This window comes from Calonectris borealis, chromosome 1 (genome assembly GCF_964195595.1).
Source record: "Calonectris borealis chromosome 1, bCalBor7.hap1.2, whole genome shotgun sequence".
NCBI lineage: Eukaryota > Metazoa > Chordata > Aves > Procellariiformes > Procellariidae > Calonectris > Calonectris borealis.
Window position 1 is genome coordinate 67368782 of NC_134312.1, and position 121896 is coordinate 67490677.

At 39.7% G+C, this 121896-nt stretch overlaps 2 protein-coding genes across 5 annotated transcripts; both read left to right on the forward strand.

The window, feature by feature from the left end:
- Positions 1-19085: 19085 nt before the first annotated feature.
- On the forward strand, positions 19086-53775 carry CAPRIN2 (caprin family member 2). Its single transcript, XM_075163045.1, has 21 exons — positions 19086-19347; positions 21344-21406; positions 25126-25212; positions 27797-28035; positions 29363-29445; positions 31429-31593; positions 32104-32147; positions 33535-34380; positions 35263-35304; positions 35616-35735; positions 39674-39805; positions 39986-40073; positions 40800-40855; positions 41498-41599; positions 43295-43405; positions 44045-44197; positions 47191-47374; positions 49028-49213; positions 50446-50546; positions 51326-51392; positions 52865-53775. Exons 1-21 carry the CDS (start codon positions 19099-19101, stop codon positions 53431-53433), a joined length of 3687 nt encoding a protein of 1228 aa, XP_075019146.1. The 5' UTR covers positions 19086-19098; the 3' UTR covers positions 53434-53775.
- A 9248-nt stretch (positions 53776-63023) lies between these two features.
- IPO8 (importin 8) lies at positions 63024-116783 on the forward strand. Of its 4 annotated transcripts, XM_075158573.1 has the most exons (26): positions 63130-63361; positions 71961-72042; positions 74172-74328; positions 76544-76702; positions 77672-77828; positions 78887-78976; positions 79817-79911; positions 80481-80565; positions 85752-85886; positions 86738-86837; positions 88487-88563; positions 89810-89926; positions 92224-92313; positions 92991-93156; positions 93761-93921; positions 94357-94482; positions 96280-96346; positions 97049-97174; positions 97671-97768; positions 98802-98897; positions 100347-100567; positions 107591-107796; positions 109265-109513; positions 110193-110309; positions 111013-111126; positions 116714-116783. In XM_075158573.1, the coding sequence occupies exons 1-25, from the start codon at positions 63278-63280 to the stop codon at positions 111108-111110; spliced, it is 3159 nt and encodes a 1052-aa protein (XP_075014674.1). In that variant the 5' UTR covers positions 63130-63277; the 3' UTR covers positions 111111-111126; positions 116714-116783. The 4 variants fall into 4 exon arrangements, with proteins under 4 accessions (XP_075014664.1, XP_075014674.1, XP_075014682.1 ...); XM_075158563.1 differs by lacking the exon at positions 116714-116783 and having other exon boundaries at positions 63024-63361; positions 111013-112608; XM_075158581.1 differs by lacking the exon at positions 116714-116783 and having other exon boundaries at positions 109265-109474; positions 111013-111221.
- Positions 116784-121896: the final 5113 nt, after the last annotated feature.

The following is a 121896-nucleotide window of genomic DNA, read 5'->3' on the forward strand; positions in this document are numbered from 1 at the left end:
GGAGGTTGGAAAGATGGTTATGGGATGTTGTCTAAATAAAAAAGGTTCCCTTTAAAAAATTACCAGGAACACTGATCACACGTCCCAGTCCCTTCTTTACCATCTCTTCTTTTGTGATCTGGTCCCCTGATCCCGAGGAACAGACCTTGGTTTCCTTTGGGCTGGGCTGGTGCCCGCCTGTGCACACCCCGAGACTGGCAGCTTCAGGAGGGGCAGGGAAGGGCAGCTATCACCCTGGGCCTGGGCAGTCCTGCCCAGGGACAGCACACAGGACCTCTGCCTATGGTCACAAGGGTCTCTGTATGGGTACTTGAATACCGTGTGCAGTTTTGAACCCTCCAATAGGAGAAAAACATGACTAAACTAGAGCGAATTCAGCAGAGGGATAACAAGATGGTCAAGGGGCTTGAGCACTTCCCTTGCGAGGAACGACTGAGGAAACTAGACTTGTTTAGCCTAGAGAAGACAAGGGTTAGGGGAGACCTAACAGCAGCCTTCCCAAGGTTAGCAAGAAGATGGAGCCAGGCTTTTCCCAGTGGCGCGTGATGAGAGGATAAAAAACAAGAGGCATAAACTGAAGCAAGCTGGGAATAAGACGAAACTGTTTCACCATAAGGACAGGTAAGCATTCTCCACCTCTGGAGTTTTTCAAGACAAGACTGGACAAAGCTTTGAATAACCTGGTCTGACCTCATAACTGACCCTGGACTACAAATCACCTGAGATCTCTTCCAACCTGAATTATCCTGTGATCTAAAACCAGTCAGAGGAATCCCATCCCAAATGTGCTTCTGCTGGATTGAAAGGTAGTGTGGGTAATTGTTAAGGTGTGGAGGTTTATATTGCCAGTATTTAAAATTACAGGTTTATTTCAGCCTGATGGACAAAATCAGCCAGTTTTAGTCCTAAGAGTTTACTAGCATATGATGAAAAGCAAGAGAGAGAAAAAAGACTCTGGTTAAGTAACTCTATGGAGGTACCTGAACTTTCAGCTGTTCTAGGCTAGTTTACGGAATTTAGGGTGTATGTTACCTGTGCATTGATCTTGAGAAACCTTACATTGCCAAGTGATACAAAGCACCCTCACTACTCCCAGGGGTAGATTCTTTATTGCTAGAAAATAAATATTACACAAAAACTCAAACTGGTAATTCACCCTGAAGCAGAGCACAGTTTAACACACTCTCCTCCAGTGCCTCCAGAGCACCACAGGGGCTGCACTCCTCCCAAATGGTACACATGCTAGCAAATGTGCTCCCCCAGCAGGCAGCTAGCAAACCATCAAGCCCTGGAATATGATACAGATTCAAAATACAGAAGTAATGAGCTTGGTTGTCAGCCAGTGTAAATTAGTGTCATTGTCTCATCCAAGCCAGGTGGCAGTGAAGATTTGGTCCACGAAAAGTAGTTGGAGACTATAAGAGGTGCAGAGGAATTACTGCTAGTAGGATCATTTAGCAGGGAAAGAAGCTCAGTGGGTGATGCTCATGTCTGCCTTTTCTCACACTGCCGGAGCGCTGTGTCGTGATATGAGAGCTGTAGCTATGCTCAGTAATACTGGTCCCCGGTGCTTTTGTTCTCAGTATGTGGCGGCCATGGAAGGTGTGAGAGCAGCGCTCCACTTGGCCGTCCTCCACAGCAAAATAGGCCACGGTCCCAGCACCGCTGCAAGCTGGTACTTGCAGCAGGCAATTTTCGTAGAAGCTGGGCTAGAGATGCTAGACATGCTTCCCTGCTGCCAGGTCTGTTCCCAAGTATTTAAACTGTGAAACAGCATGATACCCTAGTGATCGGCAATGCTGCAAATCGCGAGTGTTTCACCTTCTGACGTCTAGGAAGTAATTGCTCCCTGGTGACTCTGCCTGATCTGGTATTGTTTGACCCTTGGTATTTGTCTCTAAGAGATGATCTTTGGGCTCCCCTTCTGCCTGAAAGGGAGCTGACCAGCGACCATGACCTCTTCCCCACCTTCTGTAACAGTGAGAGAAACAGATCTTATACCCACCTACAGTCTTTTTTCAACTCTGCTTTAGGGAGGGTACACATCGGGTCATAAATCAGTAGGTGGGCTTTGCTGCTAGATCAAGAGGCTCTGGCATTTTTCATTGCCCCTAAGCCGCTGGTATATCTTCTGTGATTTTTATCTTCAGGAAGTGAAAGTGTAGAGCATGCAGGAGGCATGCATGGCATGTATCGCTTGCAGAGTCCATTAAGTATCAAGGGCCAAATCCTGCTTAAGGATGCAGGCCATTTCAATTGAGTCAAAAGACCCTGTTCTTTCATCTGAGAACAGATGCAAATTAAATGGCTGTGAGTTTCACAGCTGATTGTCAGACATGACATAACTAGGATCAACAACTTTTGTTCCACTCCAGTGAGATTTCACAGGCGTGTGCTGCTACTACTTGTTAACATTGCCTTAATTAGGCCATGGCATTCCACAGCAGTTTGGTACTGAAACAGAGTTTTGATCTAGTATGAGGAGGTCTTCCATGTGCTTGAGAAACCTTACTAAGTAATTGGAAAAATGCAGTGGATCAAATCCAGGTGAAGCATCACAGATCAGTCATTAATGTCTCCTCACAAGGACTGCTTTCATGGCAAGGTCACCTTGTGAGGGATCGGAGAGCAAACCACGGCCAGAATCCTTTACAGAAAGGCTACCACCTTGTAACGGTGGCACAGGGCAAGTTCACGAGGAGCTAATTAGATCTATATAAATAATTAACGGTGAAAGCAGCCTCCTTTTTGTGTCTGATTTATCAAAATCCCTGCGGTCCGATCCCTTCACACCCCTAGGGGTCAGGGGACTCTGTGCCACAGAACCATGCTGGGGAACTCGGCTGCAGTGCAGTGCTGGACAGGATGGCCGCTACGCAGGTGGCAAGTTATCAGTGTGACAGGGTATACCGCGGGAGTGTGCTATATGTGTGCACGCTTCACTGTGCCTGGGGCACCGTACGTGCCCTGAGTGCTCCACAGCCAGTCCACGGGCTCCTGCTGAAGCAGCCATAGGGACAGAAATGCCAGGGAAGGAAACAAGACGGGCAATTGTTCCTAAAGCTGGTGTAGCATAGAGACTACTGGAGTTAACATGCTGGTTAATGTCCTGAAGGGGCAGCAGATTTTTTATCCTCCTTTACACTGCATTGAAGTAAATCAGGAATATAGGAACTCCTTTGCTCCTTTTTCTGTAATTTTTAATCTTCAAAAGTTCCAGAGCTGCTAGAAATTTTAAAATAGTCATGAGCAGAGGTCAAGGTACCCTAGAAAGAAAAACTGAGTAAAATGTAATCATGTTTTATACTAGCTCCCCTAAGTAACATCACCTTCTTAGTCTGATCCCCACCCCTTTTCTCTCTCTCAACTTTGTCTCTTTTAATGTTTCTGTCATTTCTGTCTAGCCTGTTGGACACGCTTTTGAAGTCTGAGTGATAACTAATGCTAATGTTTTTGTTGCTGATTCTGCACCTTTGGGAGTAGACAGGAGTCCTGATACGAGTTGAATGTTTAAGACAAAGATCAAATTGAAAATGGGAACAGACAGTATCCAAGCGGATTTCAATACAGGAAGACTGAGCAAACGTGGCTCTTGAGGAAGAAACAGAAAAAAGTAAGTTTTCTAAGTGAAGGAAAAGATTATTTTTCTAAGTGTAAATGGTGGCACTAGTATAATGCAGGTTCCTATTGCAGGTGAGAAAAAACGTGCCTTTTAGGAAAGGTCTGAGAGGATATGGAGATACGTGGGAGTGTGGAATAAAAGGAGAGCTGAGAAATATCGGGACCTGAACAGATTTTCAGTGGTGTTAGCATACAGTAACCATCTGTTGTCTCTTTTGCTTCTGGAAGGCCTCTGTCAGCAGACAGGAAGCAGGAGCTTGGCCTCATCTGTATTACCAGCTTTCCATGTGAGACAGGCTGTTTGCTAGGCAGGCACTTTCTCCTCTTTTGAAGGCGGGTGAGTGAAGAGCCCATCCCCTCTGCCTCATCTCTCATCGTTTATACAAGCTAACCCTCGGCTATTGTTTGTGCCTATGTGAATAGCGCTCTGTACAACACGATGTACGGCTCCGAGGCTTAGATGGGAAGCTTGTGAGCTGCAGACGGCTGCGCGGTGACATGCAGCCGAGCAGAGATCCGCTGGAGTAACAGTGCGGAGATAGTTGGCTTCCCACATATCCTCCCTTGAGCAAAATCTCCATCCGCAGTGACCTGTGTAGCTTCCTCAGACTACTTTTTACCTGCAGGGAAAACAGAAAAGAAACTAAAACTAAATAGGAATGATTTAATATCCATGCAGGAAAGTGTAATTCAGACTTTTATAGGCTTTGAGGGGCAAGGGAGAAGTTATGGATGTGAAATTTCTGCCATGGGGTTTGGAAGATGATTCTGGCAGTCTGATAAGTAGTTAGATTAGATTTGATTTTCTAATACAAAAGTATCAGGAAAGTCAAGTCTCTCTCTTTCACAGTAGTTCTTTATTGTTTCCTACATAGCTTGAATTAGGTTAAAAGCAGCAATGTCTGCAAGCTGTGAACCATGAGGTAGATTTCTCTTAGTTTTCTAACTTGGAGATTATGTACCTATGAGTTGGCCAAAATAAAAGGGCAGTGTTTATATGAGGGATTTATGCTTCCTGGCTGCCTGTGGCTGCAAGGAAACCCACTCCATGACCCAGGACATCCCTCCCAGCTCTATATTCTGTAATGAAATGGAGATGGGATTTTAAACTGTGTAAATTTTTGCCTGCCTCCTTGTTTAGAGTGGTTTGGCCAGTTACTGCCAAGTTATTGGCCAAACCTAGTGAGAAGATAGTTCAAAAATTATGCTGTCACCTCTACTCTTGTCTAAACTGGAACAAAGTGAAAATTGCTTCTTTCTGTTTCACATTTTTCTCTCCTTTTATACTCTTTGAAGATGAGTAGCTATTTGAAAAGTTAAGAAAGACCAAGAATCTGATTTCTGCTTACACTCAGGTCACAATACCCTGTACTGACAACACAAATGGCCTTTAAAGCGGCTGTAAATGTACATGTAAAATTTGCAGATAATAAATCAGTATTTATGTGCGCAGGGCCCACTATTGCAATGCAGCAATAGTGTAAGTTATACGCATATGTGCACAGGATGGGGAGTTTATCCAGGGCCCTTGCTAACTTTAAAGCTGCCCCCCTGACTTCAAGCTGTATTTCTCTTCTCTTTCCTCATTAGTTCCTTTGCCCTTGATTCCATCTATGTCCGAGAGCATGAGCTATTCAAGGGCAGGGATAATATATCTAAAAATACAATAGAGTTATAACAATATCACATTTCCCATTGAAAGGGCATTCTTGCTTTACAAGAATGAGTTATTTCAGTTTGTCTTAACCACTTCCATAACATACATTCAAACAAAGCCCACCGAAACACAGAAAGCAGGTATTCGGTGGGTTGTACACTCTAAATACCTATTTTTACTTTTACAACTTTGTTAGGGCTTAGATGCATGTGTATTGGCGAATAGATGAATTGTTTGAGATGTTACAGTCTACGAAGTCATTACAAGCTTGCTACAAGCTATTTGTCATGGTTTATCTGCTGGAGGCGAGACTACTGAGGGAGAGAGCTGTGGCAGGGGAAACCCAGCGACGGCAGCGCACGCAGAAGGTCCCATCCCAGTTCTGGCTTGGTAATCACAGGACTGACGCTGTACTGCCACTTCTACTCCGTCTTTTCCAGTGTTTTGCTTGTTACAACACGTAACTTTAAAGCTACCAAATTTAGGACTTGAATCTGGAAACACGTCATAATCCCCGTGTATCCATTTGGGGGGGGAATGGATCAGGCCACATACCCTGTAGAATTAGAGCTGTCTAGCACAGAGCTTTAAAATATTTATGGAAATGTCTTAAAATCAACATAAGTAAAATGGCTTGTCAGTAAGGGCTGTTGGCAGTACAGGATTATCCAGTAAAGGACTATCCAGTACTTGGGATCCTCTGGAACCCTTGGAACTTCTACCTAATTTCAAAATTTGTTTTTTATTTCAGGTTTTCTAAAAACAACAAAACAAACATACAAATTAATTGTGGATATTAGCTGACCACTACTGCATACTTTCAGCCATAGCCCTTTTAAATACCTTGGTTGTTGTGAGCAACCCAACACAAGGGAAAATGAGATTTCTGTTTTTAAGCCTGTCTTTCTGTCATCTGTTGTAAGCTGTAAATTCATTTGAATTTTCAAATTAGTTGAAAACTTATACCCAGCAGAATAAATAAAACATTTGTCTTTAAAAAAACCCACACATTCATCATCACTTCTACCTGCTTTAGTATCTAGATAGCAATAAAAATAAAAAATGATTCAGTCTTCAGTACATTCATTTAATAATTATAGTCATTCTCTGTGCTAAAAGTATTCAAAGGAAATTAAATGTGCAAGTAACAGGCCTCATGACTATGCAACGAAGTGGGAAATTTTCAAATCATGGTTTTAAAGCATGTGTGTTAGTTCACTCTTCTCTATTATCTGTTTAGAAATCACTGTCACAACTCACTTATTAACGTATGAGGTAGAAAATAAATGTATAATAATTTCAATCAACTTCATAATTTTTTAAGACATTGCTTTTAAACTCTCCATTATTATATGCAAAATGGCAAAGTCAGTTCCGCTTAATTTATTTCATATGTTATTCCAACAGCATCACAAATAGTTTGTTGTTACATATCTCTCCAAATAATGAGTTCAAGACATCCTTGCCTTCACAACACTTCATCTGCATGCTACACACTTCATATTGTGTAATTGTCTGATGAAGAAGGGAAGCAGGTAGCCCGAGGCTATTAAAAAGAAGAAGCGTCAATGAAAAAATGTTGGACACAGGTGTTACCCCCTAAGGACAACGGAATATTTGGAGGACGAATAGAAAAGGAAACAAGATGAAACTAATCAACAGATGATGAAAAAAACCAGTTTAACTTCCCTCCCTCATCAGGATGCTACCCGTCACCACAAGCGTTCTCTCCCAGGGTAGGAAACTTTCTGACAACCATGAGATTCCCATAAAGGGTGCTGGATAAAATTAACTGAGCTCTGTGCGTGGAACGCTGCATTTACAGGATTAGCTGGAACAATGATTAACATGAGCCTAACAAACCACTTATTAGCTAACCAGTTTACTTTTTAAAAGTCTAAAGAAACTAAAAATTCACAAAAAAGGTGTTTAAAATTAAATTGGAGCCAATTGGATTTCTTGTGCACTTAAGTACATGCTTTGCTGAACTGGCAACATAATAATCACATAAAATGCATCTACTCATAAATCCCCCCGTTTCTTCTCAATCTACCAAATGTGAATAGCCCCCGCCTCCCCCCACAATATCTTCTGATATTGCAATGTAAAAGAACAGCAACTTTTTCTTTCTCTGTGTATTTGGAGGAGCAGGCTGTTTGGAAGGCTGAGAAGGCATCTGGTCAGTCTGCTAAAATTCAATCTAGTACTGTACGTAATTTTTTATCCTTGACACTGAATTTCAAGGGAAATTCCCACATAAAGTTCTGTTCAACTGCACCTACAGGCTTGAATGGTATTCCTAACTGCAACAGTAACATCAGCTAAACATGAAAAAAAAAGTCAGAAATGTTTTGTAGTCTGTTAAACTGCTATATTTTTTCTACTTGAAGTCTGTATATAGAATTTCAGAGTAAATAATCCTATCTTGATTAGCTGCAAGGCTGGGGGGGGAGGAAGCTTCATAAAAATATTGTCTTTAAGTTGCATTGGAAATTTAGGCAACTAATTTAGGTTCCACCCTGAGGGTCATTCATAATTGTTGGAATTTGGCATGTTGTGTTTTCTCTGCTACATCCCACCATGTAAAGCAAAGAGCAGAAGAGGAGCTGAGCAGTACTGTATCGCCCTGTGTGGAGTCTTTATGCACTTGGGGATGTGCCAGGTCTTTGAATCCCCTGTGTCATTTGAAAAAAACCCCACGGCTATTAAGTAAGAGAGACTGAGACTCAGCCTGTGAGCCACTGAAGTAAGACAAATAAATAAAAAAAAAGAACAGTTATAAATTATATTGGCATTTCATATGGCCATCATATCTGAGTATCTTCTTTATAAAATCAAGGTGAGTAATGCAGTTTCTAATGTATTTTTAAGATCCTCTGAGTTTTTACTGTACATTTCTCTATTCTGTTTCTCTCCAGAGAGCAGAAATATCCACCTAACTGCAGTCAGCCACCATTCTAAGGACTCTTCTGTAATGGTATAACACACTTGAACTACACAGCAAAAGAAACTTTTGACAGGAGCAAACTAAAATGCAAAGCTAAAGCTAGTAAGCCTTTGGCAGTGTGAAACTAATAGCAGCATCATGGGTAGGCATTACGGCAAGGTAAGGGGGAATGTGGAGGGTTTTAATTTAAAATCTCTCTCATAAAATATATCCAAATATTAAGGGTTTTTTTTGTGAGCACATAAGTCAGATTTAGGCCTGCTCTCAATACACGAGAAGCCCAGTGGGAGTGAGGGGCAAAATACTGACCTCCGAGAAGCCCATGGCAGTATTTCCAATGGCTTCAATGAAGGCTGGATGCTCTCTTGCAGGATTACTTATGTACTTAAAGATAAAGCTGTGAACAAATATTTACAGACCCAGGGGCTTTTGGTTTTATTTTCAGAGTGGCTGAGCATTTCTGGTTACCAGGGATGTCAGGGGCGAGCTGGAGGTGGCTCAGCATTTCTGGAAGTAGAGGCTTTTCGCTTTGGAGTTGTCTGCTGGGGGCTACCAGGAGTCCTACCTGCCCGGGGGACTTGAAGGGTGTTAAGCCGGACTGGCTCCTGGTCTGCGTGTGAGATCCGGTCCACTCACCAGTCACACAGCCTGGGCTGGGGTGCGCCCAGCCTCTGCCCTGGTGCGTGCAACTGCCCGTCACGGGAAGGAAACGCAAGTGCAAAACAGGCTAGCGTTCATCAGCTCAGGTCCCTACGTGTAACACTGAATAATTCAAGTGGTTCCAAAGGACTCTGAGGCCTGGGAAGTGTGGCCATGATCCAGGCATCCAACGTGGCCCAGGATTTTGTGCTCTTGTTGACGTGCTGGTGGCAAGGACAATGTGGCCATAACCTAGACATGTAAGACAGGGCAGCATTCAAAAGGGAAATTTTTTGTTCAATTTGTGTTAACAATCCTCTGTATCATGCTGTTGACTTTCGAGTCAATCTAGGTCATTTTAGTCTGTGAAATGAATGCATATTTATTTATCACTGAAACATGAAGATAACCACATCTATTCATGCTGCTTTTCAGCCTTACTGGAAGAGAAGATTTCAAGGTTGTGCTTTGTTGTGGTTTTTATACTTTTCCTTCCAAGCTGTAGGATGGTCACTAAATCTCTGTCTCTCTCCCAGGCTCACCCCTGGCTCTTTGTTTTTCTATCAGCAGTGGTAGCGGCACAGGACTATAGTACTGGTCTGCTTTTCTGAGGATCTGAAAACACTCTGCTGCAATAGCTTGACTGGAGGCTGAAGGCTCTGATTATTTCACAGGTTTTTGTCTTCAGTTGTGCTAGTGTACAGCTGGTTGAGAAATAGGCAAATTTAAACTATTCTCCTATATTCTGGCAAGCTTCAGAGCTGGTTCTGGTATTTTTTTACCAGAAAACATTCCTCATATTCCATTGGCTCTAGGAGGTACAACAGTGGTATGCTTTTGACATTCATTGCTTTTTTGTAACTACATTTCTGCATGTTCAGAGTACTGCAGAAATAGTAGATTTTTCTTTTTTTTAACCAGGATTTCTGAATTGAGCAGTATTCATAACTTTTAAAACATAATAATGCATATGTATCTGAATTATATGAATAATACAGAGACTAAACAATTATTCATAAACACTTCAAGTCAAGTTCTTTTGTGTCACTTTTCCATTAGCATACAAAAAACTCTGCTGGAAAGCTGTCAAGATTTTTATCTCAAGGAAGCACTTACTGCTCCTCTTTAAGAAGATGAACAGTGCCATTAAGATCACAATTCTAGTGAGCAGGAAAAACAGCAAATGCAAAAAAAAACCCCCATGCTTTTCAGTATGAATTTTTAATAAAAATGAAATTTGCAGAGTACATTGTCTTAATGAAGTCGGTGGGATTAGTCAAATGCTCAAAGTTAAGCCTGGGCTTATGCACATGTTTAATCAGGGTCCTGAAACAAAAAAATAATTTGCAGGCTCAACTGCAGTTTATACTCCCTGTGGCTCCGGGCTGCCATGTTCCGACACTTGTGTGAATGGCTGCACTCTTATCAACTTGGCCAACATATAAAAATGCAAAGTACTTAATCAAATTGTTCCAAGTGAAAGCTTGCTTCTTGTGGCAAAACCTAGTAAGTTAAGAGAAAAACAGATTAGTTTCTATGCAGACATTTTAAGAGAGAGCATTTAAACTACTGTTGGTAACAAATATTGAGAGTAAATGAAAACAGGAGTTAGGTGAGGCAGGTGATTAAAACCATGTCCAATATTTAATTCATTTTAATAGCATAAAAAAAAATCAAGACCCAAGTTGTCATGATGCAGAGAAATGCACCTTAGCTGTCTAAGAGTTTCATGAAATTGTTGGGGTGGTGTCAGCCCTGTTAGAAATTGTCAACAGTCTTCCTATTTCTGATAAAAATCAACTGCTATTTTTTTAAAGATATTGATAGAGTTATAAGCAATTTATTTGCTGACAGGTCTACAAAAATCATGGTTGCAATAGAAATATAAGATCTTTTTAGAATACAAATTAATAACCAGGCTGGATTTTATTAAAAGGTAGGAAAATGAAGGACTACGATCAAAATTGTTTTTCATACTTTGAATTCTACAAGGAATCATTGTAGGTCTACAAGAAACAGAGGCCCTATTCTATAAATATTTACACTGGTGTTTATTTGCATTCATGTGATCAGTACTGTTTTACTTTGTGGGAAAATGGGCAACAAAAAATTAAGCACACACATGTACATTTTTAGAAAACATCTCTGCATTTTATTAAAGCTATCAGAGTGGTGTTTTGGGTCTCTGTTTTATTATTTTTTTCTGCCATTTCTTACTTACCATGCATTTTAAACTTCTGTTAACATCTTTCCCAAATAAATACTGTATTATTTCATGTAAATTGTAAGTTTTTACAGGAACATAGAATCACGAAATAAGCTAACTGATAATAAAAATCTTTACAGTCTTCAAGCTCTCTTCACTAATCATTTTGGCTGTTTTCTCCCTCCTGACTGAATCTCATAATAGCACTTTGTGAAGTTGCCAAATTCTGCCCCTCTTTTTATTCAATTACATACAAGTGCATAACATTTTGCATATAAAATTGCTCAGAACTTGCAGAAGAAAAAAAATGAAGCCACAGAAATGGAGTCTTGAGTTCAGTTCACAGACAGGTTTCAGGAATGTCAATTTGTCTGCCATTCATCCTGTCTTTCTAATGAGGAAAAGTCAGAAAGCGGTGCCTATTTTTTTTCTTTCCTCACAACATTTTGGGTAATGATGCAAAGAAAGGTACCAGATTGCAGAGATAGTCTGCAATGGTCTGAAATCAGACTTTAAAATTAAGTTTGAGTCCCAGAATGCAGCTGTGACATAGTAAGATTGAAAGGGAAAGACAAGTGAAAGTATTTTCTACAGGTCCACCTGAAAAGCCTGAGACCAAAGGTGTTTAGATGGCAATAAGAAGGAAATAAATCTCTCATTAGTATTTCCCTGGGAATAATAAAAATCCATTAGCTTCTCTGGAGGAGTTAGGGTTATTGGTCATAGGACAAAAGGCATGAAAGCTTCTAAGCTGTCCAAATCATTACTATCTAAACCATACCTAAGATGACCAACTGGATAAGGAAAACAACCAAGTCAGGTCTTATATTTTTAAGACCGATTTGACTTAAACATTTTTCAGCCATGCACCCATGGTCATAAGGGTACAGCCAGCCGGAGATTCATGCTTGCGAGATGCCAGCACATCCTCTGCTACACGGAGACTGGAGCCATTAGCGATTAAGGATCCTGCAGCTGAGTCGCTGGACAAGCAAGCAAATCAAATTCTGTGAGAACAAAATGTGTTTGTGTAAGAACTCAGAAATCTGAAAAAAGAAGGACCCCAGATGTTTGAGAAAGGTTTTAAAAAACAATGGAGAAGCTTCTTTAATGGAGATGAAAACCACAGCAAAAAAGTGCTCTAACAGAGAAATACAACATAACAGAATAATATTTTAATGGAGGCCTGCAGCATCGAAGGGCTCTTCAGGGCTGCAATGGAAGGACAGGGTCACTGAGCAATTTATAGTACTTCTGGGGAAGCAAAGAAGCACTGGACTATCTGGGCCCTGCCAGAGGAGCAGATGAAGGCAGCACACCTAGCTCACACTATCACGTAGTTAATCCCTGTGCAGAACAGTGAGCATGTGCAGTTCTACGGTTCCTATTCATAATAAACTCTTCGCACCACAGAGCTCTCCTTTACATTTAGGAAAAAGAAACCATTTTTCCACAGACTACCAAAAATAATAAAGGTCTGTTTTGGAAACAGGGTTGGTTTTGAATGGGGAAATACACTGGGCAGCTTTTTATCAGCATTCCTGTGAATGGCAGAAGTGGGATTATCCCCCTTTTCTACAGGCAGAAGTTAAGACACCGAGAAATTGCCACAGATGCTACTAACTTTGAGTGCATAATTTGAGACACTTAATGCCTCATTCTCCAGAATACTTCGTATGCAAAGGACTGTATTATGCTCAAAGCATCCCCCGTTTATGTTACTTGCAGCTGTGAATGCTCTATATCTACAACCAGATCCTAAGCCATCTAGAAAACGAAGATCGTATCCATGTAAAGTTCTTCAGAAGTTTGTAGCAGAGATAGGGATAAATTTAGCTTAAACGTCAGTGTTCACTTGCATTATCCATAAAAACATCTTTTCCTGCAGTTATTTTGCTCATTCACTGTAAGTCTTCTAAATCCTGCAAAAGCTAGGTATGAGTCCTGAACTCGTCAAATGTTTTAATGCATAATCCAGTTTTGTTCTAAGGCCACATCCATGCCAGGCACAGAACAAAAGACGGGAAAGGGAGGGGTCTCATGGAGAAAATAATACTCTAAGTGTGTTAATTTATCAATTTGTCAAAATGCTGACAGACATAAAATGAACTGAATTAATATTGGTTTTAAAGGAAAATTTGCTTCTACTATTTTCTGACTTTTTAGTGCCTAATTTTACAAGCTTACTAATATTTTAGCATTAAATTTCCAAGGCTTCCCCAGCAGTCTATCGCTCAGACTAGTCTTCTGTTCCATATATTACCTTCCTCCTTTTTATCTCCTCTGCACCTGACTTAAGCATCTTCTTGCCCATTTGCCCAGTAGCAGAAACACAGAAAACGTAAGAGTATGATTCCCGTCATGAAAATGAGGGCAGTCCTCACAGCAGAGCGCAGCAGCCATTCAAAGCCTTACAGTTTGCATGTCCTCTGCACATAAACTCTGGAGAGAGTTTAGCTGCCAAAAAACCTAACAAGCACAGGTGTGAGTTGCAACTTCCAAGACTTATGAGTAGGCAAACTTTTTTCATAGGGTCAATGAAAGAAATGTTTCTGACACAAACAACAAATCCACTTTCACGTGCCAGTCCCTATTGCAAAGTATTTACGGGCAAATGTCCCCTTTAATCTCACCCTTGGAAATTAGCGGACTTCTTTTGAAATTTTCACTCATGCACACACAAAAGAGAGACCCCATATGAATGCCCGCTCTGCAGTGCTTCCTCTTTTGCAGCTGAGGTTTGATGAGGTTCTAAGGGAGGACAGAGAAACTAACAGAAGCAGGTGTTGCTACTTGCGCTGCTTGGACCACAATATCTTTCTCCTCAGCTGGCCCCACTTATTACTAAGGTTGCCCAGCACTTCCCAATTTATTTTTTTAATTTGCTTTTGCTTTAACAGCTTTTTCAGTTCCAGATGAAATCTTCCATTCTACGTGTCTGCCTCAAACAGACCCACTGGGTTAGCCATTTTCAAGAATGTGACTGAAAAACCAAGCAGTTCGCGGGGTCCCGTCTGCACTTTCACTGAAATTCCAGAAACCCGCAGCCTGGGAACAGGAATTTCAACTTTGCTGTCAAGGAGTGGCTTTTGTGCAATATGCTTATATGCAGGCAGTTGGCACATATGCTACAGAGAGCTCTTTCAGCTGAACTTGTAAATTCTCCAAAGATGCTTCTGCCAGGGAGCATAACTCCGTTCCCTCGCAGCTCTTGTAGGTGTTAACACGGGCTTTAATTAAACATACTCTGGCCTGGAGCTACATAGATGAAATTTGACTAAGCTTGTAATGGCTGCTCCCAGGCACAGCAACTATTTCTGCCTACTTTCATGGCTCCCTTTCCTCTTTCCTTTGAATATTATGGAAGAATAAAATGTCTGATGAAAATGCAGAAAGTGGGGGGAAAAAAAAGCAAAATGAGAGGAATGGAAAGGAGTCAATAGAATCAGGAATTCTGGCAAGATGAGGACTGAGTGAGGACATTAAAACTGGCTGGGAATTGGAAAGGGTGCCTGGCACTGGTTGCACAAGAAAAGCAGGAATGTGAACCAGTCTGGTAGGCAGGATTGAACATAGAGGTCAAAACGAAGGAGAAAAAGTTTCTACACACTGAAACTAGGATCCTGTGAAGAAAACACAGAAGACAAGGAGCTGGAGTCCAAAGGGACAACTGTATCTTTAAGAAGCATTTACAAAAGTTAGTTAGAAATCATTGTGGTGTGCAGCAGCTTGTGTAGAGCAATGCTGGACACTGAGTGAAGCACCCTTTCACCAGACTCCTTGGCTTTGACTGCTGAACAGCAGACAGGTAGCCACAGGGTGTATATGAAAAAACTCCCTGCAGCATAGCATAGCCTTGCAGCAATATATTTCCTATGATCCTCCAGGTTCTTCCAATAAATTGGGAACAATACTGACTCATTTATTCTTCTTTGTGAAATCTACTTTATTCATCCATTGCTGGTTCCAGAATTCTTCAGCCTTCCTTTCTGAGAGATGTTCCATAACTGAAGCAGGCTTCTCTAGTCCTCCACTGTATAATCTTTGCAGCACATTTACTGTATGTCTTTCTCTCCTAAAGTTAACAAGCAGCTGATCTTATTCTACACATCCATTACTTTCTTGTGTTTCACAATACAATAATAAAAGGGATGGCAGGGAATGAAAGTGGGAACCTAGTCTCCGTCTTCACCACAGCCAGCGGGGAGTTGGCCCACTGTAGCTGGAGAGAGGCAGGCTGACACTGGATGCCACTGGGATTAGGAAGAGTTCTGGTAGGCTGGATGAAGAGTCAGGTCTGGAAAACTGGAAGTGGTTGGGCAAAGGGTTGGAATTGTGGGCAAAGGAGATACTGCTTCTCAGAGGAGCCTGTGACTCGGACAGCATGCAGACCTGGACAGAAAGACCAAGCCTGGAGTTCAGGATTTGAAATAGGAATGCAAGAAAAATGAGAGTGGGATAAACTGCTGGGACTGGGAAAAATAAGGGCAGATAAGCAGAATCAGTCAAACATTAAAAAATTAACAGCGTGTTTTACTTCAGCCATTACAGTGGAATCCCCTCCTGATTCTCGAGTAAAGCGCACAGACCCCTGGGTTAGGAACACTGAGAGTCTAGGACTCTCTGGCTGAGATCGACGTGTGGCTAGACTGTGATAAGCTATGACCACCTACTTAAAGATGATCTCACAATGAATCTGCAAAACGGCAGTAAACTAATTAATTTAGGCTGCTCTTAATCCTGGCATTTCCTAACTTTGGTGTGCTTGACCTTGCCACATTAATAACGCTCTTTAAAATACTCTAGAGACTACATACATATACTATAAATGAATATAGCATCAGACTCAAATAGTTAGTCTATATTTGTTTTAAAATGAAGCTCAAATATCCTTTGATTTTAAATATGAATTTAGCTTGTATGAATCTTCCTTTTAATTTTTTCCTCTTTTACACAATTTCCTAATTGTAGAAGTGCACTATAAAGTAGATTGCCAGCCGTGATTATGATTTATAGAATAGTCCCAGGTGTCTGCACATTAATTATGACTTATTATTAATATATGCATTAATTGATCACTCATTTTATAATTACTTCGCAAGGATCTAGCCCATCAGTGCTAGCTTTGAACAAAACCACACAAAGAACAGAAATCTACTATAACGACTTTCAGCGTACGTTGCTGATCCTGGACACAAGCTGTGCCTTATTCATTAGCATTTCTTCTCAGACATGAAAACTAGCCTCACAAAGTGACCTTATTCTAGGAGCTAGGGTTTTAAGAAAAATAAAGTATTTTGAGACTTGTGATTAAACCAGGAGAAGTGGCAAGATTGTGGATGCTACAGGTGGTTCCATAGGGCTGAATCTGATTCTGCGATACTCTGTGAATTCTCCATATTGTTTGAATCACTATCGGCTTGGTTTCACTTTTAAATGCAATCTTTCTTTCATATGAGCCCTTCCTCTCCAGTTCGCTCATCCACCCTGTGTGCCACATGAGCACCTTTTGCGTTCTGTAAAACCTCTCTTCACAATCCTTCCTTACTGACTCACTTTTGTCTCTTTCAAAATGTCTCTGTTTTCATAACTTTCCCAACTTTCAGAATCTCTCCAAATTTGTTATATTATTGCTTTTTGAGGTAATGGCCACAAAAAGAGAAACACAGCAAACATAATTCCAGCTTAGTCCTCTGGTCCTTGGAAGGTCTGTTTTCTCTAGTCTTCCAACCTTTGATACCTTGTGCGGCACTGATGGCATTGTTAGAGGTTAACAAAAGTTTGTTTGTGATTATTTTATTGCCTATGTTCAATGGAATTAAGTGTTTTTACCAGCCATCAAGTGTTTATATGATTGGGTTGTATTTATAAAGGACATACGCATCTTTTGTTACGTAAGATGACCCACAGTCCTGTAAGTCTCCTCAAGGGGCTCTGTACTGGCCCGAGGAACCCTTCTGCTGGTTTAAACAGGCACAGACCAACATTTCTTACAGTCCTGTGGCCACCCAACCCACGCTAGTGGAAGGGTGTGACTGAGCCCCGCGTTGTGAATAGGTGGAGGTCAGGATCCCCTTGCACTGGGGTGACGAGACCCTTTTCCCAGGGCTGCCTGGACAGAGAAGCCAGCCTGTCCCGGGCCAACTGTTTTAAGAGGCCATTGTGATACACGCCACTAGACAGTGGATCACAGCTTCACCGGGGACCTGTGCAAACCTCCCCCTTACAGACAGAGCAAGGCACGGGCTGGTGTCATGCCATACGTCCCTTCCCTGTGAAGCTGGCAGCAGGCCGTACTCCCCCAGGACGGCCTGTTCTCCACCTCCCCTCAGGGCCGTCGCTCGGGTCCCTTGTCCACGCGAAGCTCCGGAGGAGCCCCAGGTCTTGCCCGGGAGTTTGACACCTCAGCCCCTAAACCCAGAGACCCGCCGAGGCAAGGGCGGCCCCGGGGTGGGGCACCCTGACCTTCACAGGGACACGCCCCGCCTCGCCCCGCCCCTTCGCACACGCTGACGGGTAACGGCTCTCCGCCCCGAGTAACGGTCCCCACCCCTCCCCGCGTCACGTGAGGCGCGGCGGCGCAGAGCGGGAAGGCAGACGGGCAGGTGAGGCGGCGCCGGCGATTGGGAAGCGGGCGGTGACCTCCGCGGCGGGCCCCGCCCCCGCCCCGCCCCGCCCTTCCGCGGCCGCTATATTAGGCGGGGGGCGGGCGGCGGGGCGGGCCTGAGCGTGTGCGGGCACCGAGGTGAGCGGGGAGGCGGGAGCGAGGCGGTGCGGGGCCGGCTGCGGCCCCCGCAGCGGGAGCGGCAGCGCGAGCAGGCGCAGGAAGCGGTGGAGGTGAATCCCCTGGACGGCGACGCCGGCAGGAGGGAGCCTGCCGCTGCTGTCTTCTCCCTTCTCCCTCCTCCTCCGCCGTGCTCAGGGAGCGGCGGCGAGGCTTGCGGCGCCGGCGGCGGCCGTGCCCTCCCCGGGACGTGTTTCCTCGCCGTCCCTGCCAAGGGCGTGATGAGGGGCTGACCCCGGGCTCCTTCCTCTCGGCGGGCCTTGGAGGCGGCGGGGTGGGGTGCGGAGGCACCTCCCTGCCCGCTGGCGGGAGCCGCGGCAGGGGCTGAGCGGGCGTCCCGGGGGAATGCAGGTTTTCTCCTCCTCGGCCCCTCGCCGTGGGCGGCTGGTACCCGCTGGGGTCATGTGCTGCAGGCCTCCCTGGCGGGCAGGGAGGCAGAAATGTGGTGTCATTGCTTTCCAGGAGCAGGTGTAAGTAGTTGAAGATGAGGATGGCGGAGCATCTCTTACAGAATTTCTCTGTTCAAGGTTAAAGTCCAGCCCCTCCCATCAAAGCTGGTGTCTTGCCATGGCACAAGCACATCTTTTGGATGCTGTAGGCAGAGACCGATCCCTCACAAAGAATGATGCTGTTGTGACTGAGTGTGCTGCTTGCTTTATTAAACAATTTTAAGCAATTTTTTTTTTGTCTTTTTCAGTTGAAATCTTTTTAGTTTAAATGCTCGGTTTGATTGCTGCAAAGGTCATGATGGGGTAAAACTGATTTAATGGGGGTGAGAAGAAGAGGGGCTATACCTTCAGGCATGCCACTTCTAAATCTTCATTCAGGCTGCAGCCTGGATGTGAGGCTGGCGGCTTGATTTGCAATTGCTTGCTTGCAGTTTTTTCCCTTGTGGGTGATGTGTGCAGGAAACCCGCCTAGTTTTATATGGACACTATATTGGGTTTCTGGAATCATCTCCTGTGCTGTCTGATTCTGCCTATGTAAAGGATTTCTGGTGTCTGGGTGGGTGGGGAGACTTGAACAATACAAAGTTTGCCTTGCTTTGAAATTCCTACTACAGATATTTTGAAAGGGGGAGGGAGAAGAGTGAAAGATTTTGATGAATTCTTACTAAGGCTTAATTTTGTGGCTATGTTTTCTGAATGTGTGACGAGAAAAGATGTAACTTAAAACAAAAGGTTGGGGGGGCGGGTGAAAGAGAGCTAAATAAAAGGATTTTCTTTGCAGCTCCATCCATTTCAATGGTGCAGCTTTCCCAAGCCCCTTTCCGTCACCCATCATCACCTTCAGGCCGGTCAGAGGAGGGGGAGGATAAGAGCATGAGGGCGGCCAAGCAGCAGGTGAACCCATCTGGGGAGAGCCAACCTCCCTCCAGCCCCCTGCAGTCTGCGCTGAACTCGGCAGCCTCTCCTTCCCAGGCATATGAGACTTACATTGATAATGGGCTTATCTGCCTCAAACACAAAATCAGGAACATTGAGAAAAAGAAGGTAACTTGTTTTTCTTTGGTATGGCACATATTTAAATTGCTAATTGTGAAACTCCGTGCCTATTTTATAATAGCTGGAATAAGTGTGTGTGTATATAGAGAGAAGTCATGGAATTTTTTTTTTAAATAACCTGTGAAAGGACCTAAACGTGGATTTGCTAGTATTTTTTTCTTATCACTTATAACCCCTGTATAGTAAAGAATGGTGTTCTTTACTCTTACTGTTCTGAAATGGGCTACTTGCATTTGACATTGTGTGAGCACAACATTATTGTTTCAGGGAATTGGGAATGCAGCTAACTATAAACCTGTTCTCAGCTGCTGGCTTTACAGTGCATGTCCAATAGTTAGCAAAAGTAACTGAATGTTCATCAAACTGGGGATGCTTCTTTAATAGACTGAATCAGTTCAGAGCTAACTTGGAACTGACTTGGAGATGTTTATAGTCTTGCAGAAATCTTCGTATTTCTTCTATTGATTACATGCATCTAATATTAGGATGTAGAGATGTATGTAAAATTGGAAATTACGAACAGTGTTTCCTCTGACTCATGGAAATGTCAAATTGTATTAAATATGTATTGCACTTCACTTTGCATAAATCTTTGACTTCTATATTTTAAGTATAGACAAATGTTATTTACTAGAAAGCTTTTTAAACAGAAAGTGTCTAAAGCCTGCTCTCTTGCTTTGAACTTTGCTTTTTTTTTGGGGGGGGAGGCAGTACAGTGTTAACAAGAATAAGAACTGAGGTAATAATACACCTAAAATATTGTGACTGTAGCTGGTCAGGCTTTTGCATTCTGAGACTTTTCAGTTGATTGGCAGGTGACTGAAGGCTATGTGCCTGATTTTTAATTGGGAAAATGCTATTTGCTTTAAGATAAAAGAAATAATGGTGCTGTTGCTTTTGGTACTGGGTCAGGATTTACAAGTAAAGCAAATGTATGAATATATTGTGCTTCTCTAAATGTCTGAAAAGCTTTGTTATGTCTTGGGGTGAGAAGAGGGAATAGATCAGACCTCTGGCCATGGGGCTAGGGGACTTGATCCACCTGCAGGAGATGCAGTATTACTGCTGTCTCATGTCATGCATCATGCTGTAATTTTGAATAATGTCAGATAAGCACCTTTTCGTTGTGTGACTAACCAACTTTGTGTTGTATTCTAATTCTGTCTAAGGAAGCTTATTGTTGTGAATTTCTGAAGTATCTTTGATTCTTTCACATGAATGACAATATGGCCTCACTAGCAAGTGAAGTGTGACTTACTAGAATGAGTAGAAAGTATTCCTAGTCCTACGCTCCTATAGGTACTGCATCAGTAAACCCTATGTGGGTAGCTACACAAATGAAACAGCATTCAGCTTCATGGCAGTGAACTCCCCTTTCTTTTCCCTGTGTGTATAAAGAAGCTTGTAATACCTAATAGTTTTGTGTAATTTATATCAGCTTTTAAAGACTGTTTCAGTATATTAGAAATAAATAGTATTTCTTTCCTAAAGACATTAGTCCACTTTCTTAGGAAATGGTGCCAGAAAATCTTGATGATGTAACTGAAGCCAGATTTTGAAAGACATGCTCTGGAAAATTAAGTAGGATTATTCAAGGATAAGATAGCTTTTCCAAGTCAATGCTGGAATTTAGTTAAAGCCTAATTTAAAATGAGAACACTAGATGTGTTTGGAGCCCCTTAAAGATCTAGAGTCAATGCATTAGTATTTGTTAAATGAAACAAAGGTAGCAAGTAAGAAGTGAAAGATCAAAGATAAGGAAGGGAAGTAGGCGGTCCTGGAGACTTGAGATTGCCAAATCAAAGGCATAGCAAAACTTTCTATGTTCCTTTCTCCTGAAAATGAGAAGTAGTAGTAAAATTCCTATTCTGTTGCAGTATGCTGGTAACTCAAAATACGGAAAGAATATGCAAGTTCACTCATACCCCATACTCCACATTAGACAGAAATCAATATTAAAAAATTACTTTGGATTTTCCTACAGCTCAAACTAGAAGACTACAAAGATCGCCTGAAGAAGGGAGAAGCCCTCAATCAAGACCAGTTGGTAAGTTTGCTTTATGCAGGAGCGGGTGGCCTCAAAAATTTTCAAACATGTCAGAAGGGATAGGTTGCTGAAGGAGGTGGTGGTGTAGTTTTACAGAAGTAATGCCTGCAGGCTTGCATTAGTATTTTTTCACAAAACCAAATAGACAAATTATTGGTAATTAAGCTGAATGGTGAGCCCACAAGCTTTAAATCTCCTACTTTAACCTTCATGTCGTGTACTGAAGTAATAGAAGGTCCTTGTTTATCTTTGCTCTGTAGACTTCCAGCTTCAGTGCTCCTGCACCTTTATTTCTTGATGAGGTGTCTGTATGCAGCTTATCTACAAGGCATTGCAGTGTTTGAACACAAACCTCGAGACTTCTGGAGTAGCTAATTAATTCTCATGACTTCTTCATTAACAGGTGTTGCTTGAAATTGCCTGTTGACTGCCAACAGTGCTGTTGGTTACAAGTAGCTGTTAAAGCGTAACAGACAAACAGCCCCTGTTGGTACCAGGGAAGACACTGGTTTAACTTGCGTGGGATCTGAAGGCTTCCCTAATAGAAGAATCTAGCTATGAGTTACTGACTTGGGAATACTCTCCTGTCCTTCCAGTGCTGCTACTATATGGCTCGGAGTTGCCAGCACTCTCAAATGCTGTTAGAACAATGAGTCTATTTTTTACCTAAAGTTGCTAGAGTTTGGAATGCCTGGATGCAAGATCACTACTTGGCAAATGTGATCCACTTTGTGGAGCTAGCTTAAACTTGCCTGATGTTAAAACAATGGTTCTGGCTTTTTTCTGTCTTGGACTAGAATGGATTCTAGAACTGAAACCAGGTTTCTCTAACATGAAAGCTATTGCTTCTTAAGCATGTCTCAGTAGCAGTGTCACAAAGGGTTTATTGCTCTAGTCATCTAGGAGTCACATTTTTAAAATGTATTTCTCACACATGTTAAAGAACAATTGTGTGATAAAGGGCACTGACACTTCAGTGGTAGTGCTGATCCTGCTAATGAACCAGTTGGAAAAATACTTCATTGACTGTTAGCTTTATCACAGTGCAGCAGTATGAGAACACAAATACAGTTTCCTTACTCTGAATCATTTGTAAATGAGAACTGGACATAAATGGGATAAGAGGGGAAATGATAACTTGCTAGTTAGAAGTAGAGTAGACCTATTGGAGTGAATGATCATTTAGCACTTAACTACAAAAACTGATGTAGTCTTTTGCCATTCAAGTGCAGAAGTAAATGAATTAAATCTGATGGTTTGAAGTAGGATGATGACCTTTTAGTTCTTCTAAACTCAATTTGGGATCAGGTGGGTAAGAGCCTTTTGCATTTAGATCATAGGTGTTAGGTACAATCTGTTTTCTTCTGTCACTAACAGTGAGAGTATTGAACAGTATTCTGTGTAAGTTTGATTAGTCTTGAACGTGTTTTAAAGTTGCTTCTAAATTTGATTATTTATCTTTGGTATATACCTTGGACTGTAGAAAGCTGTTAGGTGAAAGTGAAATTAAAACATGGGGAACTAAAGAGGTGGAGGATTCTGTAGATGTTTTTCTTGCAAGTGCATCCAGCAGCACTAACTTTGGAAAACGTATGGGCAATTAACTTGGTTACTGGCTTTCAGTATTCCCAGTTGAGCTTAACTTTTCAAGTATTAGTATTTTTATCCTAGTTTCTGGCATATCTGAGGCTTCTAAAATGGGGAATTGGATTCAGTTCTTGCTAGTGAACTGACCAGTGGTAGTCAAACTGTTCAGACGACTATTGTAGAAGCACGTATCAACTCAGTATTTAACCAACAGTCTAGTCAAGACCCCTGTTTCAGTGGTTAAGATACAGAAATACTGCATTTGTACCTTTCAGATGTGAATTCCCAATGTATATACAAATACTGGGACCTGGTGACTGAAGCTAGAGCGGAGCTTAATAGTTTGAACACTTGCCTAAAGAAACCTAACTGCCTATAATACAGTGGAGGTCTAATGTAACTTGATGTCATCTATATTTTTCATTGTTTCTCACACAGAGGAAGAAGTGCACATCTGGTGATGAACTTGTTTTGCAAGCAATGTGGATTGAACTGTAATTACTTATGGTGTATGCATGCCAGGGCTACTATGTTGCTAGCCTTACTTTAGGAAACATTTGTTTCAAAAATGAGGACCTTCCAGCAAGTTAAATGCTCTCACTGGCAATGTTGTGCTGTTTTGCAAGCTGACCAGACTTTCCTCAGTACTGTTACTCCAGCATGCTGTTAATGAGTGTTAATAACAGATGTGACAAAAGAAAGCTATTGCTTTCCTGCAGGCTGAGTTATACATTGTCATCAAAGCGGTGTTAACTGTTCTAGATGTTTTCAGGTAGGGAGTTTTACTCTGGGATTTGCATGGTTAAAAGCATGATTACTGCAATCTGTCTAGTAAATTGTTGGTGTTAAATTGGGAGTCTTCCTCAAATGTGGTCATTAGGGTCTTAGAAGTCATTCTCCCAAGTGCTAAGTGAACTTGCTAATTAGTTCTTAAAAGTTGCTTGATAAATTGTGTGAGGACAACTTAAACTACCAGATGAGTGCTTTACAGTAACTGATGCACTTCGTTGTGATGGCATTTAGGCCTACTAATATCTAGTATACTACAAATAAGTGAATACAAGTAACTGAACAACAGAACTGATTGAACAAATGAATATGTAACTTTGTTCCTAAGCAACTGGAAACCATACAGAATTTCACGTCCCAAATCTTATTGGGACAGTAGATTAAACTTTTGTTACTGCACTGATGAAACACTACTTTAAAAGAGTTTTATATTAGACTGATGGACCCATTCTAGAAAAACTTCTGACATGTCATGAGCATAAACCAAACTGAGTGTAAAGCACATGTGAACAACTGAAATTAAACTTAACTTGTTACTTCCCAGGCATGCCTTATAGGTATGAGGATATGGGCAGCATGTCTGAACTACAGCATTTTGCTATCTTCAGAGCTGTCAAGGAGACTTATAAAAATGAACCGATTCCTTAGTGGAGAAGAACTCATAAAAAATAGGCTATATCAAAATGCAGTTAATAATATACTTTAGTCTTTTTGAAGACTGGTTAGTAAAATATTGGTTAAAGCCATTAGTGAAGACAGGAACATTGCTTTACTTGTGGAAACTAAATTTGAAAGACTTTTTTCTGGAAGTATGACTTGCCTTCTATATTGTTTTCTTTCTGAGGTTTGTATGAATTATCTGTAAAGGCATTCAGCTAAGCATCAGGGTAAAAGGTCTGTGTTGAACTTGTCTGTCTCCTGTATTCCTTCCAGGCTTTCATATCAGTATCTGATTTCAAGTAGCTGTTTACCTCTGATTGCTAAGACCTATGGGAACAAAAGGGAAAACGAAATAACTGGTATCCAGGCTTTCCTGTTTCAACATTAACATACCAAGTATTACACAAGATGTTGCCTGGAGAGTCTAATACAGACAAACTTGTAGGATATCTGTGTGGTGGTGTGAGCTGGCTTTGTACTGCATCTCAGACAGTCATGGGTGAATGATATTTATGACTAAATTTAAAGTACCAGTTACAGACATAGTATCTTTAAAAAAGTTACGATTTCAGAGAAGTACACACTAAATGACTACTTCTCAATGAGAAGTTAAGTACAATGGGATTTAGGTGCAACTAGAAGTTTTAAGCATGAAAAATACGTTTTTATCTATTCCTTTGTAGGAGGCAGTAGAGAAATACGATGAAGTAGTACACAACTTAGAATTTGCCAAGGAGCTTCAGAAGACTTTTTCAGGACTTAGCCAAGATGTAAGTATAAAACGCTCTTTCCTATATTGTCAGGAGGTAACTGCGAAGTTTGTGCTACTCTTCTAATGGTTACATTCATATGGCAATATGCAGAATACTAGGAAGTTTCTATCTTGGAGCTTGGGGGAACACTATGCTTAAACTGTCTGGAGTAGTGAGTAGAGCAGAGTAAATGTTGACAATTTTGTGTACCGTTGACCTCCACAATATAATTATTCACTGTGTACCCCTGTAAGAACTTTTGCTTAAGTAGGTTGAGTCATTGGAACTCAGCTGTGTTGGCGATGACTACAGTTTACTTGGGTTTGAAACCGTTAACCATCTTGCTGGTAGCTTGTGCCTGAGGTGGACTCATCCCCTGCATAGGTGCAGACTGGCGGGGGAGCAGCTCTACTGGAAAGGACATGCAGGTCCTTGTGGGCAGCAGGCAAAGTAAATTAAGTGTACCTTTAGAGCAGTGAAGGCTAGACTTAGACTGAGGACCAGTAGATTAAGGAGAACTGATTATTTGGTACTTGTTAACCAGTTGTGTCTATTTCTGGTCACTTGGTACACAAAGGCTATGGATAAACTTCAGTGAGTCCAGTGGTGGGCCTCTGAATGGCTGGGGGCTGGAGCATGAGACCTGTGTGGAGAGCCTCAATGAACTGGGCTTGTTGGGCCTAGTGAAGTGAAGGCTTGGCAGGAGATGCAGTATTAGCCTTCAAATACCAAAGAAATTATTGAAAGGATGGAGCCATGCTTTTTGCTGAGAGATGTGGTAGGAGAAGGAATGATCATAAATTGAAATAGTAAGTTCCAACTAGATAGGAGGAAAATGGTCACTCTGAGGATAATTGAGCATAGAGCGACCTGCCTAGAGAAGTAGTAAAATCTGTCCTTGGATCTTTTCAAGACCTGAGTGCACAAAAATCTAAGTAATCTGGTCTTGATTCAGTGTAGCCTTTGTTCTGGAGGCTGGGCTAGATGACATCCCAAGATCCCTTCCAAACTGAACATTTTGATGTTTCCAGTGAGGGAAAGTCCTGGGGTTAAATCACTGATTTCAGTGAGAAGTACAGCTCTCAGTAAAATTTTACTGAAGATTGTGGAGTTTGCCACTTATTCTGCTGTAGTTGTTTCTAATTATGGCAAGTCACAGATTTGGTGCTTTATTTAGGTCTTTATTCAGGGTGTAAAGCACTACATACATTATTTTTATGTAAGCAAGTGTTTTACCTTTGCAGAAACGGGTCTCTTGGCTCAAGCAAGTACTATCCTTATGAAAAGATCTGATCTAAGGTAGTGCTGGGAATGCTAAACATGATTAGTCACTGCTCTGGCATTATTTCTCTGCCTCTTGCAGAATGCTGAAGGACTGGTAAAATGGCTTGTCTCGGTGTTGACTGAGACACAAACAATTTTGCTAGAGAGGCTTTTCTTGTATATGTAGCAATTCCAGCTAGTGAATTAGCTAGCACTAGCACTACGTGAGCAGAGATTTAAGAGCCTTTTCAGTAGCGTGGCTGCTTTGGGTTCCCTCAGTCATCGTATGTTGAACATAGAAACTCCTCTGCTGAATGTCAAAACTTGGATTGCTTCCTATTGCTTTCCTCTGCATAGCTACCCATAAAATATCAGAAATGAAGGATTGTGACCCAGTGTATCTTTCTGTAGGTGTTTTTAGTAATCCAGCGTTAACTTCTAACAGTTCATGTTTGTTCTTGAACTTACATATACATAGCCTTACAAAAGGCTAACCCACTTTGTTTTTAACTTGGCTCTACTTCTACCCATATGGATTCTACAGCCAATACCCATTACTGGAACACTAGGGGCCATTCTGGCAAAAACATCCTTATATTCTTTACAGTGCATTCTAGAAAACTAAATCTTCATAGATCTTGCAAAGAAACTTAAGATACCCCATACTGAGGCATTTAAAATTCTGAGTTACTTGGATAGCTTTTGCTGCATAATTCTGTTAGTACATGATGAGAAATTTCTCCTTAAATGCATGAGGGCAGTGTATGTTCTGTGACTTGTGTTGTTGCTTATTTAATGAGTGCTTCAGTCTTCTGCCATCAGAAGTAAGAGTAACTGTAGGATTCTGCTGCATCATTTAAATTGGAATATTCAAAAGTGAAGAAGCAGTTGTCTCACTAGGAGAAATTTGAGACAACTTCTGCACTGCTAACTTAATGTGATAAATGTTAAAGGTCAGCTAGGCTTGGATTTCTGCATCGGTATCAATTCTATTAATTCCTTATAACAGCTTTCACAACTGAATATAATAAAGCAACTAGTAGGCGTAATCAGGATCTAAATATCATAAAGGCATATCACAAGTGAAGCTACTAGTATCCAGTTTGACTAAAAGCTAGATGTGTAGAGAATTAGTAGATAAATGGGGAGCTCTTTGAGAGGAGGAGCTTGAAAGATCTTGCGTATCTGAAGAGAGAATTAGGACCTTCTGTTATCTAACCAAAATTAATAGTTATTTTGATCAATGTGCGATGATCAATACTAGAACTCGATGTGTTTTATCCTAGAATCCTGTTACTAAACTACTGTGTTTAACTGTTGAATTTGTATATTGAAATAGCTACTGAAAGCACAGAGGAAGGCTCAGCGAAGAGAGAGTCTATTGAAGCTTGAAGCAGAGAAGAAAAAACTCCGTACAATACTTCAAGTCCAGTATGTGCTGCAGAACTTCACTCAAGAGCATGTTCAGAAAGATTTCAAAGGTGGTGTGAATGGTGCAATATACTTGCCTTCTAAAGAACTAGACTACCTCATAAGATTTGCAAAACTGACATGTCCAGAAAGAAATGAGAACTTGAGGTAAGTTCAAGATTTTTGTCTAATTAGTATGCTTCATTCATTACAGTAAATGTCCTCTGTTTGACACTGCCATGTCTTGAAATATTATGGTTTTGGACACTAATTAAAATTCTATTCAGTACACTTGCTTTAGTCTGAGACTAGGAACGTAGCAGACTTGCCTCACTCTGAGCATTAAAGGAAAGCTGCAGTAATTACAGCCTCAGTTGTGCAAGTTACACACAAGCCTTGCCATCTTATGTCTCCCTGTGGGGTTGAAGGGAGATAGTCCAATACCACCATAAGCAGGGAGGCTGGTGGTGTGCTGCTTCCCTGAGGTCTCACTGTTTATGACATGAAAAAAGTGCGGTAAACACAGGAGAACTGTTCTATATGCCATTCACATGATGATCCAGATGTGCTTCTTTATTCCAAAGGAATGTAAGGTGGTAGTCCTGAGGCTCTCTTGCTATTAGCTTCAAAGCAGTTTTAAAAATTTGACTGAAGGTTTTTATACCTCTGCACTAAATCTTAATCTTACCTTACATCTTAAGGAAACAGGTTGTTTTAAGATAGTGTAGTGAGAATTGTATTTAAATATGGAAAAAGTAGTTATTAGGTGGTAAGTTGAAACACTTCATGGATAAGAGTAATTCCATAGTCAAATGTGACTTAAGTTCCTAAAACTTCTAATCACTTGTCATATGCTAAGCTTCCCTAATCTTTGCTCTTAAGTTAACTTCTAAAGAACAGCTGCTTATAAAAAGCCACACAATAGGAGTCTCTCATCCCAGTGAAATAACTATTTCTAGCTTATAATTCTCATTGTATTACACTTCCACAAGAAGCATAATCCTTTCCTGTGGGATACTAAATTTCATCATGGTGGACTTTAAAATCCATTGTCTGGAGGGGGTGGGGTAGATCATGGACCTATGTCAAAGTTTCTCAATAACTAGCAGAGTGGCAGGAGCTATTGATGGTTGCCCCTGCACATGTGCATGCAATAAACAAGGTGATCAGCTGATTAAACAGCAATTGTTTCTCTGTTTGGGAATCCTGGCTTGGAATGAAGTTCAGCCATATGGTCTTGTGGGATAGTGCTAGGCTCTCTAATCTGTCTTAATTACCAACAAAAGAACTTACATTTGCTAGATTAAATCATGTACAAGCAGATACAGATTAATCACTTTCAGTAGTGGAAAATGGGCTTAGGATTCACTCTAGGTATACAGCCTTAATTTGGAAGGCTAAACATTAGTCAGTGTCTTAAAATGAGGGGTATTGGGATACTGCAAGACTTGATCTTGGCTATGATTCTACCTGGTAAAACTGTCATTTGTTTTAGTGTGGAAGACCAGATGGAACAATCATCTCTCTACTTCTGGGACCTTCTAGAAGGAAGTGAGAAATCTGTGGTTGGAACAACATGTGAGTGTCTCAGCTAGAGAAATAACTTAGAGATCTGAAATTTATGTGCTATTTAAATATATTAAAACAAATTAATATACATAGAAGGCTACTGAATTAAGCATTTCAAAGTGCTGTGTGTTAATGCAGTTATCCAAGGATGAACTGCTGTTTATTCTAAGTTCTGTTTTTAAGTACAGATCAAAACAATACAGTAAACTTTTCTCTGGAAAAAGAAAGCATGTTCTTCTACCAATGTGCTAGCACCTTTTTGAGGAGTAATAATGGTAGAAATTCAAAAGGTGATGCATGAATACCTTACAGAACCAGCAGTGGGAAGCTTTATGTGCGAATTGGTTAGGATTGGAACACTGTTCCCAGCCATGAAATGCTTAGCTGAGTATACTGATGTGTATTACAAAGCTTCGGTGGCCCCAGGCTGAAGGTCCCACAGCAGTGAAGATTCTCTCTTCTTGTAGGAATTGCAGGCTCACACCCATTGTCTTGACTACAGTGCAGGATACCACACTGAGGAAGGATAGTCATTAATGGAACTTGCTGTGATCTCTAATCATGCACAATGCAGTCTTCCTTTGACCTGTTGCAAATGTCCTCATTTTTCAAGCATACTAAAATCTGTGGGACTCTACATATTTTCTTCTATCTGTGGCTTTTAGTTTCAGAAACCCTAGTTGTAAGCTAACATACACATTCTGTGTTCGTATTTAGAACTTGCTTGTGAGGAAACTGTCCTCGTGAGTTGTAGTGTCTTTCCTATTGCAAACAGACCTTGCTTGTCCCATTTACTCCAGTCTTGTAATGGCTGTGTGGCAATAATCTTTCATTTGTCATTGACAACAATATTGTTGAAACTGTTAGATGAGAGCACTCATGTACCCTGTCTAATTTCCACATACAGATAGTTGAACTGACAACTAAATGTCTTTTCATATAGTTCTGGACAAAGTGCAAACTGTCCTTGTAAAGCTACAAGCTGGTAACTTTAGCCTTGTATCTGTTGATATGAGCTGATAGTTGCCTGGTTATCTTAGACTTCAAATTTTTGTAGCTTTTTGGCTATCATCTTAAACTTCTGTGACTATTTTGTCAGTATCTCTCTCTCTTTAGTGTCAGTCTTCCATCCTTTTATGTGCAAGCTAAACTTCAGATAAAGCTGTTATGACTTCTTATTAGCATTCATTGCCTTGGAAGGCAATTTTTTATATCCATATTAAATTCTAGCTACTATTCTTGTTTATATGGTTGTTACTGGTAGGAGTGATCTTTCACTGAATGTTCTTCCTGTTCTCAAGGCTGCCCTGTCTCTAGCTCTTCTGAAACAATTTCTAGTATCACTGCTACTTCTGAGGTCTTGCTCTCTAAGCTGCTGTCTTTTTTGCTTAAAGAAGGGAACTGGACAATGCTTGTCAGAAAGAGTACACAGTTAAGTTTTTTTCTTCAACCATGTCAACTTTGACTTTTTTCCAAAACTTGAGAGGATTAAGTTCAGTCTGCACCAATCTCCTTGCTTTCTTCCTCCTGCTTGTTTTTGCAGTTTTTAACTTTTCCTTCTGAGACTTGCCATCCTACACTGGGAAGAGGGTCTTATAGGGCAGTTCCATAGTGACTTTGTTTAGCTTTACCTATGCTACAGTCTGCATGATGTGCTTTTAGTATCAATGCTGCCTAGTTTATAATGGTAAACAAATCCCTTTCTAAGCATGTAGGAGACCAGGTGGCTCAGTGTTTACCCTATGTGCATTTAAACACAAGCTGTGGTCTTGCCTCTGGATTGCAAAGATGTTTTCAGCTGTAATATGTAAAGCAGTTTAACAAATACTTCCCTTTACTAAAACATTTTATTGCTATAACTCAGTAAGATGTGTGAACTTGGAGAAGTTGCAATTTATATAAAGGGAGGAAGTAAGCAGTCTTGATCTGTAATCTGAATACTCCTTAATTTCAAATGTTCATATCTTAATTTCATGGATTTTTACTCTTCAGATAAACACATGAAGGACTTGTTATCCAAACTTCTAGACTCTGGCTACTTTGAAAGTATCCCGACTCCTCGCACCACTGTGCCAGTAAAAGAATTGGAAGAAGAAGTAAATAGAAAATCTGAGAGAACAAGACAGATGTCAAAGGGAGAGTCTGTCAAAGAACCAGGTGGAATATTACAGGGTTCAATTTTTGTAGTGTGATGTTGGTGTAAGCTTGAACTGAGCATTGACTTTGCATAGCTTGATGCTAAATCTCATCCTGTGCTGTAGCTTACTTGCAATGTAGTAACTAAAATGGAACCTGCAAGGCTTGTAGCCTTATTCTGGCTAATATTGTAGAAAAAAATCTAATTCATGGTAATAGATGTTTTTGCCTCCTGAGCAAGCCTCCACGTTGAAGATGTGAGAATTGTCTGGTGTAGGGAATGTTACATATTACAATAACCAAATTATGGATACTACAAAATGTTTCTTGCTTAACTCAACTTCTGCAAATGTAAAACGGAATCAGAAAGTAAAAGCTTGTCTAAAAATCGCATATTGATTGACAAGCTGAATTTTCAGAATATCTGGTTTAGAATTGGCACTACTATTTAAATAGAATTAAAGGCTTGCTACTGTTTGGTCTGCTTTTCTGCATTTGATCAGTCGAAATAAATTAACATCCTTTCTCTAGAGTCCATTATGGAGCTTATGAAGTCTGAAATACAGCCACAGGAGGTAAGATACTCCACTGCTAATTGCTTTCCTTTAGTATTGTGATTTTTCAGAAACATAACTGCATTTCTGCAGCCCTTTTTTAAACTTAAAAAGGGAGTCTGAACAGCAACTTAGGTGTTGCTTTATGTAGGAATCATTAAAGACTTTGTTGCATTTCTATTTCTAACCCCAAATTCATGGCTTCTCTGCGGTATTTTGGGATAAATGGGGCAGGATTACATGAAGCAGTATAGTACTTTAATGCTCTGGCACTTTCCTGAATAAATCAAAGCGTCAGCCTTTAGAGTGGAAACACTGATCTTTTGTGTACTACGGGATAGAGAAAATGCACGTTTACTAAAGCTGTCTCTGAAAGCTAAGCTTATTGCAGCAGACTTGATATTGGTGGGGTTGACAACGATGTAGGTCTTGCTCTGATTTGTCAGAAAAGTAGGGATCCCAAGACAGACTTGTGTGCACAGGGGTGTGTGGACCTGTTTCAACAGCCCTTCAGACTCCTGAGTTAAGTACTCAAGCTTCAACTGGCAACAGCATAAAAAACATTAGACTTGGTTCAAAAGATGGGGAACAGTGTCCTTTTGTAAGTGGAAATACTGGTTCTTAAAATGCTGAATCCCTATTTCCCAGGCATCCCACTAGAGGGTGTACTCTAGAACAAGTTTTGTAACCTGCTGGTAACACTGTTACCTGACTAAAGCTTTTCTGGTGACTTGTCAAAAAAAATCTCAGCCAGGAGCTTTATACATTCTTCGCTTCATATATTTACTTCCTGTTTATGACAAAGTAGTAACTCAGGAAAAGTTTGGGACATCTTCATTGAACTCTCAGACTTATTGACAGTAAACACAGCCTGGAGTTGAAGTCCAGTGGTACTAAATCTGAGAATCTGGTGACTTTTTAGTATTTAAACTCCATTTAGAATGATGGTCATACTTGGTTATTGGAGTTCTAAAGGGTCAAAGATTTTGGGGGAGATGGTGCTGTTACAGTTAGCAGAATGTCTACTAATATAGTACCACAGTATTTTAAATGCTTAGGAGGAGAGCTACCTTTATAAAATCACAACTGAACTTGATATTGTCACTGCCTAGGAACATTACTTGGCATTGAGGATAAGGGTAATAGAGTCACTCAGCTCAAGTATGTTTCACTTGTGCTGTTCAGGACTGTTTTCATGCTTCTCTGTGGCATGCCAAGCAAACCTAGTTGGTGGTGTTGTAGGATAAAGCCATGGCTGTCCACATAGTTTCTATGGCTAGTGTTTAAACTGTCTAGGCTCTGCTTTTAGTCAGAAGTTTTCAGTAGCTGGGTGACCTAACTTAACTGACCTGAACTGTAGTAGCAAAATGTTTTCTTGGGAGCCATTAAGTTTCTTTGGTCTATATAGTTTCTCAACAGGCGTTATTTGCCTGAAGCAGAATACTCTGTCAAGAAGAAGCCAGAAGAGCCCAAATCTTGGGAAGCTGAGTGTGCTAGAAGGCAAGAACCTCCAAAGTCCTGGGAAATGCTTGTTGATATTGAAGAGCAGGAACAGAAGCAGAAACAAGAGACCTTAAAGCCTTGGGAAGCTCGTGTTAGGCAGCAAGAACCAAAAAGACCAGATTCTCCAAAGCCTTGGGAAGCTCGTGTTAAAGAGCCGGAACAGAAGCGTGAGACTACAAAGCCCTGGGAGACCCGTGTTGAGGAGGAAGAACAGAAGAAGCAAGAAGCTCCAAAGGCTTGGGTAGCACGTGTCCGAGAGGAGCAGGAGTCCCCCAAACCTTGGGTAGCAAAGGTTAGGGAAGAGCAGGACCAGAAGAAACAGGAATCGCCTAAGCCGTGGGTAGCAAAAGTTAGGGAAGAGCAGGAACAAAAAAAGCAGGAGTCCCCAAAACCTTGGGTAACCAAAGTTAAGGAAGAACCAGAACAAAAGCAGGAATCTCCAAAAGCTTGGGTAACCCAAACTAGGGAGCAGCCAGAACAAAAGAAGCCAGAGCCTGTGAAAGCATGGGAAATGCCTGTTAGGGAAGAGCCAGAGCAAAAGAAGCAGGAGCCTGTGAAGGCTTGGGCTGCACATGTTAGGGAGGAGCCAGAACAAAAGAAGCAGGAGACTGGAGAGGCTTGGGAAAAAGCTGACAGGCAGCAGCAAGTGTCATCACAGCAGTTACAGAACCCTCCGAAGTCCTGGGGAGCTGCAAGTGTTGGGCCAAAGGAGCAGATGGGGCCAAAGAAGTTTGATATGGAACCCAAAGAAGTGAGTTGGCATATGTAGTATTACCTGTCATAAACTTTTCACACTAGTGTATTGGACTAAAGCTGCCTATTAGCAGAGGCTTTATAAGGTGCATTTTGTAGGCCTGTATTTAGACTCCTATTTCATTCTTGGGGGAAATGGTTCTGGCAATTAAACTTTATATATGAATAGCAAGATGCTTTGCTTTTTACATCAACACAGTATTGCTGTGTTTAAGCCTTGAAAAACTGCTTTATGCATAAGACAGAAGAATTAACTTAGTTCATCCCCAGCTATTGGCTCTGTCCACTATTATCAGTACAAAGCAGGTATGACTCATCCGGGGATCAAATACTTTGTCTGTGGCTGCATGCAAATAGCACTTCAGTAATTTTTTAGGCTTTTAAAATAGCTGCTGATTCAAAAGAGATCTAACATCTAGATCAAGCAATACCAACTGTACAGGGGCTTAAATATGTATTTCCAGATGAATGCATAAGCCATACTGCTGTCCTGGAGAGTCTAACAATAGCATAGTTTGTTTTAGAAATGTAAAATAAAGTTAATGCAGGGCTTACAGCTGAGCAGGCTGCTAGCCTCCAGTTACATTACCTTCTTTTCCACCTGTGTGTGCTTGGATAGTAACAATTCTGATACTGTGAAAATAGGTAAGATGGTAGGCAAAGCAGAGTTCAGTTGTGTCACTAAGAGCAGTGTTTAATTTGGAGTTAGACTTCAAGAAGGAAATATGGGGAATTAAGCAATTTTTGTACACATGTTGTTAGCCCTACTATTTTGTTTCTGCAAGAAAGCAGAAATCAATTCATTCCATTTTACTCAGCAAATGATTAAGCTTAAATCTTGTCAGTAAACTTGACGTAACTGAAAAATTTTTGTGCCTAGAGGCGGGAGCGCAAACAGAAGGTTGAACATGAAATTAAAAGAGTAGGTAACATGCAGCACTGGGTAACAAAATGGGATTAAGGTGTTTCAACTTGATTCATCTTTACACTCAAGCTGAGTAGAATCTTGTGTCCACTGGTGGTGGTGGTACAGGTACAAAACCTGGTTGCCTCGCACTAAGTAGCTCTGAGCACAAGTAGGTGTTGTGCATAGTATTACTGTAACTATCATATCATATCATATTGGAATAGTCTGACGCACTTCAGGGTGCCTTGGAGTTTCTGGTGTCAGATTAACTTAAAGCTTAAGTGCAAGATGCTTCCTAATGAGATGGGGCTCTTATTTTTGTATAGGATGGGAAGATCGATGGCTTAAGTGGTGGACAGAACTTTGATGCAGTAAGGAAAAAGGAGGGTCTCCAGTCAGTTGGAGAAACTTGCAAACTGCCTAGGAATCTTCAGAGTAATGTCCAGGTGTGCAAGTCAGCAAAATTAAACTAAATTGAATGTTGGAATGTAAGGTTGCTTAAGCTGGATTCCTGAATTCAGTAAACAAAGCATCTTTTTAAAGTATTCAATCTTTGATTTACATAGTAGGCCATAGCGAAATGCCAGCTGGCTATATTTTTGCTTAGTAGTTATTGACAAACCCTAATATCAAAAGTATATTGAATGAGTAAAAAATAGTGTACTATCAACCTAGCTAGTTTCCATAACTACTTTTTGAAAAATAAATATGTCTTAATTTGACTTGTGAGGTGCATATAAAGAAGAATTAAAATCATACTTTAAACTTTTTGGATAATGAAACTTGTCTTGTCTTTGCTTATATGAAGAAAAAAAGGGGCAATGCAGTGCTGTAGCTGGATCCATTTCACTCCGAGGGAGAACCTACAAATGACCTTGTGCAGGGATCTAGGCATGGTAGATAAAAGGCCTATGTCACTGCTGTTCCTTTCTGGAGCTGAAATTAACCTTTCTTTACTCCCTGTAATAACTGTTAGAGTGCTGAGACATCTTCTAATAAACTGCTCTGTTTTGAGATCTCAAAATATGCTTATTTAACTTAATGTACTATAAGGTGCAATACCTAAGAAGTTGGGCCTAAGGCAGCAGAGTGAGCTGATGTGCAAGCCTGTTAAATTGTTATTCTATTTAAATGTTTGTGCAACCTGTAGACCAGCAAACTTGGTTAGAGAGCTGAATTTGTGGCCTGCTTTGTGAAAGCAATACAGTTTGGCTTTTGCTGTCATCCAGTGCCATTTAGTTCATACCTACTGTGAATGCTGCTCTGAGTAGAAAGTGAATGTTAATTGTGTATCTACATGGCACAGCTGGTGATCACTGTTGTGATTACAGCTTAGGTATCACTATTCGAGCTCATTTAGTACTCCACAGCTAGCAAACCTAAAGAGGAATTGAGGTCCTGTGTCCTCAGGATGGAGTTTTACTAGTATATGAGATAGTTGAAATATATGCTAGAATAGTGTTATGTGTAAGTAGACCTTCAGACTCTAAAAAAAAAAAAAATCAAGCTTTAACAGGAGTACCTAGTATATTGGTATTTTGACTAGTAAAATTCCAAAGTGGTCAGTATGCCTTTACGTTGGTTTATTTGCAATGGTTTAACAGGTCCTAAAACAAAAATTCTAGATTTTTCAACTCCATTTTTACTCAGTTCTCTGGATATATGTTGAAACAGTTTTTGCTGAATGTGTAAGTAGTGCTGAAGTTAGGTTTCAGAAACATTGTTTTGACAAATTAGACCTTAAGCTTATTGGTGCTGTGTAAAACTAACCTGAATGTTGCTTGAACCACTAGTGTTAAGTGATCTCAGCCTGTGTAAGTTTGTGAGTTGGCCTAGCAGGTTACTAAACTCAGAATCTGCTTTTCTAACTTCCAGAAACAGCATCTAACTGTAGGCTAGAAAGAAAACTTGGTTTAAAGCCATCTTAGGGATGTCAAGTACCTTCTCTTTTTAAAGCATCTCTTTTATAAAGGCATAAAACCTGAAATACTTTTAACTTTCTGATGCTTTTTCAGGTATGCTCTGTATTACCCTTCAATATTCTAGTTTTGAATACCTAAGTACCAGCAAAACAGCTATAGCTATAGCTAAGTCACTATAGCTACTTTTGGCTGGTGTATTTTAATATATGCAGGAACTAGAAAATGATTTCTACAGAATGGAGAGTTGCAATGTTTCAATCCTGGCTCAGAGCCCTAATATCATATATGTAACCCTGCCCTGTATGCTTGCTCTTCTAGTTGAAATAAAGAATGCTACCAGCATAATGCACAGAGTATGATTTGGGGAAGGAGATGAAAACTCTTAAATTGTAAAAGCATACAGAAGACTCTATCGTCTTTGCAACCACAAGTGAAACACTGCAGTCTCTTCTGCTTCCATGCTCTTGAGGCTGTTTTTACTTGTTTGTTTAATGTATAAGTCTAACTTACATAGCTAGTGGACAATCTTAATAGCTTCAGATACTACCAGACTTGACCTGGTTAGGTGATTTAAAGGTGAGAAGCTTCTGATATCCATTTGCAGACATGCAGAACTGGTTTGGTAGTGTACTTGTGTCTTAGTACACTGTAGTGAGGAGGAAGAGGGTAATAAAAGCATTAATCAGCTTGGCCCATAATGAATTTACCATGACAGCAAGTGTTTTAAGATTAAGTCTGCTTGTAAGTGAGGGCTAATAAAGTGATGGACAGGAAGATTCAGATTCCTAGTAACTTGATCTATAGCTTGCTGAGATTTAACTATTCAACTGTATCTTTTCTCCTGCTCTTAGATCCTTAATAGCTTTAATTCCTGTTCATTTTTGGGCACTATACAGCAATATAAACTTGCATAGTCAGTAGTTAAAGATAGCGCTTCTGCGTTGGAAATTCTAATTAACATAGAGTAGTACAAAGGTGCAGTCTTTTAGCTCCAGAATAAAGTAAAACCTCTCACAGCTCAACAAGTAGCTGTCATGTGGGCCACATAGATGTTAGAAATTGAGTCCTCCAGAGTTAATGATGTGCTGCTATATGTACATGGGTTATGCTTGCAGGGTTTAGTGATCTTCACAAAGCTTCTTCCCTGTGCATGCTATTGGAATTTCCTGCAAATGCTAGTGATTAGTCTCAGATAACTGTTGAAGAGGAAATGCAAGAGTGTATTTGGGCTTGTTCTAAAACTGGACAAACAGCATTTCATCAATTTTTTTAATTTAGTGTGAAAATTACATGTTGTGACACATATACCCTTCTGCCATATAGCCTTCTAATGACTTCGTATAAACACTCAACTATACTGCTATACAGTGTATTGAAGTAGTAACCTCCTATTAGGAAGACAAATATTTGTACTGTAGGAAAGTAAAGGCTTTCACACATTCCTGGGTGTCTCAGCATTTGGGCCAGTTGAAATAATGCAACTACTTAATGTCTTCAGATTTGCCTCCTTCTAGCTGCATAGACAAACATAAGAACAGCAAAGCTTTAGACAGTCACTAAAAATTACTGTTTTAAAATACTTATAACAAGCCTACCTCTTCCCCAAGCTGCTTTCAAAAGACGTTAGACTTATCTAGACAGTCTGATATTATTGTCACTCTGTAAATAACAGGGCTTCTGCTATTTAAGGAGTTTACTGTCATGATTTTTCTGATACCTTAGACTAGCCTGTTCTCTGATAAAATATTTCCCTCTTTAAAGTGAAGTGAGAACCGGTTGTGATGAACTGTTGAGGGACCATCTGAAACAATCAAGGAGTAATAAGGCCCCGCAGAAGTCCCTATTTAGCTACAAAGTTAGGCTCCGATGTGGGAGCACAGGTGTATTTTTCATGCAAAACTTTGAAAAGTTTCAGGTAATACTTTCTGCAGGAGCTGGTGTATTGAGTGTGTCTGGCTTGTGAATGGAAGCACTTTGGTCCAATCCTAAGTAACCTGCTTGTAATGTATCTCTTAGGTGCAGTTTCTTTAGAATATCTGGAAATGGCATCCTAATAAAAGATCTGTACTTTCTGACATGGGCTCTACTGGGAGGAAGTATATTTTAAATCTTGAGTGATGCAGCTTTGATTTTTAAGCTTGTACTGGCTTTCAACTTAAATATGTGGGTTTCCTTAGATGGAGGTGCCTGATTTTGCACTAAATGCAGGCAACTTATTGTCTGCTGTACATTTGACTGTAAGAAACTGAATGAAGTGAATTAATTCTGTGGCTAAACTAATTGTGGCAATAGTAAGCTAATTTTTTTTAACAAAGTGAAAGCTTGATTCAGGAAATATCAATAACAGCACAGAATTCCTTGGCCCATGGTGTCTGACACCTATAGGTTGCTCTGGGAGTATACTGGATAAGGCAGCTTGTCTTGCTTCCAGTATTAGATTTAATATCTTTTTTCTTTATTAGGTGCCTAAACCTGTACATCAGCCAGCTGCAGAATTTTGCTCTACTTCAACTCTTCCAAAAGATCCAGTATTGAGAAGGGAAAAACTTCAGGATCTGATGACTCAGATACAAGGGACTTACAACTTCATGCAAGTATGTTTTTCTCTACTGTTGTAGCACAAAGCTCCAATTCCTACTGAGTTAGGGAAAACAGTGCTGACAGTGTGTGTTTGCACTGAATGAATTAATCTAGCTCTAATTAGCTAACAGCAGCTTGTCAGATGAGTGTTTCATTTGTATGTAGAGTTTAATTTTTTTCCTCTCAATCAAAAGGAGTCCATTCTGGATTTTGATAAGGCTTCACCAAGTGCCATTGGTTCATCCCAACCACCTTCAGTTACTCCAGCAAGTAGTCCTGTAGGTAAGTAGTACTGTAAGTGTAAATTGTATGTAAGCTTTTGCAAACACTAACAGGGTTTGCTTGGGCTGTAGATGAGTAGGCATGGTAAAGACAGCTTGTCCAATTATAAAGAATACCAATGTCTGATTAAAAAAGGCAGTACCGAGCCACTTACCTGCTTATTTGTTGCTGGAGGTGGCTTAAGTTGGTGCATCTGCCTGGAAGCAGAATGCTGGTATTATCACTGACTGGCATATGCATCTGAACCCAGCTGCAGAATTGACATGCTGTATCTGTGCAACAAACTTGTCTAGATGTGGTGTATATAGACACAAGCTGTGAATGAGCTCAGGATAAAGAGCAGTTATCTAGCTACAATTAGAAAACTGGAACTTTCTACAATGCACCATGTTAAGAAACTGTTTGGGTGGCTCTTGGGCTGTAAAACACAATTATCCAGTTCATTAAATATTTAGTTGCTTCTTTTAATCTGGAAAGGGGGTATATCTATTGTGGTAGAAATATTTTTATCGTTGACATTACCTGTCCTCTTTTACAAAAAATCCTGAAGTTTTCAATTGGGTGTAGTTTACTGATGCTAAGTCTAAATATTTGCAGTGCATATGCTAAAAATAGTGTGCATCTTCACACACCAAATGTTTTGAAAATGTACAACTGCACACTGAAACTGTATGTAGTGTTTGACTTTAAAAGTAAATGTTGCTTAAGGCATTCTTTTTTTTACAGCTTCAAAAGAACAGAAACTGCCAAGTCAGAGTGATTTTCTTCAACAGCCCCTTCAAGTAAGTTGAAGTTGGGATTGCCCTGAGGAGGCAGAGCTGTAGCCAAAGAATGATAGAGAGGTTATTCACTAGAATAGAGTTAGTACTTCAATTGTTTTCTTGTTGTCAGTGGTTTTGTAACAAATTTCATGTAACTTAGTAGCTTGCAAGTCTAAGATCACTCAAATGCTGACAAAGTTGGCTGCTCTTCTGCTTGAAAAGCAGCAACAAATGTTTCAAATTTCTTGAAGTAAAACAGTGTGTTGAAGACATGCTGGAATAGTTTGAATATTTAACCCATGGATTCAAGTCCTGGCTAATAGTTGTGCATAGAGAACATGCTGCTTCTTTCCTAGATAGTGCATGTCTTCATCTTTGAGATCCTCACTTAATGCCAAAGATAGTGTTTCAAGCTTTGGCAGCCATGTTTAAGTGAACCTTAAATTCACTTACTGTGCTTGCATGTCTTGCTACTTTGGCTTTTAAATAGGTTTCTCTGCCACTAACAAGAATTCCTAAGAAACTTAGACTAACTGGTTAAAGCACTTCAGCTCCTGCCTCATTCTGAGGTTTACTTGAAAATGCCCAGAGTATGAGTTTTAGTGAAATCAAACATTTAAGATAGTCCTTCAAAACCTTATCTCAGTTGTTTTTTCTTGCAAGGCTGCTGCTTCATCTGTGACACTGCATGGTTCAAATACTTCCCTAGCATCTGCTGATCAGACTCTTTCTGGCTCTGAAACTGAAGACTTGGTGACACCACAGGTAATATACCCTGGGGCTCACTGGCATTCAAAGATCTGTGCGATAGCCAGCCCTAACAGAAAGCTGTGGTGGGGCCTCTCCTGGATAACTATTCTTGAACAACATACAGGGACAGAATGCAAGTAACAGTAATAGTATAGCCTACATTCTGGAATACTTAAAAGTCTTAAAAGTTGGAAAAGTCTTCCTAATACTGCATGAATGCAAAGTGAATATTCTGCCCCTTGAAATGGGAAGGGTGCGGGATGAAAAATGCAGGCTAGAAAGTGTAGTGCATATTCTTGTGGGAACATATGAGCAGCATAAATATTTGGTTTGGTTACAGTGTAGAATACTCCCTCTGACAACATAGAGGATGCATAAACTGGGAAGGGTATTGTCATGAAATAGCAGACTTCTGTGTAAGCTGAAGACTGAGATGTGTTCTCTCAAGCACTAACAAAAGAAATACTGGGAATCTGACCTCCTGATGTTCAGCCAAGACCTCGAATGTTGCTTTCTTAGCTGTATTTATGTGCAGTTAAATCTTCAACTAGCCTTCAAATATTGTTTAGAGCTGAAAATAGTGTTTCAATTTATGCAGATCACTGTCTTAAAGATCTCTTGCTAAGTGTTGCTGTGTTCAGAAACACAGCTGGGTCTTACCTGTTGGACTCTCTAATACAGTGTATGTAGATTATAATGGGGAAATGTTCATGCTTTTTAAATGTGTTTTGCTGATGTACATGCTATCAGTATACTGTGCATGTAGCATTTACTCTGTTCCTTAATGTACTGTATAGTTACTGAATGTAACAGTCTTGACAGGGATATTATAGTCTTGCTGCCTCTTGAATCAGCAGTTTTGGCCTGGTTCTTGACACCTTCTCTCACTTCTACTGTGTCATAAGACTTCTTGTGCTGACAAGGATTAAATAATTTTGCTGTTTAATATGCATCCAGAAGACTTGTGCTGTGCTATAATGTAGAACATTTGATTGAGCAGAATGTTCTGAGGTTTTTGCAGCTTACTGTTTGGAATTAGGGTTGCCTGTGCCCAGCATACCTCTAGTCTCTTAGGCTTGAAGTGTGGTGTGTCTCTTTTCTAGTCCTGCTTCTCATGGAAAGCGGTAGATAAGCTTTGTTTGGTCCCTGCCCAATCAGGTAATACACTCCATGGTGACAGTGCACTCTCCTGGTATGCAAGTGCAGTTCTGTCTGTTGCACCTGTGATGGTATACCTGGTGAGAATGGGACTGATAGTCTTTAGCCCCAGGCTGTGTATCAAAGTATAAGCAACTCTTAAACTTAGCATTACAAGTGTGAGCTAAGTATAGAACCTGCAGGTTTTGCGAAGGCAAACTAAAGTTTGAAGCCTTGTTTGATAGAGCTTACCAGAAGTTTAACATCAGACATGTCTTTCCATTTAATTAATGAGACAGGTGTGTGTCACAGACTTCATTGTAAATAACTGCTTGAAGCAATCTACAGTTCTTAAAATTATCTGACTTTGCAGGGCTAGTTGTACAACCTCTTGTGTAAGAAGGGTAATCCAAGTCTGAATGTCTAAAGCCAATTACTTGAAGATGACTATTTAGTACGTTTACTTTGGACTTAATGTTTGTCATGGTCTTTCAAAATCCACTTGTTTCAACTTATGCACTGGTATTTCATAGCTCTTCTTGTAATAACAGGTGCATGTATGACTCCTTCTAGGCATCAGCATCGCTTTCTCAAGAGACTGAGAAATATACTTCCCAGCCACTATATCAGACAAGTTCACGTATTTCTGAGCCACTGATACCTAAAAAGATAGAAATTACCCAGGTGAGCCATCACAAATACAGGTAAGGTAAATATATTGGTTGCTGAAATGTGTCTAAGAGCCTTACATTCCTTTCGACTTCCGATTCCTATAAATATTGGTATTCTAAATCAACACTTCATTTTGCTGTTTGTACAGATGAGACTTAATGCTGGTTAATACTTTGTCTGGACAACTCAGCATTGTTTCTAATCTGAAACATAATTGATTAAGTTGGGAGGGGAAAAAATCAAACCCCCTAAACTTCCTGAGTTCCTTTGGAAAAAAGTCACTTCTAATATCAGCCAGAGAATCATCTTCCAATAGATGGAACAGAAGGCATTCTATGTTTCATTAATGGTGGGGGAAAAAATACCTGATGTCTCTTTATTGTGAAATTACTTCAATGAGTGGTATGTATAGTAGCTCATAGGCACATTTCACTTAATCAGCAGAGATTGCAATAGAAGTACTGTTTGCTGAGGATGCACAGCAAGATTTGAAATTGTAAGCAAAAGCTATTTTGTAGCTCTACTACGTCCAAATGTCATCCTGTAGAAACTGCTGACTTCTGTCAGTCTAGGCTTTAGAACAAATTAACTGCTTCTGTTACTGCCTGATAACTATCAAGTGACCTTTCATTACATTTGTTCTTCCGTCAGGCAACCATTCCCCTCCCAAGTGAGCCACAGTCACCGTTGCCTACTTCAAGCACCTCCATGTCACCAGTACCACCAGCGCAAAGCTTTCAGTCACCTCCAGCAAGTAGCAGTTCTGTCACAATAACAGCAGCTCCCTTTCAGGCTATGCAGACTGTAAGTATGCAACTTGAGGCCACAGAAGAATAATTGACAATAATGCTAATAATTTAGTCCTGATACTGGGGAACTGGCTCCTCTTGATGTAGTATAGAACTTGATAGATCATTTTGATGTTTTAATGTTAAAAACCTAGATTAGAATTCTGCTTATCCAATGCCTTCAGAACTTAAAATAGATCATCTAAGAACAGAGATCCTGGTTTTGCTCTGTATAGTCCCAAAATCTAATACTAGGATATCTTAGTAGCCTCGAGGAACTAACAGGGAGAAGTCAGACCTGAAATCAACAGATTTATAGCTGTGCCCTAAGGTAAAGATGATTGTACTTAAACTGTTCTTATGCATAGATTTCAAATAATAAAGACTGCAGAGGAGAGAGGGAATCCTGAAGTATATAGTTGTTCGGACTAAAAGCTTTCTGAAGCCTGAACCTGTCTTGCTGCTTTTTAAACTGTTTGCTTTGATGGGGTTAAACTCAGTCCACTGGAATCATGGAAAATGTGTCCTTGGTAAAGACCAGTGTAGCTCATTATCCTATCTCGTTAACAAGTAGTCAATATAGATGTCTAGGGAATAGTCCACACAGACAATGAGCGGTGTTTCTTGCAAATAGATACTATTTTTTTCAGGCCATACATCGTTACTAATGTTCTCTAACATTGCTACTGTCTGGTAATCTGCAGTGCAAGCTTAGAGGAACTCAGAGGAAGGGTCTACATTTAGTTGTTCCCTGTACTTGGTCTTATTTACTCCTCTGATGCCTTCTTCAGAAGGTGCTAGAAACATTAATTTAATGTTCTTGCTCAAAAGCAAGCTTAGAAAGAGGTCATTGAGATTCTCCAAAGGCATTGTTCCTTTCAACAAATGTATCAGTGCAGTTCCACAACTTGCTGGACGGTATGCATCTTGCAGTATTGAGACATATGTAGGAGGATTTGGTGGAAGAAGGTAGCTAATAGCCTTTCAAAGCACAGGAATTAACGATTAAAACATTTGTGTGGTCTGTAGTAAATCACTACCATGACTTTTTCTCTTTAGTTTTCTGTATTTGTAGAAGAGGTTCAAGTAGAACTTTCCTCAGAGGTACAGAATTTTGATATAATTATAAATAAGGCAAGTGGTGGTAGGGAGGTGGTTCATCTATTTAAGTTATGTTAAGTGGCTAGGTGGTGATTTTTCAAGAAAGTGGAGAAATAGTAGCATGCTATGATCAAGGAATCCAGAGTCTTTCGGGGGACCCAGTCTATAAGATAAGCATCTGTTGTGATATGAATATGGAGTCTTGGTCTCAGTCATTCTGATTGTATCTGAACCTAGTCTCTGTGTTCAGAGTGCTTTTGATCATAATGGTACCACTGAAAGTTCACTTGAATTAATGCTGTGGTGTTTTCAGAGATGTTAAATGTTCAAGATTTCTCTTGGGATTTTTGGGTCTGGCAAACATCTGTCATTAAATTGCTGGGATGTTAATTCCTCTCGTAGTGGTAGCAGTCTAAATTTGCAGTGCAGGGTTTTCTTCTTCCCTGCATTGCTTAGATTCTCATTGCTACCAGGAAAAGACAGCCATTGGATTTCAGTAGATAGCCAGGAGTCAGACAGTTCCTTGCCAAATAGTGATAGTACAGTGACAGTAATGGAAGCATCTGATTACATGTCCTCAGATGTCTGAACATCCTTTTGCTGCTATTGTACTTATGGAAGCTTAAAGGCAGATCCTACCTGTAGCCCTAGACCTTTATTAGAATTCCACCTGTAACCCTCACTGTAGGAAAAAGTAGGCTTGCTACAAATACTCCAGGATGTGGGTGTTGACAGCCTGACTGCACAGCATCCTCAAATTTCTTTTAGGAAGAGGATTGCTTTGAATCACTTTCATCACTTCATCTGGTAAAGTAAAAAAAAAAACCACCACCACCCAGAATTTTATGTTATTTTATTATGGTTCAAAATTTATACTCAACACTTCAGTATCATGAAGGGTTTTTGTGCTGGCTCCCACTTAGAGGCAGTACTTGGTTTCTTGACCCTGGAAAAAGTGTTCATTTCCCATTTTAATTATAGAGGCTTCTGCAAATGACAAAAATTGTCAAGCTGTGAAGCTCTTCCTTGCATCTAGCTATAGTTTTGCCCTGGTCTGCCTTCAGACAGTTTATAGTCTTGGAAAATAGTCGGATACACCTCTAGACTAGTATCAGTACTGCTGACAGCTCTTCATGTGAAATTTAGATCCTTTTACTTAAAACAGACTTCTTTCCTATTTGATCTTGATACTAGTTGTCCCTTTTGACAGCATCAATTCTAGTAATTTTGGGTTATTGGCTGTAAAGCAGTACAGTCACTGGAGTGACTGAACTCTGGTTGATTAGTTTTAACTAACAGTAATATCTGCGCACCACCCTACTGCCCAAGCTGTAACATTATAATTTGAATTACAAGACTGTTACTTAGGTTATATGTTTACTCTGAGGGAACTTAAAACGGGCAGGAAAATTGAGGCTTAATTTACCGAAGGGGTGAAGGCTGTCTAATACAGTATTTGAGTGGATAATAGTGTTGCATCAGGTTCTAAGACATCTATAAACACCTAAATTCTTCCCAAATGTGAATATCTCATCTCAGCATAGGCTATCCCTACAATATAGCTTCAGGTCAAAAGCTGTAGGACAGGTAGTCAGTGAATTTAACAGTGTATTTTCCATAGAAGGAAAATAGCTTATTGTATGGTAGCTGTTCTGTTGATCAGATATGGTAGCTATGGTCAATCAAGCTATGTTTCTTGGATAGCAGCTACATAAACAGGAGTAAGTTCTATAAGTTTACTGAGAGAAAAGAATGGGTTGAAGTACAATGTTCTTGATTATTTCTAAGAAACAGTGTTCTAGAAACTGATCTGGGCATATGGATTTAAACCATGGCATAGCAGGGTGGTGGCATTAGGCAGAGACTTTAGCTGGTAGTCTTAAGCACTTGTCTTAAAATATGTTGTAGGTATTTAAAGTGAATGCACCACTGCCTCCGCGTAAAGACCAGGAAATTAAAGAGGATTCTTCATATTCGGCAGGATATAACCAGAGTTTCTCTACAGCAAGTACACAGACTCCCCCTCAATGCCAGTTGCAATCTTCTCATGTTGCAGAACAAACCTCTCTTTCACAAGAACCTCTCTCTTCAGGTGAGAACTGTACTTGATTCTGTATTTCAAGTAGTCTTTAAAGATCTTCAGGATATAGTAGTATTTTAATTTATAACTTGTGCTGCAAGTTCTTCTAACTCAGTGAAATTCTTAAATGCTGTTATGTAGCACCTGTTAACATTAGGGTTACATCAATTCTAATCTAGTTGATGGTATGGTATGTAAACTTAATTTCAAAACTGCTAGCAGGATGAAAGGCTGCTTCAAACTAGTTTCTATACTAGTTGCATGGACAGTGTCAGTTACATGCCTGAATTTCCCAGTAGGTGGGAAATTCAAGTATGCAGTGATACTTGTCAGTCAAACAATTGTTTGCTTGGCATTGAAGCAATGATGAATACTCTTATTTGGAACCATTAATTTGGTCTCTGATAATAGACACTAGTGCTGTCTAGCGCTGGGAGTTGCTGAATGCTACATAAGAAAGTTGGCATAAGCTTTCAGCCTGACCTGAGGAATAGTAAACTTCTGATAAGTGTAGTCTTGAGCTGCCTTATTCAACACAAAACTGACCTGCCTGACATTCAGATACTGTACCAGGTGAATTTATATAGCTGACACTAAACTTGAAATGAAACTAGCCCCTAAATATGCCTGAAACAGGTTCCAGGATGAAAGGAAGCTGACGACTAGGGATCTGGATTTATAAGACTATCTAATCAAGTGACTTAAGGTCATTTAAAACTCCTGTTTTTTCTGCCAGAGGAATCTTCATAGGAATTATACTAGAAATAGACTGATACTGTGTGAAGTCAGTGAGACATATGAAGATTAAGAGCTCCAAAGAACAATATAAGTATAGCAGTCAGGAAAGCATGTTTAGCTTGAATGTTCCTTCTCATCACTGAGACTACAGGTGATCAGCCTTCTATACGGTTTTTAATGGAACATCATGATTTTTTTGATTAATCTTGTGCAGTGGCTCTGCACAGACTTCAGAAAGGGGTTTAGACTATCACTCTGGATCAGTTTTAAGCTTTTTGGATTGATGTAAAGCATGGTCCTTTGGAAACACATTCATGGTTGCAAGGTCTGTATTTAAAGCTAACCATTCAACTGCCCTGTGAGTGAAAAGCATTCTTGAATACCTGTTGCTTGGGATTGAACTGCCTAATAACATGCGATAGGAATGTCTATTGAAGAGACTGAACCCAAATATCTAGCTTTCCACAGTTGTTTTATTGCTATCTAGATAAGATTGAGTTTGTCTCATCACTTTGAAGGATGTCGACACTGAGGTGACCTAGTTTATCAGATTGAGGTTGTCTTAGTAGAACAGTGTTGGTTCTAGGTGAAAATTCTTAATCAGGTGTTACTTGATTTTTATTCTAGCTTGCTTATTTTCTTGATGCTGCTAGCAAGTGTGTTCTGACCTAGGCAACAATCTTGTTGAATGCATTAGAAGCTTATACTGACAGCCTGGGCTGTCTACAGTATATGTTAATAAGCATTACACTCTACAGAACAAAGGGGAGGATACCCACTTATTTGGAGTAATGAAGGGGCACAAGAACAGGATATTCAGAGCAGCTTAATCAGTCTCTGAACTTCCTAATGCTGCCTTTGCTTCTAGGTGTGGTAACTTACTACAGTTATAAAAGCTTTGAATTCATCTGTGCCTTCTATTTTAAGCAGTGAATTATCAACCTGATGGAGCTGTTCCTGTTAGCAATGGTAGCCTTGCCTTTTATCCAGCACAGACTAATGTTATTCCCAGACCTCCTCAGCCTTACCTTAACAGTCGTGGGTCTGTCAGAGGGTCTGCTAGAGGTGGAAGGTCACTGGCTAATTCATATCGTTCCCCTGGTGGGTACAAAGGTATGTATATACTTACTACCATCTTAAAAAAAAAAATCTCATGTAGTAACACTAGAACATGATTTAACACAACATGGTATTACATTTAGATTCTATATGTGAAACTTAAAACAAGACTTTTTTAAGAGCAATGTGCAGAGAATGGGGTCTTCCTTTGTAGAATTTAAGCCAGTTCATTCTGACATGTAGTCACTGTACTTCGGGTGTCAGGTGAACTGGCAGAGCAATTTCATAACCTCTTGAATTATGAAAGTAGAAACTTTCACTAATAGGTTATTAAATTACTTAATTGTATAGACTTCTCTGCTTGCTATTTAATTTACCCTTCTGAACTTTTTACCCCCTTTATTCTTTCTCTTGGCATCTGTCTTGCTAAAATTCTGGACAGGTATTTTTCTCTTCAGATGTCACCTGAGGTATTTGCCCAAAACAAGATACTCTTTGCTTAGTGCTGCTGGCTTTAATATTACCAGCAGAAACTGGGATGGGGGAAGAGGTTCCCAGTAGTGGAGAGCCCTTCTGGATTAATAACAAACTGAAGGGTTTTAAGAGAAGGACTGTTTGGTCTCTGCAAATCAGTTGCTATTCTGCTACTAGCTGAAGTACTATGGAAAGTTTCATCTGACTTTCAGCAGATACCAACTTAAGGTTGTTGATAGCTGTGGCCTATTCCACTTTGAAGTGGAAGGGCACTTAGTCTGTGCCTTAAATGTTTGTTGTTTCAGTTACTGGGCTGAGACTGCTCAATACCTTGTAGGAACATGTACCAGAAAATGAGTTACGTAGTTCTAACTTCCCAGAAGTTGAGGGTTTGGTAGTTAGTCTAATAGCTAAAGATGCTAATATTATAGTACTTAAATGTATATAACAGTCATAGCTAAGCATCTGTAATAGCAAAAGGAAGCATTTCTTAATTCTGCTAAATCCTGTCTCTGGATCCAGGAAGTTTTTCAGCTGTTCTGTGAAGTCCCATTAATATCAAACAGGCAATTGTTAAGGTCTGATGTTAATACTTCTAAACATGTAATTTTGATACATACATTGGGTAGTTCAGAGTAGCTAATGAAATGCATTCTGTATAGGAGTGGTGAGACACTGAAATAAGGAATAGATGCATAATTCATAATGTAATACACATGGTAATTGCCAAAAGGGAGCTCTAGTTGTATTCTGGACTTGTACTTGTAAACCAAACCATGAATAATATTGAATAATCAACCTTATTTGAACAGGTTTTGATGCTTACAGAGGCTCACCTTCAATAACTAATGGCAGCTATGGCCAGCTGCAGTTCCCTGGTAGAGATTATGCTGGAATGCCATATTCTCAGAGGGTAAGCATTGACTTTGTTTCCAGTAGCCTTCTTGAGCACTGTATAGGAGATAAGTCTTCTAATACTATAGCTTTTCATTATCCTAGTAGGTGCACTATTCTTTACAAACTGGAGTTTAGTTTTGTTTCCTAGATTAAACCCTTTTTTGGAACGGTGGACAGCAGTTGAAATAGGAAGTCCGTTCAGACAGCTAACATTTCTGTATGACAGGTTGATTTTTAGTTTGAAGGGAATTGTCAGAATGCAAACAGATGGCAAATAAGATGTGGCATAATGAGTCCATTTTACTATGGATTTTAAAGTTAGTCCTCAATGCCTCTGTAGTATAAAATAATGAACTCTTAAATGGATTGCTGTGAATGTGGTTAGGCAAAAAAAAACCACAACCCAAAAAACAATGTGTAAGAAAGCAAAGGTTCCTGGTGGGAGGAGGGTCTTCAGCTTTGAAATGAAACATATTCTTCTGTACAGACTCACAGACTTGTAACAGACCTGAGATTTAAGGTAATGCTCAATGAACTGAACTGAATGTATAGTTCAGAAGCTAACTTGCTAGAATCGGCATAGAAATAGCTCTTTAATTCCATACAAACTATTGTAAAAGTAAATTTTCCATAAATAAGGTTGTTCAGCTACATCTTAACTCTGAACCCTATCACTGTCTATTCTAGAGCTTGAATTAACAAGCAAAATGCAAATGAAAAAATACTGTATTTGGTAGTCCCACTTGTTTTCAGATTGGCTCATAGCAATCTTACTAATATGTCTGTTCTTTTTAGGATGTTAATTATCAGCAGTGCTATAAACGAGGTGGGATAACTACTGGTCCTCGAGCAAATTCAAGAGGTGAGGCTAACATCAGGTTCCCAGTGGTACATGTATGTGCTTAGGCATAGCAGATGCTGAAGTGGAGTGTTGCTGTGAATAGTGAGAAAAAGTGTACTATCACTGATCAAACAGATCAAGCTTGGTATAAATTACCAAGACAGATGAAAGCTTAAGTATTGTTCTTAGACAGTCAGCATTGCATGGCAGCAGATTTAATGTCACCTCTCAATTTGGTGTCTTCACATGCCAATGTTTTGGACACAATGGTACCTTACTGAACTTTCTTCACAAATAAACTGACCAGGGTGGTTCCCATGTTGCATTTGGCTTCATCCCTTAATTGTATGGTCTCCCCTGATTCTGGGTGAGCTATCACATCCCAGAAACTTTAAGATAACTTTTTCTATGAAAAATAGTTTGTTTAGGAATACAGGTTTACTCTGTACTTCCATGCTGGAGTACAAAACCTAAAGAAATACGTAAGACTAGCTGTTTCAATCCAAGCATGAATAGTATTTATTTTGAGAAGTTGTAAACAAGATTAATTCTGGAAAATGTGCTGGAAAAAGCTGGACTTACAGTGCTATAGGTGAAAAACATGAATAGTAACTATATACCACTACTTTGAAGAATAAAGGGGAATTATGGCATATAATGGGAACTGTTCTAAGATAAAGCGGGTCATCTCTCAGTCAGGGAGGACTCATAGAATATACTTCAGAAGAAAATTAAAAGAAATACGAGATTGTGGCGAGTTACAGTAGGTATCAGTAAGATATCAGTGGCAGCTTTACTTAGTTTTCTTTGATATCTTAAGGTTTTCTTTTCCAGTGGACGTAACAGTGGCTTGAAACTTGAGGGTGACTGCTTTACATTTCTTAGATCTATTAATGTCTTCATTCTAGACCCTTTTAACTTGGATATTTGAAAAGATAAACAGCTTCATTTTGGGGAGCGGGGTGCAGAAAGCTTAAAAGCAATTCTGGTTCTTCAAACTTAAAATATTCTAGCATCATAAGTTGTTATGACCTACTAAGAATGCAGCTCCAGAAGAACAGTATTGAGGTAACTTTGAAGTGCAAATTCAGGTCTTGAGGGTGACTAAACGACTACTTGGCTCCTGGTAGTCTTTCCAATTTTTTCAGAAGTTATATTTTATCTTCACTCATAAGTTAGCATATGCTTTTTTTATGGTAATATATGTATGTGGCAATACTAAAGCTAAAACTATTCCAAGCTAGTGCCCTCTCCTATTTAATAGTATGAAAAGTCATTGTTTATGGTTAAATTATGGTCCATCCTGCTGAATGCTACAAGTGAGGTGAATTTAAACCAGCGTCAAAGTTCTGTTCTCACTTTGACAACTTCCTGTAGCTGAAAGACAAATCTGTTGCAAAGCCCATACACTTGCTGCTTAAGATTATGCCTGCAGGTTTAAGGGTGTCCTTCTGTTATAATACTTATTTATCATTGCTAATGATCTTTAACAGCAGGGTGGAGTGATTCCTCCCAGGTGAGCAGTCCAGAACGAGACAATGAAACCTTTAACAGTGGGGACTCTGGACAGGGAGACTCCCGGAGCATCACCCCTGTTGATATGCCAGTGACGAGCCAAGCTGCCACCATACTACCAGTGCATGTCTACCCCCTCCCGCAGCAGATGAGAGTTGCCTTCTCTGCTGCTAGAACATCTAACTTGGCCCCTGGAACTCTAGACCAGCCAATTGTGTTTGATCTATTGCTGAACAACCTTGGAGAAACTTTTGATATCCAGCTTGGTAGGTTCAACTGTCCAGTGAATGGTACATATGTCTTCATCTTCCACATGCTGAAACTGGCTGTAAATGTTCCGCTGTATGTGAATCTCATGAAGAATGAAGAGGTCCTAGTGTCAGCATATGCAAACGATGGGGCTCCTGATCATGAAACAGCTAGTAACCACGCAGTCTTGCAGCTGTTCCAGGGAGATCAGATCTGGTTGCGTCTGCATCGGGGAGCCATCTATGGAAGTAGCTGGAAATACTCCACCTTTTCGGGATACCTCCTTTATCAGGACTAAAATCCAGTGCGATGTTTACAAAAGCTGCTCCAAACACCTTGGTGGAGGGGGGTGGGACTAGCTTTGCACTTACTACTGACTTTATAGAAGATACGTGGTTCCATTACGGGGGGAAATGATGGTCCTGTTGTGCAAGGTGAAATCATGGAGTTGGGGTACTGAATCAGCACTAATTTGGCACTTTATCAGTTGTGATGTAGCCTTGCTAGTAAAGCTGTGAATGTATATTGTTTGCACTTACCCTAAACTGTATTAATGTCCAGCTTACTACACTATTGATTGCCTCAAGTATGGGCTATTCACAATGCCTTGTTGTGCCTCAATAAAACAAGTTAATATGCATTTTAGTATTAATCTTGCCAGTGGTCTTTTAATTTTAAAATATATCAAACTGAGCTTATTCCTGATGTGGAGTGTATATGCATGCTATTACATAGAACTGGTTTTTACGTTTCAATAATTCAGGGTCATCTGTATAGTTTACATAAGATTACTTGTTTATTTAGGTCTTGCCTAATGCCATTCTTAAGAGCGTTCCCTTGATCAAAATGAATTCAAGATTAGTTACATACCTGCTTCCTTTTTAACCAAAAGGTCAAGAAATTAGAAGTGAAATGCTACATACTTCATTAGGACTACTTATTTTAAATGCATATCCTGTCAAAAGCTAGCTTTGTCACATCACCTATCCTTCAGTAGCGATGTAATTGAAATTCTTAAACCTCAAAACAGTCACTGATGGGCTGGCTTGCACTGTTTGTTACTCAGCTGCAACATATTTTAAAGTTAAAATTGACCCTTGTGAAGCACAAACATGGATGGCTTTACTCCCCCATGAGACTTGAATCGGATTGTAATGCAAGTTATCTCCTCCTTCCAGAGAACTGCTGAGGAACTTGGTATTTGTAGTTGAAGCCTGCTGCTTGCGTTTTAAATCAAACCTGCATACAAATGCTAGGAAGCATTTATGGAAGCCCTTTCTTACAGCTAAAGGGCTGTGTGACCAGTCTTCAGCAATCTCTTGTGGCTGGAGAACTGAAAAGCCATGATGTATGTCCTTGTCTAAGCTGCAGCATGTCAAATACTATAAAGCATTTCCATGTTTAAAATGGAAGTATGAACTAGTAGGAAGACTGTAGGTCACTGGCTCTTTCTACTTTTAAAAGCTTCAGTAGTTTTAGCAGTAGGAAGTTCTTTATCCGAGTGTATTAAGGTAGCTGGTGCAAAAGCCTGACCGGAATATCTAAGGATGAACTAGAACTCTGCACAGGAAAAGCAGTTCAGCTATCTGCTTATTTAAATGAAAGTAAAAACCTAAATAGAATATACTTCAGACCTGATATAAAGCTGCTGTTTCTTGGTAAGTGGTTTCACAACTTCCAACTTCAAACGGTTCTCCCTTGCTACCGTGCAGATGCCAAAACAAGTTGTCTGGCATGACTTCATAAGGTTACTGCTGTAAAGATCTTGGGTTTATTCCAAGCTTAGATTTCCTTTTCATACAGATTTTTGGAGGGTGATCATACTTCAAGTCTTGGTTTAATTCTTTTGGCAAGCTCTGAGATGAGAAATTTGGGATAAAGCTTTAGGGAACCTAGTTTTTTGCCACTAGGGAGAAAAATACCAAGCCTTAACCATTGTATACTAAGCTTGTATTTTGGATTTTTAAACATGCTAATTCTGACTTTAGCCAATAAAGAGGCTTATTTCTAGAACACTCTCAATAAGGGCTAAGTGGCAGGAGCTTAACTAGCACTTTTTTGTTCAAACTGTTAATTCTCCTTGTGTATTAATATGGGAATATAGTAGATAGGCCAAGTGCTAGGATAATTTTCAGCTTGCAATAGCTTTGCAGCTGTGGACAAACAGACTTCATTGCTTTTCTAACAGACCTGCAACTCTGGGTTTTTAGACATCTAGGGCAGTGACCCAGTCACTCCTCTCCCATGCTGTCTGCGTAGGGACTAGTAAATAAATGGGCCCTATTCTGCATATAGTAGCAGGGTATCCCTTGTGCTTCAGACTGCCTTAGTGCAGGCTTCTTCATTTAGCATGCAGCTTATCCTACTTGGCTTTATTATATGTACTTGTATGATGGATTTCTTAGCTTTAAGAACAAGTTACCAGTACTTCTAAGGATTGCTAATAAGCTTGGCCTTTGGCAACCTCGAATGTGTGATTACTGTGAATACATGAAGCACGTGTTGCTTTCTAATGCTCCAGTTCAATCGAGTCTGGACAACTACTTGGTGGACACATTTGTTTGAGACTTATCTTATTTCTTACTGGCAGATATAGCAAAGCTTTTATGTATCTCTAGTTTGCAAATATTTAAGGTATCTGAGGTAAGCATCTCAATTTCAGAGCAGGTTGTCCATCTGTATAAGATGGATTTTTAAATTCCTAACTAAAGGAGTATGCACTGTGACAGCAAGAAGTGTGAAGATATGAAGAAACATGAAATCTAATCATTACACCATTCCTTGACTGTAAATCGTATAATGGATGGCTTTAAAACACTTCATACCTTTGTAAGCTTTATCAGCCTGAATTGGAATAATCTCTACAGTACCAGATATTTTAAAATAAAATGTCTGGTTTTCCCCTGATATTTGTTATTAAAAAAATACTTAACTTGGACAATTCTCTTCCATACAGTAACTCAACATATGATCAGTTCTATCCTGTAGCGTTCTCATGTAGTACCATAGCTAGAACGATTGGCTTTCACTGTATTTCTACTTGGAGCCATGAACACAGCTCTAGCTAACCTCTGTTACAAAAAGGAATATAAGTACAACTGAACAGATACTGTCATAAAAAAGTTTTCAGACTAGATGTGACTCAAAAGGTTAGTACTGAACCTTCAAGGCTACATTTTTTTAAAAAATACTGCAAAAGACCAAACAGAACACCTGCTTTCCACACCAATAGCTGGCCAAAATCCACTGGTAGAAAATTGCTATTCTAATCTTCAAAATACCTAGAAATATGACTTCACATGATTTCCATAATGATAAACACTGGGATATTGACACCTCGGTCCTCATTCTTTATGTTTCTAGATTAATACTTGTTTTGAAAGCTTCTCAAGGTACTTCAGAGTATTTCAGTGCATTATTTACCAACTGACAGGGTTTTAGTCTACCTCAGTATGTCCAGCCTAAGGACCTAGATCCATATCCTACTTCTGGGTGAAGCATTTAACAGGTGAGTTTCACAACTTGAAAATATTTGAGGTAAGACCAGTACAAACTTCATGTAAGTACTGTCTGCCAATACTTTTTGCCTGCCTCCGTAGTCGTTAAATGAAGTTGCTTGAGTTGTTGCACCAAGTAGCATGCATTCACTACATAGAGATGATAATCAGGTCTAATTACGACATTCAAAGGGGCATCATAGTTCTGCTAACTTCCTATTGCTGTCTTTTGCTATGCAAATCGGATACCATCTAAATTCTCTCCAGTTTAGTGATCTTGTGCAGCCTGCTGAAGATAAACTATAAGGATAAGGAACTAACACTAGGTTTTGATTTGGAGTGAGTGAGTTTCCATGTTTCCTTCTCTGAGTTCAGTGAAATACTGGAACGACCCTGAAATAGGAGGGTGTACTGGTTTTGGCTGGGATAGAGTTAATTTTCGTCAGAGTAGCTGCTATGGTGCTACGTTTTGGATTTGTGACCAAAATACTGTTGATAACTCAGGGATGTTTTGGTTACTGCTCAGCAGGGCTTACACAGAGCCAAGGCCTTTTCTGCTCCTCACCCCACCCCACCAGCGAGTGGGCTGGGGGTGCACAAGAAGCTGGGAGGGGACACGGCTGGGACAGCTGACCCGAACTGACCAGAGGGATATTCCATACCATATGACGTCATGCTCAGCATATGAAGCTGGGGGAAGAAGAAGGAAGGGGGGGGGGGACATTCGGAGTGATGGTGTTTGTCTTCCCAAGTAACTGTTAGGCATGATGGAGCCCTGCTGTCCTGGAGATGGCTGAACACCTGCCTGCGGATGGGAAGCAGTGAATGAATTCCTTGTTTTGCTTTGCTTGCGTGCGTGGCTTTTGCTTTCCCTATTAAACTGTCTTTATCTCAACCCACGAGTTTTCTCACTTTTACTCTTCTGATTCTCTCCCCCATCCCATCGTGGGGGGAGTGAGCGAGCAGCTGTGTGGGACTGAGCTGGCTACCGGGGTTAAACCACGACAGAGGGTTTCTTAAAGTTTTCAAAGTACTAACGGACTTGTGACTTTCATGTTTTTTCCAGGTTATGGAAATGAGAGGAGACCACAAATGATATACCAGAATTGTCATGGCTTAACTTCCTGCAGCTAAGGAAACCTCCATCCTGCAGGCTACAGCGGTGCTGCAGAGAATGTCACTGTTCCGTTGTGCTGGTTCAGTTTACCTAGCTTTTCCTCCCCGACTGCTGTAAATTATCCACAGCTGCTCCGACAAGACCGTCAGTGGGGGAGTCAGCTTTGGAATTTTAACTCTGAACAAAGTCTTGTATCTGAAGGCCTGGCACACATTTATCTGCTGCAGATCATTCTTGCTAGCTCTTTATCCAATCTATATGTGTCTTTTGAGAAAATTAAGTTTGAGAGTCTTGTGGAGGATATGAAAAGTCTGTTGTGTATTCTAATTGGAGAGGTGCTGTACCATAACCAGATAAAAATGAATTAACTCTACTTATGCACTTGTTCACAAGCCTTTGATCAACTTCATTTTGTGTCTTGTCTCCCAACTATAAACAATTTTATTAAGAATGAAAAAGCTTATAAATTTGTATCTGCTGACTGAACATTTCCAAGTGGTATTGTACTTGAAAAAAAAATATTGTGAAGTACTAATTTGGCTGGAGAGTAGTAGTTCTGGGACTGTTTGGGTCTCAGATGAGTAAGGGCTGTGGTTGATCTGGAATGACGGCTTTAGGCTAAGTACAGATCCAATCACTTTGTTGTTAGTTTACTACAATGAAGTAAACCCTATATTGAAAACAGTGGATTACTTTTAGCTTGTAGCACATCACACAAAGGATCATTGTCATCTTTCTCATACTTTTCCATAATTAACTACAACTTCCAACCAGATGCTATCCTAAAGGAACTTGGTTGGCAGGATAACGTAGCAGTTGTTCTATGCCAGTGGAAAGTATGTTACACATAGCATTCAGCTGAAACACTACCTGCATTTCCAAACGACCAAAAGTCAAAGGACTAATTCTAAGTAATCTGCAACATGTAAGGCTTTTCTAGTTTTTTTCCATCTCCCAAAGTTCTTCAACTTAATGAAGTTATCTTGATAGCAACTCTGTCAGGAACTTGGTCTGATTTGCCTTGAGGTCAAACTTATGTTGCTTTAAAAATCCTTGGTTTCAGCAACTGAGTTTCAAAATATGCTTGTTCTAAATCCTTCATAAAACTGTTGTTATAGTGCACCTGGAGAGTTTTTGAGCTTTTAAAAAAATATATCTTTGCTTTCCCTTATCTCCCCACCTCCCTTTTATTCTCATCCTTTTTTTCTGTACTTGCATGCTAGTGCAACTTGGATTTCATTTACTTGTTTTTAGTTTCTCTGTATATCACTTGTCCCTTTCGCACTGGGTCTTCTCTCAGCAGCAGTGTTAGATAACTGACAAGAAAATCTCAGAATTCTACCTCAGATTCTTTATTTTGCAAAGTAGCAAAACAGATTTAAAAAAACCCACCACATTCTAATTCAGTTCCAGATCCATTATTTTGAAGTAGATGAAGCCCAAAACATTAACAGAATCTTTGCTCTAACAAAAAGGCATACGAGTTCCTGCTTATAAGTAGTTACTTTCATTCTGAAGTTTTTGAAGTTACATAAAAATATTTCAGTTAATGGGTAACTTATTCTAAGAATAACATAGCCACTGGTATCTATGGAGGTTCATGTTTTACAGAAAGAAATATCAGGCATACATCAAACCCAGCGCGTAGGTAGACTAAAATGCTTGCAACAATACTATCCACCACTAAATCACTGCTGACATATTGCAAGGGAAATAACCATTGTTGAACTGGACGTTACTTGATTTAGAGACTTGCAGGCATTGCCTCATTGATGGCTGTGTGCACAAAAAGTGGGTCTTAACAGCAAAATCTTTGGTGTAAAATCTTTTCCACCTTTTTTGTAGTGAATGTTGTGTGTTAAAAGTGCCGTTATAAATACAAGCGGTAAGTGCAATAAAATTATGAAAAACATTTTAGGAAGATGTTAAAACAGCCTTTAAGCATATTTTGTTCTTTATTGATGTTTTTCATCACTAGCTCCACAAGACTAAAGTCCTTCAACGAATAAATGTCACAACTTTTAAGTTCTATCACAGATGAATACACAGAAACGGAATAAAACAGGACTGCTTTTAAACTGTCCATAACATGCTAATTTGGGAAAAAGAAGTAGAGAGAGAACACTACAAAACCTTTAAAGTAATTTGGTTTTACTATGATACGTGATCCAAGATCTTTAAAATGGGCAGTTTTCACCGTACTAGTCTTATTTACTACCTTAACTGAAATGGGAAAATGAAAAAGAATTATCATAGTTAACAATATATACTTTTTACACTCACGTTGTTTTTTGTTTATATTTTATGATTACTGAACATACTCTCGCCTGCTTCTAAGAAGAAATGAAAAGGTGAATGAAAGTACCTACAATTTCTTGCTAGATGCTGTAAAGCTGCATTACTGGAGAACAGACAGACAGTTCTTGAGTGATAACGATCAGGTGTTCTGCACCACTTCAGAACGTGATGAAATATCTTTATCAAATATTGATATACTTTATCAAATATCAAATATCTTTATCAAATATCAATATCTTTATCAACGATCTGGACGAGGGGATCGAGTGCTCCCTCAGTAAGTTTGCAGACGACACCAAGTTGGGCGGGGGTGTTGATCTGCTGGAGGGTAGGAAGGCTCTGCAGAGGGACCTGGACAGGCTGGATCGATGGGCCGAGGCCAACTGTATGAGGTTCAACAAGGCCAAGTGCCGGGTCCTGCACTTTGGCCACAACAACCCCAGGCAACGCTACAGGCTTGGGGAAGAGTGGCTGGAAAGCTGCCCGGAGGAAAAGGACCTGGGTGTGCTGATTGACAGCCGGCTGAACATGAGCCAGCAGTGTGCCCAGGTGGCCAAGAAGGCCAATGGCATCCTGGCCTGTATCAGAAATAGTGTGGCCAGCAGGAGCAGGGAGGTGATCGTGCCCCTGTACTCAGCACTGGTGAGGCTGCACCTCGAATCCTGTGTTCAGTTTTGGGCCCCTCACTACAAGAAGGACATGGAGGTGCTGGAGCGTGTCCAGAGAAGGGCAACGAAGCTGGTGAAGGGCCTGGAGCACAAGTCTTATGAGGAGTGGCTGAGGGAACTGGGGTTGTTTAGTCTGGAGAAGAGGAGGCTGAGGGGAGACCTCATCGCGCTCCACAACTACCTGGAAGGAGGTTGTGGTGGGGTGGGTGTTGGTCTCTTCTCCCAAGTAACTAGCGATAGGACAAGAGGAAATGGCCTCAAGTTGCACCAAGGGAGGTTTAGATTGAACATTAGGAGAAATTTCTTTACTGAAAGAGTGGTCAGGCCTTGGAACAGGCTGCCCAGGGAAGTGGTTGAGTCACCATCCCTGGAAGTATTTAAAAGACGTGTAGATGAGGCCCTTAGGGACATGGTGTAGTGGACATGGTGTGTTGGGTTGACGGTTGGACACGATGATCTTAGAGGTCTTTTCCAACCTTAATGATTCTATGAAAACCACAAGAGAGCGCACGATCTCCAAATGTTAGGTAGGTGTAATTCATTTTTACAGCTAGATTCTTTTTTAATTATAGGCAAACTTATTAAGGGACTTTTTTTTGTATGAAATCATTATAGTATTAGCTGCTTTAACATTTTCCTTGTAAACAATTTAGGAACTTAAGTTATTTAGTGGTGGTAAAGATGTTGTGCAAGTATTACCATATAGTCCCCTTTGTTAGAGAAGGGTATCCCTACCATAAGTGGCACTCCTGTGCATTCAGCATTGTTAAGAAGAGTATTCTTCAGTATAGGTCAGGTAATATATAAGTTGAGGGAAGTACTGCTGTTTTTTTAACTGAGGAGCAGTAATGAGAAATGATGTTTTATACTGTAATTACAATGAACAAATGACATATTGTCCAATTGTATTCTTAAGGTATCTATATAATGGGATGATCTTGTAATTGCCCTTGTGTTTGACTCTTCCAAAACACAGCAAATAGTCTTTCTGTTCTTTCTACCAGTTAATAACGTCTCTGGTTTGTAAATGTTAAGTAAAACACCTCCAGAAGTAACTGAAGTATTTGGCTTACTAAGATCGTATTAGTCATGAGGTTTTCCTGGCATGCTCTTGGTCTGTGAACTCACCTTTGATAGTCATCTTACACCTGCACGGGTGTTTAAATCTTCCTTTGATTCACCTGCATGTTCTAGGATTTAAGGGGAAAAATAGGAGGACAGAGGTGGACAATGACAGTGGGGCAATGCTTGCAGTTAGAAGTGGTGTTAGTATATTCCTGACAACCTGAGCGGTAAGCACCTTCCACCCACTTTCACACAGAAATGCCATTAAGATAAGCAAACCATTTTCAGGGTCTACTAAGCTACATAATGATGAGGACAAGTATCACAAAGAAACATGCTCAGGAATTATGATGTGTGTCCCAACTGCATATTTTAGGAAGTTCCTTGCAGCAAATTCCTGTCTTCCTGCATGTTGCGACTCTTTCTTGTCCAGCTGCACATATCTTAGGTACCTGGATAACTGTGTGAATAATGTCGATACCCCACCATGGAAGTGACCTCACCGCTGTTCAGTCTTGGTGTTCTCACTTTAATTCTTGCGCAAACAACTCACGTGGTAGCAAATACAGAACCATCAAGCCTGGTACGCAAGCTGGAAAACTACTAGAAAAAGGAATAAACTATTAAGAAGGAAAACTAGGATTTTTTTTTTTTTTTTAAGTGCAGCGACAGTATGTGCTGGCAAAGACGGATGGCGCAGAGGGTCTGGAAGCATCCCGTGGGTTGGGCAACCAAATGTCTGTGGGACCGGTGTGCCTTAGCCAGCGCTGCCACTCACTGCAAGGTACCAAAAGAGGCCACCAAGCAGCGATGGACGGAGGTACCTCGACACAGCTGCAGCAGTGGCAGCTGTACGCTGGCAACACTGCTGGGCCCCTGCGTCCCCTGGCCTAGCCATCCCCAGGCTAGCCGACCCCAGGCCTGCTCCCTGCCGGGGTCCTGTGCCGCAGGGCCTGGCTTCCCCTCCATCGCCATGGCGGTTTGCTATCAGCCGAGTCTCCTGTTGGTGCCTGCATGGGGCAGGCGTCCCTGGACGCAGAGGCTGCAATACAGGAGCCGGCAGCCGCACGGGTACCGTGAGGACAGCGGCCTCCCCGCCCCCGGCCGCTCTCTCCCTCAGGGAGAGGGGCGCGGCGGGCTCCACAGCCTGCGTTCCGTACGGCGACATGGCCGCCCCCACAGAGCTACGGCCTGGAAACCACTCCCTAACCCCGCCCAACTGCGAGGCATCCCGGCTGACTTTTATCCGTACAACAAGATGGCGGCCACCTCGCCGACCTCTGCACGAAGCCAGAGGGAGGCGCTGCGGCCGTAAAGCAGTGCCCGTTTCCCGATACCCAGCTGTCGCAAACCGGTGAATGGCTCTGGAGAGGGACCGGGGGCGGGTGGGGGCAGGAGCCTGTGACTGTGGCACGGGGGGGCGGCGGCGCTAGCGGCGGCTCCTCTTCCTCCTCCTGCCCCCGGGGAAGCGCTGCCTGCCGGCGAGGGAAGGGGAAGATGGATCCCAACAGGATCATCCAAGCTCTGAAGGGCACCATAGACCCCAAGCTGCGCATCGCCGCCGAGAACGAGCTCAATCAGGTGAGGGGGGCGTACGGCCCCGGCCGGGACCCGCCGGCGGCCTGCCCCGCCCCCGCCCCGCCGCGCCTCGCCCCGGCCGCCGCGCGGCACGGGGCCGCCCGCCCCGCCGGCAGGGGCGAAGGGGGGGCGGTCGGGGTGCGCCCCCTCCTCCGCGCCGGGACCGCCCGCCCCGCTCCGCTGCGCAGCGAGGGGCTGTGGGGCGGGGGTCCCCGCGCCGCTGCCCTCCCCCTGCGCGGGCTGCAGCGGAAAGCGGGGCCGAGCCGGGGGCGGCGGCGGCATCCCCCGCCGGAGCGGGCCCTTCCGCGCCGGCTGTCAGCGGCCGCCCCGTCGCGCCGCTGGCCCGGGTGCTCGGCCGCAGGGCCGAGCGGGGGCGGCCTGGCAACGGGAGGCACGGCCGCCCCGGTCCGGCTGCCGGGACCCCCGGGGCGGGGTCTGCCGCTGCGAGACCTGCCGGTTCTCGGAGCCTGCGGGTGGCGGGCGCGGAGCGCGGCCCCGGCGACCCCTGGTCCGCGCCGTAGGTGCCCGGCGGCCGGGCGGGATCGCCGCCCTCGCTCAATTTTGTCCTTAATTTTGTGACCCTGGGAGCGGGGCGTACCGAAGCGAAGTGCGGCGGTCTCATCCTCGGCGTGGCCTGAGCAGTGACGTCCAGTGTTTGGTGCTGGAAGGCACGACATGGAGCTCCGCTCCGCTCGGATCTCTGTCGCTCCTACAGATGATAGATAGCAGTGCCTCTCGGGGATTCGTTTTGTCCCGATCAGCAGCGTGCCAAGTAAAACTTTCAGAAAGGCACATGAGATTTTTGTGGGTAGTATTTATCCCAGCATCCCACAGTTAATGTAGCGGGAGTATACACTGAATCAAAACTGTGACCGCAGTCCCAATTTGGACATCTGAAAAAAGAGAAAGTTCCCTTGCACAGCCTTAATAAAGCTTTAACCTCTATACTTCGATGGGATATTTGATCGATTTTATTGGAGGACTTGGATTTTTCGACTGCGTTGGTGTGTTAACAAAACAGTCAACGAGAATTGGCTGTCAGGAATTACTGCTACTTCAGGATTGCTACTCCGGCTTAATTTTCTATTTAGGCAACTTAAAACTCCTTCTGAATTAGCTATAGCTAATCCTTGCTTTAGCAGTTGGCAAGTTCCTTTAGTAAATCAGTGGATTAAGTGCTGGACATTGAGAAGGCTCTTGCGTATAGTTAGATAAAAATGCAAACCTTTTTTTCTTTATTTGGCATAGTTACTTTAAAAATTCATCAGTACCTATTTTTATCTCTACTATTAAGGTCTGAGAGGGAAATTATAAATATTGTCAGCAGCTTGTTGCACAGAAATCAAAACTACCATAATAAACTGCTGCATGTTTGGCAGGCTCAGAACAAAGAGGCAGCTGTCTGGATTCCTCTGTCCTGCTCCTAACGCTGTCGTTTTAACATCACGAATAAGTACTGTGAAGCTCAGGAGAACTTTTGAACGCGTTTTAAGATTGAGATCTGTAAAATGTTTTAAGTTCAAGTGATGGATAATGCAGTTCTCATGAAAGACAGGTTTTGGATTGAAGAGTGCAAGTATATTTATTGAGAACAGGTTGAGATACAGATTTTTATTTAAAATAGCTGACACGTTTTTTCTAACTATTACAAAGAATGAATCTTGAAATTAAGACATACCTATTGTTGTGTAGGTTTCCTGTTGCTAAATGAAGCATGATGTATCTGACTGACATAATGTACTGATGCAGTGCTGGGTTTGACATGACTCTTTGGATGAGTGGAACAAAAGTGCTCCTGAGGAATGTCAATTAACGTGGGCCTTTGACATCTTGAAGCCTTTCAGTGCTTTTGAAGCAAGACTTCAAAGCGACATGTCAGACTCCCATGTATCTAATGATCGTGTTGACATGTAACTGTGTTCCTGCAAGTACTGGAATCCAGATGCTGTTCTAGCTTTTATCTTGTTCTGGCAAAGGAGCCGATCCACCGACCAAACAGAATACCCTCCAACAATAAGTACTTGAAGTGGTAATACCACACTTGGCCAACAAGAACAGGGGTCACCTTTATTTTGTGCACTAGTTAAAGCGATGCTGCTCCTGATGCATGCTAATGGGTACTGAGGTGAAACTTCTCTTGTGTTAGCCCGTCAGCAGTGTACGTTTGCTTTCCAGTTTGAATCCAGGTAGTGACAGGAGCTTCCCAGAGAGTATAAATCCTACTAGTCCACCAATATAGCACCTCTCTGTAGGCACTTCATTGCTTGTACCAATACAGCGAGTCCTTTAGAACAGTATCATAATAGTCCCGATTCCATAATTTCCTTACAGGATAGAGTGTGGGGAATGGAGTTAAAATGAATGAAAGCTTGCCTACCTGTGAAAAGTCCCAGCATGTTTGTAAAGGCCTCTTTCTCTTCCACATGTTCCTGCACCTGTGTAAAGATAGAGTTAAATCAATGAAGTTGCTGTCTGCCTTCTGGATTATCATCTAACTGCATTCAGAAATGGCATCAAGATTCTTCTTTTTTTGCCCTTATCTATTGGAAGTCTGTTACTAAATTTTCTTCCTCCTGTAGCTAGAAACAGGTGTTGGTTTCCAGCCTAAATTAATTTATGGTCCATTTATATCCATTTGTGCCAATCTTCCTTCTTAACTACAATAGGTTTCTTGGTACCCGCTCTGACATGTTTGTCAAAGGCTGTATTTCCTTTACCTTATCATAAAACTGAATTTATGAAATCTAATAATAGGAGAGCACAGCTCTTCTCCACACTTGTGTCCCTTTGAATTAATCTTTCTTGTGCAATCTGGTCATTTGTGTTTGCAGCATTCCAGAAAGTCTCATGCTCAATGCCACTAATACCTCATTTGGTACATCCTAAAACTACAATTATTTTTTTATCTTCTTGCCTACATATTTCTTATCACTTAATATACCGAGGTCCTTTTATCCTATGGTTGTTCCTCACTAAGAAACCTCAAGCTTTTAGGAGAAATTCCTATTATCCTTGAGTGCATGACCATGTCCTTTGTCCTATTACTCCACTCCATTTTTGTTGGTGCAGTTCTAAAGATCATCCGGTTCTTGGTAGGATTTTTCTAATCTTTCTCCTTGGATGGTGCGTGCTACTTCTGAGTCATCAACAAACTTTACTTCTCTCAGTGACCTGAACATAAATGTAAAAGTGTGGGATTTGTCTGAAATGTGATTCTTGATAAACTAGAGCAGTAAATTCCTGCCAGGTCAGTAATCTCTATCATGTAGCTGCTATCATTTCCCTTTTAGCCTGTTGATTTTCTAAGTGTACACATCTTTCCATTCCCGTCTTTTTCTTTCATTTTTTCCCCCCTCATTTTTTTCTTCAGCTCTGTCGCATCATAGTTGCACTGCACCTTAGGATCTCATTTATCAATCACACTGTACTTATTAGAGCAGTCAATTATTATACCAAGAAAGATACTAAATTTCCGTGCACCTTTCTGTGATATCTGTTCTAGGCTGCTACTCTTGTTAGGTCTGTCTCATGAACTTCAGGAACTTTTGCTGCTTTTAATTTTGGGGTTTTTTTAATGGCTAAATACTGCTTTCATGTGCCATTTCTTGGAGTGTTGTGGAACGTACTGTCTGATTATGTGAACATACAAAGTCATCTCTTATTCCAATTCAGATAGGATTACCATACAATTTTTGTGCATTAATGTTCATTGGCTCAACCTGCTGTAATATATTTCTTTGGCCTGTAACAAAGGGGAAAGTAAGAACACAATTGCAGAAATACAGCTCTTTATTTAAATATTGAAAAGGAGTTGCAGAATTTGGCTTTGATGGGAACTGAGAAGCAGGGCTGGAAGAAGAGAAGGAAGTGTGAGAAGATTGCCCAAATGCAGAAGAGAGCAGAATAAAGTGGGGCTTCCTTCCGTATCTTTGTCGAGCTGGCTACCATAGTAGGCAGGGATCTTAAGGCCAATCTGCAAGTGACAATGAGCACGCACCTCACGTTACCTACAGAAAGGAATCTCGGGTATTTGTTTTGAAGACCAATTTGATGAGGAAGTTGACTTGCATGGTTAGAGGTGCTGTGAAAGTGGAGTTTGAGCCTGGACAAGTTCGGCAGCAGAACCCACAGAGGAAAGAAGCTCGGATAGGTTCTTATAGGTGTTTATTTTCACTGTGTGCGAAAACACTGTGCATTTTCCCCTCCCTAAACGATGTCTTTGCATGTAGGCAGGGAAAGAAGAAAGTGTCTTTTGAAGTTCTAGTTTGTTTTAACAACCTGTCTGTGACAGCAACCTGTGACTGCCAGCCTGAAAACCAAGAGAGCAAATACTATTAACAACTGCAAAAATATTCCCAAGTGTGACAAATACTGATGGAGTTTCTAAGTAACACATTTTCAGTGCAAGCAAAAAGAAGATAAAACTTAGTAAACCAGATAGTTGAGCATTCAAATCAAATGCATGAAAGCCTTAAAATAATCTTTGTAAACAATTAATTGCATACATATTCAAGGTACAATTTTTTTCTGTGTGTTTATTTTTGCAAACAAAGATGCAGTGCCTTGATTTTTCAGCAATTTTTACGTGCCACACTTGGATTCAGAGGTGCGGAGAAAGAGATGTTGTTTACCGCTGGTGGAGAAGGATGGTCTTGGCTTCGCTTGCAGAACCTGAGGGAAGGCTCCAGTTTTCCATGTCCATTGTCCTGTCCCAGATTGTCCTGTTGCTGTTCTGCAGAGGAAGAAGCACCTTCCCATGCCACTGTGGTTGCTATCACTGCAGTGGGCAGGTTACTGGCAAATGTGATTATGGAGCAGTTGCTTGCTGTGGGCTTTAAATGCGACAGCAAGAAAGACACAAGAATTATACTTACTGAAATGAGTTTAGTAGTATATAGTGCATGATAACCTGGGAGCCAAATCTGAATGTTAGGTGTGAAAAGTATTTGCTTCAGTAGGATCCATTTGAGGAAACTTTCATGTATTTTTCCTGCTCATCTCTCCTAGTATTCTGGTCCTTTACATATAACGGTGGTCATCTTGCTGTTTTTTGGTGGCCCATCTGAGGCTTTTTTTGGGTGTCATCTGTTCTATGCCTAATCAAATGCAAGAGGAAATGGGCAAAAAAATGATGCGTTCTCTGACATTTTGAAGAGTGGGGCTGCAATGCTGAGGCGGGAAAGAATGCATGTTAGGCCAAAAATGAAAGGACAGAGTGCAGAAAGCTGTACAGCTGCAGTGCATAGATCCTGAGACAGTGGACGCAGGTGGAACAAGATGCGTGGGGACATATGCATGTCCTTGGTCATTGCTGTAAATTTACTCAATTGTATCTTACCAGTGCTGTATACCTCTTCTAGTTTAGCTGCTAGCCTTGCACATTGCTGTACCCCATCCTCTTAAGCCCACTGGAAATTAAATGAGATTTTTTTTTAGCATAAATGCTCTGATCTGTGATTCATGCAAGAATAGTCAGTATGTGTTTTACACAGCTTTAAAATAATCGTTGTCCTCAGTACTCAGTGAAAGTTCATCTTTCAAAAATTTGTACTTTCTCCTTCGAAGTAAACATATGCCCCCATCGATCAGCACCTTCATAGAAAGTTTTACCAAATCACAACAATGTGAATTCAAGGCAATGTAATTATTCACAAACCGCACAAAGCAGCGTGCTGTGTTACGGGAGTTGGGCTGAAGGTCTTTTTCAGCCATCTGGTGCCTCCCTGCGGCTCCTGGGCACGGCTCTTCAAAATCGGCAGCCAGCTTTCCGTTCCTTCCATGGGACTGATGATATTCCTGCTCTCCATTTGTAAAAGTTCAGATGCAGCTGTAACGATACAAATAACTGTCTTGCTGAACTCATCCAGCTCCGAAGTCTCTTCCTTGTCGCTTTCAATTTACACAGTGCACACCTGACAATTGCTCTGCACCTGCTCACCTGATACGTACAGCTTTGCTTGCTGGTGTCCAGGGGCCTGCTGTATGGTTTCCTGAGCAAAGCAGGGAAGGATACATCCCAAGATCGCAATTAGCATGACAACTAAACCAACGAGAATGTGCTGGTATAGGAAAAATATTGCTGCATGCAGCTTTTTAAAAAGTCCTCTGTGCCAAAAATTGCAAGCGGTGTGTAGTTTTCCTGACCGGGTTTGTTGCTGCACAAGTGAGCAGGGTGGTATTTGAGCTTCGCAAATACAACAGAATTGGGTGTCTTGTTTCTAAAACGGGCACACAATCTCTGTTGATCTCTGCAGCGTTCATGTTTCTGATGATGAGTAGAAAAGGAAGATATGTAAAAATGTGAATTATGGGATGGAATGAGGAAACTAGGGCATTGTTCAAAGTCGTGATATAAAGGTAATGATAATAGTATGGAGTAGAAGGATTTAGTGGGAGCTTGGTACTGTGTCCCTGTGATCTCTTTAGGGTTGCCAGTATGTGAAGTGTAAAGAAGCCCTCATCGCAGTGTGCTGGTAGGGATGGGGCCCCCTCTGAGATACTGTGTGTACCTTCTGCGTAACATGTCTTTTATCGCTCCAGGCGCTTGCTGAGAGGATTCGCTCTGCAGGCCAAATAACCCTATTTGTATACATCCTGGCAAAACTTCAGGGATAGCGGTTGTGCGCCAGCACAAGTGGTAGCAATAAAGCTTCCTGGAGTAGTGGTGACTTTAATGTAGATTCAGTAAAAGCTGTTTGCACACAGAAAGGGAAGTAATTTATACTGTTATCACTGTGTCCACCCTAAATGTGATACTGGTGGGTTTACTGCAGGGAAAAAACAACAACAACAAAACCCCCAAAAGGTTGCATTCTTAGTCAATATGTTTTTAGTAGTAAAAGCTGTTCGTAGACCGGGTCTGAGGACAGCATATTGGCACTATTTAGAAGAAAAAAGACGATTGGAGTTCATGCACATTTTTGCTTTTCTGTGCTTCTGGGATTCCTCGTGCTTTGCTTATCTCCCTGGGAGTTGGGTGTTGAATGCTGGAGGCTGCCACAGCCTGCTGCAGCCCCGTGGGTCGGAACCCACCAACATTGTACAGATTCTGTCTGGTAGCGACTAAAGGACAAGCTTTGGACCCCAGTATGCTCGATTGAAAGGTTATCTTTGGAATCCAGTATGCTTCAACCAGTTGATGTTGAAAGCTGGTATTTCAGCGTGTCCATAGATAAATGGAGTTCCTGTGCTGTCTGTTACAGCTTTTACTTTATTTGGAGCATTGCTTATGGATAATTAAAGTTTATAGGGAAGGGAATTGCAGGAGAGTATGCTTTTCATTTGCCATTACTGCTTTTATCTGAGATCTGAGATTACTCTATAAACATCAAATGAGTCTCTGAGCACAGAGTAGGTTAGAATTACACTATCATTATAACGAGTAAAATGAGGGCCAGAAAGTTCAGTGATTTGGTAAAATTATTGAATGATAGCATTGTGGTGCAGCTGTTACACTTAGGCATCATGAAAGCAATGTAAGTTTACCTCATTATGGAAATGTTAGATCAAGGAACTGGGTGCATGAAGAGCAGAATGTACCTCTTATTTCACAGCTTTCGAATGAGGTAAAGTTTACAGGAGGATGTAGTATACTTGTACTTAAAGCACAGCTCTGGAAACAACCACAGAACTGCTAGGCATAATCTAGCTGGAAAGAAATACTATAAAAGGTGAAATAAAGCTTCTGCCATCTAGCCCCAAGAAACATCTCTCTTTGAACATAAAGCACATGGATCTAAGCGATGAAAGATCTGACCTACTAGTAACTACTGATGTTGCCAAGGCTTAGCAGTAACTGCACCATGCTGAGTCAACGATTCTTCACGTTGGAGGACCCCTGTTGAATGACAGCAGTATAATGCTATCAGATTTTCACATCTTTTAAATCTGGTGTGCTTTGCTCAGAAGTTCAGTGAGCATTGTTTTCTCTTTGAAATTCTTCAGCTGCGTGGCTGATGTAGTGTTTGGAAAGTTCCCAGGAAGGCTGTGGGTTTTGAAATGTTATCTGTCTACGCATGATTTTAATTAAAAATGGTTATTCTGCTGTGTTTCCTCAGTTTTTATTTTTCTATTAAGATGCTCTATACATCTAGTCCGTTAAAAGATAGCTGTATAATATATGACTAATGCAGATGCTCTTTACACTTGAAAATAATTTAAAATCGTTTTCTTAATCTCTTCAAAGTTCAGTATTGCTATTATACCACAATCTATTTTGCAAATAAATGGTATGTATTGATGAAACATGTCAATATCCATTTGACTTATGAGGCTAACTTAAATAATTCAAAGACAGATCTGTAGTGCTTTGCATTATGCATTCTCAGAATTATTATTTAAATTTTCGTTGTCACTAATCTCAAATAGAGAGCCTTGTCACGTTACTTATTCCACCCATGTGCCGTTACATGCTCAGCTTCTACAAGTAATTATTTGGATTGCTGCAGATCTGGGTAAATCCAAGCGCTAAAACCTTTCATACTTCATGAGGAGAGTCAAAGAACACTGCAAAATCCTTAGTTTGTATTTCTTATTCAGCTTTCAGTAATACAGTCTTCTTTAAACATAGTGATTTGCTGACTGTGTTTTATATGTATTTCAGTCCTATAAGATCATCAATTTTGCTCCAAGTCTACTTCAAATCATAGTATCAGATCAAGTTGAATTTCCAGTGCGTCAAGCAGGTGAGATAAATTCCTTGTTTCATTTTCTTTCAGTATAAAGTCAGTCTGTCAGTTCTTTCAACAGAGCATGACTTACATGTAAGTAAGTTCACGTTTGTTCTGAATATGGAAATGAAAACGATCTATCTTTGCTGTTTCTTTCCTACAAAAGGATCAGATAAAACCATGGGTATAGGTAGAGTTCTGCCTTGGCTTCCCTGTGTTTGTAGTGATCTCTACTGGATTGCTGTGATACTAATATGAAAAGAGATTATTTCTGCTCAAAACTGAGTACCCAGGGAGCCTTAAGTATTCTTTCTTCTGGTGTTGAAAAAGTAGTGATGCCAAGACAAGTGGGAATTTTAAGAAAAAGTGGATCTCATTTGAATACGTGTTTCTCTATTTGAATCCCTTTTCCTGGAAAAATGAAAGTTTCTGAAAAATGAAAAAAACCCATAGTTCCCTAGCTCAAGGGTAGCCACATATGCTTAGTCAGTATCTATGGTGTCCACTCACAAAAATAGATATGAAGGAAGGTCACATCACTGGTAAGTTATAAATTTATAGTCTGAGCATGTCTAGAAAGATTGCCCAACTGTGTGTGTGAGTTCAGGTGTGGAGATGCAGTTAACTTTAGGGTTACGTGTACGTTTGTGTAAGATCGGATTCTAAATTCTCATAATCTATTTTAATTACTCCTATACAATTTTTTTGGCAGATAAAGAAAATACTCAGCTTTTTCAAGAAATTGATGAATACTGTTTCATTCACAGCTCTGTTTTTATCCTGTGGAACAGCATTTCCCATAGAAGCACTGTTGGTTTTTTTGTACAGATCCTATTAATCCCCTGAGTGCGTTGGGGCATGCTGACATATGCTGTTTGTCATGCTGGCCTGTATTTTTTTAAAGATAATCCAACTTTGAATGGCATTGTTAAACCATTCTGTAGTAAAGTTTGATGCTTCATCTAGACTCCATAAGGTATTTTTTGTAAATTAATCTCTCATTTCAGTATCATTCAGGGAAAAAAACAAGTATGTAGAACACAATTTTTTAAATTTCTGTTTAATTTTTTTAAATTTTTTACAGAGTAGGGGTATAAAATAGAAAAGCACATTTAAAGCAGATATGTAAGTCAACAGATTTCCCTGGGAATTTTTTAAAAGCCAAGAATTTGCATAACAACAAGATCTGTGGACAAAGTAAATTAAAGTCTTGGGCTGATCTTTCTGGGCCTGTTTCTTAACTGAATATTCCGGCACGTCATAGACAAAGAACTGTTTTTCCTCTTGCGCCTATGAAATATTTTACCAACTACCTGTTTTCATACTTAGTAATTTGTCGTACAAGAAAAATGATTGTACTCAAGGATATCTTATTTATACTTTAAAACCCTAGCTAGTAATCAACCAAAATAGTACAGGGATAAGAGTTTTATTAAGAACATTCCTTTAATGTCTTACACCGTATTTCCTATGTTTCCTAAAGCATGCCTACAAGCATTTTAGTACTGAGGCATAAATGCTGCTTTATTTTCAGTTGAAGATTAACTTTGTTTTTCATTGTTTTTCATGTGAGACAGAAGGGAACAATTCTAAGGGATTATGGGAAATCCTAATAGTGAAATAAAGCTTAGGGAATTCACAATGAACATTTCTGTCTAAATAGAAGGTAGGCCACGTGCCAGTTTCATACCAGGCATTTCCCCAAGCAGTGTGTCCCATCTGCATACGCAATGATTTGTTGACACGAGCCTTCCAAAATTTCATTTACTGAGCTTGAGTAGTTGTTTTAGGGATGAGTAAAAATGCAGATGAGTAGATTTTTGTTTGCTTGTTTAGAACGATGGAATATTAATGTCCATATGGAAGACTGCTGTAATAAAGAATGTACCCCAATAGAAGCTGACGGAAATACTATCCTGTTCTGTTTAGGACCAGGCCCTTGAGCCTCATCTTGTGTGGAATCATTAAAAAAATGGTTTCCTGACTCAGCTGTGCTTAGCCCCTATATCTGTTAAGAACTCATGCAGTGGTTTTCAGGTGTCTTTTCAAATCTTTGTTCTACTTTCATGTACTACATGTTGAGCACAGAGTAATGTGGAGATGTGTTAGAATTAAATTATTATTTCCCCAATGTTTATACTTAGCTGCCATTTACCTGAAGAACATGGTGACGCAGTACTGGCCGGACCGTGAACCACCTCCTGGAGAAGCAGTATTTCCATTCAACATTCATGAAAATGATCGTCAGCAGATTCGTGATAACATTGTAGAAGGAATAATTCGTTCTCCTGACTTAGTGAGGTACCTTATATTGTGTAGAGATATTTCTATAGCTTAAGTTTTCAGACCTACCAGTCCGGTTGTAGTTAATGTGAGAATCTCAATTTCTTGGGAGATGAAACAAGTACTTCTTTTGAAAATGTAATAATAATCAATTTTGCCATATTTATTTGCACTTGTTTTTCATAAATGTATTAACCTAGCTAAGAGCTCTGTGATGTGATTTGTCCTCTTATGGTGTAGTTTAAAGTGTCTTCTAATGCTTACTGTAGTGACAGCAGGTAGTATAGAGGGCTATCTGCAATACAGAATTACCCATTCAGAGAAATACTGTCCAAGATCTTTTTTTTTTTTCCTAGTAGCGCTTTTCTCAATTACTTTTTATATGTAATCCCAGTATTTAAATGTGTGTTAGCCTTCTTGTTTTTAAGATGTTAAAAGAATGAAGAAATGCTGTTCTCTTTTTGCTGGAAGAATAGTTAAGATTCACAGACATACCGCAATCTATGATTGTTCACCAGTGTAATTAAAGCGAGGCTGATAGGATGGGATTAGGCTGTAGTGTATAGATTTTCATCTTTGAAAAACAGAAGAAAATCTTCCTCTTCTCTCCTCCACCTCTCCACCAGCTAGGTGCCCAAAGTTGTCTTTTTTTGTCAGTAGTCATATCCGGAGGAGGAGTGATTGTCTATAGATTGAAATTAGGATTAGAGAAAACACTTTAAAAAAAAGAACGAAATACCAGAATGCATTAGGCTGCTATAGTATTGCTGTCACTGGAGGACTTTATGAATAGATTAGACAAACACCTGCCAGGACTGCTTAGATCCTGCACCGAGACAGGAAAATGAACTAAAACATCATTTCCAGTTCAGCTTTTCTAACATGCTCTGACACAGATGTCTAGAATCCCCACTGAAAGAGATAGTTGCTCCTTGCCAAGATTGTGCTACAAGGTAAGGAAGCTTGTGTTGTTTCTGTGATAATGTAATAAAGGCATGGAGTTTTCGCTGCCATCATGTTGTAAATACCAAGGCTAAGTTTATACAAAAGAACAAAAAATAATGGAAGTTTGAGGAGTTTTTTTGCAAACTGGTTCAGGCAGCATTTCATAACCTGATATTCAAAATGCCCTGACGTTACAATGACAATCTGCATCTAAAAGAATTGTTGAAAACCCCAGGACAATCACCTGGAGTAAAGTAGAGGGTTTCTAAATACTGGCTAAACTTGTAGATTTGTCAGAGGTTAAAAAGGTCAAAGAAACTTTACTGCAACTAGTCTGATGCTGTAATACTGTTATTTTTCACTGTATGCTTGTGAGAATAAGTGGGGAGGAGGAACCAAATCAGCAATGAGCACAAATTCCGAAGGCTTGAGGGGGAGGGTAAGTTTGTACAAAGCTACAAGGATCAGTAGGTGGAGGGCCCCTTATTGAACTGCTTTGTAATACTGGCTCCTTCTGTAGTGGACTGCAAGAGGATACCCAAGGAAAACTAAATATAGAAGAACCAATATTTTCTGCAGACCTTTTTTTTTTTTTCTTTCCTATTCCTTAGCGGACCCAAGAGTATTTATTTACAGCTTCAAGTTCAGTGCCTCTCAGCTTATTTAGTCACACCTCACTTTAGTCAATTAACAAGCCTGTCTTGCCTCACCATTGTGAATGGCATCTAAAAGTGTGTGGAGGGAGAGGAATGGTAAGATGTTTTTACCCACTTGGCTCTGCCATATGCTTCGTAGGTTGAGAAGTGCTGTTCTAGAAGATCCCAGGAAAATCGTAACTTCATGAGGAACCTCTGACTTGGATCATAACACAAGCCAATATTGTTTAATAAAAATGTACAAATTTGTGTTTTGGTGATTGCTTTCAGCCTCATAAGCATGTAGAAGTATAAACATTCATTTTCAAAGTACAAAGCTAGCTGGTTTCACGAGCAATTAATTGTTTTCAAATATTGCCTGATGGGCGTGGAGAGGGAGGAGGAAGGGAGAAAAGTAGCTAAAATGTTCTGAAATTAGTTTCTTCCTTAAAGTTAAATCCCCTGGGGTTTTTCTTCTTGCTTTTCCTCTACCACTTCCCAGAACTCTCTCAGTGCTGTCAAAATATGTATGATACTATGTAATATGTATATTGTGGCCAATAAACCAAGATTTGGGATCTGTCCTTTAATATTAAACACTATGCCATGATCTTATTTACTTACAATGTATTTCTTTTTCCCTCCTGCCATAGAGCCCAGCTGACTATGTGCCTCCGTGCTATCATTAAACATGACTTTCCCGGCCATTGGACAGCTGTGGTAGATAAGATAGGCTACTACTTGCAGTCTCAGAACAGTGGGAGCTGGCTTGGGAGCCTCCTGTGCCTGTATCAGCTGGTCAAGACTTACGAGTAAGTTGATGTCCATCAGTAGATGAGGAATCAGTGCTTTTAGTCTCAGCGGATTACTGACAATGACATTCTTAAGAGCACTGGCAGTTCTACAAGGAATTCAGATAGAAAATGGGAATTAATAAGTGTCACATGCTTCCTTTCCTGCAAATAAATGAAAACTGTTCGTCATCTTTATATCATCAGTGAATAGAAAGCAGAGATGCCAGCAATAATCTGTATGAATTTACTAACGTTTTTTCTTGGGGCTTTGTAATTTTGATGTGATTTAATGCATTTGTGAAAAATTTCTTAAATGTTTATAACTTCTTTTGTTTGAAGATTCCCCAAACGCTGGATATATGAATGCAAACTATTTTCTATTTCTGTGTCACGAATACAGTATTATTGTTGTCATATACTCCTATTGCATGTTGTTACCTGTACCATCCTCCTGATAGTCTAAATCCACAAAGCGTAAATTAGAAGTGTAGTGTGCTCTCTCACTCATTTTGTAAAAAAAAAAATAAAAATCTGTTGTTAGAAACATATGTATAAACCACACAAAAGAAATGTAAATGGAGAAAGAGAGAACCTTTTCAAAACAAAGGCATTGTCTTTCCCTTTCAATTGCTGTTCACTCTTATTTGTTCAGCACCCAACTTGGGTTTGGCATTGGTACGAATGTCAGAGAAATTCAAGTCCCTGCTCCTCTGAGCTGACAATTCAGTAGTAAAGAACATGAGTTCTTCCTCCCAATAGCTGCATTTATATAAGGTAACATTTGTTGGTTTTTGTTTCTCTGTTTATAAGTTAGAGAATTTGCACAAATTGTTGAGATGGGGGCTAGAGGAGGGGAGATGAATGAGCGAGTGCTGGATATTAATTTATTTTTTTTTTTAGGGTAGAGAAATTAAATTGCTGGTGGGGAATAGGCATTAGAATCTCCAGCATGTAGATCCTGGACCAACATTTTTGTTTCCTTTGCAGATACAAAAAAGCAGAGGAGCGAGATCCTCTCATAGCAGCAATGCAAATATTTTTGCCTCGGATTCAGCAGCAGATGATCCAGCTTCTGCCTGATAACTCCCATTACTCTGTACTGCTTCAGAAACAAATCTTAAAAATCTTCTATGCTCTTGTTCAGGTTGGCATCTGTGTAGAGGAAAACTGAAACTTTTATTTTACTGGGCATAATGACCCCCTTCAGTACACTCATGGGTGTGATTGAATAAGAATACCAATTTGGATGGGAAAAGTCATGTACAATAAACAGCTTTTATAAAAATATTATCTTTATAGATTTTTCTATTTAAAAACTGGTCACATGATCCCCCAGATTAAATTTGTTATGAACCTAAGTACTTCTGCACATCCTATCTGTAAGCTTTCTGGAGAAATGTTCCTATGTTTATAAAGCCACACATAACCTGATGTAAACTGTGTGGGTATCTAGACTGTGCTGGTTGGCCTTTGAAAGTGTCAGTAGTGCGTATTGTAATATAATTGTCAAATAATGCACTTCAGTAGGTGGCGTTTCTCTTTATCTTCTGAAAATCTGGCAGAAATTATTTATCGAGGCACATGCGTTTTACAGACATGAGTTTGGCTTTTACAGGGATGAGTTTGGTGAGGAAGTACTTTTAGAGAATGAGAAACAAAACAAGGCCCTACATAAGAGGCAGCCTGAAAATTCTTACTGGGGGTTAAAAAACTCAAATAGTTTGTTATTAGATGGGGGGAGGATTAAAAAGATCCCAAAATCCTATTTTACTTTTCACTAGCTTGCTTGAATATTGTAACTTTGCTTTGGATTTTGTAGAGGAGTAAGATTTACTAGATAGTAGCTGGGTAGTAATTAGGAGTACATTTCACTTACTAAAACGCTATTGGTTTAAGCCCTGTAGGATAGCTGCTGCTGTGGTCCCTAAAAGTCAACTGGGCTGTTTGAAGAAGAGGAAAAAATAAAAAGAATTGGCAAGTTCTCAGACCAAGGAACTTTGCTCAAATAGTGTCTGCTTAGAAATTCCTCTGTAAATTGTACCAAGAAGGATGCAATTAGAGTAGTATTGATATCTAACCTAATTAGTTTTAATTTTACTTAAAACCTCATCTTCCTCAGAATGTAACTACTGTAGAAACATCTTCTACCTTTCTCAGAGAAAATTAGTATTTCATGACTGTGGTTTTTTTTTCTTATTTCAGTATGCGTTGCCGCTCCAGTTGGTGAATAACCAGACTATGACTCAGTGGATGGAGATCTTCCGTACTATCATTGATAGAAATGTACCTCCGGTAAGTTTTAGTTTTGAAAAGACCTCTGATACTTGTGCGTTGGCATTTGAGGAACAGTCAGTGTGAAGGTTTTCTAAGTGTTCTTTTTTTTTAGATGTCATCTATTTAAGATTCTTATCCTTGGAATAAGTGGTGTTTCTGACAGAAACGTGTAAGGTGTCAGAATTTCATTGTCTGAGGTAGTAACACTGTGTAAACTCCAATCTGGGATATTTTGGAAGTTTCCAAATATTTTAGCCAGTTTCTCTCAAACAAGAATCAAAAGCTCATCACAGACCCATCATTTGTCTCTGTTCCTCTTTTTCTTCATCTGTCCTTCATATTTCTTGAAGAACAAAATAAAAATAGTAATTAAATTCTTGTTTGTGTGTGTACAACATTAACTGGCATTTCCTAAGTTTTTTAGAAATGTATTTGACAACATTAACATTGTTTTAATAGCTTTTGTGTTAGTATATGGTTAGGGTGTATATAATTGGACGAGTTAGTATCATGCTTAATTTTTAAGCCAGAGTGCAAGCCACTGTGTAGTATTCAAGTATATGTATATTCTGTTTTTTAAATACACATAATTTTGAAAATTAAAGTCCAGGCATTGTACAAGTATTGCACATATACAGTTATATTGACAAATTAAGATATTTGAAGTTCCTGAATGTTATATTATTTATATATTTTTTATATATATATATATATATATGTGTGTGTGTTCTGTTAATAGAACCAAAGCTTTAGTTGATGCTGTGCATTTGTATTAGTTCATTCAGCAAGGAATGTTTAAAGCATCATTTCTCTCAACAATATACACAGCTAATTTAAAATAAATGTATTTATTTACAGGAGACTTTGCAAATTGATGAAGATGATAGACCAGAGCTGGTGTGGTGGAAATGCAAGAAGTGGGCATTACATATTGTAGCTCGTCTTTTTGAACGGTAACAAACTAACAAACTGATTAAAAACTAAGTTGGGATTACAAATCTGTAACGTTACTTGGGGTGCAATTAAATGAGACAGTTTTGTTGATTTAACAGCTCATGGTCACTGAAGAGGTGTTCCTGCTGCTGTCCTCTGCCTTGCACTGGCACAGCCCCTGGTCTGAGCTCTTAGTGAAATGATTTGACTCTCTAAGATGGCAAGAAACTAGCCCCACAGGAAAAGTACTTTTTTTTTTTTTTATTACATCCAGCTACAAGTGCTTATATTCTCAAATAAAGGCAGGGGAAGATCTGAAAAGAAATCTGTAAACATGGAAGTTACATGCTTGTGACAAAAAGGTGGCTGTATTTACTTGACTATAGTATTGTAGCTTATGAGAATCTAAGAAAAGAAAAGGGAAGTGGGGCATTATATGGGAAATAATGGCTTAGAAGGAACCTGTGGGAAAGGATTCCTTTGGGGATAGAAGACTACTCAGGGTCCTTTGTGTTTTAGAAAGTACTGTGTTTTCCTGACACAATAGGCTTCTCACAATGTAAATATCTGTGTCTTCTTCTTTTTAAAGGTATGGAAGTCCTGGAAATGTAACTAAAGAATACTTTGAATTCTCAGAGTTTTTTTTAAAAACCTATGCTGTGGGCATACAACAAGTAAGTACGTTCATTTGTTTCTGAATTAGATAATTTTGGCTGAACAAATGTATTGTTTTCAACAGTGTGCTCATATCAAAGTTCATTCATTAAACAAAAATGAACAGAGTCAGGTAGGTTTTCTTTTAGTGATTGAGAAGTTTAGTGATTGAGAAACTCAGTGCCATACAACTGAGGTATAATAACACAAATTTTCAGCAATTCAAAAAAAACCCTGCAGGAAAATTCTCAGAAAAGGCGAGTGCTGATAAAACGGTATTATCATCATGTATAAACATTCTATATATAGCTGAGAGAAAAACACTATTGATGCAGAGGCCTCGTGTCACAGAAGGGTGTATTTTCAGGCCAGTCATTAGTAGGTGCTTTTGCTGCAAATAACTTAGGCACAGTAATCCAATGATTACTGTTTTATTTCAGGAAGATACAGGCAGATTAGAAAGTGTCTGGAGAACAGCAATAGAAGTTATTTTATACCTGGAAAGCATATTTTATGAAAATATAGCATAAATTCACAGTTTCCAAGGAAATTATTTTTGGCATAAATTCACAGTTTGCAAGGGAATTATTTTTGTTGGGGAATGCTAATTATTTGTGATTAGTACGGTGTTGTGGAGACAGCTCAGTTCTGATAAAGTTGCATAGGAGAGAGGCAGTTCCTATCAGAGTTTTCTGTGTTTTTCTGCCAGCTCAGCTGTAGGCCCCTGAGAATGTGGGCTTCCAGGCTTTCAGCATCTCCCTGGTTTGGTGGAATGGCTATAGCAATTGGGTGCCTGAAAGCCCTGAGAGTGCTGGCTCCCAAGCTTGGATGTTTTTGGCACAGCTCCTCCGGTTTCTCATTCAGCCTGCCATATACTAGATGACTAGGAGCGGTAATTTCCAGGCTTTTGGCTCAGCTCAAGCTCTTGGGTGTCCAGGCTTTTGCGTTACATATTCCAAACAGGCTCCTAAGAAGCCAGGAGAATGCAGTACGCTCTCCTGCTCATGATTCTGGGCTCTTGATTCCCTTTGGCCTGTAAACCTTGAAAAACACCTGGGAATGCTGTTTTTCAAGTGACAAGTGTTTGGATTATAGGTGTTTCCAGAATATGTGGCGCCTCAGCACGCTACGAGATGAAATATCCCTGACATGGCATCAGCAGGCTTCATACAGTTTAAATTTCCAGTGTCTTTGATGCAGGGTGCCAGGCTGTTGATGTCACTTTGAGTCAAATTTAAACTAGATTTCAAAATACCAGGATTGTCTGCAAAACAAAATTACTTTTCTCCATCCAGTTTGACAACAGAATAGTTTATCCATGTCGTGGTTTAACCCCAGCCGGCAACTAAGCACCACACAGCCGCTCGCTCACTCCCCCCATGGTGGGATGAGGGAGAGAATCAGAAGGGTAAAAGTGAGAAAACTCGTGGGCTGAGATAAAGACAGTTTAATAGGGAAAGCAAAAGCCGCGCGCACAAGCAAAGCAAAACAAGGAATTCATTCACTGCTTTCCATCGGCAGGCAGGTGTTCAGCCATCTCCAGGAAAGCAGGGCACCATCATGCGTAACGGTTCCTTGGGAAGACAAGCACCGTCACTCCGAACATCCCCCCCTTCCTTCTTCTTCCCCCAGCCTTATATACTGAGCATGACATCATATGGTATGGAATACCCAGTTGGTCACTTGGGTCAGCTGTCGTGACTAAATGCTCCTTCCCAGCTTCTTGTGCACCTGGCAGAGCCTGGGAAGCTGAAAAGTCCTTGACTAGCGTAAACACTACTTAGCAACAACTAAAACATCAGTGTGCTATCAACATTATTCTCATACTAAATCCAAAACATAGCTCTATACCAACTACTAGGAAGAAAATTAACTCTATCCCAGCCAAAACCAGGACAATCTATCAGTGTATTAATTCTGTGTAAATATGTAAACATTAAGAACTAGAGAGAGGAATGGTTGTGGTAAGACTGTAAGCATTAAATGAAAAGAAAAGGGAAAACAGTCTAATATCTATTCTAAACTCCCTGCAATGTTTAACTCCTGAGTGGAAAAATAGACTCCCATGGGTCGTTGTCATTTGAAATACTTAAAGTTTGTCTGTTAAGAGATTAGGCTATGTAGCAGAGGGAGCAGTTTAGCTTTCAAGATAATGGACTGGGCAATCTGCACATTTCTTCCATTTCCGGCTCTTAATGCTGATTTGTCACATTTCCTTGCAGACTTTGTGAGAATTATCATAGAATCACAGAATCATAGAACGGTTTGGGATGGAAGGGATCATCTAGTTCCAACCCCCGCTGCCATGGGCAGGGACACCTTCCACTAGACCAGGTTGCTCAAAGCTGCATGCAGCCTGGCCTTGAACACTTCCAGGGATGGGGCATCCACAGCTTCTCTGGGCAACCTGTTCCAGTGCCTTGCCACCCTCATAGTGAAGAATTCCTTCCTTATATCTAATCTAAATCTACCCTCTTTCAGTTTAAAGCTATTACCCCTTGTCCTATCACTGCATGCCCTTGTAAAAAGTCTCTCTCCAGCTTTCTTGTAGGCCCCTTTCAGGTACAGGAAGGCTGCTATAAGGCCTTCCTGGAGCCACCTCTTCTCCAGGCTGAACAGCCCCAACTCTCTCAGCCTGTCTTCATAGGAGAGGTGCTCCAGCCTGCTGATCGTCTTCATGGTCCTCCTATGGACTCGCTCCAACAGGTCCACGTCCTTCTTATGTTGGGGGCCCCAGAGCTGGATGCAGTACTTCAGGTGGGGTCTCATGAGAGAAGAATAGAGGGGGAGAATCACCTCCCTTGACCTGCTGGTCACGCTTCTTTTGATGCAGCCCAGGATACGGTTGGCTTTCTGGGCTGCGAGCACACGTTGATGGCTCGTGTGGAGTTTTTCATCAACCAACACCTCCAAGTCATTCTCCTCAGGGCTGCTCTCAATCCATTCTCCGTCCAGGCTATATTTGTGCTTGGGATTGCCCTGACCCACATGTAGCACCTTGCACTTGATCTTGTTGAACTTCATGAGGTTCGCACAGGCCCACCTCTCAAGCCTGTCAAGGTTCCTCTGAATGGCATCCCTTCCCTCCAGCATGTCGACTACACCACACAGCTTGGTGTCATTGGCAAACTTGCTGAGGGTGCACTCAATCCCACTGTCCACATATCAACAAGGATGTTAAACAGCACCAGTCCCCCTACTGACCCCTGAGGAACACCGGTCGTCACTGCTTTCCACTTGGACATCAAGCTGTTGACTGCAGCTCTCTCAGTGCGACTATCCAGCTAATTCCTTATCCACCGAGTCGTCCATCCATCAAATCCGTGTCTCTCCAATTTAGAGACAAGGGTGTTGTGTGGGACAGTGTCAAATGCTTTGCACAAGTTCAGGTAGATGTTTGTCAGTTGCTCTTCCCTTATCTACCGACGCTGTAACCCCACTGTAGAAGGCTACCAAATTTGTCAGGCACAATTTGCCCTTAGTGAAGCCATGTTGGCTGTCACCGATCACCTCCTTATTTTCCATGTGCCTTAGCATAGTTTCCAGGAGGATCTGCTCCATGATCTTGCTGGGCACAGAGGTGAGACTGACTGGCCTGTAGTTCCCCGGGTCTTCCTTTTTTTTCTTTTTAAAAATGGGGGTTATGTTTCCCCTTTTCCAGTCAGTGGGAACGTCACTGGACTGCCACGACTTCTCAAATATGATGGATAGCGGCTTAGCAACTTCATCCGCCAGTTCCCTCAGGACCCACGGATGGATCTCATCAGGTCCCATGGACTTGTGCACCTTCAGGTTCCTTAGATGGTCTCGAACCTGATCTTCTCCTACAGTGGGCGGTTCTTCATTCTCCCAGTCCCTGCGTTTGCCTTCTGAGACTTGGGCGGTGAGGCTTGAGCACTTGCCGGTGAAGACTGAGGCAAAAAAGTCATTGAGTACCTCAGCCTTCTCCATATCCTGGGTCACCAGGTCTCCCGTTTCCTTCCGGAGAGGGCCCACATTTTCCCTAGTCTTCCTTTTATCCCCGACGTACCTATAGAAGCTTTTCTTGTTGCCCTTGACGTCCCTGACCAGATTTAATTCTATCAGGGCTTTAGCTTTCCTAACCTGATCACTGGCCGCTTGGACAATTTCTCTGTATTCCTCCCAGGCTACCTGTCCTTGCTTCCACCCTCTGTAGGCTTCCTCTTTGTTTGAGTTTGAGTAATATTCACAATTCTATTGTGAATACTACATTACTAAGCCTTCATCACTTATTCATCAGTTGTTAAGTGCTGACGTCGTGCTGGAGTCCATATGAGATATAGACAATTCTTGCCCAAGGAGTGTATCATATAAAAGACTTAAGATCAGACTTAGTACTCCTAATGAAGGAGTTATGTTGAAAATAAGATTTATTATAATGTTGTGAAGAATTATGAAACAGAATTGTCCTTCTGAAAATATATGACTCAATATTTCGTTATACATTGCCCTTGATTTTTATTGTTGTTCATGTACCTGCCAATTCTTTACACTTATTAACACTTAATAGTTCATCTGCCATTAGTGCAGATTAGTGGCTTTGTACTGTAGGTTTTTCTTAGTAGAGCAAGCCTTTATATTAAGGAAGCTTTGTGCGATAGAGTTTGTGATAGCATGCTAGGTGATTCTATCTGATGGTTACAACAGGTAATTGAAGTTAAGGGTTTTGCATCTCTTCTGATTCACGGATATAGGTGTTAACCTATTTTTCTTTTCTAGTTTAGCATTTCTATTCTTATCACTGTTCTTCCAAAGTAATTTGTCTTCTTTAGGGGCCTGACCTTAAAAAATGAACACAGACGTCACTAACAGATTTAGAAGCCAACCAGTTTGAAAATATCACTGTGCCTTTTCCTTATCTATTCCAAATTTGCTGAGGCCTGTGCAAACTGTGAGCCTGTGAATATTGAAGTATATCTTTGGTTTACAATCACAAGTGATCACATGGTGGGGCTAGTAGTAAAGGTAGACATGTACATAAATGCTTGTGGGATTAGATCCTCGATATTTAAATGATTTCTGATTTTTGGGTCAAAGGCATTACAGTGATTACTAACACTAGAACCTCTGCTGTAAAACTAATTAATCTGTCCATGTACATTCACTGAAGAGGTGCACTGCATGTCTATGCATGAGAGAGAATTTTCAGTCTTCATTTAAAAATATCAATTTGTCATTTCTTTAGGTTCTCTTAAGAATCTTAGACCAATACAGGCAAAAAGACTATGTTGCGCCACGTGTTCTTCAGCAAACATTAAATTACCTCAACCAAGGGGTTATTCACTCTGTAACATGGAAGCAAATGAAGCCACACATACAGGTCAGTGCGTAAAGCCCAGTCATAAACACTGCACGTCATCAGAGTGATTAAAAAACCCCCCAGAACCCTACCAGTTTTGCAGTTTTAAAGAAGGTTTCATGTATCTTTCATGCAGCAATCGAGCTGGGCAAAAAATAGCATTTCTACACAAATGTGGTTGTTTTTTTCAGTATTATGACTATCTTTTATTGCAGATATTGTTAACTCAATTAAAGATTCTGTTCCATAAGTTGTTTATTTTTATTTTTGAAGCCTGCCAGACAGTCATAATGTTCTGGCTTTTATTAGTTGCTAGTGTTCAGAATTGTCTATAGATTTGGAAATTCATAATTGCTTATAGGGCAAAGATAGTGGGCAAAGAGAACATGAACTATGAGGAACGGAACTCTGTTTTAAGGACGCGTTTTATAAGTGAACTAAGAACAAGTGAAAAGTGATTTTCATGCTTTTATTCTTTCATATCATAAGCTCCCCTGTTGTAGTTAGTTAATCCCATGACTGTTAAGAGGAAGGACTCTGAAATCCATTCTCATGTTAAGTGTTTAATTGGTGAGGTCCTTCTGCAGAACGCAATGTTCTGCTGTTTATAGACTATGTCCTGAAGTATATTATTTTGTGCGTGGTACTGTATTATTATAAAGTTAGATTATGTAATTACTGCTGTCTGGGACTGTTGCAAAAGGAAAGTACGTATGTTGTAAGTTTATTTCTGTTAGCCAAAATAAGAGCACTGGTTAAAAGAATTTTACTCTTCAGAAAAATAGGTCTAGTACATAGCGCATAGTGGAGAGAAGCTGTACCGGAATTTGATTTTATGTGTACTTATGTGTATTTGACTTCTCTAATATTAGAGTATAACAGAAGAAGTGATATTCTCTCTGATGTGCTACAAAGATGAGGATGAAGAGCTCTGGCAAGAGGATCCGTATGAATATATCCGCATGAAATTTGGTAAATGTTTGTGTTTAGCATTTATTTTCTGCTTTCATCATAACTGTACACTATTGTCCCAATTAACAGCATGGCACTGTAATGTCTCTGTCTTCATCAGTGTCTGATTAGGAAGAAGAAAATTTGTTTCTTAAATCTCACCAATCTGTAGTTAAAAGAAGGCGGCAGACCAAGTGCGTGTTGGCCATTTGGCTGGTAGCTTTAAACTAAATTATTCTCTTAATGTTTTTTTCCACTTCACATGTGCTCAGTGCAGCCCAAATAAACTGGCTTGCTCACTTACTAACGCCAGTTTCAGAATCCTGAATTGCAGATGTGCCAGCTGTCTGCAAGTTCTTGCAGCTCTCACTTTGACCAGAAGAGGCCTGACTTGCTCTTTCCCTATTGAAAATTGTTAACGTCTTCAGCATTTTTTTGCCAATTATTATTAGTAAATTGTAAGATAATTAGATATATGTATTCTTTCAAAAGAAAGACACAGTGCAAAATCTTGGGAGTATAGCATAGGACCATATTATGAATAACTACTTCTATTAAAAGAGTCATGTCATTAGAAAAGAGAAGGGTGCTTTAAAAATATAGCAAATTTAGCTGGAAAACTCCAGTAAGCTGAGCACCACAGAGATATGTAGCATTTGGGATTTTTAATTAGTTGATTTGGGATTAGCATATGTAAAAACAGATTTTAAATGTTCATGGAGTAATTAAAAAAACTTGGAGAGTTGTTATGCAAAAAATTAATTGCGATATAGTGTTGATCACTGGGGTACAAATACGTTCCTGATTTTTGGGATATGAATTCAGTTCTTTCTGTGTAAGTAGGGAATGCTATTTTTATATGTTAAATACAGATTTAAATTGTATTGTGGAAGGTAAAAAAAACCAAGCATGAAAGTACATTAAATTGAAGTTTAGCAAGACGCATTTGGGTTTCGAACAAGAATTCCAGTAGTCTGGTAGTATTTCTTAATCATGTTTTATCTTCAAGTTCTCAGGAAAAGTTAGTGTGTAATTTTAACCACATTTTAAGATTAGCTTTTTAGATCTTTTTATTTAATTCAATTTTTGTAGGGGTGTTTGGATTAGAACATGTTTGGCAGCACAGATTTTTTTTTCAAGATATAAATATGATTAAAAGCGGTTTACTTGTAATGAATGAAGCTAAAAAGCTTCAACTTTCAGCAGATTTAAGACTACCCCAGATCCAAGTAGTTTTTACGTACAAAAAGTTTCCCATGAGGTTTTAATAAAATCAAGGCAAAAATGTGTACATATGGTATACAGATGGTATTGGAATGTATTGTTGTTCTTCCTATAGTGGTTTTAATTAAAAAAAAGCCAGGATTTTTCATCCCTTAAATACATGGTCTCAAAAGAATTAATGAATAAATAACGCATTCCTAATAAAGGGAATGATGAGTGGTCGGTAGATTTGGAAGGCAAGTAAATGCTTTCATAAGCTATGTGACATAAGCTTGGGTCTGACTCTTTAACCATGAAGTGAAGACAACCATGTCAATAGTTTTGAAGTTACGTATTCACCCTGATTTTGTGATATCCCACAAACAAGATGGTTGATAAAAATTTTATTATTATGTCATTCAGAAAAGGAATTTTTTTTCTTTTTTTTTTTTTTTTAAATTTGTTAGATGTATTTGAGGATTATGCATCCACTACAACAGCAGCACAGAATCTCCTTTATACTGCTGCGAAGAAGAGAAAAGAGGTATGGAACTAGTGGATTTTAATTATTTGAAGTTTCCTCAATAATGTCATTTTCCCTTAAATTTGAAGATGCTACAGGAAGCTAGTCTTGAAAAATCTACTTGCTAATACATGGTCAAACGCTTTTCTGGCTGAGTGCTATCAATTTTGGGAGAATTAAAATATGTATGTATAAATAAATGAGTAAGTGGATTCCTCTTGCAGCTTTAAAATTAACCTGCTGGATATGAACTGGGTTGGAATAGATGTACTGGTATTTTCCCAAGTTTACAAACAGCCTCTGTCGTGGCTGTTCTGAGCTTCCCAAACTGTAGCAGGGGGAAAAGTGAAGCTGATCCTTATTAATTTTCACTGATGCTATTTAAAATCCTGTTGACAGCAATGAAATTAGCAAGAATGAAACCAATTTCATACAGCTGCTCTTTAAATGAGGACATAACTTTTCTGTAGATCTTTTTATACTTACAGTGATCTGTGCAAAAGCACCCGGCCAAGCCCTGGAAAGCATATGTCAGTTTGCTAAAACTGCAAATTTTTTCTGGGTACCATTTTAACATCCAGTAAACATGGAGCTCCATTTCCAGATGGATTTTCAGAGGAGAGCATAGTTTTTATGTCAGGTGGAATAGCCTATGACCTTTCTACTTCTTTATTGCCCACTGACCGTATCATTTTCATAATTTGTACTGAGACCGTCAAAATGTCATAATATCTGAAAAGCACATAATGGGAATGGAAAGGACATTAAACAATTGGTTTTGCCAAGAAACCTCTCTAAGTCTAGTCAACTTCAGAAGTCACTGCCAAAATCAACAGATTAAAATAAGTTTATGAGGTTTTAGTCCAAGCTGTTCTTGAATATGTATTGTTCATACATATATGTACACACATGTATGTATTTATATATGTGTGAGACAAGCCAGAAGAGAAGTTAAGGGGAAAAAATGGGTGAGGTACTGTTTGAGCCTCTTACCTTTTTTGATTTGCCTCAAGATAACAACAAAAATACCTTATTTACTATTACTTATGTGACATTTCAAGGAGATTAATTTAATTTTGACAAATTTGGCTGAAAAGTTGAAAAAGAAACCTTCTAAATTTTAACTATGGAAAGATGCTACACATAGTACCTCACAGTTGCTTTGGCAAGATAAAATTTCTACTTAAAAATGTCATATGAATTTTTTAACTTAATGATATTAAAATGATTTGACAAAAGGAGATTGTGTGGTTTCTGTCTTGCATAGGTATTACCAAAAATGATGGCATATTGCTACCAGATTCTGACAGAGCCAAACATTGATCCAAGGAAAAAAGATGGAGCTTTGCATGTTATAGGATCCCTAGCAGATATTTTACTGAAGGTAAGTGGGTAAAGAAGTGAAGTTTTGTAATTCTTATTATCAACTGCCATTTCCAATAAAAAAGTCTTAGCTTATAAAGTATGGCTAGCCCTTAGCCATATGTATAAAGTCGGTTAGAGAGATTGCACTGTGCAGTAAGAATTTGAGGGTTTGTTTCTTTAAAAATATTAACATTCTTTCCTGTTTTTTATATTCCCATTTTATACGCAGATATTTCTTCTCAAGTTTTTCCAAAGCTCTGTTTGTTTGCTACAGAACAGTCCCATGGTCGTCTCCTGCTTTAGGAGTAAAATGGAAGAGTGTTAAAAAAGCAAACATGCATTCCATCAATAGCATTGCCCATGATTCTTTAGCAAACCCCCCCACAGCCTGCACTATTGTGGGCTTCTTCTGGTTCCAGAAAAATGTTTACTTAACGTGTTGCAGGAATGTTTTGTCTAGCTTTCCAGCTTTCTTACCCTGCAATGTGTGGCTTTAGGTCTTATTTCATCAGCCAGTTGGGAGTTTTGAAAGTAACTGGAAAGAGCACAGAGTTTCTATCTTTCCTCCATTTTTTATAGACAGTATCTTCAGAATTTTGAGTATTTTTCTGGAATTTGAATACACATTTAATCCACACTGTTGCTCTTTAATGTAATATTGATTACAGTTTTCCTTACACTTTTGTAGATGGTAGAGTCCAAAGTATGCCCTCTCTCCATATCAAAACTAACTGCCAAAAAGTTATCACTTTCAGCATAAGAATGGCCGCCTTGTGCTGGAGGCTTCCTTTTAAAAGTAATTTATTTTATTTTATGTGAGGTGTCTCTCTGTGCAGGATGTATCTTCATGTTACAAGCCACATCTTACCAATATTTACCATCTATTTTTACCAATGTACCAATTCACAATCTGGTCTGAAATCCTGAAACATCAGTAACTTTTGGAGAATTTTTGTAGATTATTTTGGATTGCAAATGCCCTCCCTCCTGCTGGAGTATAACAGTAAAAGACAAAGACATTGTTCGTTTGTGAGGAGCCTTTCATATTGACCGGGGGTTTCTAAACCCATTTATCTCTGTCCTGAGGAAAAAAAAAAGGGATTTATTCCAGTATACTGCTCCTATTTGAAATTTTCAGTCTTGAAACATGAGGTTATAATATACTTTATAAAAAAGTAATAATCCCCAAACGCTGCAGACTCCTCTCAACTCTGAATTTCTTGTGTTTGGGATTTGGCAGATTGAAAAATTCCATGAACTGTTTCTGCATAAAATACTCGATTTGTAAGTGCTTTCTAGCTGGTGAGCTGACTGAGATATAGATTGTAAGGAGCTCGTAGACACAGTGACCCTGCCTTAGCCACCTGGCTCTCCACAGTGGCTCCAGTTTAATGCATGCAAACCTCTGACCTGTGTGCACAAGGGAAAATTCTTTTCCCTTCTCTGTGTTTTTTCTCTGCTCAGTTCTTCATCTGCCTCTCTGAAAGTTGGGGAATCAGTGTGGGAAAAAAATGATGTATGCATTGGTGAAGCAGAAACAGAACCTAAGATACATTTTGTATTGAATGTCCCCTTTCACCCTCTTCTGTATCTTATCCACTGAATCATTCCTTTAGATGGTAACACAGTCCCCAGCATATATCTTTTCTAGTATCCTGGGGCTATAGGTGCTAGGAAAGTCCCAAGCCTCCCTGCTGGTGGTCCTGACTTCCTGTGAGTATCTTGGGATTTGCCAAGGTTGGAATAATGAAGGACAATTTTCATCAAATATCCTTCTCCAGCCAAGGAGATTTCTATCACAAAGGAATTATCTTAGTCCATTATAAACATGAAAAAAGATGCGAGTTATTGTTGTAGTGTGTAAAATAATTAGTTTTGATGCTTATAGTAACAGTAGGTCATTTGAAACTCAGATCTGTTTCATACTAAGCTTATATTTATCTTCAGGTATGTATGTACTCCTTTGTAGGAAGAAAGGAGGTACTAGGTTATTGATCCTAATTAATTTTGGAGAGAAATCAGCTGGAATCAATTGCCTTAAAGAAAATGAAACTTCCAGTTTACAGTATTGTAATGAGTAATGTAGAGTTGAATATTATATGTAAAGTTCTTTCACTTCTCTGGCTTTGAACTTGCTATGCTTATGAGGTTTGTTCAGTTCAAGGTACGAGATCCAGATCTCTTCGTGAGAGAATACCTTTATTACATAGACAAATCATTGTATTTCCCATGGTTGATAGTTGAAATGGATTACGGGCTAGAATGAAGTATGTAAAATGAATGGTCTCCAAAATTAATTTTTATTTACACCAACAGAAGAGTGTCTTCAAGGATCAAATGGAGCTGATGTTACAGAATCATGTATTTCCATTGTTCATGTCTAACCTGGGGTACCTCAGAGCTAGAGTAAGTTCACCAGTTTCAGTATTTGGCATGATTCTTTCCTTTGCAGTTTGACTTCATTCTGAATGTTAATGAAAGAAATAAAGCAAATACATAGTAAAATTTCAAATAACGACCTTGTACAGTAATTTTTCAGCATTTTGATTTAAAAAATGATTTGTCAGTTAAATGAATTGATGAAAAATCTGTGTTGTCTTATTGTTTACCTCTTCGATCAGACTGGAGAATTTGAGCAGTGGTTGTGACCCTTTTGTGACCATTTTTCGTTAGCAGATCTCAATAACTAGAGTGGTTGGATGGCTGTGAAAAATAGGTAGAATTTCCACAGAGTAGATAATGTCAGTTTGAGTGTAGTTTGAAGAAAGTCCCTGAGTGCCCTCATCAGTCATAAACAAAGAGCTAATTTTCTTTAGTTTCTGTTCTGATTTTTTTCCCTCAGAAAGACCAAAACTATGAATGCCAATTATGTGCATACTGAATTTATTGGAATTTGGGAAAGGAAAATAAAGAACTGTTTGAGTGCAAAGACTGTGTTACATTTACCGTATGAATACACCATAATTAAGAAAAATAAAAAGCAATACATGCAAACAGAGAGATAGTTAGCATTGTTTTTGAATCAGCTAAAAAATGCTAAAAATTGCAATAGTCCCTAACTTGCTTTTCTTTTTGTCATGCAGTCCTGTTGGGTACTTCATTCATTCAGTGCTTTGAAATTTCACAATGAGCTAAACTTGAGGAATGCAGTAGAGTTGGCAAAGAAGAGCCTGATTGATGATAAGGAAATGCCTGTCAAAGTAGAAGCAGCCATAGCTCTTCAGACGTTAATAAGCAACCAAGAGCAAGGTATGCTACAGTGATTCATCAGTTGTATCCACTGATCTTTATTTTTATTTTTTGATAGCGATAAAGAGGTTGGTGCAGATTTATCTAAACATTTGTACCATCTAAAGACATAGATTTCAGAACATTTCATCATGTTTAGACAGCTTCATTTGCTCATTAGTTACTGTATACATCCCAGAATTCATACTTCAAGTTTTTATGGCAGTCTCTGCACAGAAGAAGTTAGAATCAACATAGTCCTTTTAAAAAAGTAAATAGCACCTGTCTTTGTTTTTCTTTAGTGAAGTGAAACAGTGTGTATGTTTAAGAATGAATGCTGCCTATGTATGAGGGCATGTATTCCCCCAAAACAGTGGATTTTTGTTGTAGATGGCATTTCAGTACTGAATATAGTAAATGTACAATTTATTTACTTTGTTAGTCTACTAGTTATGGGCTGTAAGAAAGCCTTGGGTAGGTTTTTTGGCTTTTTTTTTTTTTTTAGTGAATTAAACTTTAAAAAATTATTTTGTTCAAGAGTAGTCAGTTACCTGGTTGTTTTGAGATACTGTATATTTGTGTTTATGGATAGTTGGTTTCACCTAGTTTCAATTGGTTTTTTTAGCCAAGGAATATGTGAAGCCTTACGTAAGGCCAGTTATGCAAGAGCTATTGCACATTGTTAGAGAGACGGAAAATGATGATCTCACTAATGTAATCCAGAAGATGATCTGTGAGTACAGTCAGGAAGTAGCTACTATCGCCGTTGACATGACTCAACACCTGGTAAGAGACAATAGTAAAATAACAGTCCAGTTAGAAGCACATGCCTAGTTTGGTGAACTTTGTTTGAAGTGTACACTGTTTAAAGTAATCTTTATAAAGGTCCATCTATAGTATTCACAGTATTTTTTTTTTCTGTATGAAGCATCTTTAAAACCTATAGGTTTTTCAAAGATACTGAATTTTGTCACTGGTTTTAATGAGCCAAGCTCTAACCATTTAACATTTCAAATGACTTAACATAGCCAGACTTCTCAAAAAAAGAGGAGTTTTTAATTTTCTATATTCCCCTTTCAAAAGTAAGGAGCATGTTTTTCAATGCTGGCAGCTCTTACAGATAAGGCATTGCTGCTGTTGCATTAGCTGTCTTGATTTTGCATGACAAATTAGAAATGTGAGTTTGCTCTTGAATGTCAAGTTGTTTGGTTTTTTTCATAGGCTGAAATATTTGGTAAAGTACTTCAGAGTGAGGAATATGAAGAAGTAGAGGACAAAACAGTTATGGCCATGGGCATCTTGCACACAATTGACACTATCCTGACAGTTGTGGAAGATCACAAGGAGGTGAGATTTTCCTTTATACGTCTTCTCTCCTGCTGCTCCCTCATGCCTTTCATTCACGACAACAAGCACTTCTACATATGATGCATCTCTTGAGTTGACATGAATGTGCATTTACTATAGCAGGATGGTGAATTAGTTGTCTCTGACAAATTTGAATTTAAAGCCCGGTTTACTTCTGTGATTTCTTAATTGTTTAGCTCTCAACTTCGAAGGGAATTTATATCCTGAGGGTAAAATCCTTAGCCCTTATTCTGGTAAACACTTCATCAAATAATTGTATTATAGACTGTTAAAATAGATTTTAGGGAGAAATATTTTGCATAAGACTAATTTTTTACAGTGGTGACTCATATTTTGTTGTTTACCCAGCAATTTCTTGGATAGAATTCCTAGGAATTGGTCTTCCAGTTGTGGTGCAATGTAAGTCTACATTTCACATATTCAGGGAAGGAAGAGATTCTTTTTGCTTATACCACCTGGGCTGACTGAGGTAGGAAGGAGTTCAGTGACTGACCAGAAAGGCAAAGTCAGTCAGTACTTTAAGCTCAGTTGGCATAAAAGTGCTCTGTCCTAGATTATTCTGCTTCCTTGATTTACAATGAGAATGCTTCATTGCAAGTGTGATATCTTCTTATGAAGCTTATAATTTTAAAAATACATTAATTAAAATACTAATTATTTTCTTGTAAGACCATTGTGTTCCTTTGGATTTCAAAACATCTTTCATTCCTTTACAAGAACCCCTTGCATCTTTTGAAAGTTAAAATGAAATCTGGTAGCTAAACTGGGAATCAGGAATGATAATCTGAAGTGGATCTTCAGGTTTTAGCCTAGGAAAACCTTTGGGGTTGGGGTATTGTTGGTATAAACTTAGCAGCTTGTTTTTCTGTTGTGTGAAGCACAAATTAAAATATTGTGCAGAGTGCTCTTCACCTCGGGATCTTAAATCATTTTAGAAGTGATATAAACGATATAGAAATGATAGATGAGGCTGAAAACTCCTTAGAAAATCCTTTCCCTTTCACCGTTAAGTATGGAGAGAGTTTAGAGGATGGTAACTTTTGAGTCAAGTGTCTGAAGGTAAGTGGATGAATCTGTGGTCACATACTTAATCCCTTTGCTAGAACAAGCCCAGAAAGCCTGACATCCTGCAAGATTATGTCGGTAATGAATGACCTGTGGTAATAACATGAAATGTCTGTATTTGCTGGTTTTAATTAGACTTATAATGTCGCCATAGAGTTCTCCTTGTAATTTAGTTTAATTCATAAATGTAGTCTCTCTGTCCAACATGGCAAGGCTGAATCCTGACTTCAACACAGTTGCACGCTCCCAATTTCTGCATCTGTTCCTCCTGCTGAGCCTACCCTGGGCAGCTATCCATAGACCTTAGGAAAAAGCATCGCTTCCTTTCTTCCTTTTAACCCATTCTACTTCAAAGATTTTGGACAGAGGCTTTATCTCAGACACTTTGAGTACAGTGTTACTTTATATCCAGACAGGACAACAGATACAGTTTTTGATAGGATTTGTAGAATAACCATAAAAGAAAATTTTTTTAAAATAAAGAAAAATGCTGTAAGTGACAAGGTCTAAAGCAATACTGTTTATTGAAAATTTGACTACTTACATCAGTGAGACCTTATTTCATAATATTGTGGTCATTAATGCAGCATTTAAAAAGTGATAAAAGCCTTTTTGCTTCGAAGAACTTCTTAGGCTGAATTAGTCAAATATATTGATTAAATTACTGTATTTCTACGTTTTTAAATAAACTGCTTTATGTTTCTATTTCAGATAACTCAACAGCTCGAGAGCATTTGTTTGCAGATCATTGGCCTTGTTTTGCAGAAACATGTTATAGGTATGTTTTAGAGATAATTTTTAGAAAAACATTACATGTTTTTACATAAAAAATTCTAACATTAATTATTGCAAACAATACTATCTTGCTGAACATAACTTCATCTTTTTTTTTTGTGTGCTTCTTTAGAGAAAAAGAGACATTAATTTTCAGTTATGATTTGTTTCTCCTGATGTCCTCTTGTACATTAGTCAGACTGGTTATTGTGTTTTGGAGGTCAGACTCAAAAGCAGAAGATGCAGTTCTGATTATAGTTCTAGCTAGCTGTGTTAAAGGACAACTTCTGCAATGACATTAGTATTTTATGGACATGGTCTGCAATTAAATTACTGCTTTATTAGTACCCTGCACTGAAGAGCTACACAGTTTTGTGATAAGGCCTTTAAGAAAAAACAAAGGTTGAGAAAAAAAAAAATTTTTCAGTAAATCATGTAGAAGCAATGTTTTTGATATGCTGGTAATATATTTTTCTGGTATGTATTTATAATGAAAAAATATGTATATTGTTGTAACTATAGCCAACGTAAGGCCGGTCTAAAAGAGTCTTTTCCAATTTATGTTATTTTTCTATGTATTGATTTAGTTACTAATTGCTGTCTTCTATTTGTTATATGACTTGGGACTTGGTTTCATATTTCAAGGTATTTGCAAGCTAAACTTATTTTTTAAAGCACCCTACTTAAAATTGTTTCTCCTTTCCAGAGTTTTACGAAGAAATTCTCTCCTTGGCCTACAGCTTGACATGCCAGATGATTTCACCTCAAATGTGGCAGCTTTTAGGTGTTCTGTATGAGGTTTTCCAGCAGGATTGCTTTGAGTACTTTGCAGGTATGATCACTTCCATTCTATTGATGTTTCCATTGTTTGGGAATTCATCTCTAAAACCCACCTTAATAAGGGTCGCTTCCATTTAGTGTCTTGGTTTAAAATGATCATGTATTTGAGTCATGCCCTGACCGTCTGTTTAGCGTGGGAGTATTAACAGGAGCATATTTAAGTAGGAGAAGCATGTTCAAATCTGTCAGTGTGATCAGTTATTGTAGGAGGTCCTGAACTCAAAGAAAGCTGAAATACACAAAGTTAATATGAAACTACAAATTAATTAATTGAAATGTAGTCCTATTCTATTTCCTCTTCTGAGAATGCACCCTGCATGGTGCACTTTATGAAGAATTCTGCTCAGGTAGACTTTTGCAGAGTTTGAATTTCCAACCATATCCAAGAATCTGAGCTAATGAATTCCATTATAGGACTACAGCCTCACTGGTTAGCACTTGCATGGATTAGTTTGTAATTTTTTTCTTTTTCTCTCCCTGTTCTGCAGATATGATGCCTCTTTTGCATAATTACGTGACCATTGACACTGATACTTTACTGTCTAACCCAAAGCATTTAGAAATCATTTATGCTATGTGTAAAAAGGTAAGGCTTCTGATTCTTACTGTTGCGCTTATCACTGGTACTTAACAATCAGATTAACAGAATGACCTGAACATACCAGGTGGTGGCCAGTCATTTCAGAATGAAATGAAATTTGGTCTCGGCTCAGTTCTGAGAACACATAGCACCTTCAGTTTTTAAGTGACATGCTTTTTAAAAAATTACATGCACAAATCTGTGTGGGAGAAAGTTGCTGTTCATCTTGACTCTCTTCTATGAACAGCTATTTTGGTAAGTAGAGGAATTAATGAAGCCTGATTTCCTTGGGTTGTGTATCTTGCGATTGGATTCTCTAGTTGACAGCTAACGTGCAAACTCATTTGAAGTTCTTCCTACATTTATAATGTTTCTCTGTTATGCTGATTCTCTCACGTATAATAAAGTATGAGATCACACTGCAGCCTTTCTCTGATTTTGGGCATTATAGAGTGTTAGGCATCTAGCTTCCTGCTTATGTTCAAGAAACTTATAGAAATTGAATGCGTTTGAGAATTCTTGTCAGGTTGGATTGACACTGACCATAGGGTTGAAATGTGCTGAGAGAAGGAGTCAGTTTCACATGTATGTGCATATACATAGAGTGATTGCATACATCCTGTTTTTAATCAGAAACTAGCCTCGAGGTAGGACTTCACTTTGCCAGGCTGTTAATCTGCCAGTGTCTACTAGAATTGAAGTCAAAAAAAAAAGAAATAGAATGTGGAAAACATCAATGATTCTTATAAGTAACATTTCCTTTAAAAAAGGGAAAGCGATGACATATAAAGAATACCAACATTTATAAAGAACTATAGCAATTTCTTCTAAATTTTTAAATTAATCTTTAGCCACTTATCCTTGTTGATGTCCTGTAAAGATGATTTTTTTATGTGTCTTAATTCCTCATAAAATATAGCATGAATAGATATGTATATGCCATGTAGAGTTTTTTTGATGTATGGAGGTGCAGGAGCACTTGCTTTCAAAGTTGTCAGTGATTAATACTGATAAACTAAATTGTCATTCTGGTTGTTAGGTATTAACAGGAGATGCAGGAGAAGATGCGGAGTGCCATGCAGCCAAACTCCTAGAAGTAATTGTTCTTCAATGCAAAGGACGGGGTATTGACCAGGTGATATATATTGAACAGGTTTTCTCTTTACTGGTTTCCAGTGATACATGTATGATTCCTGAGAAAAGCAGTTGGAATTAGAGAATTTGAGGGAAATGTAAAGTGTAGGAATGGGGAGAAATACAGAATGAAGTAAATGAGCTCAGGAGAGTTTGTAAGGTTGGTTTTTTGTTTTTGTTTTTGAGATTAGAGATTAGTGGGCATGACTGGAGAATGAATATAGACTGAATGATAAGGATGTAGTATGATGTGCAGGTTTGTCTTTTTTTGCTTTCTCCTAACAGGATTTCCCTTTTGATGCAAAACACACATTGTTAAAACTATTGTGGCTGAGAGGTTAACTATACATACCCAGCTACTGTTGTTTCTCCAAGCAATATGAACTCAGTCCTTTTTAATATTTTGAATTACTCAGTGCATTTGGAAATGAAGAATTTTTAGCGTGGCTGGATTGTGATGATAACCCAATTTTCCAGAGTTTCTTAGAATACACTTTTAGATAGTAGTCTTTTTCCTTTTAAGGGCTAAATTCTGATCTCATGTTTTACATAACGCTCCAGCCTAAATTACTTTAACATATCGTATTTGATGTTGCCACAGTGCAATCCATGGACTTCAGTGATAAATTTTCAGTTAATTTCACTGAAACCAATATAACTTTAGTAATGTAAATCTGAAGTCATTGAAGATAAAAATGTTCCCTGAAAGATTTTATTTTTAAAAGAAATCTGGAAGGGATTAAAGTGAATTGTATGCATTTGCATTGAAATAAGTATTGTGGTGGAAGGCTTAACAGAGTTCCACAACTCTGTGAATTAAAATGGTTGCACACTGAACTGAAACTCATAAACTAAAACATTCATAATGCTTCCCAAATTGTTACAAAGCATAAACCTACACTTTGAAGTATATGTAGATGTTTATTTCATTGTGTAGAAATTTATGCATACTTGCTTTTATCTGAATAAACTCACTCATTTCAAACTTTTATAAGAAATTCAACATCACTTTACATTTGTTAGGAAAAACTTATTTTCTTTTTCTTGCAGATTTAGGTAATTTCATTTTTAATGCCTGTTAGTTTTGAAATTGTTGGATATCTTTATTCAAAGATGAGAATGTCTTTGAGTTCTTTTCTAAATATTTTATACACGCTAGAACAAATTCTACCAAATGGCCCCAAATATTCTCCTCTGTGCTGAAAATAACATTGGCAATTTTTAGCTCAGAGAATAGCTGTTTGGGGAAGATTTATAAGCATGTAAACAGAAGCTTAAAATGCTTTTATACTAGGAAGTGAATAGAATGCCTTCCTAGGTTATACCTGGACTTCAGTTAACTCTGGAGATCAATTCTGATAAAAGTATTTTAAACTTTTGTATAATCTGGCAAGACGTATAATGCCTGTTTTGGTTTTTTTTTGTCTTTTCTTCTCCTTTATATGCCCAGTGTATTCCACTCTTTGTAGAGGCTGTTCTGGAGCGGTTAACTAGAGGAGTTAAAACAAGCGAGCTTCGTACCATGTGTCTTCAGGTTGCCATAGCTGCACTCTACTACAATCCTGACCTACTTTTGCACACCTTAGAGAACATCAGATTTCCACACAATCCTGAGCCCATCACTGCACAGTTCATAAACCAGTGGATGAATGACACAGACTGTTTTCTTGGGCAAGTATTGTGTTTTTTTCTTTTAAAAGTCCATGGTTTTGATTTTTTTGTTCATTTCTGTTTGTATCCCTAGTCATGTTGATGAAAGAGTTCTCATTCCGTGGTTAGTCTAAATAAGAGTAATCCACACTGGGTCTAATTGCTGTGATGCCAGTAAAGGTGACCTATGTCCATGTAACCTTTCCAGGTCTGTTGAGCTACGTGCTGAATTTTCTGTGTTGTGAGGATAAAAGGCTACAATACATATCATATTTCAGAATTCTTTTAAGTTCCTTAATCGCAAACTATCTGCTTCTCCAAGAGATGGTCCGGCATGCGTTGAGGGTAATGTTCAGAGCTGACCAGCAGGATTTCAGCGAGATGTTAACTTTTTTTCTGAAACACTGTATATATATTTTCTGTTCTATATTTTATAAAGTATTTTTAACTGCTCCATTTAATGTTAAAAAACCATTATTCTGTCCAATGAATCCCACACTCTGATTTTAATACTTGCGAGTTGTTCATGATCAGCTTGCATATTTATCATTATGCCATTGATGTACTGACTGTTTAGCATACTCCTGAACTTAAACTTCATTCCGACCTCCCTTGAACACGTGTGTACACTCCACTAGTGTGCACTTGGGCAGGAGCTGAACATTCGTAAAGTAAATGAAGGTGGACAAAGGCTGTCATAGCTAAGCACGCGCTTGATGTTGGGCAGATGTGAAGTCCAGTGCTTGACAGTTAGTGCTTGCCTCTCAGCTGAGATGCGGTGTCTGACTGTGGGATTCAAATCCACTTATAGGCAAAGCAGGCAGTCAGATGTAGTTAACAGCTATCTCTCACCTTCCTGCTGTGAGTTACGTTTTGTCATTGGAGGCTGACATCTGACTGCAGGTGTGCGGATAGGCTTAGAACATGTCTTCTGTGTGCGTAGTCTGTGCCAACAGGCTACGTGAGGTGTCAGCCTGTGAGGAGTCACGCCATGAATGAGCACAGGCCGAGACAGGCAGCTCGCATAGATGCATACCTTATTTTAGGTTGTCATTCTTTTCCTATCTGTTTTTTATTGGTACAGTCTTGTCTTTCCGATTCTAAACAAGTCTCTAGGGGCCTTCTTATAAGATGATTTCTCCATTCCCCAGTCATCCGAATAGCTTTTCTCCATACCAATTCTTATTTGAGTTAATCTTCCCTGAACGGAATTATATGCCATCTTGGTATAGCTGCCTCAGTGTCCATCTTGAATTTAGAACTGTGTGGTGCATTATAGCACTGCATTGCCTTTTTCGTAACTGTAATAAAATAGTGACTCCCAATCAATCAATGACCGACTGGTATCTGCGAGTTTTGCTCTCAGCATGTCCTTTGTAGTATTTTTAAAACACATACCAAATGTACACGGTAAAATTGTTTTCCTCCCTCCTCTGCCCTAAGTACACAGTTTAGTGGGATGAGGATGAAAGCACAGTAGTTTGTAGAATTGCAGCACAGACTACCTTATTTCAGGTCTGCATGTTAATTCTGTCTGTTTTACTACAATGAAAACCACTTGGAGATACAAGAGAAATTGTCTGCTTTGGTGCATACAGGCTTTGTGCAGATTCCCCGTTCCTGTCTGTTTTTGAAGGTATTACCATAGCAGTCTCTCCTTTGAAGAAAAAAAAAATGAAAGTACTAAATTAAACAGATAAAAAGTGGGGAAAAAAAATCTCTTATTCATTATAACAAAAATGGACAATTCATATTATCACAAGCATTCTGACTTCTATCTGCTGTGTATACGACAAGTCTACAGTACATCCTGTATCTTAACATAAGTACACATCTTACCAATTAGAGGGATTACTTGAGTTGGTGACAGAGAAGGCATAAAGGACCCAATATCCTTCATTTCTTTTGGAGTGCCAGTGATGGAAAAATGGCACCTCTAAGTCTACCTTTCCCACAACTTGTGGTAATATTATTGTTAATTACTAATTATTTTTATATCTACCGACTTTAGAAAAGAGCAAGACATTTTAGGATTTCCGTGTACTGATTTTTTTTATGACTGAAGCAAGGTTCTTGAGATTCAGCTCTTTGTGCTGTCATTTTTTCTACTGCATATCAAATGCTGAACACATACAGAGACGGTAGGAAAGAAGATATTCCTTACAGGTGGTAAACTTGTCATTCCTTTTTTAAAAGAAATAAAAAATTGAAGAGATTTATAGCCTTAAACAGTTCATTCTGGAGCATTCAGTGAGAAACTAGTCAGATCCAGAGGGGAAAAATGCTACAGATCTGACTAGGTTCCAATCTCAAGAACTCCTGTGAGCTACAGCTTAACTCTCAGTTCTTCTGTGTTGCTTTTCAAAAAACATCAGCTACTGCAACTACTGATCAACTAAATTCTTCTTCAGAGCTGAGACAAAAGTTGACAAAGCCTATGAAAATGAAACATGGAGATAATGATGCTAGATTCTGTTCAGAGTCTGCACCTGAATGGCAGCAGAAGATTAAAATGTGTCTCTTTGACCTGCTGCTACCAGCAGTGAAATAAATATCTGTAATATTGCTTAAATCTAAAAATCACTCTTCCTTCAGTGCTGTCTCCTCAGTATGTGGCTTCCAGGTGTAGGGCTTTTGCTTGTCAGGCACTGTGATGTGATGTAAGGGACTTCCTCCCTTTCCCTCAGGACAGCACTGCTTCTAGAAGACCATTTGTTTTAGTAAGGGTAGTAAGGGTCATCACTGAACAGCAGCCAGATATTCAGAGGCCTAACTGAACAGGAGAAGACAGAAAAGCAAACAAAATCCGGCTTTCTTGAAACTCTTCCTTGGGTTCACCTGCGCAGACTGCATGTCTTCATCAGTGAAGACAGCAGTGGGCACCCTGATTTGTACAGTCCTTTTTCTCACCAGCCATCATTCACTGCTGCTTTGGTTTACAGTTAGATTGCTTTCCAACAAGAGGCAGTTTTAGGCTTAAATTCAAATCACTTGGAAGATTCACAGATCCTAGAGAAATTGGAGAAGATCAAAGTAGAACCACCTCCAGGTGTGAAGGACCAGGTGAATCTTACTGCCATTTCTTTGTCAGCCATGCAGGAAATCTGTGGCTTACTGGTAACAGTGACTCTTCAAGATGCTTTGTCCACATAGATCTCACACCTGTCTGTCCTTCTTCTATCAAGTCTTAGTACCCATAGATCCTGCGCTGCCAGTAGTAGGGTTGTGCCTGTCTGCGTGCTCTCAGGCTGGAGCCAACGGTGTTTGCCAAAAGAATGCAGTATTTCTTGAGCAGCACTTGTGAACACATGAGTTGGAATCCGTGGGAATAATACAGCTTGGGGGAGAAAAGCAGTTACAGTAAGATAAGTAACTGTTCTTCCATGTTATTAAAAATATGGAAACTATTTAAAACTGATTAGAAATTTGGAATATTAAAAATGAGCCAGGCAAGGAGAGCTCAGAACTCGTTGTGAGACTGTGTATGAATCCAGTATGTCATTGTGGATATTACATATCTGAGGATGTGTACCCATAATGCCCATGTACCACAGTATATTGTATTTATTTATTTCTAAATGTTTTCTACAATAACTTCAAACTGAAAAGCCATTTGTAGAAACATTTGTTCCTTACTGCTTTCAACCTTTTCCCTGACAGCTGAAATTTGGGTGAGACTTCTGCGTGACTTATGCTTACTCTCATACTAAAAACTCTTCTGTGGAAACTAGGGTGAAAGGAAAATCTAACTTGCTTCAAAAAAAACTCAATAAGTGTTTTTATTTTTTTAGAAGCTGAATAGGGGGATTTATTTGATAGGAGTTTAAATAGTTAGAAATCCTAGTTTTCTCAGAGTTGTATATAAAATCCCGGTCTTATATAGGAAAACAGGGTTGATTCCAACTTTTCAGCTACAAGGAAATGGCTAATTATTTGCAGTTTGTCCAGGAACTGGATTGATGTAATAGAAAGCAACTTGATCCTCACATAAAGGAGCACAGCAAACCAATAAAGGAAAGGCTTAGTGATTTCCCTTTGAAATACTTCCAGCTTGGTTTAAAATACAAAAGATTCTTAGATCTTCTTGTCCTGTATTGGAAGGAAGTGTATTAGCAAGAAAAGGTCCTGCAGATTATGAAGACCACACGCAGCTTGGTAAAAATAGACTCGCCTAGGAGTCGTGCATTGCACTGCCACGTGTTGCATGTTTAGCACTCCAGGCTTGATATACCATTGAGGGAGCAAGCAGAGTCCGTGATTGTTAGGGAGGACTATTGTGTGCTGCTGAGCAAATAAGTTCGGATCTCAAAGTACAAAGCGCTAAGGAGAATCTTATCTAGGCTCCCTCGTGCAGACGGAAGGGTGCTGAAATAATGAGCCTTTTGATAGCAAAGGAATAGTCCTGAAACCATTCTTTGCCATTACGAAAATATGTAAATGACATAGAACTCTGTTTTGCTTGTTCAGTATTGTTGGTACTTGATAGAACTGGGGCGTAGTGGAATGCTGAACTTCAGGCAAGGCAGATGCTTATCCTGCTGTTTGTCTCTGCTGGCGGGTGGAAGAAACAAGTCTCCTTCTGGCTCAGGTTCACTGAAGATGGGTTGATGCCTGGATTTCTGCTGTCCTGCTGGGCCTTCTAATAACAGGCATATTCTGAAGACGTGTTCATTCTTACAACTTCTCTGTTTAGAAGCTTGAAAATGGAGCATGACAAATATGCTGTATTTTTTGGCTATTTGGGCTGCTTCCTAATGATGACTCTCTTTTAACCAGCAATGCTTGATTCTTGCACTTTCATTTGCTGTCCAGAAAAGATAATTTAGTGTGAAGCTAAGCCACTAATTACTAAGATTTTTTTACATTTTAATGTGTTGCATTTTGCAATTGGCATTGTGTAATGGTAGCTTTTTCAAACGTAGTATAAAAGGTAGTGCCAAGTGTCATTAACTACTCTGGTGCATGTACACTGAAATTGCTTCATTATACATTTGGAGCTTGAAGAAATTTCATGGCTTCCCAGTGTCAAGAAGCAGGATAGAAGTCTTGTGAATAGATTACAGAGCTTTGGTCAAACTTCGATGAAGGTGCTGGCAGAGACAGGAGGTAAAGAAAGCTCTTTCCTTTTGTACTTGCAGTAAGGACAACTATCCAAAAAAAGCTATGCTTCATTCATAGGTAGCATCATCTTTAGCTTGGATTTTGGTCTTCACAGTGTTGGCATGAGAGCAAATGGCGATGAGCTTATTTTCAACATAGGTAAACTGACAGGGGTAATTTTTTTTCGTGAAAGCAGACCCTGTTCCCCTGATTCAGTTTCCTTGGTTGATTTGTATGCCCTCTTTTGTGCCCCATTCCTTCTGAAAAGAAAATATTGCAGTTAGCAGTGGCGGAAGGGCGCTCTTCACCTACTTGCGTTTTGGTACATTTTTCAACACGTGTAATGGAGCAGCCAAACCCAACATGACAAAGCGTGTCGTTTGATATGCTAGTTGACTTTGTTTTTCTTGGAAGGTCTTCTGTGATCATAATGTTACGCATGGTCACATATAATTTATTGTTATTGTCAACTACTCTGAGAATGGAATCACTTCACTAAGCCCTAACAGGACTAACAACGTGGGAGGTGTAATGAAATCCCTCCAGATCCCCAGCCTTGTTTAAGCACATGTAAAGTTCACAAAGATGTAATACGTGGTCACTTGTATTACTTAAAGAATATTATAGTTCAGTAGTATGTTATATGGCATCTTTGGTAATGAAATTGTAAGCACTTTTAAAATTGTATTTCTACAGCAATTTTTGAAGTGGTGGGTTGAGCTAGCTGTTCCCCTGTAAGCTTTATGGCATTCGGTGGTGCACGTCTTATTAGTTTCTTGTCTCTCAACTTGTATCCTCTTCATTCCAAAGTAAAACTGATTCAGTAACGGAAGTATCTACCGAGAGCCTGGAGGATGGCCATTTTCTGCCAACTCTGAATGTTTGCTTGGTTTCTGTAGGTCTTGCTGAAACTTCTTGCTGGAACGACTTGTCCTGCAGAAGGCTTGCACAGAAGCTGTCAGTATCAAATTGAATAGTTCAAAAAAACCAAGCTCCTCTCAAGCCCTTAATAGCAAAACCATAATGTTAGAGAAGAGTTGAATACTACTGGTGTTTCCAGTAAAGGAGAACCAAAGAGTATCTGCAGAGGCAGTTAGAGAATTTTTCCCTGTCTTGTGTGTAAACAACTTTTATTTCTGGAAGTGAAAATCAATTCTTATTTTTAAGAGCATAGGCTCTTACCTAGTTTCCTGGCCATGGTCACATAAAAGTCTTTCTGCTACTAATTTCATTATTTTCTTTCCCTACAATTACCTATAGTTTGTTTGTTTTACTGGAGGTCTACTCATTTGCAAGTTCCCTGTTTGAGTGTATTGCAAGTTATTCTTGATACGGTGGAATTATTTCCTTGCTTTCACTGGAGTTAGCAATGTCTCAAGTTAGTGCCGGAAATTGGATGTATAATACAGCCATTCTGATGGGCTCTTAATAAACATGTTTAAATGGAGCTCGCCCTGTGGCTCTCCATAAATGTACCCTGCAATTCAGTGTATTTCTGCTTATCGTTACTCTTTACTAATAGTCCTTTTGCTAATTTCAATCCCTGCAACCGTACTGCTGTCGAAGCCAAGGCAAATTAATTTTCCATACTATCTAATGATGATAATCTGTATCAAATGCTTTATTAAAGACAAGATATTCTACATAATTATTAAACAGTATTTATTTAGCATTACAAACTTTGCATTTGATAATCAGAAACATTGTTCCAGGAATTTGACCACTGCTTGAAAGGTATTTAATTGTTATTGGACAAGTACTTGCCAGTGGGGAACTTGCATTCAGAACAAAGGAAAAAATGTGTTTAGGAGCTTCGAACATAGACTTTGAACATAGTCTCTGTGACATTGTCTTCCGCCATGTCAAGCACCAGGACTTTAATGCTCTCTACATAGCCTTGCAGTGAAAATCTGGTTTTTGTCTAACTAGTGTGTGTTGTTTCAGACTCCATGACAGAAAGATGTGTATAATAGGACTGAGCATCCTAATGGAATTGCAGAACCGACCGCCTGCAGTGGATGCCGTGGCTGCCCAGATTGTCCCTTCAATCCTTCTCCTCTTCCTGGGCTTAAAACAAGTTTGCGCCTCACGAGAACTCACAGAACATGAGGATCATGCTAAAGATGAAAAACACGTTGCAGAAGATAATGGTAAAATCTCCCCTTTTCACATTGTGGATTTTGTCTGGATTTAATTTAAAGGGGGTAAGAAATTGCAGTTCATTTTTAAGACTCGTTAGTCTGCTGAAAATAGCTCGGCTTACTGGGTGCTTGAAAGATCATCTTAGGAATTGATTTTTCCTCCCAAAATGTAATCAAAATGTTTCAATGTATAACAGCTAACACTTTGTGAAAGGGTAGTATTGGTTTAAGAGTAACAATAAAACTTGCAAGTCCACTCTTCTGGGTTGTGAATGTGCTCCGTCTTCTCACATAGGCAGCAGGAGTTTGCCAGGACTGCACTGGTTATATTCTTGATTCCTGGAAAGCAGCTGTTCCTAGTACCCAACTATTTGAAAGACCTGTTTGGTTGAACTTTGAAGGAAATCCTAGCAAGTCATCTTTGTCCAAATGGAAAGTGATTTGCAAAGTGGCTTTTGAGACAGCTGAGGTCCCTGGAGTAGACATACCTCTTACTGCTGTGTGTGCCAGAAGAGAAAAAACATCAAAGAATACCTTGTGGAGGGAATTGTGGGGAGTGAATTTTACACAGCATTGCAGGCAGATATGTGTGGCTATATTTGACTTGGAACAGGAGATAGATGGTTTGAGGTCTGAAAATTAGATTGGATGTAAGCAGATTATGTAATCAACTCGAATTTCACACATGTTTGTTTTGTAATGGAATTACAGAATTCTTCTCAATGCATAGGAATACAGTATGGAAACAGCACAGTAAGTTTCAAATCTCTGTCCTGTGATTCAGTCCCTGCTTGTTGCAGATGTAGTCATCTTTATTCTTTCTAAACTGATAACACAGGAAGAGCTGAAGGTTTGGAATTGGAGGGGGATTTTTTTAATCTTGATTATAAGTCAGAAATATTTTTCCTTAAGTAAGAAATAGCAGACTTTAGAATTGCATGTCGGAGTTGCATTTAATTCGGATGTAATAGTTGTTTCATAAGCGGAATGGAAGGTAAAGCTAAGCGAAAGATGCTATTTTAAGTTTGTTCAAATAAAGGAGCACTCTGAAGAATAGCAGGCAGACATTTGGTCTACATCTGGTTTTCTCTTTGTTTTGTGTCAGTTTGCGAAGTCTATGCAAGTCTCTATTTGTTCATAATTTAAAAAGCACAGTGATGGAACACTTTGTCAGACACATTTCCTCAAAATTTTTGGATCCTATAATTGCGCAGTGACTGCATAAATGAAAGAAGAAAAAAGGCAGTTTCACATTCCCCAGCTGTGCTTAGAAACAGAAGTTTAACTGATCTTGAATGTAGGAAACATTTTAATACCTTCATTTTTCCAATTCTTCTAAGATTTTGGGGGAAGGGTGTTAATAGAGGGTCCCCTTTCCAGCCAAAACCTAGATTTATTAATTGTTCTTCATTCATAAGTCATTGTTTCCTTATGCTTCTTAAACTTGGTTTTACAAAACACGTCAATGCTTTTGCAGAAGAGATACCGAGCGATGAGGAGGAGACAAATGAAGTGAGCCAGGCGATGCAAGAGAACCATGGTGGAGGAGGAGGAGGAGGAGGGGATGGTGGTGGTGGAGGTGGAGAGGAAGAGGATGAAGATGATGATGATGATGATGACTGGGATGAAGATGCATTGGAAGAGACTGCTCTTGAAGGGTTCAGCACGCCTCTTGACCTTGAAAATGGTGTTGATGAATACCAGTTTTTTACACAAGCACTTTTGGGTATGTGTTTGCTAGTTGGTAGAATGATATAACACGATGAAATAGTTTGGAGATGTTTATGATCATCACCGGGAAAAACCCCTTTCTTTGTTACGAGTAATAATTTAGATTGTTGAAACTGGAAAATGTGATCTTGCTTTCTAATGTTAGTCCTGAGATTTTCTGGCTTCCAAGTACTGCAAAAAACAAATGGTAGCAAATATAGCCAGATATTAATTCTCTTCGTGTTCTCTTTCAGAACTTTTCAATCACAGCCTAAATAAGTGAGACTCGGTCACTAGAGGGACTCCTATATATAGAAATATTTGTCACTTTCTAGGTGTTAAAATCATAACGGAGAAATTATTTTCTCCCTTTCCTGTTTGACTAATCCTGTTGCTTTTAGTTTTGATAGAGTTTTAAATTAGAAGATTCGCTTCATCATTGTCCATGAATACTGGCCACATGGTTAACTTTCTGTTTCAGAAAGCAGAGGATGTAATTAAGTTCCCCAAAATGGATTACCTCTATTACAGTGGAGATTCTGTGCTAAGAAAACTGACAGGAATACTGAACCTGTTTTGCAGTGCAAATTCTGTTTTAAAACCAACTAGGGGTTCCATGTGTTTCATTTTGTTCTTCTGAAATTAACTTGCAACGTAACCTGATAATCATTTTTCATCCATTCCTGTTTTGACAGCGGTGCAGAGCCGAGATGCAGCCTGGTACCATTCACTGACAGCACCACTGAGCGAGGATCAGAAGAAACAGCTGCAGGAGATTTATACATTAGCAGAACACCGGCGAAATGCTGCAGGTGAGTCACTTCTCTGGGGCCATTTTATCTGTTACAGGGATGTTGGAACTGCATCTAATCTGTAACAACAGAGAGAAGAAATCTCTCTGCTCATTAACATTTCCTGAGAAGCGTGAGTAGGATGTTGCGCTTATATTATCCCATGCCTGGAAGTGTGTGTTATTCAGAGAGATTACTGTTGCTTCTAATTAATTGCTTTCTCATTGACATGTGCTGCTGCTTGAACAGGATACGAACTAGTTTTGCACAATCTGACATTTGAAATGAAGAGCAAATTAAGACAATATCTAGCTGTCAGCCAAGCATTTGATGAAGATTATTATAGATTATCATGTGTTTAACAGTTCTGTAGCTTTTTAACCGCTAACGTTGCCTTCACAGTCAGTGTAAGGTTTTAGATGTTTAGAAAGCTTGCATCGTAGAAAATAAATTCAGATTTAATCAAAAAGCACGCAGAATAGTGTAACGTAGACTGATTCTATAGAGGATTAATTTCTCGGCTCTGTTGTAGAGGTGTGTGTGTTTATGCATTTAGAGAAAATCTGAGTGTAACTTATTACTGTCACTGCATTTAGGGAATGAAATGTTGACTCAACCGAGAGATTTTTCCACAACTTTGCATTCTTAGCTGAGCTGTATTGTCTCTGGCAAAAGCATTCTCTATAGACTATTTTTCATATCCTTTCCCTTCTTTGAATTCTAGAGACTAAGACAATAGAACAACAAAGTGGCTACACATTTGACAACAAAGGACTGATCACAGCATTTAACTTTGCTGGAAGTACTCCTGGTGGCAACTGAAGGATCAACTACCAAGGTCAATGGGAAAGGTCTCATCATTACATTTTCCTGAAATCACCGTGACTTCTGAGTGATAGGGGAGGGTAATTTGATGCTGCTGAAGGTTTTCTGAAAAATAGCAGTGTGCTTCCCCCACCAGAATGCTCTTTCTAACCAGCTACTGTAATGTACAAATTGTTGTGGTGTTTTTATAATTTGATGGACTGAAAGGAAACATTTGTCCTCAAGGAACCTGAATGACTGGGAGGGGCCAGGCTGCATCTAATTGAGTTGCACTTCTCAGGTTTTTGCTGTGCAGAATTGATAGATTCATATGGATAACAGTGCCTTCTGTTGTACATGGATTGCCTGAACAAATGGATTTTGGAGTGCATTATAATTTTTTAAGTGTAAGGACATTTCTTGATACACTGTAAGCCTTGGTTCCATGTTTTCCAGTCACCTGCTTTTTACTGCTCAGTTTAATTGTTCATTGGTTGCATACACATTGCTGGATTCAGAATATTGTCTCATCTTCCCTGTTTGGAGCAGACCAAATGTGTAGAGGGAGGTGTCTGTTGGAGTTGCAAAGCATACACTGGTTACATCAATGGGTCTTAACAAAATTGCAGGTTTTCCCCTTGACGCAGTAGTCTTAAATTATTTCTCTTAGCCATGAAATCAACTCGCTTCAGTTTTGATGGCACGCGTGGCAGGTGGCTACCCTAAATCTACATTGATATTACCTCCTGCCTGGACAAGTGGTATGGCCCTCACATGTAGATCTTCTACATGACAACTTTTTATTTCCACTATTTTTGATGAATATTGGATTTTACTTGGGATTCTGTAAACCTCTTTTCTGTTTTTATTCATTCATTACCATTCCAGTGGTAGTACTGAATAACGTGGTACAAAACATTTGCAATATTTTATTTATCTTGATAGAAGAGAAACAGCTCCAAACTTATTTCTTCTTACTCTTACACCTCTGTGATTGAATTTTTGGTCTGCATTCCATTTGACTGTTCATGTCCCATGCTGAAATTTCATTATCTGCCAGATTTTTTCCTAAATTTCAAAGACTGGTTTCTCATAAATTGAAACACATATAACAAGGTGTTTGTGAATATGTTCATTTAGTGAGAAACTGATAGCAGTACTAATTTGAATAGGTGCCCCTCCTTTAGATCTATTGGGATCGCAGTGGTGTAGCCAAAATAAGTAGGGGTGCTTTAGAATGTGAAGTTTGGACTGGAGATAAAATTTTTAGACCAAATTTTGCCTCTATGTGTTAATTTCTTTATGACTTAAAAATATTTACCAAGTAAAGGTAATTTTAAGCACATACTGATAAAGAATAGTGCCCCAATTGAAAAGTTGAAGCCCTTCCCACACCCCATCAAATTTTCCACAACTGTAGCGAATTACAGATTGCTGGTCCTGCGCTGTGCTGAAGCTTTCATTTTTTATATGTCAGAGTAATTATAATTCAGTCTGATAAATCTAAAGTGCTCTACACCTTGGCTTCTGGAAAAGGTCAAAGTGTCTCTGCTTGTTCCTTGCCCCATCCCCTGGAATTTTCTCAGCCTGGCAGCTGTTGGTCAGAAGGTTCCCTGCTGCTTTCCTTTTTCCTTTGTGTCAGACTCTCGCTGCTGCTGCCTCTTCCCACCCCCCCCCAGCAGCTGCAGAGTAAAGTTGGCCTGGTTCGTGTAGGTTTTTCACTGCTGCTACTCACTTAATAGCAACAGTGAAAATTTCTCACTTTTAGGTCTGTTGTACATATGGAAAACTGTGAGAATTCCAGGGTCTGTATTTCCAAAAGGGAACATTTTGGAATACAGTGAGCTGCATTGGACAGGCTCTTTAAGCTCAAGCAGCAGAGGGCCGGGACAGCCTTTATTTTGAACGTCAGGCCATGAAAATTATAGGTCACTTTTGCTAATTTAGGCCTGGGATGTATTGACTGAGGCAGTAGGAAGGCATTACATCCAGTTTGTTGGTGAGTTCTCAGAAACCAAAGAAGTTTTGAAATCCTTCACAAATTTAAGAAATGTTTTTTGGATGTTAAGGACATGGACGACTTCTTTCTTACCTGACAATTGAAGTGAAGTATTAGGCAGGTAAATTGTTTAAGCCTTTTATTATTTTATTAAAAAAAAAAGAGATTGTCGAGTTGGGTTTCTTTCAAAGCCCATTTGCCTTCTCTACACTGGCATGCAGATTAGAAGAGGGGTTTATTTTTCTTCTGCTGATGAGATTGCTTGCACAGTCACAAACTAATAGTTAGGAGTTAATGTGTTCAAGGAAAAATCTGTTTTTGCATAACATCATCTTTGTGTCACTCACTCAGCTGAACTATGGCTGCTCCCTGGTTCTGCTTCTTGTATACTTTTCAAATCAACTGCCAAGAAAATTTCATCCAGATGTTTCTTACAAGGGCTTTAATCAGCAGCGTGGAGTTGGGAATCTTTGTTGTCTATTTTGCAGTGGGGGTGAGAGATGTCTGAGGGGATGGCATGTAAAAAAGTTAAATGCCCTCTCCTTCCCAGGAGATTCATGAGCAAATGTTTCTACTGGCAAAAGCAAATGTTAATTATTTTATTCCTTTTTTTGAAAAGGGTTTTCATCCAAAAAGATTTATTGGGCTCTAGCCTCCACTTTAACATATGGTTCTCTTTTAACATGATAAATATCTGTTTGTACATGATCATAAATAGGTAATGGATTTTAGGGATTTCTTTCTGAGCTGTGTCCAGCTTTGTACTACATTAAAGGAAGAGTAACATAAATGTGCATTACTGTCTCACTTCGAAGCCAAGGTAATCATGGAGTATCAGATACCAGCATCGGCCAACCAAGCATGATGTATTTGCCGTAGGAAATATAGAGAATCATGAATGTATTGTAAAATAAAACAAAGGCTGATAACTGGTGACCTATGTTGCCCCATGCCCATGTTCCCAAAGTGTGAAGGTAACTTGTATGGGCACCGTGGGGGCTTTACATAGGACATGAGCATTATGTAGGTTATAATCATAGCAAATGTTAGCTTACATGATAAGCTGCTTTTTCAGATAAAATTAACTGATCCCGGGTATTGAATTGCATATGCTGTTTTGTCACTCTTGAAAGGAAAATAAGAATCACCACGTTTTGGCTGCTTCTTTTTGCTCTCTCTCTTTCAAAGTTGAAGTACTTGGTTTGCTTTCATTGCAAAGGAAAATCTTTAATCAAAATGGCCAGCTCCAGCAAGATTGCAGAATATCAAGCTAAGGAAAAAACTAAAAAAACCCAAACCCCAACAATCCCCCCAAACCCACATGTGCACAGTCTGATTGAAATAAATGTGCTTTGGGAGTGTAAGTCAAAATATGTAGAGAATGTTACACAAAATTATATTGTGAGATTCTTTGCTTTAGGGGGAAAGGCTGCCTGCAGGGTGTCAGGGAGACATGAAATGAACTGCTTTAAGACATGCCCTTTGCCTGTGAAGTCCAGGCAGTTTGTAACTCTGGATTCCATCATACACTGTAGAGGAGAGAAGGTAGGACAGTAGAGGATTTTTTTTTTACTATAAAGCAGAGTCTGTCTTGAGACTTTTGTGAGCCAAAGGAATTGTAGACAACGTGAATGATTAACTGTCTTTTGTTTCCAGAATACTTTTCAGCTTTTTTCTTCCTTTCTTTCCTTCTGTTTGCCAACCATTATGTTATCAGATATTTTAGGGGATAGTCAAAATACCTGAAAAGGTAAAGCTTAAACAATTTTTTAAAAATCCTGTTGTTCTTGAAGCAATGGAACCTATCCATTGCATTGCTGTCTATAGAACAAAGTCTCTCATTTGACATATGCAGATGATACAGAACTACAAAAACCCCTCACTTGTGCCCACGGTTTTGTGAGCCTTTTTGTGATTTACTCCTTAATACAGCTACTTTGAAATCCCCACACCTTGTACTGAAATTTGCTCAAAGGATAGGCAAAAATGCACTATGTAATGGATACCCAGTCCTAGTTCTGAGATATGCCCTAGTCAATCTTTTGATAATGTTTGACAGTCTGGTGGTCAGTACCGCAAGGATCTCCATCTCTGACTGAGGACATTCTTCAGATCAAGAGATTCTGTATCTTTGCAGGTGGGTAGAGAATCGTATTTCCCTCATCGCAGCAAAACATACAGCAGGCATGACTTACCAACTTCTTGATCTTACGAGTGAAAATAGCACTCTTTTCTCTCGGGTGTCAAATCTTACGCCAAACGGATGGGGTACGGAAGAGATGGATGTTCCCAGCGTGTTAAAGGAAGCCAGACACTATTCCAGATACCAGAAAGTCTTAGCGTAAAGCCATATCATAAAGAGGATATATGAACAGGCCAAGCTGCTTGCTTTTGACACCTCTTCTGCTGCTGCTACTTTTGTAAAACCAACTAAACAAAACCAGTGTAAAATGAAAGAGAACTAAAGCAGTGCTTGTGCACTAGACAGGTAGAAATTTCCCTGGCCTGTGGATCTAATCCCAATACTCACTGCGAATGCACTCAGATACTTTTCAAATAGAATATGCAACATCTGTACGGATATCAGTACTCTGAATCTGACAGCCATTAATGAGAGGTAAAGACTTCATGTGATTTTTCTCTGGCAGAAAACAAATGCATCCCTTTAAAAAGTCTGGGAACCTCTTGTCCTGGCTGATGTACAATCACCAACGGGAGACACTCAGTGGGATTACAGCCTTTCTTAAAGATTGTCAGCATACCTCCTACTAAAGGGCTACCTGAAGTGCTCCGTTGATGAACCACCCCTCAACTAAAGAGTTTTGGGGAACAGCAGTTCAGAGAGAATCTGCAGGCACATGTAATTGTGATGAATCGGGAAAGCATCCATTTAAATTGAGGTGATGCGTTTGATATGATCTCAGGTCTGCAGTGTTCCCGATGTTGCCTAGATCTTCTAGAGGAGCATCCAAGAACTTTGTCCCATGCCTTTCTCCAGGAAGAGAATGTGCTTGGGCAGCCCCAAATTTGGTGCGATGCTTCGAACTTGGGATCAGAAATCAGTTTTGATTACAAGCTGGTAATCAAAAAATATCAGAAAAATGAGGTGAAAGTGGTATATTAATGCTAGGAGTCTCTTTATAGGCTGTATAGAGGTTCACAGTTTTAAGTGCTTGGCTATGTGCATGGTGGGGTAGGAGATGAACTTTCAGGTGCATTGATTTCTCCAATGTGAATACAACAGTGTCAGCTCCAGGATCCACCTGAGGTGAGTGGAGAGTGTTGGTCAGGGGCTGCCTGCTGGACCATCCAGGATTGTGTTAGATGAAGTGAAATGCAAAAACTGAAAAATTGCTTGATGGTTGAAGCTGTTGAGCAACAAAAATGCGTGTTTTCTTGAAATGAGATTTTAATATTATGTTCAGGTATGTTTTAATTTTCAGGTTTCTTGCCCTTACGCAAAATACAAAATTACTACGTGACATAGAGGCCTATTGATTTTTCACAGGACTGTTTACCATTGAAGGTGTTTATCCAAGAATTGTTCCTCCTTTTTAGATATTTTGAATATGTTTGTTAGTAAAGTTGCACATATCCCTCTTTCACTACTTTCCATGCACAGAGATCTTGGAAATGAACTTAAAAGGAAGAACAACAGTGCTTTGAAAAGAGAAGACTATGCATAAGCAGATTATTTTTAGAAAACAGAAGAACTATGGCCTCTGAAGAAAATATGAAACAATAAATATTTATACAAAAGTGCATGAGGTAAAGAAATGAATATAAGACAATGTGTTCTTTGATCACAGCTGTAATGTTTTTTTTTTTCATTGCCAAACAATGTGTGAAAATCGCTTTTGATTGCATGTGTTGTTGGTAGCACGCTTAACATAAATCATCTGAAATGTTTTTGGGCTCAAAAAGAGACTAATGGGGCCATGCAGATTTCTTTTGATATTAAAAGCAAAGATATGAGCCCATGCCTGCAATGACTGGAGGGAGACCCCTATGTGCTACATTAGCAGATTGAATTGCAGGATCATCACCTTTGCGTGAAACCTAAAATACTAAACTGTGGGTTGGCTTTGAAGGCGAGATTGACAAATGCAAAACATGCATCAAGGACAAGAAGAACCTCTTCCTAGCTTAAAGAATTCTGTACAGTGTTCTCTTAAGCTGTGCTGAATTTGCTTTAAAAATAGTAATAAATCTTATTACTTAGGTCGAATGTTACATCTGTTGTGCATTTATATGGGAGGAATAATATTTCTTAAAAAAATGTAACATGCCACCTACCAAGGGGCCCAATCTCATTTTATAGCCTCTCTTCATACAGCCATAAAACTTATTTGCAAGAACACCACAGAATTAATTTTAAACAAATGTGTGCATTACCCAAAGTTAATATGTGCATTTGTGTAGCAGTGTGTGTTTGTTAACCTCAGACTTGTGAAGGCAACTGTTCACATGCACGCTTCGCCTGCGAAAGAACGTAACTGATGTTTGATGATCATTACGGATCATCCAAATACTATTCTCAAAATATCAAACTAGTGAAGATAGTCATCTTGCAGTCCTGAGAGAGGGGATTGCACCAGAGCTTGGGCTAGTCTTCCGTGTACGGAATTCATAAAGAAGATGGTTTTACTAAGCCTCCACAGGACAAGAGATTAATCCTGCTGCAACTGCAAGCCTGGTATTTGTATCAGTGGAGTATTTCCCTGACGGTGAGTTGCTGAAGTAGCCTGTTTGCTAAATTGCACTGATTGATAATGCTTGCCCTTTTCTGTACAGGGCACTTCTGTGAATCCTCCATAGTATCTCCAAGAGCAGTGGTTAATGGCCCATTTTTATAACTGGGGAGGTTGAGTTAGTGTAGTTTGCCCAAAGCCGTAGCAGTGTGTTGCAGCTGGCATGAGAAATTAAAATTCTGGCTCTGTAGAAGTGCCTGGGAGTTTTGCCATTGGCTCTGATGGAGCCAGGATTTCGCCCAAGAAATTTGCTAGGTCCTAGTATTTGGATCACTGCTAATACCTTTCAGAGAAGCTTTGCCAGAACATACTTAATTTATGAAATTGCTTAGTAACAGTGAGTTCGTCTATTGTGCTGCAATTTTAATCTGTCTAGCAATGACATTGTTTAATTGTATCTTGTGTGGGTTGCTTGGTATGACAAGCTCTCCTGTAGAAAAATGGTTCCTCGGTGATGAATGACATCCCGATTGCCAATTCCTCTTCAGGCTTTGAAGTGAACCTGATGACATGGGAGCAGAACTCCAGGTGACCCACGGTATCATCTACACCATGTGTCAGGGTGTTGGGAAGCTTATAGCCTCTCTGCAGGTATTAACAAACACGTTGGATTGGTTGTGAAGTTGTAGGTTGTGATTGCCACTTTCAGCAGGCTCTAAAGAGTGTATTTTTTACTGAAGTAAATATATGGCTCCTATGCCGCCTCCTGCCCTCTGACAGAGCGTTGATCTTCTTTTAGCTAGAATCACATTCTTAAGCTGAATTCTAACTCCAAATCTCTTAAAATGGTAATTTCTTTCGGTTGGTCCCCAGCAAGGGGGAAAGATGATCAGTGTTTGCTTTCTCTTGTTACCAGGTATGTGAAATGAATAATTTAAATAATTTAGTTACCTGTTTGATTAAATCACTGGGACTTCAACCAATCCCATGCAGTTTCCTACCGAATTTGTGATTTTTTTCTGGCAGAGCTCAAGCTACACGGGTTTGTGTGCACATCAGGAAAACGCTCCATAGTCATATAAATGAGATTCAAAGTAAAATATGTAGAGAGAGTCTGGAAAGGTCATATCAGTATATGAATAATGGATGTTTTCTTTTTTTATTAAAGATATTGGCCTTCTGTCTCTCAGCACCTTGTAGAGCAAGAGTATGCAACTGCAACAAATAAGGGTGCCTTAAGTAGCTTCAAAGTCTCCCTACTCTATTAAATATAAATAATCCGTACTGTTCTTTTTAGCACAACATACCTTGCCTTGCACCTGACTGCCTCGACAGGTTGTTGTGCAAAGTGCGATAATGGAGCCAAATGGCCGCACCTTTGCGTAGAGATTTGACCACAGCCGTGGGGCTGACACTTGGACCTCAGTAGCAGTCGTGGCTGTGCTCTGGAAGAGCTACGTCTGTATGGAGAAAGCATACCCTGTGTCGCGTTTTCCTCCTGCCATAAGTATCTTTCTGGAGGATGCAGGGGGTTAAACAAAACTGCAACAAGAGTAATCGGAGAACACCACGGTGCATCTGAACGTGCACTGAAGAGAACCAGCTACCACCATCCATTTCTACGTATAGACCACTCAGAAATGTGTCGGCATGAAGCAAGATTAAACAGGTACATGGAGTCTAGTTCGTCAGTACAACAAGGATCATAGTTGTTGAATTCTGCCAAACAAGAATCAACTCAGGGTGAACAGCATGATTAGCTCAATTTGTATTATTGTTCTGAAGAAAGACTGACAGGATCTGTCTGCATCATTGCGGGGGGAAAAAAACCAACCTGGCCAAGAGGGAGTCCATGCACAAGAAGTCCCCTGAGCATTGATTTCACTAGAGGAGCAAGCATGGAAATTGCTCCAAGGAAGAGTTACTACTCCTGATGTTCAGTTACAGAATATTTATCCCATTATATTGTTAATCAAATGGTTTACTGATCTCATGAAGGTAGGACTAAGGTAAGGAGGTTGCTAATGCTTTCCCATTGTGCTCCTCTGATCTGTAAGTACGGCTGATTTCCGAACCCAGGGCCATCTGAGCCACCAGGCTGGAGGACCTAAAGGGCTTTCCTGGCTGGTAAAGGTCGTTCCGTCGGGACGGGAGAGTTCTGCACAGTCTCAGGCTGCCTCAGTTCTTGCGGTTGCTTCTTCCTAACTGTTGTGAAGGCTGAAGTGGTTTTGAAAAACCACTGCCACTGCATGGCTGAAGTAGCAACTGTTTGTGGTTGCAAAACATGCCTGGCTGCCTGTCACGGAAGGGTGGGGGAGAGTGCTTGTGTTCGTCTCCCGTCTGCTCTGGTTAGGCTTTGTCACCCTCTCGCTTTGCTGTCCGTTCTGGCTTTAGGATGCAGTGGTCTTCCAGGGCGTCAGGATCTTGCCTTAAATCTTCGGTTTCTGCTTTTTGTAAACAGAGAAATATTCTCATTTAATCGTGATTCTGGATTCCTCTGTCTTCCTCCTCTCGCATGTGCACCTCTTGGGGGTTTGTGGCTGTGATCTGCTGAATTAGGAAGAACTGTGGGGCAATGCCAGATTTTTCTGTCAATAGATATTCCCACAAAGCATGGCTTATTAATCACGAGATTCTCTTACTATTCTGTTTCTTTCTCTAGATACAGTATTGTGTAAAATGTTTTCAAATAGATTTTGAGGATTTTCTTTCAGTGTTTCAGGACCCAATTCCTGAATCAGGGCCCAAATCCTGATTGAATGAAATTCTGTAACTGTACAGCGGGTTGGGGAAGATATAAAAAACATGAGGCAAACAAATCCAAGGTTAACTGTGGTAAGAAAAAGAGAGTATTGCTTTGTTTATAAACTGTGAATACTCAGTTTATAGCTTCATATTCTTGCTCTGTTCCTGATTTTAGGGGGAAAAAAAAGATAATTTTCTTTTACTTTTCATTTGGGAATGGAGTTGTAGTTGACTTTTAACTTCATGACAGTACTGCTGCAAGAAAAAAAAGCACCAGCTACTTAAACACAATGTCAAAAGACATGTGTTAGTTTATTTTGTTGCCATCTTTGTGACTTTCATCCAAGGTCACCTGTGTTAAGGGACACCTGAATCCAAGATTTATTCTGCTGCAGGAGATTGCCTAACAGGACACTAACAGTTCATAATCTAATGAATTTCCAAAGCCATATTAAAGCAGTAGGAAGCATTTTATCCTTTCCTGAATGATTTCTGTTTCACAGTATAATTTTGTACAATATAATTTTCTTACTATTTTTTATAATATCCTCTTTTTGGTTGAGGAAGAATAGAGGGGAAAAATGACCAACTGTGGGTATAACCTTTAAAAACACACAGGTGAGCACTAGTATGTGTAGTGCTAATGGGGAGATAAGGAAAAAAATAAGCACAACACCTGATTTTAGGCACCTAATTTAGGTTAGGAGGCTTATCTTACTAGGCTTTTGTAGGAGAGTGGGGGGACAGCCAGAGTTGTGCTTCTAAGCCATCGGATGCTCTAAATTACCCTCTGGCAAAGCCTGCTTCCTTTTCTTATAAAGCGAACTTGGGGAAATGAACCATCCAGGTTGGGTGGGTAATTCTGCTAATGTGAGTACACCCCCGTTGGGTTTATTTGGAGGGGAAACAGAAACACTCAGGAGGATTATAACCAACAGTAATTAGAGAAGAAAAGTCTCTGCTTCTTGTTTGCTGATTGTGTCCAAGTGTATAGTCAGTTTTGCTGATGCTCGTACATAAGAGAGATTCTGAAACACGGGAGTAATTTGATTCATATGCTTTGTCTTGCTACAGTAAATTACAGCCTTTCCTTGCCCAGGAACTGAGCTATAGCTTTTCTTCTGTTTTACAGTATGTTATCTTGCTTTAATTGCACCATGTATGGTGACATTTCTGGTGCTTTTCATTTTTGTCTTTTTCTGTGGATGCTCCAACCCAAGTAAATGATACTACAGTATTCAGGAAACTTGTCAGGCTGCATTCAGGTGAGCAGTTCATCAGCAAGTGCTATGAAAGATAATCTATGAACGTCAAAGTTGTAAGACCTTGAAAAAAGGCAATCAGCAGGAACAGCTTGGAAATCTGCTGA

Excerpts from the sequence above, each read along its gene's own strand:
- IPO8 (XM_075158563.1), top strand. The coding sequence starts at position 63,278 with ATGGATCCCAACAGGATCATCCAAGCTCTGAAGGGCACCATAGACCCC. Across the intron at positions 86,838-88,486 it reads ATATATCCGCATGAAATTTG|ATGTATTTGAGGATTATGCA; the intron begins GTAAATGTTTGT and ends TAAATTTGTTAG. Across the intron at positions 100,568-107,590 it reads GACACAGACTGTTTTCTTGG|ACTCCATGACAGAAAGATGT; the intron begins GCAAGTATTGTG and ends GTGTTGTTTCAG.
- CAPRIN2 (XM_075163045.1), top strand. The coding sequence starts at position 19,099 with ATGGTGCAGCTTTCCCAAGCCCCTTTCCGTCACCCATCATCACCTTCA. Across the intron at positions 28,036-29,362 it reads GAAAGAAATGAGAACTTGAG|TGTGGAAGACCAGATGGAAC; the intron begins GTAAGTTCAAGA and ends CATTTGTTTTAG. Across the intron at positions 51,393-52,864 it reads TCCTCGAGCAAATTCAAGAG|CAGGGTGGAGTGATTCCTCC; the intron begins GTGAGGCTAACA and ends GATCTTTAACAG.